A 144,179-nucleotide genomic window follows, 5' to 3' on the forward strand; every position below is an offset into this window, starting at 1 on the left:
TCTGGTGTGGCACCTGCAGGGTAAACGTTTCTGGGGCTCTGATGAGACGCAATCAGCTCTTCCCTTCCCCGAAGAAGACAATGGTAGCTGCTAAGCTGGGCAGAATCCCCCTTCTCTGGAATCGGCTTCCGAACAGACAGCCAAGGTCAGCCGGAGGCTTGGGGGGTGGCGACGGCATTGCCACTCTGGGCTGGGCGGTGGGCAGCGGAGACCACCTCAGCTCAGAGATCTGGGTCCCTCCAAAAGAAGCAGGTGTGACTCCATGACAGCTGATCAGCTACCATGACATTTGCCACTAATTCCATGAATAAGGAGGAGGTCAAGTACTAAGAGACAGGAGAGGGACAGAGACGGACATTTTCTTCCTTATTTTAGAATTACTGGTGTTTTGTAACTGACATCAGCAAAGACTGAAAAAGAATGCATTCCAGGGTGGAAGGAGGCAGTCCTAAATTTTTATCCTTTCCCACTCATGCTGCATTTTCAAGAAGAGGACCCTACGAACAGTGTGGCACTTTATATATCATCATATATATATCTCCCTGTGCAGTTCTCCACTGTGACAGAGTACCCTCATTACTGCTGTGCGGTGCTGAAAACCCCCATTCTCCTGGCTCTCTTCTGCCTCCATCCCAGAAGGGCAGGAGAGCGGTGTCTCGTTGCTGCAAGTGGGGCTGGACGGCAGGTTCCCCGCTAGGCCTTCTCGGACACCATCCTGGCAGCGGGGCGGGGTGCCGGTTTCAGCCCGGCAGGGGTGAAAGCTAGGCTCTCCACTCGGTCTTTACTGGTTGGGGGGCGGGGGGAGGATGGCGCTGCAGCCCTTCCCATGGCATTTGATTGGAACAGCGCAGTTACTGCCTGAAAGATTTGTCTTGCTAGCCTGCCCTTTTCACGGTTCTTGGGCTGGAGAGTAGGCTTTGCTCTTGTTTCGGTTTGTTGTTTTTTTCTTTTTTCTGTACCTGTTGGTGTTTCCTGGTTGCCAGCTTCTCTGGTATTACCTGGGATAGATGAGGCAAAAGGAAAACCCGAGGAACCCACCACCATGGAGTTCCTTGAGTCCTTAGGTCCCTAACCAACCTGCCTTCTCTCTGCCTTTGGGTCTTATGTTTGTTTTACATAGAATGTTCAGGATTTTTAGTTGTACTAGCAGCAAGAATATGGGAAGTCTGTCTAGTCCATCTTTCTGGAAGGACTCCAATTTTTCATTATATACTAAGTCAAAAAATTGAGAAAAAAGATCCACAATTTTACTAAAAATAAAATGTACTATTTGCATAGAAAAAGGACTAGAAATATATCGTATACCAAATTATAATGTAATATTCGGGTAGTAGACTTGTGGATAATATTTGTGTTTGTTTACTTCTATTTTCCATTTTTAAATAATAAATCGCTTTGGAAATTAAAAAAAAATTGTTTTCCTACAAGTTGATTTCAACTAGTGTCTTCCCTTCATGTGAAACCGCCAGGTTATGTTCACTTTTGCTATGTAAGCATGGGTTCCAAACACCTGAAAGCCAAATAGTATTTGGATCCTTACTTTAGTATGTTTTTTTTTTTTAAAGATTTTATTTATTTATTTGAGATAATGAGATAGAGAGAGCATGAGAGGGGGGAGGGTCAGAGGGAGAAGCAGACTCCCTGCTGAGCAGGAAGCCCGATGCGGGACTTGATCCCGGGACTCCAGGATCATGACCTGAGCCGAAGGCAGTTGCTTAACCAACCGAGCCACCCAGGCACCCTAGTATGCTTTTTTTAAACTCCCAAATAAGCTGATGCTTTGCAGAGCTGCATCCTGGTCCCTACTTTCCAGGAACGGGTCCTCTGGGTTTTCTGCCCAAGGGAATCAAGGAAGCCAGAGGGGAAAAAGGCTGGTATCTTGGGCAAAGGCCCTCTGTGATAGCCACCGCCAGCTTGTAAGCCACTGGCCAGCCCAGACAAACATGAGCAACCCCACCTCCCTGTATGAACACGATGGATACTCTTGAGAGTCAAAGTAGATACTTTGCCACCTTAAAGCAACACTGTGATCTGGAATCTAACAGCCTTTCTGGGAGATCCAGCTTATCTTCCAAACACTAGTTTTATTTAGATGGAGCTAGGGTACAAAGAATAATTTTTTTTTTAAAGACGAGCACTTTCAATCCATATACTGAACGTATCTATCACTGCCCCAAATTTCCCCAAGCCTTTGTATAACCCATTCCTCCCTCCCCACTTCACCCCCATTCCTCTGCAATCACCGATTTGCTGTTAGTTTTCATATTCTAGAATTTTATGTAAGTGGATTTATATGGCATGAACTTTTGTCTGGCTTCTTATACTCAGTAAAATTATTTTTGAGATTCATCTATAATGTTGTAGTAATAGTTTATTCTTTTGTACTGATGGAAAGCATTCTATTGTATGGATATACCACAATTTTTATATCCATTCACTTGTTAATGGACACACAGGTTGTTTCCAGTTTGGGACTCTCACAGATATGCTGCTATATACATTCAAGGCTTTACGTGGACCCAGACTTTCACTTCTTGTGATAAACAATTAGGAGGGAATGGCTGGCTGTATGGTAAGTGTATATCAAAGAAACAAACCATGAAAATGGCTTGAACATAAGGTCATAGGAAAATCCAGTCATTGCTCACTCTCTTGTTTTACATGTCATACGAGATTTTAATGCTACAGCCCAGAGTAGCCCACTAATCAACAAAGTGCTATCTGTTCATGTTTAATAACTTACAACAGGAAACCCTTCCTTCCTTCCTGACAATATAAACCCTGTTCCAATTCTTTACATCTTTTCTTCTTGGTTGTCTTTGGCAGAAAGCAGCCGTTTACCATTCTCGTCATCAGAATATTAGTAATTTTTCTCAGAGACTTAATATATTCAGCTCAGTTCATTTCCTATGGATATTAACTGACATTAGTACAAAATGATTTCACCGGTTAGAAAAATATTAAATATTTAAATATTACTATATTGCTGGGCCCCTGGCCATTTGAGAAATTTTCAAGAGACTATTACCACCTCTGATTGATGTTAGGCTGATTTTGGCTTTTCTTAGTTCTCAGAAATTCAAGTATCTGAGTCTCCCTGCTACCGAAACAAGAAATTTACTAATGAAGAAAGTTCTTCATGTACGCTATAAGCAAGGCATTCCCACGGGCTACCCATAGGGCCAGATCTGTAACCAGAGGTCCAGGATGCAGTCCTTGTGGATGTGCAGGACCTTGGTCTCTCCAATTCACAACTCATAAGAAAGTTTCTGACAGTTCCTTAAGAACTAGAACCAGCCCGGGGGAAAAAAAATGGCTTCAGAAGGTTTTTTTGAGGCAAAAGTGGAAGTCAAATCATTTTTTGAGCAGCTGGTTTCTTCTTTACCTTTGGTGTTGGGTGATGAAATAAATTTCCTGCATGAGTATGAGATCTGCTCACTTACTGGATGAAACAGTGTGAATATAACGCCATGATAAGACAGAAGGCAAATGTATGTGTATCAAGCAGGGCGAGAAGCCTCTCTGACATGCCGTCAAAGCAACGTCAGAGTGTTCTTTATATCCTGGACTCAGACACACAAGTAAAAAGGCAAACAACTGTCAAGTGAACAGCTATCAGCTACTCTGGAAATTCAGGTGGGGTGGGGGGAGCACTGCCCTGTAGACGAGGGTAGTCAGAAAAGGCGTCAGGCCATTGAGCTGGTCTTGCAGGAAGGAAGAAGTGAAATAATAACCAACAGTAAAAGTAGACACCACGAAGAGAGCGTCATGCCTTCTGTCTGAGAGAGTGAGTAGAGAGGTGTGGCTGGAGACGCGGGCTTGGGTTCAGGACGGCCAGAGACAAGGCTGGGAGGCGACAGGGGAGCTTAGACAGAAGTCCCTCTAGCCACACTGTTCACAGCGCAGCAACAGCACGGGCTGGGGTCCTGATCCACCAAGACACTTGCCTGGTTACCTGAGATAGGGCCTACCCCGTGGTTCATTTATCCCCGTACCAAGTGACAAAGTGTCTGACGTGTGTGAAGAAAATGCAAACTGCCATACTGGAAAGCATAGTATGTAAAAATTCTATCAGAGCACTTACATACACATCTGTAAGGGTACATGGTCCATCAGTCAAGCCTTCTTGGGTGTTAAGCAACAAAATTTGCCTCTAATATTAGAAGAAAGGAATTTACTAGAGGGATGTAGGTGATCTCACAGAATTGAAGGGAAGGCCTGGGCACAGGTCCAAAGGAGCAAGCAGCAAGATCCTATGGGCTTCACTGTGGGAAGTGAAGTGGCTCTAGAAGGGAAACAGTCTAAGCATTTATTCTATCCTTTGGTTGTTCTGATTAATCTACAGTGATCCAGGAGAGAGTCCAGGGTCCAGTTGGCCTGGCTCTGTTCATGCACCTAGTCCTTGGCTGGGGGAAAGGAGGACGCTTTATTTCACAGGTCCCCAAGGACTGTACCCAACAGGGGAGAGAGAACATCCCTCACCCCCACCAAAATACTGCTCCCAAAAGTAGGAGTTGTGCACTGGGCAGCTAGACAACCATAAACCTCCAGCACACTCACTGCACACATTAACTCTGGTGCCCTCTGGGGAGGAGGGACCTATACCACAATCCTCTGGGATGGTGGGCATTTTTAACACTGTATGATGATGTGGTGAGTTTGTGCCAAAAAACAAAACAAAACACCAAACAAACCTTTGTTCCAAATACACAGGAAAAATGGGCAAACTACAAAAAGAGAAAACAAATAAAAATAAACAAAATAGCAAAACCTCCTTGGACCAGAAATCAAAATGATGCTACCAGGTGACTCTGGGATGGGGTACAAATGTTCCCACTCCCCCTTGGTATTAATTACCAGGTGCGATCATATACCTGGATTTAGACTGAGATCCTGGAGCTCCTAAGGGAGGCAACCAGCAGATCACCAGAGAGGATGGAAGAGGGAAACAAACAAAGAAAAAAACCCCATGAACTTGCATACCAAAACTCCAAAACACACAAGGAAACTCAATGCTAAGAAAGATAGCCAACAAAATCAGAACAAGAATTCATTCCACAAAAGCCTGGAAAGTATAGGATAAAATGAAATAGCTTGAGAATGTTTAAAGAGATAAATGGACGTTATACTTCCATTAAAAAAAAAAAAGAACTACAAAGTATGTAATATTTAAAATTCAATAAAAAGAGTAAGCTAGATACAGTGAAAGTAAACAAGTGAATTGGAAGACAACACTGCGGAAATCAATCATGTCCTCTCCTCCCCGCTCACATACACGTCTGACAGGCATCTCAAGAGTTCTTAGCCGAGGAGCCCTACCTTCCAATCACATCTCAATTCGGAGAACCAAAACAGGTCAGAGCAGAGCCACTTTGGCTGAAGGGGAAGTGGGAGGACTTATCTGTCATTAAATGAGCTAATATCAGGTTAAAGTTTAGTGACTTTCCTTCTGTTGCTCTCTTACACAACCGCTATACAATCTTGCTTTTTTTTTTTTTTAAGATTTTACTTATTTATTTGACAGAGAGAGAAAGCACAAGCAGGGAGAGTGGCAGGCAGAGAGAGAGGCAGTCTCCCTGCTGAGCAAGGAACCCGATGTGGGGCTCGATCCCAGGACCCTGGGATCATGACCTGAGCTGAAGGCAGCCGCTTAACCGACTGAGCCACCCAGGCACCCCCAATCTTGCATTTTTAAAAACATATAAATACCTCAAACTAAATAAGCACGCTGAAGACAGAAGCTGCCTTTATTCTCCTAATCAAGCCTTTGACGAATATTTGATCATGGTTATGCCTTAATGAATTACAATATAAGGGAATTCACTTCAATCAGACTAGCTAAAAACTAAAATAAGGTTCATACTTTATATGGTGCATACTTCCATTATTATAGAAACAACAGCTCCTTATATAGACTTTTTTTCTTTTTTCAGAAAGTAAAGTTCTTGTTCCCTTCTAGTAAAACAGTATTTTTCCAAGGTCAACTCCATTCTGTTGTTATAGAACCAGAACTGTTTTTAGTATTGAAGTAGATTCAACTCAAGAAGAAAAGGTACAAAATAAATCCAAATTAGGTAGAATTTTACACACTAAATTTAAGAGCAGTAATTAATGAAATAGTAAAAACACTGCTCAATACTACTAAAGCCTAGGGCGCCTGGGTGGCTCAGTTGGTTAAGCGACTGCCTTCGGCTCAGGTCATGACCCTGGAGTCCCGGGATCGAGTCCCGCATCGGGCTCCCTGCTCGGCAGGGAGTCTGCTTCTCCCTCTGACCCTCCTCCCTCTCATGCTCTCTGTCTCTCATTCTCTCTCTCTCAAATAAATAAATAAAATCTTTAAAAAAAAAAAAAATACTACTAAAGCCTAGTTAAAAAAAAAAAAAAAGATAGACCTTTGGCAATCTAATCAAGGATAACTCTCTGCTTCATGCCAAAGAAAATATTAAGACGGAAAAGTGGTCACATCTCAGGAGATTTTACATATATATGATATCCAGTATTTAGTATTTGTGTATATATATTACATATTATATAACATATACACACACTAATACTAAATACAACACATAGCTGGACAGACAAGTAATTTTTTTTAAATCTAGGAAAACTGGCTGGTTTCCCCCCAAAATATAAATTTAATAAAAAAGTAGAGAACACAAACAGGCTATAACTAAAGAAGAAACTGTAAGGGCAGGAGAAAAAAAAAAACCCACTTGAAAATATGCACACAGTTTTATAAGAGTGCTTATCAAACCGTCAACAAACAGAGGATACTAACATTATAAACACTGTTCCACATGATAGAAAAACCTGAAAGGCTAACTCAACTGACTTTATAAGGCTATCCTAATGGTCTCTAAAACTAGACATAACTAAAGAAAACTAAGTCAATCTGATTCATGAATATACATAATAAATCTTAAATGAATCAGCCAATCACTATCAAAAGAACACTAATAGGTTTTATACCAATTATTGAAAGGTAATTCAACATTAGAAAATATATCAGCATCGTTCAGTCCATTAAAATTAACAGATAAGTGAAAAACTATGATTGTTTTCTAACTCCTCAAAAAGTCACTGAATAAATCCCACACCTATCCCTTGAGGCTGGAGTGGAGCTAGTTGGGGAAGAGATCTTTTAGCAAATCAAGAAGAAAAAGAAACTTCCTTAATTTGATAAGGGTCATCTACTGGAATCCCCAGCAGCCATCATACGATTTCCCATTACAGTCATAAAGAAACAAGGATGCCTACAATTGTTATTAGTTACTGAAATAAGACAAGATAAAGAAAAAGCTGTTATTAAAAATTAGAAAAATGCACTTGCAGATATGATCAACTAGAAAATCCCGAACACTTAAAATAACAAAATATTTTGACCAACTGAATTCAGCACAGTAGCTACAGATGAGATCAATAAACAAAAATTAACTGCTTATTACTGAAGAAGTTATGTAAGGAAAACAGGAATAATAAAAAAACCTCTTAAGTAGTTTTTTAAATGTAAGAATAAACCTTAAAAAATATACAGTATGTAAATGAAAAAACTCGTTTTACTGGAAGATGTAAAACTTCTGAAAAAATGGAGATACGCTCTGTATTCTGGATAGAAAGACTTCCTATTTTTAAAACATTAATCCTTCCCACACATTAATCTAGAAAAGCAATCCAACACTGTTCAAAATCCCAAGGGGACTTTTCTGGCACTTGGTAAGATGATTCTATGCTATTAACCAAAAGAATACGTGGAAGATTTTTTTTTAATTGAAAAGAAACAAACGGGCAACTGACCTATCACGTATCATAATATAAAGTTCCATGATTTCTCTCTTCCTGGTAACTTGTGATTAGTGTAATACTCCTGGGTGTCACTTACTGTGACATAGATCACTGGAGCAGGTGGGATAGGAACAATTTTACCAGAAGGAAAAAGAGTTTTTTGGAGGCACATTACATGTGAGGTGGCCATTACACCTCTAAGTGGAGGCGCGAACAGACAGCTGGATGTGCAAATCTGGGCTTACGGGAGAAATGTGGGCTGCAGAGAGACACACTTGAAACTGTGGGACGGACTTTTACTAAACTTTGTTTTCTTCCTGTGACATTACATAGTTTAGCTTTGCACATATGCAAGTAAGTTTCAGAAGCTCACTTATCCCATCTGCATTTTTGTTTTTGGTCTGAGCAGGTAAGATGTATGCTTGGACCAGTTTAGTGGAGGATTAGACAAATTAATTTCTGCACTTCTTTTATTATTCCTGTACTAATACTACTTTCCTCATTATTTTAAAATACATTTCTTTCATTTCCCTTTAAAATCTGTAAAAAAAATATCCTCTCCATTATCAGGATGGTTCCTTCATTCTCTCTGAACACACCACAAATACCACCCTACCCTGGCTTCTGATTTACGAAGGCTGTGCCCCACTGTGCCCCACTGTGGCTTCACGGCTACCCTGATCTCTATCTACCCCATTCTGCAAGGGCTCAAGCGCTTCAACCTATTATCTCTTCCTCTTATCTCCAACACACACTTGCATGGTCTTAATCATATGCTCTCTTGCATGTTAAACATTTCAAATCCATTTCTCAAACTATATAAACTAAGAGATTATATTTGAATAAATTTCTACTCAGGAACAACAAAATAATGCAATGTTCCTCATATGTACACTTTGCTTCCTACCCCCAAAATACACAACCCGAATTTAAAATGCAAAGGAGTCATATCCAAATCTGAATTAACAGGACTCCACTGCCAGCCTAGAGTACCAAACCAGTCAACATGGGAAACAGAATGAGGCCAGCTATGAAGAGAAAGAGCCCAGGCACAAAGGGCAGTGACGCTCCACCAGGGCTAGTGAGACAGTCTGCCCACGGGTCACCCGAGTCCTATCCAGGGCAGCACATCCCGCCCACCCAGACCAGCGGCTGCGGGATTTAGTGGTGTCAGTCCAGGAAGGGCCAGCCAGGCCTGGGGGAAACGCTGGACCTCGTCTTCCAATGAGTCCCATAATTGTCCTCATTCGGCACGGAGCAGAAACTCGGCTTACGGTAACCCGTCTGTGACCCCAAACCACGGGGGCAGAGCGAGAACCCCCCGAGTATACATGCAGACACACATGCACACGCATGCACACGAGCACACACACTCCAGACAACATAGCCAAGCAGGCCATACAGAACCGTATGTAGACTGTGAAACAATCTGATTAGGAAACTAGGATCGTTGCCACCGCCATTTATTTGTCTAGTTCGTAACTAAGGAGGGAACACTATAGCAGCGCTAGGAATGCGAAGAAGTCCCTGCCCTTAAGGGGCTTACAATCTTAGGGAAGTAGAACAGGCACATTAAAAAAAAAACGGTAAGAAAGCACATGCTAACAAATGCCACAAGAATTCGGAAGGCAGCGTAGATTAAGAACACAGAATTAGGAATCACAAAACCCAGTTTAGTCCCAACCTGGTAAGTCAGTTAACTTCTCTGGGTTTAGTAGCCCAGCTGCAAAATGAAGTAGTGAGATTTAGAGGCTGTAAGCATCTGTTTGCATCATGATTTCGATCAAAAGCTGAGCCAAGGTTTATGGAGGTGGCACCTGAGCTGGACACTGAAGGAAGACAGAGAAGGCATTTCAGACAAGGAAAGCGGTACTGAGGTAGGCGTAAGCGTGCGGTCTGGAGGGGAGAAGACACGAGCGACAACGGGAGTGAGGTAATGGGTGGCTGTGGCAGCCCTTCGGCACTACCAACACAGGAATGAACTGTATTCCCCACATTTACATCCAGTCAGTTACAGTACATAATTCCAGAGTAGAAAACACCAGAGAACAATGGCGGCATTTTATCAAACATTGCACTCAATTTCCAGAAAATATAAAATGATCTTAACATTATACCTCTACATTTAAAATTGGTATCAACAAACTGTTCCAACTGTCAAAATGTAAACCAAAGTTTACTTTCTTAGTAAACATAATTAAATCTCTTAATTCAAAAGGACATTTGATACAAATTATATTATCCCGACAATTCCAACATTTATTTTCTACCATGTTCCATGCACTGTGGAAATAAAAAGAGTACGACAAGTTCCCTGCCCTTGAAAGAGCCCGCAGCCTGGTAGGTGAGACAAACAACTATGCCTACCTAGAATGTACTAGGACGCATGGCATGACCAAGGTATGAACATACGGCTATGGAGTAAAAGATGGATTCACACCCTTCTGCAGAAGTTTCAGCAAGAACTCAGAGAGGTTGTTGGCTCAGGAGAAAGGAGTCTGGCAGGGAGAGAGTCTGTGGGGAGGAGAGGGCTTCCAGGCAGAGGGCACATGGCTACAGACAGGGAATCGTGCAGGAGCGTGGCGTGGCCAGGGCCTCCCACGGCTACAGTGTGGCCAGAGCAGAGCGTGCAGGGCAACAGCTAGTGATAGGGAAGCCTGGACTCAGTCCTATGGCAATGGGGAGCTACTGCTTGCTATGCCTTAACTGTCTGCTAACCCTGGTTTGCAAGGTCGGGAAGGGACAGGAAAGAAAGGGAGCAGTGAGGTTCTGTCTGGGGCATAAGCAGTCCTTGTGTAAGCTCTCTGCAGCAAATTACACTGTTTGGGAAACTCCCCCCCCTCCCCATCACCTCTCTTTTCCCTTAATGATCTGTGAGTCTCCAACATGGAGCTGCATTGCCACTGGACTGGAAAGGCATATGGGAGGAGAGCAAACGAACAAGACCGGAAACGCACACCTATGGCTAATCAACTTACCATAAGGTAACGGTCACTGTATTGTACCAAGGTCTGTAGACAAAGAAAATGAAATTCCTTTTTAGGAGTTTTCTAAAACTGCCTAAGTCACACCAAAGCGTTGGAAAATCTCATTCAATGTGGGAAAAGTATATAGAACCCTTGCAGAAGACTGCATTTCCTAAACTCTTTTCCATTAAATATCACTGTTATAGCACAACACCACGGGCGTTCAAAGCCTGCCTTCACACAATTGATATTAAATCTCATAATTCATTGATATTGAATCACACAATTGCATTGTTTGGCTTAAAAAAAAAAAAGATACAATGTGTAATTCCAAGTCTTAGGTTCTCAGCTAGTACTAAAACATCTCAATGCATGAATAAATTGCCTAGTGAAGAACATGCAGCAAAAGGCAGATGCAAATAAACTCATCACTTTAGGGTAGGATTCCAATTCCTAAATTCCAATTTCTCATAATAATATTATAGAATCAAGTCTATAAAAGTAATACCTTCTTGAAATTTTGTTTTATAAGGAAGAAAATAAATCTGTATATTTTATTTAACATTCGTTTTTAAGTTACAGTTATGCCAAAACAATCAGCATCTAATGAAAGAAACCTTAGTATAATCCTAAAAACACGCATATACATTTAGAAGGATCTTCTACATTTCTAAATAAATTACATGCCTGATACATATTAACCAATAAAGAATACCAATATGAGAATTCAGGACATTTATTTTTCTGCATGGAGATTTAACTACTGTACAACACACACACACACAAAACAAACCCACAAAGCAACGGTGTGTAATAGGTAGTGAGAGACACTTAAAATAAGCATATTGAAAACGCCTACAAACAGGCTTTTTTTTTTTTTTTTTTTTTAGGCAACAAAGTATTTTCAGTCCTTGACACCTTCTCACACTCACCTAGCACCACAGATGCAAGGACTTACAGTAAACGTGTACAATCTCATGCTTAAAACCTAAAGCATGCACTGAATAGAATTTATACATTATGATCTACTCTATTAAGTATGCAGTACATACTTCTAATATTTTATACATTAAATTACCCTGCAGCATTTTTGGAAACTTTAACATTTATGCAAAACAACTTCTGAAAGACCTATGAAACAAGCTCTCAAGGATCACCTGCAGGCTGTTCCCACAGGCACTGGTTTGGTTCAGTGGGAGAAGGCGGCAGCCTCAAGGTTCAGACTGGATGAAAATGGTGTCTGTGCATGTCAGTCCATGTAAAAAATACATATATACAGAGATGGCACAAAGATTTGTGCAGTTGGAATCACCAGTGCAAATGCATGCATTTGAGGTACTTATTTTTTCCATGGTCAGGTATAATTATGCATAGTCATGTTCCCCAAGTGCTAAATGTTTCAGACCTGATCAAATGAAAGCTGTAAGAACTATAAATATATTTATATAGTTAATTTCAAAGCACTATGCTTTTAATGAACATCTGTTTAACATTATATGTTTATATATTTAGTTTAATAGGTTTGTCAACCAACAAATTTTCTCATTGTAAAGAGACTGACTGGTAATTATACCTGGCCAAGTGATTTAAATAGCATACGTGAAATTCTAGCAAGAATTGTAGTGAAAGAGTAAAATACTTCATTATTGCTTCATTGGACTGAGAAACCTAGAAGGCATAGATAAACGATGCTCGATGATGAAAAGTCAATACCCAGAACAGCGGTGCATGCCCCAAAATGGCCTCTGCCCAATACAAACTAAGCGCTCTCCACGTTATCAATGCCGTTGGCATCCACATGGATACCAGGCTCCCCACACAAAGACGAGGGAACAAAGCGGCTAACAGTGGGACACAAACAGCTCTTAAGCTCTGGCAATTCTTGCTTCAGGCGTTCCAACTGCTCCACTTGGAATATATTTGGCTGTTCAGGCATCCAATCATATATCCTATGATGAAACAAACACAGAACACATAAAATAGTGTAATTTTATGGTTTACTTAAGACCTGTCTGACTTAACCTTTTCCGGGCAATCTGATTACAGAATGACTGGAACATCCATCGTACAACAGCCCCCTTCCCTTTTTAAAAGATCTAAGTATCAGTTCAATTTAAAAATACTTCTTCTCCATCTTTCCAACAACACAGAACAGCAGCATGTCCTTATGTGCCCATAATGAAAAAGAACGAATTACAAAGCAACTGAATCAGAAAACAAAATAAACCTGTAGTTTCCTAGGGATTGATTCTTCAGGTATCTTCTCTCCAAGCCAATCAACTGGCAATGCCGTATTTTACAGATGGGAAGCTACTAAGAGGCAGAGTTGGAATTCATACCCAGTTGTGACTTCAAAGCCCTGAAGATCTGCACTGTGAGAACTGTCCTAAAGTTGTGCAGCCTAGGCCAAGGTACCCATAGTTGAGAGGCCAGAAAAAGCCCCATGTGACAATGGCAGCACCACACTGCCCATCAGCAGAGACAGGATGGCCTTCCGGGCCTAAATGTGAGGGCCAGGCAACTCATGCGAGGTGCTACAACCGAGGTCGTTGTGACATCATAGTAGGAAAGAATTTCTAAGAGAATGAGAAGTGACCTCCGGGTCAAGATATCAGACCAAAAACAGAAGCAACTATACTTCCTTTGTACATCCCGTTAAAAAGAAAATAAAGGGATTAAAAAAGAATCCATGCGTATGGGGAAAAAAACAAAGAGACACAGCAACAAAATTTTGGAAGCTGGAAAACAGATGCATAAGTAATAACAAAGTGTTTCAGTTAGCAGAACGGAAAAGGCCAAATCACAAGCCAGTATAGTGGAAAACATGAAAAGGCTGAGTTAAAAGCAGCACCAGATTCCCCTAGAACTGGGGAAGGGGGGAGGGGGGGCAGCTAAAACAGGGAAGATGAGTGAAGGCTCTGAGCAGCAGTAAGCATCTCCCTTCCTTCTAACTTCCTGCCATGGAGGCTGCCCAGCATCCCACTCCCCCACTTAGGTTGATTTTGAGAACTTAACGGGAAAGCTCTTGGACTGGAGGACTAGAAGACCAGGTGAGGGTTTGGGCATTTTACAAAAGCCACCAGCACCAGGGGAATTAGAGACAGTCCATACATATAACACATGCAAAATTCAGAGACATGCCCTCCCTTCCCCAGCTCTCTTCCCTTACCTGAATCCCAAGAACCCTGGGAGCCAGATCTGGATCCTCTAGGTAGTTTATATAGATTCTTCTGTGAGGAATCTGGTCAGCCAAAAAGTAAAGTTCTAAATCTACTGACATCAGAAGTATGACCAAACAGGCCACCCAGATCACCCCACAGTGAAATCCAAGTTAACGAGCCCCATTCACACACTCAGAGCCTTCAACAAGCTTTTTAGATCCCAATTTCTTACCATGAGAAGCAGCCAAGGATTTCTAAATAACTGAGGAAAGCTTCTAACATGTAAGATAGTGAGTCAAAGAGAAGAAAATTCCAAAGACTAAAAAAAAAAAAAAAAAAAAAGCCCTGATGCCTTCACAGAAATAGTTCATTGATCTAAAACAGGATGTTATATATAGAAGAAAATAGAGCATTCAAAGAAAAAAGACAGTTCTTAAAATTAAAGACAGAAAATAGAACTCAATAGAACAGTGGATGATGAAGTTGGAGAAATCTTTCAAAGTAGAGCAAAAAGACAAAGATAGAAAATAGGAGAAAACATAAAAATTACAAGGCTGGTCCAAGACTGAATAGTATGTAAACTAAAGGATTTCTATGGGGGCGGGGGGGGGAGGGCAGAGAAACGGAAGAGACAAAAATCAAAGAATAATTCACAGAATCTCTGCATCTTCAAGGACATGTATCAACAGATTAAATGGGCTGCTGTGTGCCCAGCACAAGGGATGAAATCAGACCCACACCAAGATCCATTTCTATGAAATTTGACAACTCTGGTGACAAGAAGACTCTGCAAGCTTCCAGATAGGAAACAAAGAAATCACATGTGCGGGAACAAGAATCAACATGGCTTCACACTCCTCAGCAGTAACACTGAAACTGTGAATGTGACGGAGAAGTGTTTTTAAAATTCTAAAAGAAAATGATTTCCTAACACGAAATTTTATGCCCAGCCACAATACTTCCAGGCATGCAAGACCAAACATTTATTTTCCATGTCCTCCTTTCTCAAGAAGATGCTGAAGGATGTGTTCCATAAAAATGACAGGAAAGCAAAAAAGATCTGGACTACAGGAGATGGGAGCTCTGACACAGGGACGGTCAGGGAGCAATTTTCACTCAGGATGACAGCGGTGTCCAAAGAAGTCAGTGAGTCTACACTGGAGCAGTCTGAGTGAAAAGGAAGGTGTGTGAGGGACTCTCATCACTCCAAGAGGGCCACTGCCACTCGACCAGCATTGTACCCTAAGGACAGAGTGCCCTAGCAAGCCTGAATCAGAATCTTACTTACATGTGGCTTGTCTTAACCATGTGCTGCTGATGATAAACTGACAGTTATGCACTGGCCCACTCCTGAGAACTGGTAGCAGGCTACAATGGGTGCAGAACCAAGGAATACAGAACCACCCACTTCACAGGACCATATTCCTGATGTACTTCCAATACCTGACCCATAGACAGATGCCTTACAATGGGTTGCCAAACAAGTTTGGAAAGTTAAGACTAGCATTTAAAAAGGTGAAGGCCAGTGGCAAAATGGACTAGCATTTCAAAAGTACACATACAAATAGAAAATATCCAAGGGCCATTATTTTTAAAATTCTGTTTCAGGTACATACTTGTAGATATACATATCAATGTGTGTACTTGGTCACAATGTAGAATGCATTTCTAACTGGGTTGGGTCAAAATGGTTTGAAAGTCACTGCCCTAGAGAAACTTTACACATGTATTCTAGAAGGCCTGGTTCAACAATGTTTACAGCAAACACTGCAAAAGCAAAAACTTGGCAACTACCTAAATGTTCTCATATAAAATAAATTGTGATGGAGACATAGCCATGAAATTATATAGCCACAAAGATGAATAAATTATAGCTATATACAACAAATAGATTAATTTTAAGAACATTATAACAAATGGGAAAAAGGTACAAATAAAGTTTAAAGAATGGTAGATTATTTAGTGATAGAAATAAGAATTTAAAATTTTTACAAAGAGAATAATAATTTGATAAGCAGTTATATCTAAGGGAGGAGATAAGGGAATTGAATTAGGGAGAGGCATATGGGAGACTTCAAATCTAATGATAATGTTCTTTAAACATGGGTGTCTGTTACTGGATTTATTTTTTAATCATTTGAGCAGACACAGTAATTTTTTTTATAAAAAGAGGAAACACTGCCTAATTACTTTATGAGGCCAGTATTTTCCCCATACCAAAATGAGACAACAACCAGTTGAGAAAGGTAAATTAAAGGTCATCTTACTCATTATCACAAATGCAAAAATCCCAAATATCAGCAAATCAAACATAGCTCTTTATATGAGATAATGTACCACAAAACCATGATTAAATGTAAAATCTACAATGTGTTATTGCCTTTGTGAGAGAAAAGAAGAAATCAGTTTTGATCAACTAAAACACCCACTCTCATCAACAATTCTCCCCAACATAAAACAGATCAAAGGCTCCAAAATCACTAATCGTTCAAAACCTTCTCTATTATGTCTAGATTTGATAATAAAAAAAATAAGAGCATAAGCAAATTACATACCAGAAGAAACAGCTAAAGAAACTTTAGGGTGGGGCACCTGGGTGGCTCAATTGGTTAAGCGTGATTTTGGCTTAGGTCATGATCTCAGGGTCAAGAGACTGAGCCTGGAGTCAGGCTCCACACACTGGGAATGGAGCTTGCTTAAGATTCTCTCTCCCTCTGCCCCCCCTACCCGCTCGCTCTCTCTTAAAAAAATAAAAAACATTTGGCCACAGGAACTCAGCTAAAAACAATGAAAGGGATAGGCATAGGGAACTGCTGGTTTTTACTGTAAACCTTACACACACACTTCTTTGATTAAAACATTAAAAAACAAAACAAAAAAACCCAACAACTTTCAAGGGTAAACACAACTTTAACAGACCCTAGCAGGAGCCCCGTCCTGGGCTGTCTCCTCAATGTCTTCCACACCTTCAACACAGTCCTGCCCTGAGTCACGCTATTGCTTCTGCCTAAAACTCAAATCCTGTCAAAGCAAACTTAGCCACTCCCAAAAACCAACTCAATGCTTCCTCTTTAAAATTATTCTTATTGACCCTGGGCCAGGAAGATTACTCACTTTCTTCAGGGCCTTTTATATCACAAAGTATCTTCCTATCGTCCATTACATGTCACAATTTGGCTCCAACCAAGTAAGGCCCTTCAAAGGATCTGCCTAAAATCTGTACACCCTACAAAGTCATACAGAGTATGTCTCAGATTACATTTTCTTGCCTGAAAATATTTGCAATCATTCCTTCCTCCTCCTCAAAGAAATATTCTTCAAAAATTTTTGCTAAAGGGCGCCTGGGTGGCTCAGATGGTTAAGCGTCTGCCTTCGGCTCGGGTCATGATCTCAGGGTCCTGGGATTGAGTCCCGCATCGGGCTCCCTGCTCCTTGGGAGCCTGCTTCTCCCTCTGCCTCTCTCTGTCTCTAATGAATAAATAAATAAAATCTTAAAAAAAAAAAAAATTTTTGCTAAAGCCAGCACTTCTTTCAAATGGTTACTGTAAAAATTTTTATCTTCCTTTAATTAGTTGGAAGTGTATAAGTGATATTAACTATACAGGACAAACAGTAAAGTGAACTACATCCAAGGAAAGAATTTTTTTAAAGCAGGCCTTGTAAGAATTTCATCACTTACTCTTTATAGGATGTTGCTCAAGTATTAGCAAGCCTGCTAACCCCTCAGCAGACTAAATGACATCCCTTCTAATCCCAAATTTCTTTATATTAAGCAATCTTTTCGTCTCTCCGATTAGTGGCTCTCAAACATATCATAAACACACCTAGGGAGCTTATAAAAAAAAGGAAAAAACTTTTGTTCAACAAATATTTGAACCCCTACTGTGTGTCACACATTGTTCTAACTTTTGGAGACACAGGAGTGAACAAAAACAGGCAAAGAGCCTGTCCTCATGGAGCTTATGTTTGTGTGGGTGTGTTGGGGTGAGAGCTGGAGGAAGAAAGATGGGCATCAGCTCATGTGGGGCCTTGGAAGGATCTTGGATTTTACTCTAGATGACAAAGAGACCCATGGGAGAGTTTTAAGCAGTAACACGATCTGACTTCAGTTAGAACAGGCTCCCCTCTGGCTGCTGTGCTGAGAACAGATAGCAAGGAGGTGTAGCTAAAGGAGTGGACAGTAAGCAGATGGACTTCAATAAGCCACATGAGAAATGAGGCTGTCTTAGCAGAGAGTGACAATAGTAAATATGGTGAGTGGATACATTCAGGATATATTCTGAAGACAGAATCAACAAGATTCTGTTTGACTGGTTTTAGAGTATGAGTTTAAGAATAGAGCCACAAAAGACTCCAAGGATTTGGACTGAGAAACCAGAAAGACAGAGTTGCCATGTATATTGAAATCAGAAGTCTAGAGAAAGGATAGGTGTTGATAGCTGGATATAAAAATGTAAGTGGTCAGGGGAAAGAGACAAAGGTTGGAGATACAAAAATTGGAGAATAAAGGTATGAAAAACCACAGAACTGGATGAGATCCCCAAGGAAGTTGGTGCAGACAGAGAGGTCTGGGGGAGACAGCCCCCCAACCCCCAAGATGACAGCACATCTGGTGTAGAGCCCAGTCGTCCAAATGTTTAATAAGCTTCCCACATGGTTGTGCTATACTCCAGAGTTTGAAAAATTCCACTGACAAATGTTAAGATAAACCTCAGGCTGAACTACAGAATTTTAACTTAACTAAGTTTAATATTATTTTTAATTTTATAAAACAACTATTTTTTTTTCTAACAATCCATGAAAACTTTTCATGAAAAACAAATACCTATCATAAATTAGACCATTAACTCCAAGTTCCTTCAGTTTCTTTCTGTTTTCGGGATCGTTGGTATCATCGCCCCAGCAGAATATGACTAGTCCCTTAGCTTTTGCCTCCTGAATATAGGATGGGTTTCTGAGCAGGTCTTCAGTATGTGCATTTATCCCCTGAAAGAAGAAAAATAAGTTACGCATGAAAAAGTAACTTATTAACTGCAAATGCTAAATGATTACAATCTCCATCAGTGTTCCCCAAAGCAGACTGGGCAGAGAAAAAAATGTCAGAACTTTTTCTTCTAATTTATTTTATCAAACAAATTTACAGTCAAGCCATTTCAGATGATTCATAAAATCCACTCAGAAACTTACTTAACCTAGGCCCGCAAGAAAATATTTTGTCATTCATTTAACTGCTTTTCATTCTGAGATCTAATATCCTTATTTAAGTAGAACTATCAGCTTGTTATAAATGTGTCAAAACTAACCAATCAGAGGTGTAAAATAACATGAAAACTTATTTACTACTGCTCTAAGACATTTCTTAAAAAATTAAAATAGTAATAAAAAAAAAAATCAAGCATAACTTACCAGTAGGTTTTCAAACTGTGCAAAGCTCATTGCAATGGGGGTTGTCCGAGATCTGAGGTCCATGAGTTCAGGGTAAATATCAGATTTTCCTTGAGTCAAAAATAATATGGGGTACTTGTTCTGCTTCTGCCGAACCCTAAAAAAGACAATTTAAAAATACTTTTCATCAGGGAGATAATTCTAATATACTGTTTTAGAATTTTAGGAAACTCTAAAAATATAAAGAAACCACCTCCCCCCAAAGAGCATAATCACCATTAACATGTATTGCACCTTTCAATCAAAAAGAAAAATTTTAAATCATTCTATATAAGAGCTAAAATATTCTCAGAAACGGGCAACAAGAAAGCCCTTGAGGGCTTACAATTTGGTAAAGAGGAGGTTACAGGCCTATAAAACGAAACACAGGGTGTGAGGTACTAGGATCCAGTGGGTGTGGAGTTCACTGGAGGAGGTGGGAGGGCATCCTGCAGGTGGTCCTAAAGGGATGTGAAGATATATATAACCTGACTGAAAGGTCAAGTCAAGGGTGAAATCTGGGCAACCTCCCTACCTCCAACCACTATCTTTGTACCCTAAGTACCGGCTACTGTCGAAGAGTATAGGTGAAAAAAACTGAGTATTACTCACATTGTGCAAATATCTGCATCAAATGAAGAAAATACTATTCTCCTCTTCCCAGAATTTTCTAAGACAGTTTTTAAAATTATATCCAAAAACATATTCATGTCAAAATATGTTGATAAGTTACCATCCCACATTCCATCCTATGTGGAAGAAATAAACAGGAAAACAAAAGTCATTAGATACCCTAGAATCAGTGCCAGAAAAGAAATCTTGGGAACATCTAATCCAACTCTTATTTTACATTTGGAAAGCAAAAGCCTAAAAAGATTAACTTGCCCAAGACCACACAGCTACTTAGTGATAGTGCAGCTGTCAAAATTCAGGTAGAGACACTTAGACACAAAGCAGTTATACTATCAGTAAACTTTTCCTTTAATAAAGTTAACAACATAAAAAGCTAAAACTCTGGAAATCTGCACTCTACTGAAGTTAAAATATTTTTATATAGGGGCACCTGGGTGGCTCAGTCGATTAAACGCCTGACTTCGGCTCAGGTCATGATCTCAGGGTCCTGGGATCGAGCCCCGCATCAGGCTCCTCGCTCAGCGGGGAGTCTGCTTCTCCCTCTTCCTCTCCCCTCCCACGCTCATACTCTCTCTCAAATAAATAACATCTTTTAAAAAAATAAAATATTTCTATAATCTTCATGAACTGTAAGACAAAAGGACTTCATTTGCTAATTCATTACAAAAAACCCAGGTAATTTTTTTGTTTTTAAAGATTTTATTTATTTATTTGACAGAGAGAGAGAGAGACAGTGAGCGGGAACACAAACAGGGGATGTAGGAGAGGGAGAAGCAGGCTTCCTGCCGAGCAGGGAGCCCGATGTGGGGCTCGATCCCAGGACCCCGGGACCATGACCTGAGCCGAAGGCAGATGTTTAAAAACTGAGCCACCCAGGCGCCGCCCACCCCCCTTTTTTTAAAGTAGGCTCCATGCCCAATGTGGAGTCTAATGAGGGGCTTTAAGTAAGTAATGACCCGGAGATCAAGACCTGAGTTGAGACCAAGAGTTGGATGCTCAACCAACTGAGCCACCCAGGTATCCCCCCCACAACAAAAAAACCCAGGTAATTATTAATTACTAATTAAAAACCTCATTCTTTGACTCTTAAGACATATCAAGTACCCTCAAATAACATTCTCTAAATATAGCTAAGACACTAAGAGCCCTGTTGACATTCAAGTATTAGATGTTTTATATATTAGTCGTTAAATCCTAAAAGCTCAGAAAACTAAAAATCACTTATTAAGAAAAATCACTTACTATGTTAACTGGGACTAGCTTATCATAAACAGTACTTAGAAGGCAAGATTTGAGGGCAGTTATAGATTATTCTGATCAAAACAAATTCCAGGATATTGCTCTGATTGCCCAATCATACCTGAATTAGCCCCTTTCAGGGCCCAACAACCCTCTTACCATGCACCCCAACCATTTATACATATCCCCATCTGATATATTCAATAGTTAATTGTTTTCCTCAACTAGACTATAAGTTCCAAGAAGGCAATGTTTATTCTGTTTGTTCACTACTTGAACCCAGCACCCACAAAATGCCTCACCCACAGCAGCTTTTCAATATAAACTGTTGAACAAAAAAATGACTAAATCTGGGAATGATTTAAAACACACCTGCAGAAATTTCTTTTCTTGGTTAACTATTACTAGCTACTACTGCCACTTAACAGAAAACTGCTTAGGGAATTATTTAAAATACATGTTTAGATGGAGAATAAGAAAATAAAAACTAATCAGTTATAAAGTTAACTGTCCAGTTTTCACTGTTAATTTTATAAGTATATCCAGAAACCATCCATATTAATGTGCACGAGACACATGTAAATTGACATTTATACAATACATTCATCACTACTTTCAAGTACTCACATATAGTATAACGATAAAGTATGCTTTATTAAAAAGGTCCAATAATGTTGGAAGAAGCCACAGTAAGATTTCAGCTTCACTTTTCCATTAAAATAAGGAGATGGGAACAAACGCATTTAAAGAAATGAGGGGGAGAGAGAGGAAGAAGGTGTTCCGTCAAGGATTACTTACCCTCTGTTGGCAGATCCATTTTATTTCTATGTTAAACCCTACATCTTCTGGCAAAGACTCTAAAACCTAGAGTTTTGTTTGTTGGAGGTGTTTGTTTTGATTTTGGTGAGATGAATGGCAGAATAAGAGAAGAAAAAAAGAAGAGAATTATTACAAAAAGAAACCTATAGTAAAACATATCACTAAGTAAGAATAAAATGTTTTGTGCCTTCAGCACTATCTTTTCTCATACCCAAACTAACAACCTGGTTGATGATTAAGTTAAATAAGGAAGTCAAAAGAAATTAAACAGCAAAAGCAGTAGTCTTAGGCAACATCTGTGATGGCAGAACTACCACAAAGATGCATCTTTAACCTCAAATCCTTTCACCATCATAGGTCTTGGGTCTACACTAACCAGCTGCATGGAAAGTACAGTACCTAAAACTGTGTACTCAATTTCATGTGGGGCTTTTTGACTTTCTTCTCTGATACTTTTAGGCTTATTTTATTTAGTGTATTAGTGTACCTATCATGTTTTTACCAGACTAATACAAAATTAGAAAAATAAGGACAATAGTGTATATTAGTATTGAGACTGCTAAACATCATATTTACGAAGAGTCTCCTTTACATTGAGATTTTAGGGGCACCTGGGTGGCTCAGTCTGTTAAGCATCCCACTCTTGATTTCAGCTCAGGTCAAGATCTCAGTGTCACGAAATTGAGCCCGGCGTAGGGCTCTGCACTGAGCCTGAGCCTGCTTAAGACTCTCTCTCCCCCTCTCCCTTTGCCCCTCCCCCCCCCAGCACCTCCACGTGAGCTCTCTCTTTCCCTTTCTTAAAAATAAACAGATTTTAGGGGGAGAAGAACCATGAGAGACAATGGACTCTGAAAAACAAACTGAGGGTTCTAGAGGGGAGGGGGTTGGGAGGATGGGTTAGCCTGGTGATGGGTATTGAGGAGGGCACGTTCTGCATGGAGCACTGGGTGTTATGCACAAACAATGAATCATGGAACACTATATCTAAAACTAATGATGTAATGTATGGGGATTAACATAACAATAATAAAAAAAAAAACCAAAAATCACAAAAAAAATAAAATAAAATAAACAGATTTTATTTGGCCTTTTTGGTTTTAAAATTTCTGTGATTAAATTACAGTGACAGTGGCAAAGTACGCGAATAAAAGTGTGTTTAACTTATTTGGCTAAGTAAATGTTAAACCATTAATACACAATTTTTTTAAAAGTTGTTTTTAATCACAAGTCTAGGAATGAGATTTCTCAGAACCAAACGATTTCAGATTTTTGAACCAGAAGGAATGACGTTACTTGGCTGGGCTTCACAAATATCTGGAAAATTATTCCAATCATGTTTTAGGAGCTCTCTTGTAGGTTCTTTTCTGTTGTGTGAATAATCATGATAAACTGTTGCCTAAGACATCTACTGTACCTGACATCAGAAAAAGACAATGGAGAAGAACAGAAGTTAGGAAATGGAGCCAGTAGGGAAAAAAAGCAGACCCAGCATGAGCGAGGAGTGCCCGGCATCCACAGGGGCTTGCCTGGTATGGTAAAGAGATTCCTGTATGAATTGTGTCTAGTTTTAAAATCTTCATGCTAGTATTTGTTATACTTTTTCAAGTGAATTCTTGAAATTTGTGTCTCATTTTGAGTAATGAGGGTACTTATTTTCTTTGGTTGGAGAATCTCATTTCTCTCTAAAAGCTAAGGAATAGTTTTTTTTTTTCAGGTTTTTATTTACGTTATCTCTACACCCAAATGGGGCTAGAACTCACGACCCCAAGATCAAGAGTCGCATGCTCTTCTGACTGAGCCAGCCAGGCGCCCCGGAACAGTTTTAAATATTGTAAAAACGCTCTTCCACCATCACATGTCCCTCCCGCCCCTTTTTCTGTGCCCTCTATTTCTTGTTTATATACAGAAATATGTGAATTTCCTGTTCTTACCAAATTAACCCATTGAGGTGGGGATTTTTATTCATTTGAGCAGATAGGTTACTCTTAAAAAGTAGCATAGGTACACCATACAAAAATATATCTTCTCTAAAAAGAATCAATGACAAGTTTATATAAATGCTGTCTTTGACACAGCCTTTTTAGTGCCCATCTAAGAGACCAAAATAACTTATTTAGTTATAACAGAATTAATGAGATAGCCTTGTCCTAGTTTCCCTAAGGAACTTACCATCTTAAGAGAAGGAAACGGCTGATTTTCAGAAAAAGAATTTTCTTCCTCAACCACAGATTCTGAAAATTTAAATTACAAAAACTCAGTAGATAAAATACCATTTTATCACTAAGATCTTACCCTAAACTCTTAAGACAAAAAAAAAAAAAAGACGCAGATAGAGGTAATTATGAGATCCTTTCATATGCAGTATTTTTGAAGGTTCTTATGTTATGTTTAACCATTAAGACCTCCTTTTTGAATTAATACTTAACATAGTTTTCATATTTTGAAATATGAAAACTAGTTTGCAACATTTCACAGAAACACCAAGTTTGAGGCACCAACAGTGAGTATTTTCTTATAAACACTATAATACTACTTTTTACAAAGTAGTCACCAGCAGTGATTTGTTATTTCTCAATGGAATTAAGAGCTGTGTCCTCTTGCTAAGGCTTCTATTTGAAATATCAAAATCAGCTCTGAAGTTAGAAGTTAAGAGAATTTAAAGAGAAATTAAAATTGTGGTTTTGTTACCACTACCATTCAATTTAAAATAGATTATATCTCAAGACACATAGAATTTTTTTCCAAGAGGGAAAAAAATTTGGTATCAAACTAAATATCAAACTTTCCTTTTTTTTTTATTAAAGATTTTATTTATTTATTTGACAGAGCAATAGAGAGCACAAGTAGGCAGAGGGAGAGGGAGAAGCAGACTCTCCACCGAGCAGGGAGCCGGACGTGGGGCATCGATCCCAGGACCCCAGGATCATGACCTGAGCCGAAGGCAGCCGCTTAACCAACTGAGCCACCCAGGCACACCAAACTTTTCTTAAAAAAACAAACAAACCCTGTTGGGTGCCTGGGTGGCTCAGTCGGTTAAGCGACTGCCTTCGGCTCAGGTCATGATCCTGGAGTCCCAGGATCGAGTCCCGCATCGGGCTCCCTGCTCAGCAGGGCGTCTGCTTCTCCCTCTGACCCTCCCCCCTCTCATGCTCCCTCTCTCATTCTCTCTCAAATAAATAAAATCTTAAAAAAAAAGATTTAAACAAACAAAAAACCCTGTGTACTACGAAGACTAAAGTCATATAAAGTCATATAAAAATTTCCGGCTAAATAAATAATAATAAAAATAATAAATAAATAAAATTCATTTTATTATTAACAGTCATGAAATAGCTATAAAGCCTACAAAGTCATATCAATGCTCTGGGGATAATCTTTGGAATCTTTAACACTTTACAATATCTTCGTAAAGTCATTCCAACCATCCTGTTATCAAAACTGCAGATAAATATCTAATGAGCACCTACTACATACAGAGCATTGTAAGTGTCTTGGGGAATACAAAAACATGTTTTCCACCCTAGAGAGATTTACATTCTAGTTGAAGAGATAGAACATCTACAGAATAAAGGGTTAAAAAAAGGAGCCATTAAACCTCAAATGAATGGCACAAACTACGAAGTTCTATGAGAGTGCCAAGTACAATTACAAAGGGATTTTGTAGGCAGGACAAGTTTTAGGGAAACTGAGGGACAAAGTGGTTAAAGTAAAGTAACCCGCCCAAGGTCACAGCTGGTGAATGTTAGAGTTGTATTCAAACTCCTGGCTCTAGAGCCAGCTTTCATACTTGATATATCCTCCACTTTCTTCTTTGGTTAAGAATGTTTGGAAAAAATACAGGTACAAAGTTACAAAAAACTTTGATCACCAAGCTAAGAAAACTCATAAAAGTAAAAACTCATAATTACTATACACATGACATAAATGTATTTGAAAATTAATAAATGTAAAGACTTCATGTCTATAAAATTATTTAGATAGCCCAATATTATATTCATTAAAATGACCAAGGGTATGTTAAAAAAAAAAAAAAGGGAAATGAAAATAGTGCTTCCATATTGGTACATACCTTTCAGATCTTTAGATTTTAGAGCAGTCACATGAGCGAGCTAGAAAACACACACACACACACACACAAAATGCAATCAGAAAAAAAGCCTTAATTTATGAAGATATCGTTAACAGAACTGTAACTTGAAAATCTAGCAAGTTAAAGAAAACCATAAAATGTAGAATTATCAGTTTAGTAAGAATAATCACTAACCGCTATATATATTTTATATGTGCATACATACACATAAGATCATGATCAAATACCCAAGTAGGGAAGAAGAATATAAAAATTCTTAAGAAACTGTTTATACTCAATCAACCATTTATATAGGTATCTAGTGAGAACAGGAAGAGTGATCATGTAAAATTACATGGTATAAAAAATATACAAAGATCTTAGTGACAGAAGTATAAAAACCAAGGGCAGCATAAAAGGCCAACTGTAAAATAGTTATATAAAGAAGGGCTAATGCAGACCAAAGGCATCCTAAGACTATGAATGAGAAGGGTCAGCCCCTATGGTCCACTAACACACTTATAACCTAGCCCCTTCACATATGCAAAAACAGTAGGGTCCATGGAAACTGTTAGAGAAGACAGATGGATTAGCGCAAAGCCATTCTTCCTAATAGTACAGAGAACCAAAGCATACACTCTCCTCATGCTAAATATATAGTCATCTCCATGCACACAGAAAACATAAACAAAGTATAAATCATTCTAAAACTAAAAGATCATTTACATTTTATGTTATCATTACTACCTTTAACAACTGGAGTTGGTCAAATGTTAATTCCTTTACTGGAATTTCAAATAATTCAACTGGATCAGCATCAAATTTCTAAAAAGAAAATGAAGAGAAAAATGGGCCTCAAATTATTACTGAATGTTTAACCCTAGACAGGCCTAACATCCCAACTTGGTGAATGATAACAACTGTTCAGAGCCCGCAGCAAGCCCATGCAGGGGAGCCCCTCTTTTTTAAACACCACCTTCCAGATCTTAAATTCTGGTTTTCGTTTTTGATGTAGGTGGGAGTGCCTGGAAGAAAAAAACAGCTGGGAGGAGGATGGGGCCCTGAAGACATACTGAGAGGAAAGCCAGAAATCAGTCATTTTCCCTACTTCCTGTCATGCTGTTGACATTTTATTTGACATATATATATCCATGCTACATGACTAGGCAATCAACATGTACAAGGACTATACAAGGATTAATTTCTGTCAATAAGTTTCTAAGCCTTTTAAACTTAAGTTTGGTTAAAAATAGCCATAGAAATCAATGGTCACGGGAAAAAAATGTCTGATTAGTTTTAAGCAGTAATATTTAACAGGAACTCTAATCTTAACAGGAACTCTAATCTATTACAAATGTTTTCCCCATGAACAAATCTGTTTTATTAGATTTTACTACCATATCAAACGTCACACTATTTAGGCACCCCATCTTAAGGAAATGAATTAATGGACCACCAATAAATCATCAATCAACAAATATGCTAAAATCCATTATATTCATTCACATACATATGGTGTAAACCTGTGCATAAGGCTCTTCTAGAGGACACACAAGAAACTGTTAAGAGTAAGGAAGTGTGACCAAGGAGAAAGGGGAAAGGAAGATTTCTTTTTCACGTCATAATCTTCTGCAGTTTTACAATGAACATGAATTGATTTTGTTAAGGAAAATACCAGCTTAAAAATTAAAACTAAAAATACATACAATTTGTTACTTTCATTCTCTAACTCATCCAGGTTCAACTTAAGAGCAAGACAAAGTCTGGTGAAAACCGGATCAGTGATACTTTTCAATTAACTCATAGATTTTTTGAAATTACAGCTTGATTGACCTCAATCTTGGTTACGAAGATCTTTACTGCTCCATTTCTTCCTGTTCCACTTTTGCATTGATTTTTTTCCCCAGAGCAAAACAATCTGCTGCTTTTCTACTAAGTTATTTTAATACCTCTATTATCTAAGTAGGTGCATCTCCTTCCCTCTCTCTCCTAAGACTATGGACGAGAACAGTCAGCCCCTATGGTCTACCAACAAAGACTTACAGCCTAGCCCCTTCACATATGCAAAAACAGTGGGGTCCACTTCTAGAAGTGGAAGCGTGCTTTTCCATACATCATAGTAATCCAAACCCCCATGACGGATTCAAATCCACGAGCAGGCAGAGCCAGGCACCTTGCCATATATACTACAACAACTGTGTCTGGTAGAGTGTCCTATATGTTAGCACACTAGCCTTAACTTTAAATCACCTCAGTGGAAAATGATACCCAATAGTTTTATAGCAAATGCCAAATGAACCCTCCTAATTTAAGTTTTTTTTTTTTTTTAAGAGTTGTATATTTGCCAGATTCTTTTTTTTTTTTTTGGAAGATTTTATTTATTTATTTGACAGAGAGAGAGGGAACCCAAGCAGGGGGAGTGGGAGAGGGAGAGGGAGAAGCAGGCTTCCCGCCTGGCAGGGAGCCCGATGCGGGGCTCGATCCCAGGATCCTGGGATCATGACCTGAGCCGAAGGCAGACGCTTAACGACTGAGCCACCCAGGCGCCCCCTCCTAGTTTAAGTTAAGAAATCACTTGGTTAATTTGTACACTAAAGTTTAAGCACTATGCAATTATCACAATTATGTTCACACAACGATTACAATTTTTAAGAAACAATATATATTTTCAAATCTCCTTCTGGACTTTCTCCTCCATTGTGCCATTCTCCATTCTATCTCCACACTGGTCCAGGCTTACTGTATCTTTGGCCACATTACCACTCCCCCTGTCTCTAGTCTCTGTCCTCTTAAATTCCCCTTACATCAGGTACTTACATCTAGAGGTTTAGTTCTGAACATTTCCCTTCTTGACTCAAAAGTCTGTCACATCTTCCTAGCTCCTAAATCTACACCCCCTTCCTGAGGCCCTCCACTATCTGGCTCCAAAGTGCTTTTCCACTGTGGCTCTTCTCTTTTTGGCCAAATCATACTAACCTATTAATCTGAGGAAAAGCTTGAAGCAGAAATAGAAGGGAGCCTAGAAAACAGACACTCTGACAGCTTCCTCTCTTGCTTCAATACAGAACAGTGGCAGACTAATACAGAAGCCACTGGGAAGGTCCCTTTGTTAGATAGTAGAAGAAAGCAAATCAGCAATACAGAGATCCCACTCTAGGCAATTATTATTCCCATCTCCTTACTCTCTCGATGTTGTGGGAGCTTGACAGAGGAAAGAATTGGTAGTAATTGACCAAAAAAATGAATTGATCAACCCTAATAAATAACTCTACACATATATGTAAAACAAACTTCCTAGCGTTTAAACCTATCTAACTGTAAGAGTTTAAAATGAAGGAATTTTGGGGCACTAGGGTGGCTAAGTCCGTTAAGTGACCAACTCTTGATTTCGGCTCAGGTCATGATCTCAGGGTTGTGAGATGGAGCCCCGTGTCAGGCTCTGCGTTGGGCACGGAGTCTGCTTAAGATTCTCTCTCCCCTCCCCCCCCTTAAAAAATAAATAAAATAAAATGGAAGGAATTTCAACATACCTTTTTCATTGTCAAACAACAGGTAAGATCATGATACACCACAGGCACAAAATCTTTTGAAAGATGTACATCAAATTCTACAAAGGCTGCACCCTAACAGAAATAAAGGAAACAGGTACTTGAAAAACATTATCTGGCCCACAATACATCGAAAACTACAAGGATATAAGAAATTCACTGTTCACTATAAACTCATAGACCTGTACACAAAACAAAAAAACTTCCTCATGAATTAATGTTATGCTTCAAGCTTTCGCTAAAAAGTAATTTCTTCTCTTACAATTTTTTTATTGTTCTTCGTTATGACAGCACAAGCAATTTTTTCCCGGCAAAAACATGGGCACACTGATCCACCTGAACACACCCCAGGGCCGCTCTGTGGCAGTGGCCAGCCTGTCACCTCTGCTGCTGCCCTTAGCAGAAATGGAGCCTGCCAGAAACCGGCAGCGGGACCAGCTTGTGCCATACTGCCCCGAAGTTCCGTGGCCAGACAGCTGACCCTCAAAGCTGAGGAGGGAAAGGAAAAAGCTGCAATGTCTCCGCTCTGCACCCTGGTGCACTTGAGCGGCACACCTTCCAGCCTTTCCTGGAAAAACCCCAAAAGCAGAGTTAAGAGGAAATAACAGGTGCTGCTGAAAAGACAGAAAGCTGCAAGGGGGTCAAGAACGGCCCTGCACAAGCCCAATCTCCTGACAGAGCCTCAAAAAGAGGGAGGATGACGAGGATGAGTTAAGGCTGCATTTTTCCAAGTCGGACCCATTCTGACATAGGAATTAATCCAAATAAAGCTGAGAACATAAACTGACCCACAAAGGTGTGCATTCACTGAAAGAGAACTGGCTGGGATCAAAGGAAACAAGGTGTGAGCATTCTATGTTCCTGCAGCCCAGAGAAGTGCTTGTGTAAGGACAGATGACATGCTTCCACCCCTCCCCAAGCTTTAGGTCACAGAGGGGTGTCCAACTTGTGAGCACATGTGAATCACAGACTAGAATCGAAGCCTATTTCCTTGATGACTTCTGAAACAGGAAATAAGTTTAGCTCCTTCTAGTGCTATAAAACAAGACAATAACAAAAAAAGCGTTTCTACCGAAGAGAACAAACCCTAGCATCCTTAAATAGTTATATTGATTAAACAAATTATAGCTCTATAGTTTAAATGTTTAACTTTACAGGATCACCACCCTTTGGAAGATAATTTTACTGCAAGAGAAGACCTGATCCCAAAATCCATGTGTGAGCTTTAAGAAATAAGCCAATAACATATCAGAACCCCTTCAAGGATATGTTTTTAACATTAAAATAAACAAGTCATTAATAACTAGCATATGGCATTCTAAAATGTGATCCTTATGACTTACAAAGGATCTCAACAGAACATGGAAGAAAAAAAGCTTAATGAAATTTTCTCTCAAAAGGCACGGAGGGATGCCTGGGTGGCTCAGTCAGTTAAGTAACTGACTCTTGATTTTGGCTCGGGTCATGATCTCAGGGTTGTGAGATCGAGCCCTGTGTCGGACTCTGTGCTAGCCGCTTAAGATTCTCTCCTCCCTCTACCGCTGCCTCTTCCCACCTCCCTCTCTTTAAAAAAAAAAAAAAAAAAAGGACATGTAGACACTAAAGTTCCTTAACAGGATCTTCATGTGTTTACAGCTAATAAACCAATGTTTAGACTAGTTAGCTACAATGAACTGAAACTGGTTCCAAATAATGAACTAGAGCCCCCAACACTCATAGATTTAATATCATCCTTTCAACAAAAGACAGAAGAATCCACTATTAATATTTTTAAACACTAAAATAAAATGTCATGAATTATAATATGCTTCATATACCACTAAAAGGGGAAAAAATGCTGCCCATGACACCAGGATGCAAGGCTAAGAAAGTTGTAAAACCCTAACCAATTGTAGAGATGCTCAAATATGAAAAAAGCATGTCTTAGAATAGATGTTTGCTCATATAAGTAATAAAATTAAACATCACACTAATCAAGTTTACTTGCTGAACTATTTAAAAAGGCAAAGTGTAAGGCACGCGGAGAACACTCTGGAGAAAATGAAAATAAAAGAATGAGCTGTTCTCCTCCCTTTCCCCCCTAGTTTAACTTTAGAGCATGAGGTTTTTCAGTCAAGTACAAGGCAGCAGGGGGAGACAGGGGAATCTCAGGTTCTTGATTAAAAATGTCAAGTTGTAGTTGCTGAAAAAAATTGAAAGCTAAAAAATGGACTCTAACCTTTTATAAATGGATAAAAGGAATTAAGAAATTTAACATAATCAAGTTGGTATGCAGGACATAAATTGACAGACTTAAGCGTTACCTAAAACCACCATCAAATCCTTCTGTAAGCATTATTTTCAAAGTATCTGAGTGAGCACAATACTCAGTTAATGAAAACCAGTGCTTAATGGGGATTGTTTTTCTTGTTCCAATCACTCAAAACTTGTAATCTCAGGGGCTCCTGGGTGGCTCTGTCAGTTGAACATCTGCCTTTGCCTGAGGTCATGATCCCAGGGTCCTGGGATTGAGCCCCACGTTGGGCTCCCTGCTAAGTGGGGAGTCTGCTTCTCCCGGAGTCTCCCTCTGCCCCTCCCCCTGCTTATGCTCTCTGGCTCTTTTAAAACAAACAAACAAAAAAACCTGTAATCTCAAACATGCTAATGATTCTATAGTTTTCATCACAATCTTCACCAAGAATCTAAAAACAAATGCTCAGAGATACTTTATCTTCGCTTAGAATCATATTCAGAAGAAGCGTGCATTTTTAACCTACTTAACCTTTTTAAGCTATTAATGGAAGAGATTCCCCAAGCCCACATTTCTCTACTTTGCTATCTTTGGACCAACGGTCCCAAGTTGTTCAAAAAAAGAGAAGGTCACTTACATGACTAGCAGCATTTCTTAAAGAAGCAATAGTATTTTCTTGAACTTTAGCAAGCCTGAAAGAGAAGAAATATATAGAAATACAGTTATCATCCACTATAGACAGGATAAAGAAAACAAGTGTAATAAAGAAGCCAACTGGGGTGCCTGGATGGCTCAGTCGTTAAGCATCTGACTTAGGTTCAGGTCAGGATCTCAGGGTCCTGGGATGGAGCCCTGCTGACATCAGGCTCTGTGCATGGGGGGAGTCTGCTTGTCCCTCTCCCTCTCAAATAAATAAATAAAATCTTAAAAAAAAAAAAAAAAAGCCAACTATATCTTTAACAATGGAAACAGTTCAATATTCTCTATGCTGAAGCTCCTTCTGCCATCCCCAAATTAAGACTGTGACCATCACTTGGTGGGTATATGCATTTATTCCATAAATGCAAGCTCTAATGACTGCAGGTACTTATAAGCTGAATATAAACTTATCCCACACCCACACATACCTCCCCAAGTGAGGTGACCACTCAAGGAAAACAATCTTTTGCAGTGGCATAAAGTAGAAGAGACACAGAGACTTGCCCCTTGCAATGGTGCCTCAGAGCACTTAATCCTGGCCGACCGGGGGAATGGGAAAAGGCTGACACCCAGCAGGTCGGCAGTATGGAAATGATACCAAGAACGGGTGAGGAAACTGAGACCCAGAGAGGGAAGCATGCCAAAGGTTGGGACCACAACACACACTGAGATTCAGGCTGCTCCCTGCATCAAGCTTTTCCTCGGCTTTCTCTTTTTAATGTCCCTCTTGGCATCAGAGTTCGGTAGATATTAGAGACACTGACCAGACAGAGTCTTATGAGTGAGTTAGTCTCTATCCCAGGTAATAAAGGGATCCTTTGACCTTTAGTGGGCCAAACCAATGGAACCTTATCATGCGCAAGCTACCAAATGCTAAATACCGCTCAAATATTCAACCTACTGAGCAGTTGTTGTAGAATTCCCTGCACCTCGATGTCCAACATCCAATGGTGTTCTTGGCTTCCAATACTTGGAAAACGAAGATTTCATGTCACAACTGTATCCTGGTAATGGCTTAATAATTATATAGTCAACTTCCATAGAAAAAAAGGGGGCAGAAATAAAGATAAAGCTGATTAAAGAGGCCACGATGAGCATTTAAATGGTATTTACGTTTAAATATCCCTCGAATCAACTTTATCAATCTCTATCAAATAGAAAACAAGTCAAAACTGATTCAGAGTAAAGCTTCCAGAAAATTTCACAGATGTCCCTTATTGCTATTGTAGTAGTTAATATTCCAAAAACAAATTATTAACTTAACGCCATTCTCAAAAACTCAATTTGAAGCTAACTAAAATTCGAACCTAAACTTTGCTTATTTATAAAGGGCCCCTCTGTTTCTCCCAGCTTACCTCTCACTTTGCCTATTGTTTTTCTGGAATTTCTGCTCATGATGGGAAGAGTAAGAATTCCAGCACTCTTCCCACTCTCGGCAATGGTGGATGATAAGAGGCACGCTGTCCCTACATGTCCAGGAAGGGCATCACCCTGAACTACATGTTCACTGAGATCTTCCTGAAATAAAAAAATGAGGTTTAAAATAATCCACATTCTTACACTTCAGTATTTCCCATTTAAAGATCAAAAAACTCCCTTAAAATTAATTCAGAATCTATTGAGGAAGATCAATAATAAATAGGAATCAAATTTATATTCAGGTAATTTAGATAAGATTCTTTGTAAAATAAATGATACATTTTCTTTTAGTATATAATATTTTAAGATTTTATATGGTACTTTATTAGTCATAATTCTGTTGATTGGCACTTCTGATCCTTTAACATGTATCAGATGAATTTAAAACACTGACAAAGTTTCTAAGTCTCTTCATATTCAAAGACTAAAATACACCTGTAGTGAGCTGTTAATGTGTATTATATTCTCTAAAAATGAATTACCACAGAGAACATAAAGGGATAATTAACTCTCTAGGAAACTGAATACTCATTTGGAGATTACATTGGATATTTTATCAGCCTAGTCTACGAATAAAACAGTATTTCCAAAACTGCTAAACAAATGAAAAGCAAGTTAGGACGTTTAAAGAGAGTATTAAAAGATGGGTCCTTAAGAAATAAGGAAACATTCAACCAAAACCTCACATTTTTACAATAAAGTCTCACAGATCTTATTACTTGGGTAAGATCGAATTACAGGTTTTTTAAAAATAAAATTCTTTATTATAGCTTTTTGAAAGGAAACACTTTAAATTTCATACAATGCAAAAAGCTTTTTCATACAAAAAGCCAGTTGCAAAGGCGATGCATAAAGGCATCATCAAATTAAATAATTCAAAGACTATAATGATTTTAACAAGTGTAACAAATGTTACTTGTGGGTTTAAATCCATCCTGTACTCTGCTATTTTCACAGAACTGTGGCTAGGTCTCTCGTCTAATGGAAATGGGAGTGGAAGTGCCAAAGAGCCAGAGCCTAAGGAAAGCAGTACACAGAACCACTACCTGGGCACAGTAAAGCGAGGACCTTAGCCAAGGACCCAGCCTGACTTATGAAGACGAGAACCCCTGAACGCCCCAAGCCAGAGGGCTCTCATGTTGAGTCGCGAGGAGCTCTGGAAAGCTGGTAGCAGATTCTGAACAACCTGGCACAATCTTCATAGCAACTCTTTTTGGCTACATATTTATACTATCATGCAAAGTTGTAAAAATGAGTCCGCTGTTCTGAATTCTTATTATAAAAATGCCTCAATAAACCACAGACTTCAGTCATGAGGAGGACTCAGTCATGTTAGTTACACTGGGCGGCCCATCAAGAGTCATACAGTCCACTCGTCCCTCTATTCTTGGAGGCTCCTTTGGATATTATTCATTTATATTTAGAATAGACACAGGGACACCTGGCTGGCTCAGTCGATCATGCAACTCTTGATCTCGAGGTTGTGAGTACAAGCCCCACGTTGGTTTTAAAAAAAAAAAAAAAAAAAAGAACAGGCACAGATATTAAGACATCTGGTCTTGATGTAAAACATCAATTCAGCTGAATTTTTTTTTATAGTACTTGAGTCTATCAACTCCAAGTTTTTTAAGCCTGCTAAAATGTATAGACAAACATCTGAAAGGATGTATGAATCATGGGTTTACACTCAGACTAAAATAAAAATCAAAACATATAAAAATAAACCCATGCCTGCACTCTTTCTCAACTCCCACTGTGAAATAATTACTCACCTCAAAAAAATCAAATATTAGTTCCAGGTTATCTGGTTCCATTGTCTGTATGCTGTATTCTGTCCAACGATCGGGCTGCAAGCCATACCCACACTCTGGCTGTGAATGCCTGCACTTGAACTCATTGTCGCTTATTAAGGATATCTCTAGGCTGTTGGACATTTTGTGAAGAACGGTGGGAGATACCCTATCATCATCATCTTCTTCCAAGCCCTCTAGTGTCAGCTTTACCCTACACAAATGGAAAAAATAATGAAATGCAAGAAAATGGAAAAGGAAAACTTATACAAGTGTTACCTAAACGCCAACTTTAAAAAGTGCTCCCTGAATATGCTAATCCTTCAAGTAACAAAAATACGGTATTATACAAGACTACACATACTACTGGTTAAGGCATTAGTGTGTTTTATAATATACTGATGTTTTTATCTACATATACTTCTGCAAAGAATTAAAACAAGATAAATGCTCATTATGCCTAAGGTTGTTTTCAGTAACTCTTTTTCTATAGAACCATTACTATTATCTCATTTGTAACTGGCTATCTCAACTTCTTTTGAAAAGTCTCACAAAAGAATATATGTATAAAACAAGCACCAAACTGAATCATATTCTGTTAGTGTACATAAAAAGACTATAGAGTTGGAGGCTGTAAATTAAAAATTTTCACCTTTCTTCTACCTTACCACAGTGAGTCCAGGTATTCTGTGAAAAGTACATTATTAAAAAAAGATATACTGCATTAAATGTTTATTTGTATGCACGCACACTTTTTACATGTGTGTGTGTATTTACATAGAAGTACTTTTTAAATGAAACAAACAGGGCGCCTGGGTGGCTTAGTCAGTTAAGCGTCTACCTTCAGTTCACGTCATGATGTCAGGGTCCTGGTTTCGAGCCCCACATGGGGCTCCCTGCCCCTCCACCCGGCTCGTGCTCTCTCTCTTTCTTGCTCTCTCTCTCAAAGAAATAAATAAAATCTTTAAAAAATAAAAGAAATTAAAAAAAAAAGAATAGTTCTGGATAACTGATTCTATTAGTGAATCTGAAGGAACATTCTCTACCAGGATATATGAAGAGAGATCACATTTGGACAGTAATAAATAAGCAAGAAAGGCACAAAGATAAAAATAACTATTCTGCTAACAGCAATGTGCATTTACCAAAAAAAAAAAAAAAAAATTCAAGTTTAAAGGGATTTATGAACAAATTTTAGTCATTTATGTTAAAGGTTTTCTTCAAATAGCTCTATAGTGGTTATAATCTGTCTTTCCACTTATTGATAGAGTCAACTGAAGGAGAAACTTGCTTAAAACTTGGTGATAATTAAAAAAAAACAACAAACTTGCTGGTTCTTTCTCATTAGAAAGAACAGCATGTTTAATATTTTATTTAAATGCATAAGCTGGGGCACCTGGGTGGCTCAGTTGTTAAGCATCTGCCTTCGGCTCAGGTCATGATCCCAGGGTCCTGGGATCGAGCCCTGCATCGGGCTCCCTGCTCAGCAGGAAGCCTGCTTCTCCCTCTCCCACTCCCCCTTGCTTATATTCCCTCTCTCGCTGTCTCTCTCTCTCTCTGCCAAAAAAATAAATAAAATCTTTAAAAAATAAATAAAATGCATAAGCTGTTGCTAAGTTTTTAAAGTCCTGATATTCTTGCAGATCAATTTATTTCCTACCCCATGGAGGTTTAGTTTATCACTAAATACGAATTTGGGGGGAAAAGGTGGTCAGAACACAAATTTCTAGTTATACACAATTTTTTAATAGTTTATATTACTATTATATTTTTTTTTTAGTAATCTCTACACCCAACATTGGGCTCAAATTCACGACCCTGAGATCAAGAGTCACATACTCTTCAGACTGAGCCAGCCAGGTACCCCATACACAATTATTTCAATAGCAATCAGTTAATTATTGTAGAGCCCACCAAAGTTTGGTTATACAAAAATATTCCAATTTAAGCCTGATTAACACAATAATATATACTAACACTCAAAATAACTTCCATATAAACAAGAATGGTATAGGACTCAGTATGCATTTGCAATCAGAAATTTGCAAGCAGAACCCAACCATTAATTATCTATTAATTTCTTAACTAAAGTCAAGAAAGAAAAAAATCCTCATAAGCCTAACCAACCATCTGGTTTATCTTTATCTTCTACAGCCATCCTTATTTCAAGGTCTTACTCTTTTTCTTTTTTTTTTTTTAAGATTTTATTTATTTGACAGAGAGAGAGCGCACAAGCAGGGGGATCAGCAGAGGGAGAGGGAGAAGCAGGCTCCCCGCTGAGCAGGGACCACAACCCAAGTGGAAGGCACACGCCCAACCATCTGAGCCACCCAGGCACCCCTCAAGTTCTTATTCTAAGACACTTTATAGCTGTAACACAATTTGTTTCTTTTCACATGTAAATAAGATTCAATTATGTTAAACACACTCCACCCCAAGCGCAGAGCCAAATCTCACCACCATGAGATCAATACATGAGCCAAACTCAAGAGGCTTAACTGACTGAGCCACCCAGTCTGCCCCTCCCCCGCCCCCCAGCTGGGGGGGGCGGGAGGGCTCATGTGGGTGCTCTCTCTCTCTCAAATAAATAAATAAATAAATAAACTTAAAGTTTAGAAGAAAAAAGGATTCAATTATGTATGAAAAAGGCCTAGATACGCTATGCACAAAGGTAAGGTACACCCAAAACCTTCCACTTCCTCTCAGAACCACCAATGCAAAGGACTGTGAAGTGTTACTCACCCTTTCCCTTTTTAATTTTATGACTGGGATAAGTACTACAGTATTTAAGCAATTATTACAAAACATGTATGGGTTATTACCTGTAGTATCTTGTAAGTTTTATTACAAAGACACTAAGTATTGTATTATTAATTACTTCAGTTTCTGAAAATGGCCCTTTCAACCCAGCCCTGACATTTTGTCAGAAAAGGATGCCTTACATACCAAGACTTACAACTCTCAGTCTGTAAGTTATAAAAACTCAAATGATAGGGCTGCCTGGGTCATTGAGAAGTCAGCTCACTTAAAGGTATGTATGATGACGTTACAGAAAAATAAAGTTACTCACTATGTAGCTATTTACACAAAGCTTGAAATCTATTCTTAATATAGGAGTAAGAAGAAACTAATCTGGAACTGCCATGATCACTGCTACCTTTCTTCATGAAATTTTCATTTTCAAGCCACAGGAACACTTTAGAACACCGAAGTATATTTCCAATAATCATTTTTCTCTGTTTATACCATTATCCCCTCATTTGGCACAAATTCATTTCTGTCATATCAATTTTAAAATGAACTATTGCTACACTAAGAAATTTTAAATGGGGGCACCTAGGTGGCTCAGCAGGTTAAGTGTCCAACTCTTGGTTTCGGCTAAGGTCATGATCTCAGGATCATGGGATCTCGGCACGGAATGTGCTTGTCCCTCTCCCTCTGCTCCTCCCCCAGCTCACATACATCCTTTCTTTCTCTCTCTCTCTCTCTCTCTCTCACTCGCTCTCTCTCAAATAAACACAAAATCCTAAAAAAAAAAAAAAAAGAAATTTTGAATGGTAGAAACCACAAAGATACATACACTTGGAAATCACTTATCTACATAGAAAGAAAATTTTCTGGTTTCAAATTTAGCAATTAATACTAAGAGAATTCCAGTTTAACTGGAACAATCTGAGTCAGGGAAGCAGTTCACTCTCACAAGACCCTTCAATAAGAAAATGTAACATCTATAAGTGTGTTATGTTCTTAGTTTATACACTTAAAGGCTAAAAACAAATGGGTGAGAAATCTACAGCATTAGTAAAAATAAGTAGCCTAAGTAACAAATACACATGGTCATACCTAAATCTAGATTTTTTTAATTTTTTCTTTGTTATTGAGACAGGAGGTTTTTCAGAATAATGCAAACGTAATCTTATTTCAGTCTGACATGTCAGCCATCCAGAATCCAGAGTTTCAACACCATCTGGCAGAGTAAATATGAAGAACAGTAATTATTACACATACTTTTTTGAAACAATCTAGTTCATGTTCACATTTTAATACACGCAGTTTATGTATCACTGGAACTTCTCTCCAAAGCAAACACACAGGTAGTCTTAAATTTATCACTCAAAAACTTTTATATGAAGTAGGGGGGAAAAAAGCAATGTTAACAAGCAGCCACATTTAACAACTTAAGGAAATTAAAATTTCATACTGAGTCCATTATCGAAGTAATAGCATCAATTTCTGAAAGAATACCACATTCCTCACTGGCTCTAACCTAGCGGTTGTTCCACGGAGGGCCACTGTCACACTTCCAAAGCGTCTTATGAGCTATTCAGCTGAAATTAGTTCTACCACTAAAGCTGGAGCTTGAGACATGAGAAGGTTAAGAACAAAACTGTGAGCCAATTTTTTATTCTCGCGTTTATAAGTTCTGACATAAATGGCAGGATTGTGATAACACTGTGTTAGCATTATTTAACTTGAAGTTTCCTGCTAACATATGTCATAAAATGTTCATAAATACCAGAAAGCTGTCAACTGTTTTGGACCTAACTTTTTTATCAACAGGACTTAAAAAAAAACAGAAGTTTTTCTCTTTAGGTATAACTTTAAAAGTTTCAATAATTATCAAATTTTAAAAATAAAGAGAAACCACCATCCTCTCTTAATTTTAAACTGTTCTCAGAAATGGACAAAGTTGGAGAGACGGTTTTCCATCCTGACAGCTAACTAAAGCTGAGTTTAAGAGAACTACAAAAGAGGAAAGAAATGCCTGCATTTATAACTGCATAGATATTAACATACAATAGAGGGATATGATGCCATGCCTTACAGTTAAGGACATGAGAAAGCTACTTCTCCATCCAACAAGCTCTCTAAAACACGTAGCATAAATACCATCTTTTGTAAATAAACAGAACAAGACTCTAAAGCACTAAAACTAAAGCTATGCAAGTATTTTAGACTACCTTATAATGTTATATAAATAATCCCAAATAAAATTAAGGAAAAAAAGTTTAATTCCTATCCAAATATTGCCAAAGCATGTACATTTCTCAGGTGCATAAACATAGGCACCTAGTATCAGCAATTTATCTCTGGTTCACAGTCAGGGCAAGCACACATTCTGCTCACCCCCTTTGTATCTTTGACTTCTATAGTATATGATCTAAAATAAAAATGCAGCTCTAGCATGATAACACTATTCTACTGTGAGAATTCCAGTCACCGAAGACAACGTGAATCCTCAGGATAAAGTATTTAGTGAAGCAGAAAAATAAATGAATGCATGACATTTTCAACATACTCAGAAGTAAAAGGATTGTCTATTCTACTCTAAATTAATTGTTAAAGTCTCAGGAGAATTACTGGAACATTTTGTTCAATCTGGATTTTACTGTAAATGCATATACACACAGAATGCACAAACCTAGCTTAAAAGAGTTTAGAATGTTTAGAAACATTAATACTAAACATAAGGGTTAAAAAGTGATGATATGTTAACAGTTAAGTATATTCTTAAATTAAGTATATTAATTCATACACCTGAAGTCACCAGTCAAAAACCAAAAGGATAAAATTTTTTAAAGCTTAAGGATTATACTGGAAACTATTATTTAACAGAATGTACTTGTTTCTTGGATCTAGTCTCTATTTTCAGTGTCATACAGTCATATTTCCCTGTGCTGTTTCTAATGAAATATAAGGGAACATCTCAATCATATCAGTAAAAATTGTCAAAACTAAGTCTCACTTACTGTGGATTCCAAATTGTCCATCGTCAATAATAATTTCACTTTCTAGAATTGAAGGAAAATAAAAAAACCAATTAAAATTCATGATGTATACAGAATGAACAACTGAGAAATTACCCACATTAAGGATTTTTAAAATATGAAATCTAAAGTTTAAAAGCAGCCCAAAGTGAATAAGCATATTTATTGTAGCCCTCAATCAAGAATTCCCTTTTAAGGAGGTAATCAAACAGTAAAAGTTCTTACAAACTTGGTGATGATTCGTGGTGTTACAAGGAAGGGAAAGAAGATTCCTCAGAGAGGTGCTCTAGAGGCCCTGGAACAAACCTCTACACCCACCAATTTATGAGACAGGCTGCTGGACAACAATATCTCCTGGTTGATTTTTTAAACCAAAGGTCTTGGCACAATTAAAATGCTTATTCTTATGTAGTGCATATTCTGAACTTATCTAAAACGTAATTCTCCTCGAATCCCAACTATTCTCTATAGCCAGCTACAAGCTTTAGAAACAGCACAAACTTACCTGCATATACAGAGCTGTGAAGAACTACAAAAAGAATAAGTGCTAGCACATTCCCTTCTAACAGAAATTTCAGCTAAATAAGAAAAGCTGGTAAGCCCCACCCTCTTCAGTAAAACACTAATGATCTTCCCTGCTACTTCCTTTCCCAGTTTAACTTTAAATATAAGTCTGAAATATTTGTCAAAATAGGTGTGATAGTTCCCAATAAAGATTCTTGGTAGATTTCACGCAGCTCTTAAGTTTAAAGGTTATGTTTCCCAAAAGCATAAAATTAATTTTTAAAAGACCAGAAACAAACATCCCACTTCTCACAATAAGAAAATATATTTAACTGCAAGATGCTTCCAAACGCAAATTATTTTTTAAATGTTTAATACCTAATAATTTCCAACCTCAGTATGGGACTATTGTAATTCTAAAGTACACTACTCATGAAAATTCTAAATATACTATCAAAAATGTATTAAAACATAAAAAGAAAATCCAATAAAGAGGATGGAATGAAATATCTGTTTAAACAAGACGTGTACTTGCCACAGGGTAAAGCAGGATCTCACACTACTTTCTAATCTAAGATAGCTACTAGCAAGCCATTTAATATCTTTAAATTCTAATTTTCTCTAGAAACTAAAAGATACAGTTCTCAGCACGAGTGAATTTACAGATGAGTCCAAGTGGGTAATTTATGTATATGAAATGAACTTCAAATTTTAATCTCCGTATGGAAAAGGACATTTAAAAATACTTGTATGAAGAGAAATGCCATTTTTTGGCACAAGAAAACTGAATGATGTTTTAGGGGAAAAAAAAAAACAAAAACAAGAACAAAATAAAACCAACTATCTGAGTATCAATTTTAACACAGCCAGCAGGTATTTAAGTAAATCAGGAAGAAAATATGTATGCTACAACCAAGAAATTTGAATGCATTCATACAAGTTTAATCAAGTATTTACTAGTTAAAAAAAAACCACACAGAATAAATAGGTTAACTTATTCTATTGCTCTTACTATTCAAAGTTAAAAATTTAAGAATCTTTGTTTTGGATTAATTTTTTCCTCAAATGTTCTCTAAGCTCTCTGAGCAAGTAATCAAATAAAGCTGTGGATGCTCAGTCAAGAATAATGTTATTTTACAAACTTTGTTAACTACTCCAAATGAAAATAAATATTCCACAATAAATTAATCTAATCCCCCCAAATAAAAATAACTTGGCAAGCATTTCTAACAAAGTTTATGAAGAAAGGCAATTAAGAACTGTTTAGTTTTAAAAGATCCATGATATGCTAAGTGAAATTTGCAGTACTGACAATGCATTGACCTTAAACTTTAGAATAAAAATTTATTAAATCCCACTAAGCCATTGTGCAGCATATTAGTAACTTTATGCATATGCCTCAAACAGATGCAGTTAATGCCCATACCTAAAGGGGTTATTGATCGTGGTTGTAGATGAGTCTCCCACTTGTGAACTATGACTTGGCATGGACCACCGATAGTCTGCAATTTAAAAGTTAAACGTCTGCAATAATTTCTTATATCTTATTTTCTACCCATGACTCCATTAGATGTTTGTGGCCTAAATCTTATACTAAATATGAAACCAAAAGATTCATCTTGTTATTTATCAATATTATATGTCAAAAATCAGGAATGTACCATCTCACAAAACATTATGAGTGCTGGAAGAAAAGGACAGTGAGGCAGTAAACAGAGAAAAAGGAGATGAAACTGGCACATAAAACCATCTTAAACCCTTTCTTAAATCTGCCTACAATACTCCAAATTGTTTTAAAGAAATTTTCATATTTAGCTGATGTTCTGTTCCCATAAATTAACACCAAATATACTTTATGCTTGGTTGTCAGCGGTCAATGAGGTATTATAACTGAATAAAGTCATCTCAAATAACTCTCCAAGTGTTTGGGAAAAGCCTATACTCTATGATAGTAGGAATAGTAGGTACAAGTACTTCAAGATCAATGATCACAAGGAACTAGAGGGCATAACAAAGTTCTTTATTATAGTAAGTAAATAACAGGAAGAACATCAGATTTCTTGTATCATAGTAACCAGTGTTTCTAAAAAGCACAGGAAAACCCTAAAAGAAAGTACATGTGCATGAGTAAATTTGAAGAATAAGTCTGACAAAAAGGGAACTACCATCTAGTCTTACAGTTCATAAACTCATACATACTTCTAATAGCCTTCTGTTATCAAGTTCTCTTACTAAAAGGGAAAATAAAGCTTTATGTGTTAACATACAGTTCATAAACTCATACAGTGTGAAAACTTCTAATATTGTCTTCTGTTATCAAGTTCTCTTACTAAAAGGGAAAATAAAGCTTTCTATGTTAACATCTACAGCAATTTAAAAACAAAAACAAACTATCAACTAAGATTCCCTATGTACACCTAAAGGACTAACTACTAACTAAATGCTTCCTAATTTTCTTTTAATTATTAAAAAAAAAAATTGACTAAACTTATGTGCCCAAACAAAACCGTTAAATAGACATTTTAGAAGCAAAATTTCAACGGTAACCTTACAAGGTATTTTACATTTCTCTTCACATCTTCAGAAGACATTTTAATAAAATACAAAAAAGCAAAAAGAAAACACAAAAATCATTCATTATCACACCACTTAGGGATAATCACTATTGATATTTTCATACATAATCTTCAAAAGCCCTTTTCTAGGCATATATTACATACTCTTAAAAAGCATAGAACATATAAGCTTCTCTCTATATATTGTGTACACCTTTAGATGGTATTAAATACTCTTCTGTATCATTTTACAGGTTTCAATATTGATTAATAATAAATGTGCCAAATGATAATAAACAAGTATGAGACAAATTAGGCACATTAAGTAATTAAATGCAAGAGATATTCCGCTACTTAAAAATAACCAGAGGTTGAAATCTTTTTTAAAACTTGCGAACTTTGAACTTTGAAAACTAAAATAGCATTAGATATTCATTCAAATCATATAGCAAATGGGATAAGATAGCAAATCCTCTTTTCTCTAGCTGAATACCTCCTTGTTTTAAGGGTTCAACTTATGAGTTGGCAGACTGGGCAGATGTTTTTAAAAAATTTTTTTTACTGTGAAACCGCTCATCTTAAATATAGTGAATTTCATTTCCTTTACACTAAAAAAAAGGGAGATACATTTAATCCTACATCTGCTAGATGTTTTTTACTATGACTTTCCCGTCACTTTTTTTTTAAATTTGTTTCTTAAACATCAAACTTTCTGATCCTCAAAAGATGCAAATAAATACATTAAGAAAGGAACAATGTTTCTTAGCAACAGAGTAGCCAGAAAGATCTAACCTATACCCTTCCCCCATTCCTCTCATGTCCCCTGCACACCCGCCTTCCCCAAAAAATTTCCTCTTTGCTACGAAGATGGTATACATCTACATTCTTATAGAAGTTACTAACCAAAGGTGACTTCAAAGGGTGCCAGGAACATACTATTAAATATCAGCAGGGATAAGAAGTGGATAGAAGAAAGGAGAGTTTGTTTCTGTTTTCGTATCAATTCAGTGTCAGGGGAACTTTACAAAGTGTTGACTACAATATCTACATCTAATCATGTCAGAATAGCCTTGTGGATAAAATATTTGGTAGAAAACATATTTTAATAATATTTTAATAACTCCACCCTCATCTGCTTTAGTAGCAAACCCACTACTCACAGCATAAAATAACCTAGGCTTGAACAGAATGGAGCGTTTGAGGAGCAATCCAAAGAGCTGATTCCAAGGGTGACTTCTAATTGGGTATACAAGCGTTCACACTACAAATCCATGTTTGTTGGTACAACAAAGAGTTATAATATAGAAAAAAAATCTACCAAGTTTTAAAATACAGCGAACTTTCAAAATTATACTACTTTATTAAACTTTAGAAGGTAATCTTCAATTTTAGCTTACTGAACATCTTAAATTTAAGCCCTGAGCACTAGGAAATTAAAAATCTCAGTAATGACTCCAAAACATGCAATCCTTTTTAATATGCTAAATGTAATAAACTCATTCATTCTTCAAGATCTTAGAAAAAAGAACAGTTCCATTCTATAAAAGGCTGCCATAATTTTAAGCACTCTGGAGTCAAGTGCAAGGTGGATCTTTGAAGAAAAAAGTAACATCATCAGTCCAAGACATTATTCCATTAATAGTATTGAGAGAGTTGTTTCACAATTTAACATATATTAAATCAGATGATTGTTGAAATGTTTCGAAACAAGCATATTAATAAAAATACAAAATAATCTATTTCTGCAAAGAAAGAAAAGCATAATGACTGCTTTCTTAAACAATGACCGACATTACTCAGCTACATCAAGCACTGAAACAATATGTAGACTGAGGTTTTTGGTCTGTTTTGTTTTGAACAAACAACGTAGCAAAATTATCAACTAGTCATGTAGTATCACTGCTTTCAAATATCATGAAAAATGTAATTTCTAAAATTTTACTGTTGTCTTTCCCCATTTTGGGGGAAAAAAAAAAGGTACATGTAACAGGGGCTCTGAGGAATTTTTATCTGTGATGGCAAGGCCAGACCAACAGTCATTTAAAAATCATGATTTTTAATAAGACTAATAAGAAAAATGGTCACTTATGAATAAGTATGAGGTGAAGAAAGCTAGGCAGACAGACATTTGTGAGATGGTTCAAGTTTGAGATTAACAGCTGAGGGTATTTAGCATCCAGAAGAATTTTATTAAGAAAACTGCTACACAAAGTAAGATACCTGGGCTATTCTGAAAATAAACAATGATGTGCGCCTATCACAGATGATTGATTCTTTTGTTAAAGGATTTAAAGCAAAAATCAAGGGAGATTAAGAACAAAGTAAGGGTTTATAACAAATCTAATTATGAGTGAATGTGAACACCTATAAAAATAAGAAACAGAGTAAGTTACCGGAAAATAAAAAGCTATTTCCATTGAAATGAAGGGGAAATCACAGACAACATTATTACAAATTGGCTAACATTTCAGTATCAGGTTACATCATCAATTCTGGCCACAAGTATAGAAGGATGGAAATGGATTAAAAAAAAGTTTTAATTGGGGGCGCCTGGGTGGCTCAGTCGTTAAGCGTCTGCCTTCTGCTCAGGTCATGAACCCAGGGTCCTGGGATCGAGCCCCGCATCAGGTTCCCTGCTCCGCTGGAAGCCTGCTTCTCCCTCTCCCACTCCCCCTGTTGTGTTCCCTCTCTCACTGTGTCTCTCTCTGTCAAATAAATAAATAAAATCTTTAAAAAAGAAGTTTTAATTGATGTTCACTGAAAAATTATTTCTGGTGAAGATGTGAAATTAAATGGACCATCTGCAGACTCCCACCTGTGTTTTCATTCCAAGAATACCTACAACCTTTGTTCGCTATGTTCAAGATAGTATTTTGATTTGTCACCTGTAAAATTATTTTAAAATTCAACATATTAACACCTCATTCTAATTCTACAAAGTAGAAGACAATAGGTAGCTATGAAAAGTTGAGAGAAAAGGGACTTCAAGACTCTTCTAAGCTAAAAAGAATATGCCAGAAAGAGCAAAAACGGAGGAGAAAATATGAATGGTAAAATTTTATTTATTTGCAATAAAATTTTAGCAATGGAAGGGACCTAAGAAATCTATGGTCCAAGCCCTTCATTTTATAGATAAGAAAACTGAAATATGAAGCTCAAGTGACAAGACCACAAGGATTTTTAGCTTAGGCTCTACAAATGCTTGGGTAGACTACCTCAGCAAAATTAATCTTATTACTCATTTCAGCTTTTCAGTGTTTCATAATTACTTTGCTTTCCCATCATTCTTTATATTCATAAAATATATATTCCAATAATTTACATTTTACAATTTAAGATTCTCTGCACATTAGTTTTATCATTTGACAATGCACAACTGAGACAAAGTTTCATAATTATTTCTATTTAAAATTATGTTTCATTTAAAGAGCGCCACCAACTTTTAAAAGAAAAGAAGTGTCACTTTAAGCTGGCATGTGGAAAAAAAAAAACCTCTAGCTATATGCATGGGATTTTATGTAGCTATTTACTCTAGTCCATGAAAAACATACTTACCATGGCAGCCCCTGCATCACACGGTACATGTGTACACGATACAGAGCACCTACTTAAAGAAACACACTCACCAACACATACTGTAAACTTTTGCAAGTATTACAAGGGGAAAAACTTGTTTTTTTACTGTAAGCAGACTTCTTGCCAATTTTTTCAGAAAGGCAGTTTGGACTGATTTGCTGCTTTTGGTTACATTTTCAATGAAGAGGGAAAATACTGTAGGTTGGCTTAATTTGATCTATGTTGACAATAGTCTTACTTTAGAAAACTATGCCCAAAGGACTCATTTTGATTTTTCTTGTCCAAATGCCCCTTTAAGTAAAATCTGTTGATTTCACATATTACAAATTTCACATACCAGGATCCTTCAAATAAACTTTCAATGTCGAGTGCTATGACCTACTTATCACTGCACAACTGTTCAATTTAAACTGAAAAACTCTGCCACAATGCATAACCCTTATGCCAAATAAATGATCTTAAGTCATTAAAATGAGACTATTGTCAAGATAAGCCAACACGACGATCAACCATAATGTAATTTTAATTACTGAGTATTTACAATATATTCTTGGAATAAGAAACGTAATAGGTGCAAAAGACAGCTGAAGTGGCTTTGTCAGTTTTTTCTTTTCTATAATGGTGGCTAAGAGAATGAGGTAACAGCGGCTGCTTGCATTTTTCACATGTAACAAGTATTCAATGATCCCAAAGGGAAATAAAATTTTAAAACGGTTTAATGCATGTTCTGCTTCCTAGACTCCTGCCTAAACCCCTGCTCACATGCAGCCTAAGTGTGCTCAAAGATAAAAATCTGAAGGAAAAGAATCCTTTCAGGAAATAAGCATCTTTAAAATAAGAGGGAAAGAATCAACTTTTTTTCTTTTCTAAATATGAAAACAATCCCAAAATAATAAATCATTGTGAGCAAGCAGATTAGATTTTACAGATACTCCAAAGGCTTTCAGAAAAGATCCTAATCTATCAACACCATGGTTGAAAAAAATCTAAGAGGAATGACTTTCAGTTTTGATAGGAGTTAAAACAAATGCAGCCACTAAGAGATGGCTGTTGTGAAATAATTTTTTAAAATAATTACTCAAAGCTGGCTATATACTCCTTCAAATGTATTTATACCACATAAGGATTAAAAAATGAAACAAAAAGAAAACCCTTTTAAAACTGGTTACTAACAGGTTTACAAAAGTTACAGAAAAAGTACAGCTACTGAGAACACTCATTTATCATTAAAACCAATTTCATAACAAGAATACTGCAGAGTATACTTACTATTAGTCTTTTAAAAATTCCACTGCAGACATCGTCTGCCTCTGAAGTGGCTACTTGCTTGCTTTTTAGCACTAAAATATTATTAATCTAGAGTTCTGTTTTCCTTATTTGATCAAAACAAACTCTTATTACTTTCAATGTTTCCAAACTGAAATTAGTTGCTTTTTAAAAGAAGTAAGTTTGTTAAAGAAACTGGAAACTAGATAAAAAAAACATACCTTTGGTTCTAAAAAGCACCCTTTGAAGTAGCGATACTGAACTGATACTCCTCTAGTGAGTACAATGGTTGCTTTCCATAACATGCTGTGAAGAAAAAGAGCAGAAGCATTAATATCAAATTAAAATGCATAAAGAATTCATAATTCATAAAACCCCTCCAGCTAGGTCTGTGACCAATACCACTTATTTATTCCTACACAAAATTATACTCCAGGCCTACCCTGCACCAGGCACTGGGAACACAGTGATGAATAAGGCAGAAAGAGCCCTATCTTTAAGCAGATTGCTTTCTTGTGAGGGTAGACAAACAAATCACCAAACATACATAGCAAGGGCTATGTATGTGACAGGAAGTTTTGGAGGAGAGGCCTCAATGAGGAAGAACAGTCTGTGAGTAGTCCTACACAATGAGAAGGAACCAGCCATATAAAGACAAGAAGTATTCCAAACAGAAAAAGTAGCACAAAGGTGGAAGCGACAGTCAGAATCTTCTCTGACTTCCCACTTAGAGATGTTATAGGGCTGCTAAGAGGCTTTGGGGCTGAGGCAGATGAGCTATACTCATGTTCCCAACTGTCCCTTATCCTGACTGTCCTGCCCAGCCTCTGGCTATTCCCCTCGCCAAGCAATTGGGATCTGTATCTTACTTGTTTCAACTCAGTGTCTTCCTCTGACCTATGCTATGCCAACACAGTCTACTACTACTCTAAGGCTTTGACTCAACAGTGAAAGCAGTCACTACAACTCATGATTATAAATGATTTTTATTACCTTCCAATCATAGACCAGTGCTATCCAAAGTGTGATCCAAGGACCATCAATATCACCCTGGAGTGTGTTAGAAATCCAAATTTTCAGGCCACACCTAGACCTCCTGAATTAGAAACTCTGGGGGGGAGAGTCCAGCAATCTGTAATTTAACAAGCCTCCAGGTGACTCTGATGATGAACACTTCAGTTTGAGAGGCACTGTCATAGACCATTACCCAAACATTAATTCAGCACGAATAGTTTAGTGAATAAACAGCAGCTCCAAATGTTCTTCCCCGATATCAGATGGCTAGCACTGCTTCGCACCTGGCTTTAGGGCATTATCCTCACTCGGACTCAGTCCTGGGTTCCTAACAAAATATCCACAACCACCTGTCACCCATGGTCAACAATCAGATTAATCTGGTAGTAATAAAATACATATGCCCTGGCTCCACCCTGAGAGACTCTGATTTCAGAGGTCTGGGTGGAGCCCGGTCATGTGGAGTTTGATAAAACTTCACAGGGTAGGTGAAGATAGAAGGCTAGTTGAGGGCCACTGCCATAAAACAAGAACGGCAAATGCTCGGCACATGCACCCGCACTACTTTTCCCTGATAAGCCTCAGAATCCTTTTCAACACAGCATTCCAGGCAGACGTATCTACCAACTCTGAGGTGCAATTATTTCCCATCTCTGCTACAAAAAAATGGCAAATTTCTAGCACTATTTCATTCATAAATCAATCAGTCAGAGTATGTGAAGCCAGCGCCAGACGTGTACAGTAGAATTAGCGGGAAGCTCTGAAAAACGTGCTGGGGCCCCTCTCTCATGCCTACTTCCTCATTCCCCAGGGGTAGGATCTAGACATGTGTATTTTTTAAAGCCCTCACAAGTGAGTCTAACGTGCGCCCCTGGTTAAGAACTGCTGAATGAAAAGCGATGGAGAGAGCAAAGCAATGAGTTTTTTTATTCCATTTCCCTAAGTAAATGTTGCAAAGTTAAAAATGAACTGGAACTGAGGTGCCTGGGTGGCTCAGTACGTTAAGCGGCTGTCTTCGGCTCAGGTCATGATCCCAAGGTCCTGGGATCGAGCCCCAGATCTGGCTCGCTGCTCAGCGGGAAGCCTGCTTCTCCCTCTCCCACTCCCCCTGCTTGTGTTCCCTCTCTCGCTGTCTCTCTGTGTCAAATAAATAAAATCTTTAAAAAAAAAAAAAATGAACCGGAACTGTTCAGTGACATAAAAAATGAACATAATCTGCTGAAATTCAAGAAGTCAGGAAAGAGGGGCAATGAGGCTCAGTGCACCTGCCTGATTCTGAATGACCTCATATCCTCCCCCCAAATACCATAAAATCTACAAGAGCAAATAAAACCACAAGTGACCCACATTTTCTGCATTATTAGGAAACAATACTATGACTTTCAAATTATCTGTAAGTTGAAAAAAAAAATCCTAACAGCGCTCTTGTCACTACAAGCCTATAGCTATGGAGAAGCTTGAGAGGCTCTGAAAAAGAGCTTTGTACAAATGGCTTAGATGCGCAACACTGAAATCCAAATAAACACAATTCTAAAACACAAGAATGGTGTTCAAGGCAAATGCTTTTTGTATCCTCTTGTATCATCTACTTCCTTTCTCCATGTGAAACACTGTTTATCTGCCATATATGAATCAATTACATTTCAATGTGCATCAGCAAGGTAAAGTGGCTGTTCCCTTCAAGTTACGTAGTTAAGTATTATCTCATCTGTTCACTTAACTTTGACCAGGTTGGCTGAAATGGACTTAAGACATGTGACAGGGCAGCTCAAGCGTTCAGGGCAAGGTGTGTTTTAGGAACAAGTTCAGAAAGATATACGGTTTTACTTCAGACTGATCTGAAAATGGAAGAAAAAATAGCCACTTGAAGGGAATAAACATTTCGTTCCTCTGTGCTTCCAATATTATTTACCAATAAAACTTTACTTATAAAAACAGCTGAGAATTGGCTGAGAAAAAGTGTCACACTAATGACAAATAGGAAAAGGGTGTTTTATAGATTTTTTTAAAGATTTTATTCATTTATATTGTCAGAGAAAGTGCGAGTGCACAAGCAGGGGGAGCGCAGGCAGAGGGAGAAACAGGCTCCCCGCTGAGCAAGGAGCCCCATGGGGGACTGGATCCCAGGACCCTGGGATCATGACCTGCACAAAAGACAGGCGCTTAACTGACTGAGCCACCCAGGCGCCCCTGTTTTTCTTTTCCTTAATTTGCATTATGGTACTGTATTGTTACTTTCTTTTGCTTTGCCATCAGTGCTCCTCAAACTATCTGTTGTGAAGGACCAGTTTTTGTTTGTCTGTCCTGTAACCAATAATTCTATGTATCCAGTGCAACAGAGATGAGTCCACAAGGACATGCATGAATGTCCCAGCAATGTCAAAGTGCTATAAACATTTCTAAATGATTGCTCTTAATTTCTATATTTCTCACATAATGCACTGATTATTAGAAAAACTAAAGTTTTTTTTTCTCTAGCACTGGCCCACAGGCCACATTTTCAGTAGCACTGCTCTACATGGAAAACAATTTGAGCTTAATAATCATGTAATCTGGTGTTTCTCCCTAGGGCCACTGCATGTGTTTGTATTCTGTTTAAGATCTCCACTCTCCTTACCTCCCACACATACATCTTTACAACCCATAACGCTTCCAAATATCCCCAAGTGAAGAAGTACCATCTTTGTCAATATTCACTGATTCTGTCCTAACCCTTTTACCATGCAGATGAGGTAACCCAGGCCTAGAAAAATTAGATCTGCCCAAGATTGCAGTTAACTGCAGAACTGAAACCAGCACCCAGGCCCTTCTTTCCCCACTGCAATGCACCAGTACACCCATGCTAACTTTAGTGCTGTATTTAATGTCGGCTGCAAACTCATTTCAGTACATTAACTAAAATACCTGTTCCACTTCTCTGCTACAGAAAATTATTTTATAGGCCAAAGCAAAAATCAGATCTTTTATCAAGAATATGTACTGAGAGGGGTTCAGTTGATTAAGCATCTGCTTTCGGCTCAGGTCATGATCCTGGGGTCCTGAGATTGAGCCCCACATCGGGCTCCCTATTCAGCGGGGAGTCTGCTCCTCCTTCTCCCTTTGCCCCTCCCCCACCACCACCGGTGTGCTCTCTCTCTTGATCTCTCTCTCAAATAAATAAATAAAATCTTAAAAAAAAAAAGAATATAGGGGCACCTGGGTGGCTCAGTTGGTTAAGCGACTGCCTTCGGCTCAGGTCATGATCCCAGGGTCCTGGGACAGAGCCCCACATCAGGCTCCCTGCTCAGCAGGAAGCCTGCTTCTCCCTCTCCCTCTGCCTGCTGCTCTTCCTACTGTGCTCTCTCTCTGTGTCAAATAAATAAATAAAATCTTAAAAAAAAAAAAAAAAGAATATATACTGAGAGCCAAAACATAATACCTTAAAAAAGCTTAAAAAAATAAGAAATAGAGGGGCGCCTGGGTGGCTCAGTCCTTAAGCGTCTGCCTTCGGCTCAGGTCATGATCCCAGGGTCCTGCGATCAAGCCCCACATCAGGCTCCCTGCTCGGCAGGAAGCCTGCTTCTCCCTCTCCTGCTCCCCCTGCTTGTGTTCCCTCTCTAGCTCTCTCTCTGTCAAATAAATAAATAAAATCTTAAAAAAAAAAAAATAAGAAATAGCAATATAAGCCTGTTATTTAGAAATATGGTGGTAACTACCAAAAGAACCAGCCGAAAGTTGAAAATGGTTGAAGTGGGAAATTGAGAAACAGAAACTTTTTTTTTTACAACCAACCTTGTACAACTACTTCACTCTATGCACATGCAAGAACGGTCATAAAAATAAAAGAGGAAAACTATATGAAGGTATCTTAGAAACCCCCCAAGTTTCTAATCTGGATGTCACAATTATTCTGTAACCTGTTATTTCTCTTCTTACCTTTCACCACCTGTCTCATTTTCTGGAAGAAGAGCCACAGCATTCTGAGGACTCCAGTTTCCCAAAGCATCACAGCTTCCACATATGGCAAAAATTTCTCCTAAAGAAACAGAACAAGCAGTTATAGTGGGCTAAGCAAGAAAGTTTCAAATTTTAGTTCTAGGAAGCACGAAAAGAGCAGTCAGTTCCACTAGAACCTGGATGCAGAGTCACCTTTAGCAGAGATGGAGGAGCCTCCCTGGAGACATGCGTCAGACCCAGGCACTGCACTAACACCTGCATTCTTAACTTGACCTACCTCTACAGAACCAAAACCAAAGAAAAGGAGGGATGTATAGAGGTGAACTATTCTTCATTTGTTCAACCACTTAACTGAGCCAATAAACAAGCACCAAGAAGACAAAGTGCTCATGCCACAGTTCCTGCCTTCAAGGCAGCTTCCGATTTATTTATTTATTTTTTTTAATGTTTTTTTTAAAGACACAGTGAGAGAGGGAACACAAGCGGGGGGGTGGGAGAGAGAGAAGCAGGCCTCCCGCGGAGCAGGGAGCCCGATGTAGGGCTCGATCCCAGGACCCTGGGACCATGACACGAGCCGAAGGCAGACGCTTAACGACTGAGCCACCCAGGTGCCCCAAGGCAGCTTCCGATTTAAAAAGGCACACACTAAATGCACATAAGTATTCTAGAGAAACAGTAACCATTATTTTCTAGGAACTCAAACAGTGGCTATTAACAAGCTAAAGATTAAGAAAATTATCAATGGGGACAACAACAATAACAAAAAATCCTCAAAACAAAGACTTACATAGTGAAAAATCTAGTTTTCCTTACTAAAATAATGACTATTGTTTTACCTGAACACTTCTCATCAACAGACAAACCAAAATATAGCTGTCATCTATATTTGCTGAATTACATACATTCAGTAAAAGTCTACAACTTCAAGGTGCCTGGGTGGTTTAGTCAGTTGAGCGTCCGACTCTTGGTTTCAGCTTGGGTCATGATCTTGGGTCGTGGGATCAAGCCCTGTGTTGGGCTCCACACTGAGCGGGGAGTCTGCTTGAGATTCTCTCTCGCCCTCTCCCTCTGGCACCCCTGCCACTCCTGCTTGCACATGCTCTCTCTAAAATGAATAAATCTTTAAAAAAATTATTGGATATAAGTGGAGAAGACTTTGACTTACATAGCAATACATTCTGAATTACTATAATTAAAATCATAAAGAAAAAGATAATGAACTGAGGCCAAGAGAACAAAGTTCAAGACAAACTCCTCCACATTCTGAGTGGCTTTTAAGCACTACTCTAGTAAAGCCAGAACTGTAGTTGGCTTTAACCACCTGCGTGAGCATTCTATAAGCTTGGACTGTCTAAAACTTAACTAAAATTTCAAGTGCGATAATCACTCAGGAGTTTTTGGGGTTCTAAATACATTTTTGTCAAGCATAGAGTGGTTACATATAGAGATTTCATATCAAAATATTCACCAATTCTTTAGAGTAACCAGATTTTGTTTTGTAATTAACTTAGGTTATCACCACCTTCTCTGATTAAAAAGATAAACGCTGTTGCTAAATATAAATATTCATTCCCAAAGTCATACATGTTGCTGTGTACATGGTCCTCTCTTACATTCACATCCACCACTATCTTCCCTCTAGTCCTTGAGAATAAGACCCTCATCAAGCTCACCCTTCTAGGGACAATTCTGTGGTTGGTCCCTATGCCTGACATGGCCAGCTCCTTCTAACTTAAGTGCCTGTGTACAATTCTCTGAAAGGATATGATACCGCTCTGCAGTTTTCTCTCCACAGAGAAGGCTATACACTGGACTAAGGTGAGCTCTTGACCCAAGTGAGCCAACCTATCAGCTGCTGGCAATCTTCAATCTGCAGAATCCTGCCCAGAGATGGGAGCTCTCTACCAGATCATCTTGGCGAAGAATTTAACTTGGACAAACATACACTCTGTCAACTGCTCTTGATGTGGGAAACAAAGGCAGAAGAAAAATTATTAAATTTCCTACTACGTACAGCCCACTGACAAGTCCTTGAAAGAGGCAGAGTGACATTCCTCTAGGGACTCAACTGCCTCGATGTTAATACTTTGCTAAGGGCAAAAGACAATTCTAGTCTGACCACCCCCCCCATCCTGTAAGTCTACTTTAACATATAAAAATTCCTTTGGAAACTTCCTTTATCTCTAAACCCCCCCAAGATACGTGTTGGTAATCATCCCCCAAGCATATGGCACACCGATATACATCTGAAGGGTCTCATGACTAAAGTTTTATTAGGCAGTAATAAATTACCTTTTCCCAACAATAGCTAGCCCCCTCAAAGTCCTGGAAACCTTGCTTCCAAAATTCCTTAGAGACTTATGCTATCCCTAACCCCCTCCCAACTTGAAAGTATATAATGGGCCACTCCTCATGACCCCGATGCAGCTCTTTCTGCCGAAGGGTCCTGTCCCTGTGCTTTAATAAAACCACCTTTTTGCACTAAAGACGTCTCAAGAATTCCTTCTTGGCCATTGGCTTTGAACCCTAATGACGTCTTTCCTACATCACTCTGATGGCTGCTAGACCAAAGATGCTGAATATACAGAGTGAATCATTTATTCATATTTTGAACACATATTTACCCCTATTCTGAGCCAGGCACTGTGTTAGATGCATGCACTCAGCATGACAAGACGAAGTCACATTTTCACAGAGCTTACAATCTATCCATAAACAAAATTACTCAAATAATTCCATAAAATCTGTAAGGTACTACGAAAAGTCCTGGAACCCTGAATTTCACAGGGATCCTAACCTAGCTAAATGTGGGGTTGGCATTAAGGAGAGTTAAAGGGGAGAAGGGAGGCCACAGATCTAGACAGAGGAAACAATTTGAGAAAGGCCCAAAAGAGGGAAAGAATGTAACAGATTTGAGGAACTGGCCAGTATTATAGTGAGTATATTAAATAAGGAGATACATACCCCAGGCGTGATACTATTTTGATATGCTATTTACCCTAAAATTATTTCACACTGCTTTAGTAGACAGCAAAACATACAATAAGCCAAAAAATTTACAAATAGGGAACAAAGTTATCTTAACCAAATAGTTCACCAACTTCTTGCACTAGCAAAATTTCCCTCATTTTCATGGTTAGTCCAACTATCTTCATCCTATGCAAAATTAAATAAATTCACAGCTTTCTTGGAAAATATGAGACTAAGACATTTACTATTTGGGGAAGTATGGTTTTTTTTCTTTTCTTTTTTTTTTTTTTTTAAGATTTTATTTATTTGACAGAGAGAGAGAGACAGTGAGAGAGGGAACACAAGCAGGGGGGAGTGGGAGAGGGAGAAGCAGGCCTCCCACCAAGCAGGGAGCCCGATGAGGGGCTCGATCCCAGGACCCTGGGATCAGGGCCTGAGCCGAAGGCAGACGCTTAACGACTGAGCCACCCCCGCACCCCCTTAAGTATACTATACTCCAAGCACATTTCTGAAAAATAAGCTAAGTTCTAAAGATAGTTTCATCTAAAAATTAGTCCTATTGTAATAACAAACTGCATATTTAAGATAATCAAGATAAAAAAATACTCATGTAAAATTTTGTTTTAAAGTAAAATTTTACAATACCTGGTAAAAGAGTTCCTCTTATTTCAAAAGTAACCTGAGAAGGTGTCATTCTGATGGATTTATTTTACAATGTTGAGCTAGGGAGAAAAAGAGAAGATGTCATTTAAAATATATAAAAATCTTAGCTCTAAATAGCTACCACCAAGAAACAAATTAAAAAACAAAACAAAAACCAAAAATAAATAAATCAAAACTGTGAACAAAAGATTCCAGAAAACTTATATATAAAGGCTGAATGATTTAGGAAGTACCCAGCAATTTTTTAGGCATAATGTTAAAACCTATTCTGTGTGTAGGGACCAGAAAAATTGCAAAACAAGTGTCCAAACTTTTTTTTTTTTTAAGGATTCAAGATTCTGTTACAAACTTTCTCTTCTGATAAGCAGCTGTTCTGAACTCAATCTATCTTTCCCGACCAGGCTCATGTTATGATGGAGGAAAAAAAGCAAAACAAAAACAAAACACAACTACAGATAGAAAAAAACTTGGCTCAAGAGAGAATTTCTACTTCAATAAGGTTTCAACTTTAATAACAAGGAAACAACTGAAGAACTTAAGTACCATTCACTGAAACAAACTAGTTATGTTCTGCAACAAGATGCAGATTCTGCTTCTAAGTAATGTAACTAATAACTTAAAAAAAAAAACACAACCCTCCCCCATAAACCACTCTTTTCAGATTTTCTCTGGACTGTTATTACTCTAGTTCTGTAGACTCAAATTTAAAGTCTCAACTCTGTGATCTATTACCAAACCCTGTTGATTCTAATTGATCCTACATATATGCCTTTCTTTCTACGGTCTGAACTTCATTCAAAATCCTAAGCATTCTAACCTGGATTGGATTCTGCATTCTTGGATTCTGTCTCCCCAATAATACATTTTTTGGATTTGTCTTTGGATTCTGTCTTCCCAATAATACATTTTATGTCAGTTAAAATATTCTTCCTCATGTCCCTGACTAGGAATTACTTCGATTACTTACAGAAATCTAAACCCCTAATCCTTGATGTCCTATCCACATTTTCTCTCTAGCTGATTTTTCATTTCTTGGTTGTTTTTCCCAGCCAAACCAATCTGTTTACCACCCCCTAATTTAAGTACCTGAGGAAAGATAACAGATTTTTAAAAATATATACAGTATCAATTCTAAAGGAGGCTATATAACATATATAGAAAGAACACACACTCTACACAAGGGCAGATCATTCTACATAACTTCTCCAAACCCTCCCCAAAATTTTGTGCCCCAATTCACCAGTATTCCTAAAATAATTCCAATGTCTTTACTCTGCATCATTTCATTAGTTTACCAGCTTAAAGGTTATTTGTATTTATACATTATTTTAAAAATCATAAAGTAATTTTCATAGCTATTCATTCTTCTATTTCCCCTTTGCTCCTTTTCCCACCCCATGAACGTATACCCAACTCTGCAATGACCATTCAATGAACACTGCTGCTCAAGTAACTACACTTCCAAGCCAAGGCAGATCTATAGCAAGCAGTTCTCACTGGGGACAATTCTGCCCTCCAAGGGGTATTTGGCAATGTCAGGAGACATTTTTGGTTGTCGCAACTGGGAGTGATACTGCTGGCATCCAGTGGATAGAGGCCAAAGTGCTGTTAAACACCATGCAATGCACAGAATAGCTCTCCACAAATAACTGTCCACCTCCAAATAACAATAGGGCTGAGGCTGAGAAACCTGATCCACAGGGGGCTGCTATGAGGGTCAAAATTCCAGACTCACTGTTAGCTACAAACTATTTATCATCCCACTTACATCAATGATAAAATGTAAATACTGAATATTCGTATTAAGCAAGACCACCAGTCAATGTGGTTTCATATCACCTTCATACAGAATTCCCTATTTGATAACTCTACCATTTCAGTTAGAAAACCCAAGACCGTGCACTAGAGAAAATCCTGTCCTTGATCAAAATAATTTGTGTCTAAGAACAAACACAATCTATTTAAAGCATATACATTCAGTTCTAGCACTGCCAAAGAATGTTCTAAAACTAAAAATAGCTGTAGACTGTTAACCCCCTCATTAAACAATCATTATCCAAGTATCTTATTAGCTCTCCTTTAATATGACATCTGATAGGAATCGGAGTACTAACTCTAAGAATAGTTAATATCTCCTTTTCTAATAATTAAATAGTTCACTTAAACACCACACTCTTACCTTTAATTTATGTCATATAAAGAAACCTCAAGACTAGCAAAAGAGCTTGGCTTTTACGTAACTGAATTTTGAGACACAGCAAAAAGCCCCATCATCCAGCAAAACTGGTGCATAACCAACCTTAATCGCAACCTACAACTTCTACTTTCACCCAGTATTTACTGTCAGTTTTCAACAAAGGACTACATAATCTCATCTACATAATTACATAGTTGCTACTCAACTATTTTCTGATCAATTTTAAATATCTATTTTAGCCAATTTTAGGGAAATCAAATGTAATTATTCCCATGTATTAAAATCAACAACTGGCACAAAATTACCTCTAAATTTCTACTGCATTAAATGGGAAACTTACATAAATTCAATTGATTATTAAAATTGACTTTCATTCTTAAGGTTGCTTGTAAAAGTGCCTATAGTAACTTGGTAACAGCTATTGTAATAGCTGCAGTAAATGTACTGTACAAAACCACATACACAAGCACAAAAATACCCCCACCCCCAAAACCTCCCTGGATGTCAACAAAGCATCATTTTTCGTTTGGATTGCCAAAAGTCCTATAGTGTGGTTTAATTTCCTCTCTTCCCCCTCCACAATTTAATACCATACCAAATAAAAGCCTGGGGAGCTGCTCCTACATCAGTTTACTTGATTGTGGACAGAGGCCAAAATTCTGGTGCAGGATTGGCGTGCACAATTTTGGCACCCAGCTACCACCAAAACAGTAGTGACAAAGTAAAATACTGTACTGTTGCAGAATGCAAAATTTACACACCCACCAACACTTCCTCTTCCAAACAAGCAAAAAGAAAAAAAAAAAATCCCAACTTGGACAGGGGAGGTCTTCCAGACATACACAAAACAAGAGTAAGGTGAAAAAATCTAGTCATTTTCATGTACATGAGCTGACTGTAAATATAATTTAACCAACGCAATTTGTTTTATATAAAACTTCCATTTTGTGCTTTTTGAAGATAAATATCAAACAGTATTCTCATCTGAGATTTTGAGTAGCATCTAACAGTATTTTAACACTTTTTTAAAGACTTAAGCAATTAGTAAAGTATGACATTGTAATTTACATTCAAGAAATATTTCAGAGTTTACACTACCTGCCAAAATAAATTTTACTCTATTTTTTTGGTCAAAGAAACTATCCCAACACATGACCTTACTGGTCTACCAGCTTGGGGAACAAAAGGGGTATTTATTTATTTTTTTTTTCAAAGATTTTATTTATTTATTTATTTGAGAGAGAGAGAGAGAGAGAGAGAGAGAGAAAGAGAAACAGCATGAGAGGGGAGAGGGTCAGGGGGAGAAGCAGGCTCCCCGCTGAGCCAGGAGCCCGATGTGGGACTCGATCCCAGGATTCCGGGACCATGACCTGAGCTGAAGGCAGTCGCTTAACCAACTGAGCCACCCACGCACTCCAAAAGGGATATTTAAGCAAACCAAGGTACAGGAACATTTAGTTTACAGCTATATTGAGATCACAGATATTTTTAGTTAAAATGTGTTTTTCTGGCCGAAAAGAACATCTCTGTCTTCCTTCAAATTTTTTCAAAGAAAAAAGCCATTTCCAAGTCTTACTCTTTCCTAGACTCCAGCAGCTTTGGTCCTCATAACTGGCTATAAAGAATATATGAAATACCTATGTTTTCCTAAGTTAATTTCTGTTAATCCTTTTGGAGGATCATTATGACCCCACTATTCTGACCCCAGTATACTTGAGCCATGCAGACATGAATGGATTTTCATAAAGAAAGCATTTCTGGAGATTTCACTAAGCCAGGTTTATTCCTGGTTCAACTTTCTAAGCAACGCAGTAAAAGTTTTCCAAATGTTTTCCATTTCACTTTGTCTTGATATTATGTCATGTATAGTCCATATGCTTTCCCTGGTTAGATTACATACAAGGATTTGATTCATCAACCTACTTTTTGTAGGTATCAAATTTTACTCTGCCACTGTGAGATTTCTTTTGTGGTCATTATTTTTCCGAACAGAACTTTCCTAAGTCTTATTTTGTGTAGAATATTGGTTCTCCCTAGTTCTTAAGTCCAGAACAGATTAGGCCATGTGCAGTTTTACCTGTTTGCTTTATCCTGAATCATTTGTATCCAGACCATCAGGAGTTGAAAAAAGGACAGATAGCTTGTATTTACTTCTTAGCTAAGTCACAACTGTCAGAAATGTAGCAAGAGGGAGAAACATGAAGGGGTATAGAAGGGGGTAGTTACTAGGCGCGAACAGAGAGGGCCACAGAAGAGTATGAAGAAAACATCATCAGGTCTAAACATCCTGCTCGGTTCAATCTTTTTCTATGTCGGCACTGTATCGGACTCCACAGCTGCCTCAAAATAAAAGAATTCTCTGCAATTCATGACTGAATTCATGAACGATTTCCTTTATGATGGGGCAGTGGGGTGAGAGGGGGCTGATGAAGCCCCTAACTGATCGAGGAGTTCCCCCAGAGGGCATCAAGGCAATCTGAAGAGCTTTGGGCCAAGAGCAGTTTTGGAGAGAAGGTGCAGCTTTCCCAAAATTGCATGGAGAGCAAAGATGTCTATTCCTGGGACCTCTCCTTGGGGTAAGAAGGCACTTCGGTTTTTTGGAATAACTGGATTATACAAGCATGCCTTCGACTATGTGGTTAGGCAATTTCAGAAAATAAGCAGTTGCCAAAACACTAAGAATTACGCATAGACGGATCGAGTAGTGGTGAGCGAGGGCCATGCTGCGGGTTAGGGGTGCACAAACGGATTTCAGTGGCAATTTTTGTTTCTTCGTTCCTTAAGTTCGTATACTCGTGGTGGTCTTAGGCTCTATGAATTCTGGCAGGGAAAATACTGTACAAATTTTTCAGAGAGGAACTAAGCACCAGGCAGCCCAGCGGAATCGTGGCAGCAAACAATAAAAGTCGAAATAGACAGAGGGTGCCCACCGACGTACCGGCGCGAACGTCCAGGCCAGTGTTCCCCAGGGGACAGTGCCCGCAGGGCCGGGGCCGGGGCACCCTGCCCACCCCTCGCCCCGCCGCATCCCCAGCCGGTCCGCCCTGACAGCTCGGTTGCCACGTGAGCTGCCGCCGCGGCCTCCCCGCACCGAGCGCCGGGCCAGGCCTGGCGGCCCTTCTCACCTGCCTGCTCCGCGGGTCCGCGCCGTCACCGCCGTCGCCGCCGCTGCGCTCGAGAGCGAGGGCCGCGGGCCGAGAAGCCGGGCGCCCGCCGTCAGCGCCTCGCCAGCGCTCCCCCAGGCAGCCCGCGGCGGCGCCGAGCGGCAGGAAGCGGCTCCGCTCAAACCGGTTTCAGCTGCTCCAGACCAAACCGCCAGGCCACCCCGCGGGGCGGGGCCTGAGGGGCGATGGGGCGGGACTTGACGTCACGCCGGCGCCGTCCTGGCCAATCGGCGGCCGCGCGCGGGGGGCGAGCCCGCGCGTTCCTGGAAAGGGCTAGCGTCGGCGACCGGGGGCGTCGGGGCATCCCCGGGGTCCCCCTCTCCCGTGCGTGTTTTCCGCAGACTCGGAACCCAGCTAGGTGCAGCGCCGACGTCCGGACTGGGGTCTTAGACGCATTCCTTGCTCCCCAAAGCCGCCTTAGGACGACCAGTCGTGGAGGCCGGAGCTGCAGTTCTGAAATGCATTTTTTGCCATTCAAAAGTGAAGGAAATTAGCAGGCCTAGTGTTTTCTGGAAACTTTCTTTCGTTACAAAACAGCAAGCACATTTGGACCAAATCTTTAAAGTTGAAAACGAGAATTTAGTGACCTAAGATGTTTGAGCGTTTATACCTTTGCTACACAAAATCTTACAAGGCCAGCAGCATCACCTGGGAGCTGTCAAAATTGCACTCCCTGGACCTTTTCGGATCTGCCTAATCTAATTTGCATTTAACAAGATCCCCAGGTTATTTGTATGCAAATTAAAGTTTGAAGGAACTTTTCCCAAAGCAAGACAGACCCTCTCTGCAAATTTCTTATTTTGTGAAAAATCAGCCCTACCAAAAACAAAAAAAAGCAAAGTTTTCTCTCTTTTGAAGGTCACAGAAAAATTAATCAGCATTTGCTACTTACCTAACTTAAATTTTTACCTTCCCAGCGTCAAAGTTAACTTCTGGTTAACCTCTAATATAAAGTTACATTATCAGTATTTCATTTAAATCAAGTGAGATACTGAAAATTAAAGAACCACCTTTTTAGTGGGTGTTGAAGAACTCTTGCAGTAAGAGATAGCTCAGTGTTGCAAATTGGTTGGAATGGGCCTACTAAAAAAAGCATTTGTATTAGATAAACTCTAGCTTTAGAAAGAGTTTCTAGTTTTATAAATCAAAGTGCTCACAACCACACTTGATATTTCAGCTTGGATTTAACCCCAGGGCATTTCTGACAATGTCACCCATTCAGTTACCAAACAATTATTAAGTGCATGCTTTGTGTTAGGCACAGAATGCAATGGTTTTTTGATGGCACTTTTAATACCAAATTTCTTAAAGAATTAAAATTTCCTCCCAATTATGTACCATTATCTGCTCAAGTCTGCTCTTGTACATTTCCTAATAGCTTGGAGTTTCATTTCTCTGTTGTTAGTCATACTTGAGTGATGGATTTCTTCCCTTCGAGTTTGCTTCCTTTAAATATTTATAATAGATCTTTATTTTCCTGTGATCACCACTTAGTCAAGCTTTATTTGTCTGATGTTCATAGTTCGAGTTGATGGACCCAATCCATGTTCCTTCCCTAAGTCCTATTGAAATTATAGAAGAATTATACATATTTCAAAGATGCCATCAGTGGGCTGGAAGTTGAGGCACTTCTTCAAGATCTAAAACAAACCAGTAGCCTTAGATGATTGGAAGAATAATAAGAACAGAGAAACTTGGACCCACACAGGGAAAGAAGGTACTCCTAGAGATGCCATTTTACAAAACCTTGCTTAGAAATTCTTTAATAGTGCAATATATTTAAGATTACATCATATATTTCCCATTCTGATTGAGATATTGAAATAGAATATAGAGAACATATTCTTTCCTCCCGCCACTTCTGTGGAATGTTATAATTTTTCAAAAACATGGTTAATGAGGTTAATTTACTCATTTCCAGGACTCCATATGTATTGAATTTTACAAAAGATTAACATCTTATTTGATTACATAATGAAATATGTTATCTCATTTGTCTAAAATCAACACTGCATGATCTCACTTTATACCTTAATTTTTTTAAAGGTGGTAATATCACCAGCCAGGCTCCAAGATCTGACGTTTACTGCCTACCTGCTTGTACTCACTGAAGTTTCCTCTTAACTCAGGCAAATGAAACCTGAAACCACCCCTCAGGTGACAGCAACTGCCTTAACAAGACCTCCTGGCCCAGACTATCCAGACCCTTTGAGCTAAACCCCTGCTTTAGCTTGTGCAGAGGGGCCATGGAGTGACCTCTGGAATGACCTTCCATTACTTTTACCTCATTATAATACTAAAATCTCTGCCCAAGGAGGAGTCTCAGCCTCATTTACAGGACATACAATGTACGTATAGGCATGTTTCTTTAAAGCGCATTCGCTACCTTATGCCTGCCCCTATACACGCTGACAAGTCTTCCCTATCTAAATATTCATCCTAACCCTAAAAGTAAGGTACGTATTCACCCATCCTCGGGGAGTCATGACTTTGGAAGCTGTCCTGTATCATCTCCTTATTTGCTGCAAATAAAGTTTTTTTTCTTTGTGCAGCAACTCACCTGGTGTAATTTCTGTGACCCACCAAGGAACAAACCCTGGCTTGGTTACAGTAATGATATTGATGGAAAAGCTCTAGATTTAGGGGCCAGACCTAGACTTCAATCCCACCCTTCACCATCTCTGACATTTTGAGTATAAATAACCATTTTTTATAACTGGGGACATCTTCAATTTGATTTTGACTAAAGTAACTTTTCATCTATAAGTCATCTGTGGGCTCCATTGTGGGTCACTAGCCAGCCCCATATGGGTGTTAGCTCAAATTTTCATATTTAGGGTAGTAGGATACCATCTGTAAATGACCAATACATTGGTAAAACTGGATATCAGGAAACAGTCTCTAAAGAAAAATTACCATGTGTAACGTAAACATAATTACAACTCTGGAAGGCATCTGCCTTATGGACTCTAGGAATCAAGACGTTGTAAAATTAAGAAGTACAGGGCGCCTGGGTGGCTCAGTTGTTAAGCGTCTGCCTTCGGCTCAGGTCATGATCCCAGGGTCCTGGGATCGAGTCCCACATTGGGCTCCCTGCTCGGCGGGAAGCCTGCTTCTCCCTCTCCCACTCCCCCTGCTTGTGTTCCTGCTCTCGCTGTCTCTCTCTCTCTGTCAAATAAATAAATAAAATCTTTAAAAAAAATAAATAAATAAAAATAAAAATAAACTCAAAAAACATATAAAAAAAATAAAAAATAAATAAAATTAAGAAGTACAAGTTGTATCAGAAAATGCTGAGCTAAGCCATTTTGTTGTTAGCCTTTTCCACTTATTATTTTTTGTCTTTCCAAATGCCTCTCAGTCTCGTGCATTCTGCGTTAAAATGGATTCCCCAAGGGAATTCCCTTTACTGCTCAAATTGTTCAACAGTTGACTGGCTACCATTTTATCATTTTAGTGAAAATACTGATGACTGTCCACAGAAGGAGCTGTTGTTTTCTGGGCATATCCTTCCTCTGAACAAAAGGACTCTAACAGCTCCACTACCACACAGCAGCCTCAAAATCCCAGCTGCTCTCTCCTGGCTGGCAGCGCGCCAGAGAGCCCGGATTGAAGTCAGGAAGGCAGAGGTTCTTGGCAATAGTGGTACATTTATTATGTGAATGATTTAGATGGGGGAGATAGAGGCAATGATTCTGCTCTTTGTTGTACTCCCAACTTGTTGGCTTACACTATACCATTGTTATTTTTCCTATAAAACAAAAATGAGAGTGAGAACTAACACTTGATTGCTTTTATCTGTTAGATCTCTACTTTGCCCTCCTGTAATTGGGCTCTCAAGGGCAAGGACTACGTATTATTGATCTTCACATCCCAGCACAGTGCTTGGCACAGAGCGGATATAAACATGCTTATAGAAATCATTGAAAATTTCAGGAAAAAGTATTAAAGCAAGTTTGTCAATTCTAGATGTTAACATTAAATACTAAGCCATGTTGTGTCTACCCCCTGGAGAAGCAGGGATTCAGCTGCTATGGGCTCCATTGTATGGCCTCCCCTTGCACTCACATCACCTCATCTTACAAGAGTAGTGCTGTGGGTATCAACACTGACATTGAGTTAGATGACATTCTGACCCACAGCCATGGACATATGGCTCACGTAGTGGTGATGTTTTAAATTTAATTTTGAATACACACCCTAATCCAACAAAGACCCCACCACTCCCTGTTACTCATCCATTGTCCTAATCATACATTTCACAAGTCCTACCTGGCCCAGATAGGCCTCTGAGTTTGGATTCCAAGGCAACAGAACAAACTGATTATCCTAGTCCAGCCAGACTAAAGAGAACCTCGTCTTCCTTTCATGAAAATAAGTGTATGCTGTGGCTATGTTCCTTATTACATTTTCCTCCTAAAAAAGCAATTGTAAGTCCCAACCCAAAGAGTATGGAGAGAGGGTGAGTATCATCCAAACCGCTTGGGATTCATCCACCTTACCATGCAATCAATTACTGTGACTATACGTAAAAATGCTAAGCCATCAAAAATTAAAATAATCAAAATAGTTTCCTAAAGAAGAGGAAGAAAACACCAAGGACCTATGAAAAGTGATGGCAGTTAGAATTTTGGGGGCATCTTTTTTTCTGAAGATCTAACTAACTACTAGGCTGGGTTTTTAAAATCTGATTAAGTGGCCTTCCTTCATTTAATACAGACATTATATCTATGATTCATGATTAGAGGACTAAATTCTAGTGTGTGTAGTCAACCAAAGTCCATCAGAAATGGAAATTGTCTCCGGAATTATTTTCTTACCCAGCTAACAACAGAAATGAGCATTGATAAATTCAACTGTTTGGCTTTAGAAATGTTTATTTTACTGAGTCTGGGGAGAGAAGTTCCCAGTAGGGAGTTTATGACAGAAAAGTTCTGTAGGAAAATGGCCTCTGAGCCTGAGAAAAGTTGTCATTAAAATCAGTGGTTATTTCCTTAGGTATCAGATTGCAGTCCAGAGAAGCCCCTGCCAAACCACCCATTCACCATTCAAATCAGAGAATTATGGCCAAAGCAGGCACCCATTGTGTAAGGCAAATGACCCAAAATTGTTTTGTAGATAAAAACTCATCTCGGAAATATTAAGGAATTCAGAGACCTAAGAATCCTGTAATAGTCAAAAATCTCTTTTTGTCCTCAAAATAGTGCTAATTTCACTGTGTGCCAAACTCAGCCAAACCAAGATTTCCTCCAGGATATCTACTCACCTCTATTTAAATATTGTTGGCATATGTTATCTGTGTCCTATAGGCCAAGTTTGTGTCATAAACTTTATTATTATGAATCTATAGTTTTCGAAGTCTTCCCCTTTGGGGCGCCTGGGTGACTCAGTCGTTAAGCGTCTGCCTTCGGCTCAGGTCATGATCCCAGGGTCCTGGGATCAAGCCCCACATCGGGCTCCCTGCTCAGCGGGAAGCCTGCTTCTCCCTCTCCCACTCCCCCTGCTTGTGTTCCCTCTCTCCCTGTGTCTCTCTCTGTCAAATAAATAAATAAAATCTTAAAAAAAAAAAAAAAGAAGAAGTCTTCCCCTTTGCTTGCGTCAAGTAATTCTCTAGTTATATGGCCTAAATGTAAGATGATGATGATGATGATGATGATGGTAAGGAGGAGGAGGAGAAAGAGGACAAGGAGAGGAAGAAGAATTCTTAGAAGAAAATGACTAATAAAAAAAAAAAAGAAAAGAAAATGACTAAGAAGGAGAAAGGGAGGAGGTAGGAGATTTATTCTCCATAGTCTGCTTCTCTGAATTAGATTCCACCACCTCCCCCAATTTATCCCTCCTCTTTTTATTATCCCAATGGCTCTCCACCATTAGATAGTTATTCTTTAGCTAGCTCCCACCTACCTTTCAAGCTTTATTTCTGACCCAAGCCACTTCTTTCCTTCCCAGTCATTCTAAAGGATTCAGGGCCTCTTCAATCTAGAACTTTGGCATTCAAGGTTCAAGGTGTGGTTCTTGAGCCAGCAGCACTGACATTCCCTGGGAGCTTGTTAGAAATGCTGAATCTCGGGCCTTACCCCAGACCTGATGATTCAAAACCTGCATTTTAACAAGAACTCTGGGGATTCACATGAGCACAAAGTTTGAGAAGATCTCTTAGAAGACCCTTCTTCACTGGCCGTGCACCAACCCACTCACTTGAACCAATGTAAAATTAGCTCCAAGAAGCAATCAAGTGATCTGCCGCTCATCCAGGAAGCATTTCCTTGTAAACAACCTCCTCCCTTCTTCTTAGTTCTTCCTTCGTGGGTGTGACAAAACTTTCTGTGGGTAAATTTGTATAAGCAAATGTCCCTCACCCAGATTGAACTCTATGAAAGGTATTGGTTTCTGGTTTTCAATCTCCTCTGCCCTCCCCAACGAGACTGTAAACTCCTTGAAGTCATGAACCTTATCTTATTTCTATTTTGAAGTCCCAGTGCCAAGAACAATGCCTATTAAGATGGCCTTGTTGAATTCTGTTGCCTGAGGAAATAAAGGATTGACTTTTAAAGCCCACCATATCTTGTAATTAGACTCAGCCACTTAAAGGATCATCTAATCCTTAGTAGAGTTTAAAGGGATTTCAGAATCACAAATCTTGAATCTCACAGGACTACTTAAATTTGGCACAGGGTTGAGCACTAAACTATTCTCCATCCTGTTTCTGGTACAAATTAGCTCCCCATCCTGTTTCCCGTACAAGAGATGCCCTGAGCCAAAATGAAGGGATCTGTCATCTTACTATGCCACCCTATTGCCATCAGAGGCTTACACTGTGTGTGGTACTTTGGTCTTTGAGGCTTGAGGGCAAACACCACTCTCTTCCTCCCAGGCCCCAAGATAGTCCCCTTTGACTCTGGGTCCAAAAACTTCTCCTAGCAGCCCATGGAGCAATTACACCCCATCTCTAGTTCTGTGGTCTTCAACCACTTCAGTTTCCAAGAATCCTTGATAAGGAGGCAATCACGGAAACATAATCTGTTTCTGTGATAAGGGTTTTGTAGCACCCATTGTTGGAAGGATATGAGGAAATGAGTACTCTGGCATGTTAATCCTTATTGAATTCATTGATAACACTTTTTTGGAGAATATTTGAATCACAGCCATGAAAAATTTAAGTGTGCATAGCTTTCAACCCAGAAATTATACCTCTGGAAATGTATATTTACAGAAATACTAATACAGGCACATAAAGATATACCAAGAATATTCATGTAGCGTAGCTTGAAATTGCCTAAAACAATCCCCCCCAAAAAACAGAAACAAACAAACAAACAAAAACAGAAGTAAAAAGTAAAGCAAGGTAAACAGCCCACAATGGGAAGTGTGGCAACAGATACGTAAGTGATGCTCATTTATTTACATATGAAATACACAGCCACTGAAAATGTGAATACTCCTCATGTACCCACTTGGAAAGATGTTCACAGTCTATTTTTAAGTTAAAAAAAAAAAAGCAAATGGTAGAGTGCATAATATGATCCCACTTTTAAAAAAAGTACATGTAGGGACGCCTGGGTGGCTCAGTTGGTTAAGCGACTGCCTTCGGCTCAGGTCATGATCCTGGAGTCCCGGGATCGAGTCCCGCATCAGGCTCCCTGCTCGGCAGGGAGTCTGCTTCTCCCTCTGACCCTCCTCCCTCTCATGCTCTCTGTCTCTCATTCTCTCTCTCTCAAATAAATAAATAAAATCTTAAAAAAAAAAAAAAAAAGTACATGTTGATCTATGTATATATTTATAGCGATGGATGTTTTTATAATACTTTTTAAAAGGTGAAGAAATACACAAAAAGGTAGTGGGGCTATGTGATATTGTGGCTTTTTTGCATTTTTCTCAGTTTTTTAAAGATTTGATGTGAATAACTATTAATTTTTTTATTGTGCCTGAGAATGATAGCAAAGATTTTTCATATACAAGCGCTCTAAACTACAAGCGCATCTTCTCCATACTGAATTATGGTAACAAAGGAAACAAAAATAAAACAAGAGAATGTAAAACTTGGGGAACAAAAGAAAAGTATCACTTCTTGTTTCCACTGAAAATCCTCAGTCAAATCAGGTAGAGAAATGCCATCTACAGAAAATAGCATATACTTGGCATGCCAACAGCAGCTCCCCCTCCTCGTCCACCGTAGTAAGCCCGATGCACACATAGCCCTGCTGTCCCCCTCAGAGGAGAGGCACTGCTGTCCTTTGCAACACAGCATACAGCGTAGGGAACACTTACCAATGATGGGCCTTGGAAGAAACACATTAGCTTTCCCTAACTATGAATTTGTCTGACTCCTTTCTCTCCCCATCTCTCTTGCAGCATTCATGGGGGGTATAATTTACAGCCACCATGTGTCCCCATGGGCGTCCCGACCCTGGGCCTTGGCTACATCTCCTTTCTTAAGACTCCCACTCCAGAGAGAACATCATAGCCCCATCGAGTGACAATGACATTATTATTCCTGCTCTAATTTTTTTTAAAAAGTCATTTGCATACATCGGTATGCAACCTAAGCTCCCATCATGATCCAAACAGAATTGAACTCAACAATTGTTCAAATGCTTCATCACTGAAAAAGTTTTTCATATGCTCAGCCTGCCCTTACTAAGTCATACTAAGCCAGAACCAGAATTTTGCACCAACATTGTTAGCAGTTAATATTTTAAGTTTTCTTCTTTCGGGGCGCCTGGGTGGCTCAGTCGTTAAGCATCTGCCTTCCCCTCAGGTCATGATCTCAGAGTCTTGGGATCGAGCCCCACACCAGGCTCCCTGCTCAGCGGGAAGCCTGCTCTCCTTCTCCCACTCCCCCCTGCTTGTGTTCCCTCTCTCGCTGTCTCTCTGTCAAATAAATAAATAAAAATCTTTATTAAAAAATAATAATACATTTTCTTCTTTTTTTGCCTTTTGGTACTTTCTAATGTTCTACAATGAGTATTTATTGCATTTGAAATAGGGAAGAACTGCATATCAGACAACGTGCTAAGAATTTTACATGCGCTATTTTATTAAACCCTCCCAACCATCTTAGGATACTTTTATTAACCCATTCTGCAGCAAAGGAAATGAAGTCCGTCGAGTTGAAATAACTTGCTGAGTTCAGCTCCGCTACCTGGCTTTACACAAACACCTCATCCTTTTAGGCCCTCAATTTTACAGCCTATAAACCTAAGATTGCTTCAACCTCATCAAGTGTAAAGATTAAAAAAGAACGTTGGCTGTGAAGGAATTCTTATGTGAAACAGTCTAAAGAAAACATCTTTTTAAAATTTCTCTACAGATGTCAAGTACAACCTATTAAAACAAACTCCCAAGCAATAGCAGGGAGGAGCTAGCTCGTGAATGGGTTGTGCACACCTCTTCCCAACCTCAAGTTCACTCTCTTTAGGTCGGTGACTTGAAATTAGCCAGGGTGGGAGTCAGAAACCAGAAAGCACTGCAAATCAGAGCCTTTCCCTCCGGAGAGCTGGTTGTTGGATATTTACCAGCACATCACAACTCCTAGATTGAAAGATAATGGATTTACTGGTTTGGCTCAAATTCAGGTTTTATTTCTTTATTTAGGGAGAATGATTCATCACTTGGCTCTGCATGTCGTGAGGTCTATTTTCCCAGTGCAATGTCGAAGGAATTTCAAGAATGGCAAAAAAGCCTCAGAAAAAGATTTTTCCCATTTCAGCTATTTCAATCTGATTAGAGAAACAATACACCACATACAGTATCTTTGGGTGCTGATGTGGGCTTTTTTTTTTTTTCTTTGGAATCTCTCTCCTGCTTGTTGCTCCCGTAAAGGGCCCAGATTAATATTTTTATGAATAGCCCATTTTGTTTGTCATACTTGTGCCTTGGAATAAGTAAGTTCATTAATCAGACCACGTTTCTTCTCCCATGGAACCATAGCTTGCAAGAATGCCTGGCATGGAGAAATTAAGATATTTTATCAAAATAAGGCAGTATTGGTCAACATTATTTTAGCAATTGGTATTCAAACCCTGGAAAGCTTCCGTTCCCTCCATGATAAAAGATGGAGAGTTTCTCAGTATGGCTGCAGACACGAGAAACTTTGGGGTTCATTTTCCCCTCCTGAAAGCCAAGTTACAAGCCAATGGGGACAGAGAGTAAGAGCCCTGCTTCGGGCGCCTGGGTGGCTCAGTTGGTTAAGCGACTGCCTTCGGCTCAGGTCATGATCCTGGAGTCCCTGGATCGAGTCCCGCATCGGGCTCCCTGCTCAGCGGGGAGCCTGCTTCTCCCTCTGACCCTCCCCCCTCTCATGTGCTCCCTCTCTCTCATTCTGTCTGTCTCAAATAAATAAATAAAATCTTAAAAAAAAAAAAAAAAAGAGTCCTGCTTCCCCGTCTGTGTCTTCAAGCCACTGGCCCCACTCAGCAGCCTTTCTCCAAGTGGGTCCTAGACTGCCAGCCTTCCTATATGAGACATGTAGGTCAAACTGCCCCACTCGTCGTTGCTCAGGCTGGGAAGCAAAGCTGGCCTCTGATTGGACCAGGGTTAGACACCCCGAGCAGCTTCTCTCAGCAACTTTAGCTGAGATACTGTGACAGTTTCCTAGGACTCCTGTAACAAAGTACCACAATGTCAGTGGCTAAAAGCATCAGAGACTTATTGTCACAGTTCTGAATGCCAGAAGAGCAAAATCAAGGTGCCAGCAGAAACCTGCTGTCTCTGAAGGCACTAGGAGAATCTGTTCCATGTTTTTCTCTTAGCTTCTGGTGTTGCCAGCAATCCTCAACATTCCTTGACTTGTAGATGGATCGCTCACTCCAGTCTCTGCCTCCATCCTCACACGGCATTCTCCTTGTGTGTCTGTCTTCATGTCATCTTTCCTCTGTGTGTCTGTCTCTGTGTTTCTTCTTCTCTTTTTCTAAGGACACCAGTCATATTGGATTCATGCCAACCTTAATGACCTCATCCTAACTTGATTATGTCTGCAAAGACCCTTATTTCCAAGTAAGGTCACATTCACAGAGATGGGGGTTGGACTTGAGCTTGTCTTTCTGTGGGTCACAGTTCATCCCATAACAGACACTGAGAAGGAAGTCCTCCGTAAGTGCCATGTATTTAGGCCAGGAGGTTGTAAATAATCAGGGCAAGTCCAAGATGAGTCAACAGGGGAAGGCAGTAGGAAGAGGAAGAGACAGGCAGAATAGATGTACAGAGGGAAGCAGAAAGAAGAGTCTCTGAAAGATGGATGGTGTGATTTCCACTGCATCCCTGCCATGAAAACACTCATTTCTTTCTTTATTTTTGTTCACTTCAGAGACTATCTCTTTGTATACTGTAAAACCATTAGAGCTCTGCCCAGAAGAGTGATTTCCCCAAAGTCAGTGTGGACGAGTAATGATTCCTTGGAGACACGTTCACCAGCCAGAAGAGAAATGAGATATACAAAGGAAATGTCATAAATTCTCCATGAGGCCAAATTTATCACACAAAAAGATATCCTGTAATAAATACTATTTATTCTACTTTTTAAAGGTTAAAAATAGCCATTAAAATTGAAATGACAGTTGCTTGTTTTGTTTTATAATAGTTTTCTTTTTCTTATACCACGGGTAGATTGTTACTACCATTTAGTACTGTGGAAACTGAGGCATAGCGAGGTCAAGTTCACACGGCTAGTAAATGGCAGATATTTTGTATGTTTTTATATATATTTTATATGTTTTGTATGTTCTATTTGTCAATACTAAAAGTTGGCAATCCTTTGTCTAGATCCAGAATTTTTAAAAAATTGACTTTGTTGGATTAAAATTTCTAAAGTCTGATAACCACTGACCTATGCTGAAACCCAGGAATTTCACACACCTAACGCCCACCAGCTCCTCTAAGTAGGAGATTCAATTCCTTTCTCTAATGAATTCCACACCAGCTTCTTTTCCCCCTAATGTCTCCTTAGAAATAAATTTTCACCATGCTGAGAGTTCTGTCAGGCCTCCCTTCAGCGCCTACAGGGCTCACAGCAATTCCTCATTGCTTGGAAACTGCACTCTCGAAGGGTAGATACGTGGTGGTAGCTTTGTGCTAAGAGGTCCAACCTCCCTGGCTGTCGCTAATTGATCCAGAAGTGAGCAGCAGTATCTGCTTGGAAAAATCAGATTTTTCTCTCCTGTCGTTTTAGTATGCATTTCTCCAAAAGCAAACTCGAAGACAAAGATATGTATGCAAGTAACTTATTTGCATGGTGATCTCAGAAAGTATTATGAGGTGAAGAAGGGGACAAGGAACAGAGAAGAGGCACTAAAGAATGTGTAAGTCCATGGTGTGATGGTAAATGTTTAATAATTCACTCTCCAGGAAAAAAAAAATTGCATTTGCCAATTTCCATGGTTAATACTCCCACCATGGCCATGCTTCAGCTACCAACATAACATCACTAAATGCTGAGCCATGATGAAATGCACAATTGTACCTCACTATACAACATTTCCACCATGCAAATATAATAGGTGTAAATAGCCTTAAGAGCAATTAGGAAGCAAGTTTGAGTATGTATTATCTTTGTTTTTGTTTTTTTTTTAATGTTTTAAATAATTTTTATTTTTAAGATTTTATTTATTCACTTGAGAGAGACAGAGAGCATGAGTGAGGGAAGGGGCAGAGGGAGAGGGAGAAGCAGACTCCCCGCTGAGCGGGGAGCCAAGGCAGAGCTCGATCCCAGGACCCTGAGATCATGACCTGAGCCGAAGGCAGACTCTTAACCGACTGAGCCATGCAGGTGCCACTTACCTTTGTTTTTAATATAATTTATTTTAATAATGGCTCTGAGCTTGCACAGGTTCTGAAAATTTAACAAATGGCTCTTGGCCAGTACAACAGGACTCCAGCATGCTGCACAAGAAGGAGTGACCGCTGTGGGCAACCGGGTCTCAGTCCTCCTGGGACGCTTGAGAGGCTGTGTAAACACCACGCTATCCTGCTGAGGGGTGAGGAGGCTGAGGCACGTTTCTGCCAAGTCCATCTCTTATTCTACGAGGGCTACTTCTGGGGGCATGAACTTTGTATACCTGCTGGCTCGCCTCGCTTGAGACAGTGGCCAGAGAACAGCTCTGGACAAAGAGAAGGTGTGGGAAGCCATAAACACATAGGAGAATGGTGCACACGTGATCTTCGGGGCAGGCTGAGGGCCACGGTTAGGGCACCAACAGAAACTACTTCACCAGGAACTGGGAATTTTGAATTCGGAGACTAGAGGTGGGGAGCACTTGTACTGAATCTTCTTTCATTTTTTTTAATTAAAAAAAATTATTGGGGCACCTGGGTGGCTCAGTTGGTTAAGCGTCTGCTTCAGCTCAGGTCATGGTCCCAGGGTCCCGGGATCGAGTCCTGCATCAGGCTCCTTGCTTAGCGGGGAGTCTGCTCTTTCTCGCTCTCGTCCGGCCCTCCCCGCTGCTCGTGCACTTGCTCACTCTCTCTCTCTCTCTCAAATGAATAAAAAAAAATCTTAAAAAAATTATTATTGAAGTATAGTTGACCTAGAGTGTTATATTAGTTTCAGGTGTAAACATAATGATTTGACAGTTCTATATATTACTGCTCACCATAATAAGTGTAGTCCCCATCTGTCACCGTACAACACTATTACAGTGTTATTGACTATATTCCCTATGCTGTACTTTTCATCTCCATGACTTTGCGCTAAGTCTTCTTAGCAGAGGACTCTAACAGGAAGTGTCATGTGCTCCTACAGCTCCAGAGTTGCCCTGGTTCTTGCATCTTAAGGCTTGCTTTGCACCTATTGCCAGCATCTTGAGTTTCCTGCCCCACTCCACGTCAGTGCTTCTCACTTTAATACGTAGGTGAATCACCTGGATATCTTGTTAAACTGCAGACTGCCATTTAATAGTTCCAAGGTGGGGCTTGAGGTTCTGCACTTTTTATTATTATTATTTTTTTTTAAGTAGGCTCCACACTCAGTGTAGGGCTTGAACTCACAACCCTGAGATCAAGAGTCACGTGCCCTACTGACTGAGCCAGCCAGGTGCTCCGAGACTCCATAGTTCTGACAAGCTCCCGGGTGATGCTAATGCTATTGGTCCAGGGACCATACTTTTGAGTAGTGAGACTCTAGTATATTCCAACTAGTATATTCCAATATATTCGCTTTCTTACAACGTAAGGAGAATCAGTTTTTTGTTATTAGTAGCCCGAAGAATATTACCTAATACCGGGGCCTACGCTTTCTGATGAATTTTCATATTCCTTTCCCCAAGACACCACCTAAGAGGCCAGTGCCAAGCCATGACTCCTGCTGAGTCATGTCTGTTGAGAGCCTGGCCCCCCACGTTTCCCGCATTTCCCAAGTCCACGCCCTCACCTAAAAGGCAGACTATTTCCACTACCGCACAGAACTTTTTGGCTGTTCCAACCAGGGTATGGAAAACATTTTAGCCTACAGGGGAAGGAGTACTGGGATGGAGAATCTGAAATTTTTATACCGAGTCCTTGGTCTCAATCCTGTAAAAACATTTCTTGCGTGAGCTTGCTGAAACTCACCGATTGTAGTTTAGAAAAAAACCACAGGCAGAAGGGCATAATAGCCCGTGGTGTATTCAAGCCTAAAATGTATAATCTGAACCTAATAATGAAAAAGTCTCATGATTGGTCTCTACTGTTCCAGAATGTCACCTCATCTTTCTTTGTCTTTGGCAGACAAAAGCTGAGGAAATGTTCCAAATTAAAGGAAATTACAGAGATACGACCATCAAATATAACAAGTGCCTGGGCTGGATCCTGTTTCAGAAAAAAATTTCCTGTACAGGACATTTGGGGACAATTGATAAAACTGGAATATGGACTGTAGATTAGGTAATAGTATTCTATCAATGTTAAACTTCTGTGATTTCATAAGAGAATATTCTTGTTTTTAGGAAATATACACTAACGTATTAGGAGTAGAGAAACAGAATAGAGTGGTGGTTCCCAGGGGCTGGGGGATGTGGGAAATGGGGAGGTATTAGTCAAAGGGAGCAAACTTCCAGTTATAAGATCTAATGTACATGGGGACCTAATGTACAGCAGGGTGATTAAAGCGAACAATACTGTATTGTGTATTTGAAAGTGGCTAAGAGAGTAGATCTTACCACGGAAATGTTAATTATGTGATAGGATGGAGATGTGATCGCTAATGTTATGGCGACAATCATTTTTTAATATAGAAATATATCAAACCAACAAGTTGTACACCTTAAATGTACACAACGTTGTGTGTCAGTTATCTCAATAAAGCTCGAAAAAAAAAATCTCCACACATACTCAAACCCAAAAGGTGGTTAGCCCTTGTCAGTTCTCCCTATAGACATATCAAAAAAAAAAAAAAAAATTACATGATTTTGAATGATTGGAAAGATAGCTTAAATGTGCCTATTTGTTCTCAAGGATGATGGAGTATTTAAGCAGGCATAGAGGAAAAACTAAACAAAACCCTAATTAACTCTAAGAGTGGAATCCATGGACAAGGCAAGCTTTTTAATATTGTGAACTTCGAATTTCTTTTTTCTTGTTAAGCAATCAGTATAAATAATCTCCAAAATCATAATCAAATCACAAGTTTGAGAAAATATGGTATGATCCTTACCGACCCTACAAAAAAAGGGGGGGGAATGGGGGTAAGGGGCATAATAGATACAGCCTCCCGAAGTAATCCATGTGGGTGTGTGTGTGTGTGTACAAAGAGAAAGAGAGAGAGCTAGCAAATATTGTAAAATGTTAAAAATGGTGAATCTGGGGGTACCTGGCTGGCTCAGTCAGTAGAGCATGCGACTCTTAATCTTGGGGTTGTGAGTTCAAGCCCCATGTTGAGGAGAGGGGTAGCACTTAAAAAAAAAAAAAGGCGAATCTGGATAAAGGATATACAGAAGTCCGTGGCATTATTTTTGCAATCTTCTTTATGTTTGAAATTACTTCAAAATAAAATAGTAACAAAAGAAAGCAAGGGGCAGAGTCCTGATGCCCCTTGTTCAGTAACTTCAATAAGTGATGAGATTTCAGTGACTGACTTCAGGCTAACAGAGGAGGGAGGCAAAACTCACACCTTCCCATGTTCACCTGCATCTCTCCTCCTCACTCTGCTCCAACTTGGTGGAGAGAACGATAACCACCACCTTTCCATGCCCCCCTTTCAGCTCCTTTACAGATTTATGCTCCGTGTAGGCAGAGTTATTTGGCTTTGCAAATACGCATAAAAATTCGTGAGTTAAAGGTCTCTATTTTCCTAGCATATATTCTAGAGGGGGAGAGAGGAGAAAAAGGAGAGAGGGAGGCAGGGAGGAAGAGGGAGAGAGAGAGAAAGAGGCTAAGAAGGAGAAGGAGGAGGAAGAGAGAAAGGAACAGAAGAGAAATGGGTAGAAGGAAGAGGGAGAGAGGTGTCTTGGGTCTTTTGGATAATTCATGGGACTCAAATACAATAATGGGATGCCCTAGAATCTAGGACCTAGATCAGTGCCTCTCAAACTCTAACTTACCCTTGAATCACCAAGGATCTTGTTAAAGTGCAGATTCTGATTCAGCGGTCTGGGGCCTGTCTGAATTTCTAACAAACTGGGAGGGTAGGATGGGGGTGGCTGATGCTATCAATCTCTTTGAGTAAGCAAGTACTCTGAGGTGCAAGGCTTTGAGTAGTGAGGCTCACTGCAGTCTAGCCACAGTGGAATAATACTCCAGGAATATGTCATTTCGTAGGCCTTTCGTGTCTGTGATTCATCTCTCACCTGATGTTCTTGGGTTACATCATGTATTTTCAGGAGCTCCAGCTAGTGGGGCTTCAAGGTGATGCCAATATGAGTCATCAAAACATGACATGGACACCTAAAATCATAGGGTTGCCTCTTGAACAAAAGCACTCTTCACAACATATGACCTGGTGCTGCAATCCTGGGTTTAATTTGCTTCCCCTGTAGAGGCCACTTTTAGGCAACAAGCTTGAGCAATGGAGACCTGAGTGAGGTAGAAGGTTCCACAGTGGCCACCAGACAGAATACAACAGGCCCATTTAGGCGACCCACCTCAAAACACCCATACGCCCTAGCTGACCAATGGGCTACTTACAACTGGGCACAGGTACCAAAAAAGGAAACTTACATATGTTCCCATATCTCCTCACCTTACCCCTTAACTACAGCCCCCCACCCCCACCCCGCCTTCTGGGCTCTCCTTGGCTGTCCTGCCCCGCCCCCCCTTGCAGTGTATTCAATAAACTTCTATCTTTTCTCCTTTGTTCTGCTTTGGGTGAATTCTTTCACAGCTGTACCACTGGTCTCCCCCTCCCAATCTGGTCATCCCACAGCCCCCACCCACAAGAGACCAGCTGATAATCCATACCCGGCCCTTGTGTGGTTGCTTTTACATAATGACTCACGAAAGCAAACCACAAGTGGGGAAAATATTTACATAGAAGGTAAATAACGAACATCAAGACTATATCCATTATCTTTGGTTCCAATTTCATTTACCTTTTCCCACAACACATTTGCCAAGACCTTTGATAAATCCCTGAACTTCTTAGGCTATTTCCACAGCTAGTAAGCAGTGACAGTAATATTTACAACGCACCAGGGATGTTGTGAAAACGTGGGTTTGGTGATCTTTCTAAAAAAAAAAAAAAATTTTTTTTTCTGTAAAAGCTGGATGCAGAAATCACAAATACAGAGATAAACTCTATAAATTTCCCAAGTCAAGTAGAAGTTATGCTGAACTAAATGATACCATGCCCTTTTCACCTACAGAAATCTTTCTTTTGGGCTTAAAGATTCTATACGACTTGATTATTTGGGGAAAATGTCCTTCCATTTCCAGTCTCAGCTGCTTGAAGGAGAGCTATTTGTATTAAATGTGAATCATAGCTTAGAATTTAAACAATGGCAACATGATGTACTAAAAATGCTATTGAGGAACACCTGGGTGGCTCGGTCGGTTAAGTATCTGCCTTCCGCTCAGGTCATGATCCCGGGATCCTGGGGTTGAGTCCTGCATTGGGCTCCTTGCTCAGTGGGGAGCACGCTTCTCCCTCTGCCTGCCGCTACCCCTGCTTGTGCTCTCTCTCTCTCTCTCTATGACAAATAAATAAAATCTTTAAAAAAATGCTATCGATCAGATAAATGGAAAGATAATTAGGTAAAAGTTTATTTGAACACTTAGTCCATAACTTTTTTTTTTGAGTTGTCTCCATGCCCAGTGTGGAGCCCAATACAGGGCTTGAACTCATGACCCTGAGATCAAGACCTAAGCTGAAATCAAGAGTCGGATGCTCAACTGACTGAGACATGCAGGTGCCGCTACACTTAATTCATAACTTTTAAAATTCATTTAACTTAATAAAGATTTTTACCTTCCAAAGACATTTATCTGTATTGTGTTTATTGCTATAAAAACTACCCATTTTAATTTCACAATGCCACTTTTTTCCATAACAAAAGGATTAAAAGCTATTCACGAGATGCATATGGAAGAGATATATGGTCCCTCTTTAAGGTGTTCTTTCTTTCTTTCTTTCTTTCTTTCTTTCTTTCTTTTTTCTTTCTTTCTTTCTTAAGTAGGCTCCATGCCCAATGTGGGGCTTGAACTCACGACTTCATGATCAAGCGTTTCATGCTCTACCCACTGAGCCAACCAACCACCCCTAAAGTGTTCTTCATTTTTATTTTTATTTTTTTTATGATTAACAAATTTTATTTTATTTTATTTATTTTTTAAATTTTATTATGTTATGTTAGTCACCATACATTACATCATTAGTTTTTGATGTAGTGATCCACAATCCATTGTTTTCGTGTAACACCCAGTGCTTCATGCAGTACGTGCCCTCCTTAATACCCATCACCGGGCTAACCAATCCCCCCTCCCCCCTCCCCTCTAAAACCCTGTTTGTTTCTCAGGTCCATAGTCTCTCATGGTTCATCTCTCCCTCCAATTTCCCCTCCCCCATTTTTCCCTTCCTTCTCCTAATGTCCTCCATGCTATTCCTTATGTTCCACAAATAAGTGAAACCATATGATAATTGACTTTCTCTGCTTAACTTATTTCACTTAGTATAATCTCCTCCAGTCCCATCCATGTTGATGTAAAAGTTGGGTGTTCATCTTTTCTGATGGCTGAGTAATATTCCATTGTATATATGGACCACATCTTCTTTATCCATTCATCTGTTGAAGGGCATCTTGGCTCTTTCCACAGTTTGGCTATTGCGGACATTGCTGCTATGAACATTGGGGTGCATATGGCCCTTCTTTTCACTACATCTGTGTCTTTGGGGTAAATACCCAGTAGTGCAATTGCTGGGTCATAGGGTAGCTCTATTTTTAAATTTTTGAGGAACCTCCACACTGTTTTCCAAAGTGACTGTACCAACTTGCATTCCCACCAAGTGTAAGAGGGTTCCCCTTTCTCCACAACCTCTCCAACACTTGTTGTTTCTTTCCCTGTCCATTTTTGCCATTCTAACTGGTGTAAGGTGGTATCTCAGTGTGGTTTTGATTTGGATTTCCCTGATGGCTAATGATGATGAACATTTTTTCATGTGTCTGTTAGCCATTTGTATGTCTTCTTCAGAGAAGTGTCTTTTCATATCTTCTGCCCACTTTTTGACTTGATTATTTGTTTTTTGGGTGTTGAGTTTGAGAAGTTCTTTATAGATCTTGGATACCAGCCCTTTAGCTGTAGTGTCATTTGCAAATATCTTCTCCCATTCTGTGGATTGCCTCTTTGTTTTGTTGACTGTTTCCTTTGCTGTGCAGAAGCTTTTTATCTTGATGAAGTCCCAAAAGTTCATTTTTGCTTTTGTTTCGCTAGCTTTTGGAGATGTATCTTGAAAGAAGTTGCTGTGGGTGATGTCAAAGAGGTTACTGCCTATGTTCTCCTCTAGGATTTTGATGGATTCCTGTCTCACATTGAGGTCTTTCATCCACTTTGAGTTTATCTTTGTGAATGGTGTTAGAGAATGGTCGAGTTTCATTCTTCTGCATGTGGCTGTCCAATTTTCCCAGCACCATTTATTGAAGAGACTGTCTTTTTTCCATTGCATGTTTTTTCCTGCTTTGTCAAAGATTATTTGACCATAGAGTTGAGGGTCCATATCTGGGTTCTCTATTCTGTTCCATTGGTCTGTATGTCTGTTTTTGTGCCAGTACCATGCTGTCTTGGTGATCACTGCTTTGTAATATAGCTTGAAATCAGGCAATGTGATGTCCCCAGCTTTGTTTTTCTTTTTCAACATCTCCTTGGTGATTCGGGGTCTTTTCTGATTCCATACAAATTTTAGGATTGTTTGTTCCAGCACTTTGAAAAATGTCATTGGAATTTTGATCGGGATGGCATTGAAGGTATAGATTGCTCTGGGTAGCACAGACATTTTAACAATGTTTATTCTTCCGATCCATGAGCATGGAATATTTTTCCATCTTTTTGTGCCTTCTTCAATTTCTTTCATGAGTGTTTTGTAGTTCCTAGAGTATAGATCCTTTACCTCTTTGGTTAGGTTTATTCCGAGGTATCTTATGGTTTTTGGTGCTATTGTAAATGGAATCGTTTCTTTAATTTCTCTTTCTACAGTTGCGTTGTTAGTGTATAAGAAAGCAACTGATTTCTGTGCATTGATTTTGTATCCTGCCACATTACTGAATTGCTGGATGAGTTCGAGTAATTTGGGGGTGGAGTCTTTTGGGTTTTCCACATAAAGTATCATGTCGTCTGCAAAAAGAGAGAGTTTGACTTCTTCTTTGCCAATTTGAATACCTTTTATTTCTTTTTGTTGTCTGATTGCTGTTGCTAGGACTTCTAGTACTATGTTGAACAACAGTGGTGAGAGTGGGCACCCTTGACGTGTTCCTGATCTGAAGGGAAAGGCTCTCAGCTTTTCCCCATTGAGGGTGATATTCGCTGTGGGTTTTTCATAGATGCATTTTATGAGCTTGAGAAATGTTCCCTCTATCCCTATACTCTGGAGAGTTTTAATCAGGAAAGGATGTTGTATTTTGTCAAATGCTTTTTCTGCATCAATTGAGAGGACCATATGGTTCTTCTCCCTCCTCTTATTAATGTGTTCTATCACATTGATTGATTTGCGAATGTTGAACCACCCTTGCATCCCGGGGATAAATCCCACTTGGTCGTGGTGGATGATCCTTTTAATGTATTGTTGGATCCTATTAGCTAGGATTTTGTTGAGGATTTTGGAATCCATATTCATCAAGGATATCGGTCTGAAATTCTCCTTTTTGATGGGGTCTTTGCCTGGTTTGGGGATTAAGGTAATGCTGGCCTTATAGAATGAGTTTGGAAGTTTTCCTTCTGTTTCTATTTTTTGAAACAGCTTCAGTAGAATAGGTATTATTTCTTCTTTGAATGTTTGGTAGAATTCCCCAGGGAATCCATCAGGCCCTGGACTCTTGTTTTTTGGGAGGTTTTGGATCACTGCTTCAATCTCGTTACTGGTTATTGGCCTATTCAGGTTGTCAATTTCTTCCTGTTTCAGTCTTGGCAGCTTATAGGTTTCCAGGAAGGCCTCCATTTCATCCAGATTGCTCAGTTTATTGGCATATAGTTGTTGATAATAATTTCTAATAATTGTTTCTATTTCCTTGGTGTTAGTCGTGATCTCTCCCCTTTCATTCATAATTTTATTAATTTGGGTCCTTTCTCTCTTCTTTTGGATAAGTCTGGCCAGTGGTTATCAATCTTATTAATTCTTTCAAAGAACCAACTTCTAGTTTCATTGATCTGATCTACTGTGTTTCTGGTTTCTAATTCATTGATTTCTGCTCTAATTTTAATTATTTCTCTTCTAATGCGTGGCTTAGGCGTCGTTTGTTGCTTTTTCTCTAGTTCTTTACGGTGTAGAGTTAGTTGGTGAATTCGGGATTTTTCTATTTTTTTGAGTGAGGCTTGGATGGCTATGTATTTCCCCCTTAGGACCGCCTTTGCAGTATCCCATAGGTTTTGGACTGATGTGTTTTTGTTCTCATTGATTTCCATGAATTGTTTAAGTTCTTCTTTGATTTTTTGGTTGACCCAAACATTCTTGAGCAGAGTGGTCTTTAGCTTCCAAGTGTTTGAATTTCTGCCAAATTTTTTCTTGTGATTGAGTTCCAGTTTTAGAGCATTGTGGTCTGAGAATATGCAGGGAATAATCTCAATCTTTTGGTATCGGTTGAGACCTGATTTGTGACCCAGTATATGGTCTATTCTGGAGAAAGTTCCATGTGCGCTCGAGAAGAATGAGTATTCTGTTGTTTTAGGGTGGAATGTTCTGTATATATCTATGAGGTCCATCTGGTCCAATGTATCATTCAAAGCTCTTGTTTCCTTGTTGATTTTCTGCTTAGATGATCTGTCCATTGCTGAGAGTGGAGTATTGAGGTCTCCTACAATTAACGTATTGTTATCAATATGACTCTTTATTTTGGTTAACAGTTGGCTTATGTATATGGCTGCTCCCATGTTGGGGGCATAGATATTTACAATTGTTAGATCTTCTTGTTGGATAGACCCTTTAAGAATGATATAGTGTCCTTCTGTGTCTCTTATTACAGACTTTAGTTTAAAATCTAATTTGTCTGATATAAGAATTGCTACCCCAGCTTTCTTTTGAGGTCCGCTGGCATGGAAGATGGATCTTCATCCCTTCACTTTCAGTCTGGATGTATCTTTAGGTTCAAAATGAGTCTCTTGTAGACAGCATATGGATGGGTCCTGTCTTTTTATCCAATCTGCAACCCTGTGCCGTTTTACGGGAGCATTTAGGCCATTCACGTTGAGAGTGATTATTGAAAGATATGAATGAATTGTCATCATGTTGCCTGTGAAGACGTTGTTTTTATAGATTGTCCCTGTAAATTTCTGTTGCAGATCACTCTTGGGGTCTTTCTCCTTTTATAGAACCCCCCTTAATATTTCTTGCAGGGCCAGCTTAGTGGTCACATATTCTTTCAGCTTCTGCCGGTCGTGGAAGCTCTGCATTTCTCCATCCATTCTAAATGAAAGCCTTGCCAGATAAAGTATTCTTGGCTGCATGTTCTTCTCATTTAGTACCCTGAATATGTCTTGCCAGGCCTTTCTGGCTTGCCAGGTCTCTGTGGATAGGTCTGACGTTATTCTGATGTTCCTCCCTCTATATGTAAGGAATCTCTTCCCCCTAACTGCCCTTAAGATGGTTTCCTTGGTTCTAAGATTTGCAAGTTTTACTGTTACATGCCGGGGTTGTTGGCTTGTTTTCCTTGATCTTGGGAGGGGTCCTCTCTGCTTCTAGGACATGAATGTTTGTTTCATTCCCCAGATTAGGGAAGTTCTCAGCTACGATTTGCTCAAATACATCTTCTAGCCCTCTCTCTCTCTCCACTCCCTCCGGGATTCCAATTATTCTGACATTGGAATGCCTCATGGTGTCACTTATTTCTCTGATTCTGTTTTCATGGATTCTGAGTTGTTTTTCCCTGGCCTCCTCTTTTCCCTTTTTATCTATTATACTGTCTTCCAGATCGCTTATTCTCTCTTCTGTCTCAGTTACCCTAGCTGTTAGATTATCTAGATTGGATTAGATCTCATTGATAGCATTTTTAAGTTCTGCCAATTCACCTTTCATTTCTGCCCTTAGAGACTCTATGTTGCCATTAATTGATTTCTCCATTCTAGCCATTGTCTTCTCAATTGCTAGCCTGACTTCCATCTCCGACATCTTGGTTATATCTGCATCCATTTGTAAATCTGCAGCAGAAGTCATAATCTCTGAGTCTTTTCTGTTTTGGGGGCTCCTCCTCCTAGTCATTCTGTTGATGGGTGTTTGAGGGAATGTATAGAGTCCAAATTATTGACCAGAACCCAAGCAAGATGCACCTGTTTTCTTGGGACCTTAGGGTTGCTGGCCTCTTGTTTTCCCAGCCTGTCTTCTGGGGGAGGGGCCTGCCACGCTGTTACTCAGGCAACCCTGTTTGGGCGGAGTTGCCCTGCGCCCCTGTGGCGGGGGATGGGCTCAGCGGGAATCAGTCTTTGGGGCTTTTGTTCTCTGGCGCCTTTCCCTGGCGGCTTTCCGCACCTCTTCCGCGAGTCAGAGCAGAAGAGACCGTTTCCAACCCTCTGCCTCAGAGCAGAGAGACCTCAGTCTGTTCTTCAGTGAGCTCTCCAGGCCACACCGTCTCCGTTTCTGTCCGTGCTGCTATAAACTGCAGCGGCCTGGGTTGTGCACCCCTCTGCAGCGCTCCCAGTCCTGCCTCCAGGTCGGGGCGTGGCTCTGCCCTTTGTGCTTCTAAAACCGCCAGCCGCTCCCAGTTCGCGCGCGCGTGCGCGCGTGACTCTGCCGCTTGGGGTTCTGTCCCGGGGACTGCAGTTCGCGTGCACGCGACTCCGCCGCTTGGGGTTTCCACCCCGGGGGTTGCAGTTCACCAGCGCGACCCCAGCGCACCGGGTTTCCGTCTCGGAGGCTGCAGTTTGCGTGCGCGCGACCGTTGCTCCGGTTTCTGTCCCGGGGGGCTGCGGTTCGCGTGTACGCGACCCCGCCGGTCTGGTTTTCCACCCCGGGGGCTGCCCCAAAGTCCTTTCCCTACACTACCGGTCTGCGAGTCTGTGCCCCGTCCTCAGCGTGCGAGGCTGTCGCTCACCGGCGGTGTAGGATCCCCACGTCCAGGCACCCTCCCGCCTCCGTTTATCCTCCGATATCTGCCCGCAGGATCACGGCTCTCCACTTCGTACCTCAAAACCAACCGCCTGCGATATTCTGTTTGTAGAGATCCAGATCTTCTTACATCTCAAGCTGGTTTCGTGGGTGCTCAGAGTGGTCTGGTAGTTATCCAGCTCAATTCCGGGCACCAGTTGAAATAGGGTCCCCTACTCCTCCGCCATCTTTCCCCCCTCCTCCTCTTTTTTTTTAAAGATTTTTTATTTATTCATTTAAGAGAAAGAGAGAGCACAAGCAGGGCGAGAGGCAGAGGGAGAGGGAGAAGCAGACTCCTCGCTGAGCTGGGAGCCTGATGAGGGGCTCGATCCCAGGACCTGGAGATCATGACCTGAGCCGAAGGCAGACGCTTAACTACCTGAGCCACCCAGGCGCCCCCTAAAGTGTTCTTTAAATGCCAAAAAAAAAAAAAAGCCTTCTAAGTTAAATGATAAATTCATAAAATATCCTACATATTTATTTGATACAGTGAGATTATAGAATTATAGCTGCTTTGGTTGTCAAAATATTAAGTCATCTAAAAATTTTTTCAAGGTATATAGTAAATAACCTTTGTCTTTTACCTTTTTAGGGAAATGAAAGCCAGTGTTTTTTATCCCTGAATTCTTGGGCTTTGGTAGACAGAGTAGGGTGTATTCACATTTGATTTTCTCCACTCAAAAGATTTTGAGCGTTTCTGGATATTGAGATTAAAAACCCAACTCTGTAGACACCGGTGTATTTCCTGTTCTTTTTTTTTTAAGATTTTATTTATTTGAGATAGAGCGAGAGAGAGAGAGCACAAATAGGGGGAGAGGAGCCGAAGGAGAAGCAGACTCCCCGCTGAGCAGGGAACTTGATGCGGGCTTGATCCCAGGACCCTGGAATCATGACCTGAGCTGAAGGCAGACGCTTAACTGACTGAGCCACTCAGGTGCCCCTGTATTTCCTATTCTATGCCCAGTCAACACAGTCATGGGTTGAAATCTTGGGCTCCATTTGCATTTACTTTTCTCACTTTTGTTTTGTGAAATATCAGCTACTTACCAAACAGGATGGGTTCAGACCCGTTTTAATGGTTTGGGAGTGGTTGTTGTAACTTATCAGCAAACACTGAGACTGCTTCTATGGAAACTGCAGACAATGATTCTCACAATACGTTCTTCAAGTAGAATAGCCTCGGAATAGCAGGTGGTACAAGGCAAGAGAATAAACTTTTTTTCCATTAACTGTCTTAATAGCATGTACTTCCTTTCTGAAAATAAATCCTTCTTTCTTGACTGTCTACTACAAACCATCCACTTGATAAGCCTAGGAACACTCAGTTCCTAAGTCTTTTCTCTAATGTCTCAAATATGATTTTGTTGCCCTGCCAAAGGCTCATATTGGAAAGAAAAAAAAAAAAAAGAAAACAAAAACAAACATCTCTTATCCTACCTCCCTGAAGAATAAGCATTTTCATTATTAAATGGTCAGTACCTAATATCTGAGTCTGAAGTATTTTCTGTTGGAAGCCTCACCAAAGTCAAGAGCTACCCAAGAATGGGGAGGTTGACCTGACCAAGAGAAGTTATCAAAGTGACCAAAGACAGTGATAGGAAGTATATTTTCAGGGTTTTGTTTGTTTGTTTCTTTTAAGTAGACTCCACGCCCAACATGGGGTTCAAACTCACAACCCTGAGATCAAGAGTCACGGGCTCCACCGACTGAGCCACCCAGGCTCCCTTCTAGTGGGTTTTTTTTATTTTAAATTCAATTAGCCAGCATATAGTACATCATTAGTTTCAGATGTCAAGTTCAATAATTCATCAGTTGCATATAACACCCAGTCTTCATCACATCACGTGCCCTCCTTAATGCCCATCACCCAATTACCCCATCCCCCCCACCTCCCCTCCAGCAACCCTCAGTTTGTTTCCTATAGTTAAGAGTCTCTCATGGTTTGTCTCCCTCTCTGATTTCTTTCCGTTTCCCCCCCTTCCCCTATGATCCTCTGTGCCATTTCTTATATTCCACATATGAGTGAAACCATATGATAATTGTTTATCTGATTGATTTATTTAGCTAAGCATAATACCTTCCAGTTCCATCCATGTCTATGTAAATGGTAGGTATTCATCCTTTCTGATGGCTGCATAATATTCCATTGTGTATATATTTATCCATTTATCTGTCAATGGACATCTCTGCTCTTTCCATAGTTTGGCTATTGTGGACATCGCTGCTATAAACATTGGGGTGCTGGTGCCTCTTCGGATCATTACATTTATATCTTTGGGGGTAAATACCTAGTAGTGCAATTGCTGGGTTGTAGGGTAGCTCTATTTTTAACTTCTTCAGGAACCTCCATACTGTTTTCCAGAGTGGCTGTACCAGCTTGCATTCCCACCAACAGTGTAAGAGGGTTCCCCTTTCTCCGCATCCTTGCCAACATCTGTCATTTCCTGACTTGTTAATTGTAGCCATTCTGACTGGTATGAGGTGGTATCTCATTGTGGTTTTGATTTGTATTTCCCTGATGCCAAGCGATGTGGAGCATTTTTTCATGTGTGTTGGCTATTTGTACGTCTTCTTTGGAGAAATGTCTGTTCATATCTTCTGCCCATTCCTTGACTGGATTATTTGTTTTTTGGGTGTTGAGTTTGATAAGTTCTTTATAGATCTTGGATACTAGCCCTTTATCTGATATGTCATTTGCAAATATCTTCTCCCATTCTGTCAGTTGCCTTTTAGTTTTGTTGACTGTTTCCTTTACTGTGCAGAAGCTTTTTATCTTGATGAAGTCCAATTAGTTCCTTTTTGCCCTTGCTTCCCTTGCCTTTGGCGATGTTTCTAGGAAGAAGTTGCTGCGGCTGAGGTCGAAGAGGTTGCTGCCTGTGTTCTCCTTTAGGATTTTGATGGACTCCTGTCTCACATTCAGGTCTTTCGTCCATTTTGAGTTTATCTTTGTGTGTGGTGTAAGAAAATGGTCCAGTTTCATTCTTCTATATGTGGCTGTCCAATTTTTCCAGCACCAGTTGTTGAAGAGACTGTCCTTTTTCCATTGGATATTCTTTCCTGCTTTGTCGAAGATGAGTTGACCACAGAGTTGAGGATCCATTTCTGGGCTCTCTATTCTGTTCCATTGATCTATGTGTCTGTTTTGGTGCCAGTACCATAAGCTTCCAGCACTCTGCTTCATGATCAAGAAAAATGTTAACAATAAGAGGATGTTGATGTTTCTTCTTAAAAACTAAATAACTAGGGGCACTTGGGTGGCTCAGTCGTTAAGCGTCTGCCTTCGGCTCAGGTCATGGTCCCAGGGTCCTGGGGTCGAGCCCACATTGGGCTCCCTGCTCGGTGGGAAGCCTGCTTCTCCCTCTCCCACTCCCCCTGCTTGTGTTCCCTCTCTCACTGTGTCTCTCTCTGTCAAATAAATAAACAAAATCTTAAAAAACAAACAAACAAACAACTAACTAGCAGCACTGCAAACTTTCATTGAAGGCCTGTTTGAAGCATAAGGCAGGGGGCTACCAGGATGTTCAAAAGAACAAGATGGCCATTGCCCTATGAAATGTTACCATGTCATAGCTGGGAATAACTCAGTGCCTAAGTTATTGCAGTGGAAGACAGAAAAGTGTGGATGAAATGAGGTGGCCAAGAGTTCACAAGAGAAAATGCTAATGGTCAACCATTAGCTTTGGGGTTTTTTAACAGCTTAATTTTAGGGGCAACACTGGCCCTAGACAACAAAACTTTGGGAGCCATATCTCCATTTTCTGGATTCCTTTCCTCCTTTTTAAATCAAATTCAGTTTCATTACATGCCCATTTATCACCCCTTGGTTTGCTGTCTCTTCATGCCATGTGGCAAAATAATAATCTTTCCCAGCCCTACTATTTATTCCCCTCCTCCTGAACCTGAGAAGCTGAGCTGGAGAAAGTCACACCACCAGACAATGGTTCCATTGCAAACTAATGATCACCTGCATTAACACAACCTAGTGTTCTCTGATCAATTCCTTCTTTCATTGTTCCAATTATTTTGCTGCAGAACAAACCATTCCACGACTTAGTGGCTTAGAACAACCATTTTATTATCTTTCTTTGTTGTGTTGGCTGGCTGGGCTCAGCTGGGAGGATCTTGCTCAGGTTTCTTATATAGTTGCAGTGGGATGGCAGCTGGGGCTGGATTTGGCTGAAAGACTGACTGGACCAGATGTCCAAAATGGCTTCTCTACTTGCATGTCCAGCACTGCAGCTGGGATGGCTGGATCAGCTAGGGACTGGTCAGCCATCTCTCTCTTTTCCAGTACCTCTCCAGATGGCTAGCTTGGGCTTCCTCCCCGCCTTGTGGTCTATGGTCTAGCTGGGTCCCCCGAGAAATGGCTATTTTTAATCTAACATGATAGTCTGCTTCAGTGAATTTTTTTTTTTTTAATTTATTTATTTGAGAGAGAGAGAATGAGAGAGAGCAAGCACATGAGAGGGGGGAGGGTCAGAGGGAGAAGCAGACTCCCTGCCGAGCAGGGAGCCCGATGCGGGACTCGATCCAGGGACTCCAGGATCATGACCTGAGCCGAAGGCAGTCGCTTAACCAACTGAGCCACCCAGGCGCCCGAGTGAATATTTTTTTAAAGAAGCTCTGACACGAAGAGGTTTGATCTGAAGACGGGTTATGTAGGACCTACTTAACTGTATATTAGCATCTTCTGCCCTCCCCTACTTTCTAAAATACACATATGTACAGAAAAATGACCTCGTCTCCTTATCCCTGCCTTGAATCTTTCACTGCATTTTTTCTGTTTTCTGAAATTTATCAGTTCCAGATTTGAGTTTAAAACAATCTTCTTTAGAATAGGTAAACTCTTGTGGAAAGCCATAGAGCTGTTCCCAATATCAATCTCAGTGATGTACTGTTATCTATTGTTCTATAATGCCCAAATTTAGTGTTGTAAAACAATAAGCATTTTATATGATAGTTTCCATGGGTCAGGGATTCAGTAGCAGCTTAGCTGAGTGATTCTAGCTCTAGACTCTTACAGGAGCAAGGTGTTGGCTGGGGCTGTAGTCACCTGAAGGCTTGACTTGGGCTAGAAGATCCATTTCCAAGATGGCACACTTACATAGCCCTGGTTATAGACAGGAACCTTCAGAGCCTCTCCATGAGGACCTCTCAGTGAATTGCTTTACTGTTCTCATGACCCGGTGGCTGCCTTTTCCCAGGGTAAGCAGTCCAAGAGAGAGCAAGGTGGAGGCCATAATATTTTTTGTGACCTAGCCTCAGAAGTCGTCCTCTGTCATTTCTGTACTATCTTATTGGTCACAGACATTGATGAGGAAGCAGAAGGCAAGCTGCGGACAGCTTGTGCTGACACCCCACAACTCACCGACCCCTGGGTGGGCTGTGTGTGACATTCTTGCAGGAGACTTCTAACTATCTTAATATTAATGCTTTGCTAGAGGGAAAAACAAACATAGCTTGATAATAGCAGGGCTCCAGTATCCTGAGGGTCTTCTTTAGCAGATGAAAGTCCTTTTGGACACCTCCCTTTCTCCTTACCTCCCTGAAACCACGTAGTATATAATCAATTGCTCCTCACAACCCCACGTGCAGCTCTTTCTGCCCACGGGTCCTGTCTTTGTGCTTTAATAAAACCAAGTTTTTGCACCAAAGACGTCTCAAGAATTCTTTTTTGGCCATTGGCTTCGAATGCTAACGTCTTTTCCTACATCAGACACCAGCCCTTTTCAGTGAGAGAGGGGACTACATAAGGGCATGAATATTAGGAGGCAGCATCATTGGGAGCCATCTTAGAAACTGAGCTCAGTTAAACTAAGGAAAAGATAGTTGAGAGAAGAAAAGAAGACCAAAGGATGTATGTAATGTTGAAGCCAGGAGCATTTTAAGGAAAACGCAAGCAAAAATTTTTGTTCAGGAGCTGGGAAAGGGGTAGAGAGTCTTGAGGGCTGGTAGTCCCTGACACATCTTGCCAAAAAAAAGAGGTGAAATAGAAGTGAGCACGACAGACCAATTTCTCCTCTTCCAAAGTTATTATTGCACTAACAATAGGAGACAAGCTGTCCCTGCCCTTAAAGGTCATTTTCAATTTCTTGGCTAAACTATAAAGGGGATTATTTCTCCTGAATAATTATTTGGTTCTATGAAGATAAATATTTTCAGCTTCTAACAAGAAATCAGGGCTGCCTAAATGATATCTTTATTCGGCAAGGACACAGTCTTTCAGGAAGTTTACTTTTGCCAATGTAATTAGTAGTTACTTTACAGGACAATAATGTCCAGGTTTCGTGCTGGGATGAAAAGAGGTGATTTTCCAGTTAGTGCTAATTGAAAATTGAAGCAAAGAGGGCTTTGCAATCAAAACAGGAAGGGAAAACCAGACTAATATGAAAAGAATCTTAGAGCTTTGTTTTTGCACAACATGTATGGAAGCAAAGATCTTTTTAACTACTTTCATCAGAGCCAAATTTCTTGGAAGAATGCCCTCCACATGCTGTCTCAACCTCTTCCCCTCCCCTATTCCCTCTGGCCTGGCTTTTGCCCCCATCATTTCATTGAACCTGCTTTCATCATGGTTAACAACAACCTCCTTGTTGCCCAATCTGATGGACATTTTTCTGTTTTTGTATTCACCGATCTCTAAGCATCACTGACCCAGTTGACCACCCCACTGTTTCTGGAAGTACTCTCCTCCTGGTCCCTGGGAGATTGATTTCTCCTTGTTTGCCATCTATGCAAGTTCTTTTTCCACCACCCAACCTCTAAATGTGGTAATTTTCTCTCTTGTCTTTCCATATAACTATCCAATCCCATGGCTCTGATATGATGTGGATGCCAACAATGTCAATTTTAATACCTCCAGCCTTGATCTCTTCCTGGAACTCAAGACTCCTTTATCCAACTGCCTTCTTGATATACGCACTAGAGAATTTCACAGATATCACAATGTGTCTCCTGCAGCTCTTGGTTCCTCACCTCCCAAACCTGTTGCCCCACCAAGTCTTACCTGTTTTGTAAATGGTACCACCCTGCTTTAGTCTCCCCGGTGAGAAACTTCAATATATCTTGATTCATCCTTTCCCTCCCTCTCTGTATCCAATTCATCAGAAGGGCTGTTGATTTTATCTCCAAAGCCCATTTCAAACCTCTCCACCTCCCTTGCCACTCAAATCTCCTTGCCTTATCCAACCCATTCTCTACACAGAAAATAGGTTGATTTTACAAAGCAGATTATACCATGATCTATTTAACATCCTTCAATAGATTTCTACCACACTTAGTATTAAATATAAACTTGTTGGGCCCTCTAAGCTGCTATAGTACCTACCCACCTCCCCAAACTCATTTCATACCACTCTCCCTTGGGTTCATTACACTGGCCCTGTCCAGCCTCAGTGCCTTTGCACATGCTGTTCCTTCTTCAGCAAGCTCTTCCCATACGTTTCTTATGCTGGCTCTTTCTTTTCTTCCTTTGGATCTTAGCTTAATTATTGTCCACTCAGAGAAGCCTCCCCAACCATCCTAAATGAAATAAACCTCTTTGTTCCTCTTATTCTCCTTCTTAGCTCCGTCCCCCACACCCCCATCATCACAGTTATTCCCATGGTTATACTGTCAATTTTTCCACAAATGACAACATTGGGAAAACTTTTAAGGAAAACTGTTAGATTTTTTTTTTTAAAGATTTTATTTATTTATTTGAGAGAGAGAGAGCACAAGTGGGGGGAGGGACAGAGGGAGAAGCAGACTCCCCACTGGGTGGCGGGGGGCGGGGAAGGGCAGGAGGGGGCTTGATCTCAGGACCGGGGGATTATGACCTGAGCCACAGGCAGACTAAGCCACCCAGGCACCCCGGAGCCTTGTTAGATTTGAAACAAATCAAAAGCAACATAAACAATGAACTACTTCTGTCCTAACTGGGGATTCTGCTAGATGTGGCCAGTCACACCCAATAGAATCCATATCTAAAACTGATAACGTGAATCAATCTGAAACCAAAAATAAGGACATTCTTGAGACCACTTGAGTGGAAAGTGTTTAGCCAAGCAGTTCCTGTTTTGCTGTGGTCTTGGCCCTCTGACACAGCTGCATTCAGCTTAACATGCAGAGACTGGGAGAATTTTCTCACACATCTCATTTCCTGTGTTTCTTGTTGGAGTTTGCTGTTCTCTTTTCTCCTCCTCTGAGACCCAGGTTTTGTGAGATGGGGTACGAGAAGAAGGTTTCAGCCCAGCTTAAACTCTTCTGGATGAGAGCATGAGTGAAACTCCAGGTGAACTTCTGGTACTTAAACATTCTTACATTTGTAGAAAACACTGATGTTAAGGAAATAGACCCTTTCTAGAGCATAACGTCTCACTTTGATGTCTATGGGCAAAACTTTGTGTTACATGCACTGGGCTGACATCAGGTCTCCTAATAATTATGCAACTGGGAATTGTCATTCACTTGGCTACAACTGACTCAGGATTTGAATTCTGTTCTAATACTTTAAACAGCTCCTCGTCTGTTTTGTTAATAAATCACTAAATGTTGGCTACAAATCACCAGCAAGTTATCAGTGGAATTTAACCCACAGAAGCTCTTACTTTCCAGCATTCGTAAAAGCCATAAATCCCCTTTGTCAAGTTACAGATTTGGAAAATCTAGCCTATACTCTGTTAAGTGATTCAGATCATCTCCCCAAGGAACCAAAAAATGTTTCAAGTGCTTCAAAATAAATCATAGAAAAGTGAGTGGATGGATAGAATTCTCTGGGAAGAAATCTATTTTGCAGAGAATAGGGCTGTATTGTCTAATCTTCTGACAACTAAAAAGTTTTTTACATACAGAGAGTGAGTCACGAGACACACAAGGGTCAAAGGTCCCAGATCCATCTGTCCTTGAGGAAACCCTGAGGAGGAAATATGCCCAGTTCATATTTGTTTCTTTGAGGAAAAAAGCTTATTTCAGGACAAAAACGTCACTTTTGTATTTTCTCCTGCCACTTTATTATAGTCCCTATATTATTCAGGACCCAATTTTAAAAAAAGATTTTTTTTAAAGATTTATTTATTTATTTATTTGAGAGAGAGAGAGCACAAGCACGCAAGTGTGAGCACAGGGAGGGGGAGGGGCAGAGGGAGAGGGAGAGAGAGAATCTCAAGCAGACTCTGTGCTGAGCACGGAGCCCGATGGGGGGCTCGAGTCCACGATGCCGAGATCATGACCTGAGCTGAAATCAAAAGTCAGATGCTTAACTGACAGAGCCACCCAGGCACCCCAAGACCCAATTAGAAATATTCAGTGATATCAAAAGAAGCATTTTTGTTTTGTTGTGTGAACTGTAAGGATCAGACGATCGGATGAAGAGATTGTCCTAAACTATCCAAGCATGCTATATTTGTTAAGACCATTTTCTTGGCTGCTTCTAAAGGGAGCTGTTTATACTGAGCCCTGCACTGAGCTGACCAGCTGAACTTGTCTGTAGAAAATCACAGTTTCATCTCTACTTCACAGTGTCTGCTAAACTTCTTCTGGAAGAAATTATGAGAAGCCACAAGACACAGCTCTTTTTTAAATTTATTTTTATTTATGCATTTGTTTATTTATTTTACAGCTCTCCTTTTATTGCTCAACAAATACTGACAGAGTGCATTTTCTGCTCTCAATGAGTCAGCCAAATTGGTCAGCCCTGAGCACGGTGCATTCCTTCTCCTTTATTGGTTCCTGTGGGGATGGGTCTCTTTCAAATACCTCCACTTTCTGGATGCAAGGAAAGACACACAACCAAAATATTTCAGAGACGGCAGGAACCGAAGGGAAATTTACCTCCTCTGACGCCGCCTTTTTTTTTTTTTTAAATCATTGATTAATCTTTTATTTGGGAGTCGATAAAACAGAGAAGTTTCTTACACTCTCAATAAATGATTTCATTAGAAAATGATCACCAGACGTACATTTATAGGGGAAACTGAAAGAAAGGAATTCATTCTCTTACTCCGAAGGATAGCTACCTGGTAGTCATACCACAATCTCAGAAGAAACCCAAGGATGATGATTTGGCACTTAGGGGTTTTAACCAGCATAGCCAGAGCTGGTTAGCAGTGGAACAAATATTTCGTAAAACCCAACTCTTACTGTGGTGACATGTGTAGACAGTCTACCTCCCTCCCACTTTGACAAGGTGACACTATCCAAACTTCATTTTTCTTCTCTTAGCTCTCATCAAAACTGTCTGCTGGCCTCTCTGGCCTCCCCTTTTGGCTCTCTTTCTTCAACTCAGTGACCTCCTCCAATGCTCCCTTCTTGTCCGTCAAAGCCTGTTCTTGAATAAATCCACGTTAGCATAAATACCTGGTTATGGTTTCCCACAACACTCATAGGCGTATGTGTATTTTAGCAGGAGGAAACACTTGAGGTCAAAGGAATGAATCTCTAATTGTGGAATTTGCAAACTCTCATTTTAAGGAAGAGAAATCTGAGGCTCTAAGAGGCCAACGAGATGGGCCAGAGGTCACCTTGCTGGCTAGCGGCTAGCTGGAGATCTTGGCTTCCCAACCCATGCCACTCTCTTTTCTTGCTACCCAGATGTCCGGCCGTGCAGCACCATCTACCAGAAAACGTGCCTGTATTTCGTGGACCTGGGGCCCTCGCATAAGGAATCCTCCACAGAGAGTGATATGAGGTCCGCTGGTACTGAATTCCTCTCTTTAAGAAATGCACAGTCCCCACAACTTCTTTGATCAATCATTAACATGATCGCACATTTCCACCACAGGAAATATTGAACAAATATTTTCAATTCTTTAGAGAAATGTTTGGAATGGATTGTGATTACTCTCTGCTAAGGAAAAAAGCTTATTTGACCCCACTTGTAACTCAAGAGTCAGTTTTCTGGGCCCTTAAGAAACTGCACATTCTTGTAGGACACAAAAGGTTCCTGACATCCATCATGGACCCCACTCACCCCCCAGTCTTGAGGGGCCCTTCCCTCCTTTCTCTGCTTTGGATGGAGATGAACGCCTTTGTACAGGTCTCCCCGGGTCCCATGGCCCCTGATTGCCACGGCTCACAACGTATGAGGGGGTGTCAAATTTCACCATACTGTTGAGGAAAACTCAGATCACATATGATAGGAAAGATGTGGTTTCAGATGAGGCTTTGTAAGAATTTTCTTCTAGTTTAAGGGAAAACTTTCCCAACAGTTCAGTTGTTCACTGAGACTTCTTGTTGGCACACCACAGTTCTGAAATCTGCCCCCACCAACTTATCTTCCACTCTGTGAAAGGCTCTCTAGCTCTTCTGCTCATTCAAACCTGACTTAGTCTGTCCCCCTTGAGCAGTTCATGGCCCCGAGGCTGATTTTTTTTTATTATGTTATGTTAATCACCATACACCCCGAGGCTGATTTATTTGGTCTGGGTCAACACCTTGGGGGCATGGGTGTCAGGATAGTTCTTTTTTTAAAATGTTTTTATTGTTATGTTAATCACCATACATTACATCATTAGTTTTTGATGTAGTGTTCCATGATTCATTGTTTGCAGATAACACCCAGTGCTCGATGCAGAACGTGCCCTCTTTAATACCCATCACTTGGCTAGCCCATCCCCCCACCCCCTCCCCTCTAGAATCCTCAGTTTGTTTTTCAAAGTCCATTGTCTCTCATGGTTCGTCTCCCCCTCTGATTCCCCCCCTTCATTCTTTCCCTCCTGCTATCTTCTTTTTTTTTTTTTTCTTAACATATATTGCATTATTTGTTTCAGAGGTACAGGTCTGTGATTCAACAGTCTTGCACAATTCACAGCGCTCACCATAGCACATACCCTCCCCAATGTCCATCACCCAGCCACCCCATCCCTCCCACCCCACCCCCCACTCCAGCAACCCTCAGTTTGTTTCCTGAGATTAAGAATTCCTCATATCAGTGAGGTCACATGATACATGTCTTTCTCTGATTGACTTATTTCGCTCAGCATAACACCCTCCAGTTTGTCAGGATATTTCTTAAAGGTATTGGTATTCCAAGTCCCTTCCAAGGGTCCAGCAGGGACAGGGGTCCTTAAATCCTAACCCTGAACTCTAAATCTCCCTACCAGTGTAGTTGCAGATAAAACACTTTATTCCCTAATTGCCCAACAGGGAGCTGAAGGCTCATACACGCACCAACACACACAGTCTCCCAATGACAGACATAAATTCTTAGTCTAAACCCAAAAGGAGGAAATGAAGTATTTCCCACATACCCTATAACTGGCATATTTCCTCTCCCCAGTGAATATAAAATTTCACATTTCTGTATAAGGTTATATTCCTTCCTATCCTTAATCTGCCTTCCTTTCTCCTTCCCCCTTTCAGATTGTTTTCTCAGGCCTGTTTGGAATATGAAAGAGGTCCGTGACTGAGCTGCTACTTTTCTCAACAACTGCTCTCAGGCCCACAGAGACCCAGTTAAAGCTCTGAAATAAGTGTGTGTGTGTGTGTGTGTGTGTGTGTGTGTGTGTGTGCGCGCGCGCGGACATGTAGCTATTACTTTAGGCTATTTCTGCTACATATATTCTGTTTCCTGCTTTTAAAAAAAAAAGTCTTGTGACCCCAAAACTGCATTCACAGTGTCCATTATTCAGAGTAAATAGTAATACTCATCAAATTCCACCATTCTCTGTACTATTGTGAAGGCATTCAAGAAGTTTTCCAGGAAGTACAAGCAACAATAATAGGGTTGTTGGGAGGGGTCAGTGAATTCACACATAATACAAGTACACACATATGACCTAAAAGTAAGGTGCTGGGCATGGAACCTGGCACACAGCAAATGCCCTCACATTTTGGAGATTATCACATATATATGTATCTATGGTTTCCACATGAGATTTCAGTTTTTAAAAATGCCACTATGTAAAAATTGAAAATCTTAGCTCTGGATTAAGCTTTGAACTACAGGTTGAAGGGAAGCCCAGACATTGTTCAGTAAAGAGCAATTTTGTACCTTTGAGGAACCCATGCTTCCATCAGGCAGATCAGCTATGGGTTTTGAAATCCACAGGAATCACTAACACCCATGGGATACTTCCGATGTACTGGGTCCATTGATAATTTATTCTCCAAAACCTCCACATGAAGGAAGGTTCTAGAGTCATCAGTGCCATTTTACAGTTGGGGAAGTTGAAACTGACTTAGACAATAGAGTGAACTAATTGGTTCACAGGTTGAGAAATGCACAGGTAGGCTGACTTCAGATGTGACTGGTGGAGATATGGTTTGAGCCAGTGGTTTGAATCTTGTGATTAATTCTCACCTCCACTTTCCCGTGTTGGCTGTAATCTCAGCAAGGGTCCCTCATCATCTTTAGATGCCTGTCAGCAACTCCGAAGGCCACATGCTGCCTTGTTCACATCCAATGACAGAGAACATGTCCTCTGGTAGACCGGAAAATTAGGAAAGCTTTGTTTTCAGGAGTCCTCATCAGACTTCTTCTCATGGTTTCATTACCCTAATTCAGACATTGTTGTGGCCTTGGAATGGAGGAACAGATGGGCTTTTCCAAATGCCTTAAACCCAAAGCTGAGTATGGAGCAAATCACTCCAAACCTGCACTGCAAAAGTAAGAGAGGGAACTTCTCAAAGAAGTTTAGGTTTGTTGCAGATTTTTATCCCAGAAGCAGATTCTGAGATGGACATTCATGTACCCATTTATGAGGGTGTCTCCTTGTGAGCAGTACTCTTGGATGGGAAGGGAAAGAGGTAGGGTTGAGCAGAGGGAAAAGCTGGACTGCAAAGACATCCCAACAAGGACTTCAGCCAGCTCTGCAGGGGGCTCTGTTGCTGGGATGACCCTTCAGAGGGATCTTGAGTCGGAGTAAGGTGAGTGGCAATGAGGGGGCCGGGCCCTCATACCACCCCCACCTTCACCCCCTGTAAACCAGATATTTTTTGTGGGATGTCCAGGAAGGAAGCAGGGCCCTGTGGGAGCCGGCTCTTTTTAGGAGAAGGCAATTCCTGGAGAGAGATTCTGCTGTCAGCTGACAACACTTCCAGAAGCTGGGAGAATAAATCCTTCCGGCCCAAAAAGGAATCCGGGCAGTGCATTCCAGTAATCATGAAGCAGTTGTGGGAAAGGAAGCAAGTCACCCAACTTCTAGAAGCAAGGCCTAGATTTGCATGCAGGCCTTTGAGGTGGCCTTGCCCCAGCTCTCACCTTGTTGCTGACTGTCCGCTGTGTGCTGATTTCTACACACGGACCTGCTGCAGAGTGTTTCTGGAAAGAATCCCAGATACACAGTATCTAAGTGTCAGCTGCCTATCCACGTGTGTCATATGAGTAACTAAGAGGGCAGGATGTGAGGAGGAAACCAGGGTTGCTACACCTCATTGGGTGGTTAGGGAGACAAGATGTCTGGCCAGACTTGCACCAGAGAACTGTCCGGTTTGAACAAATGAGGAATGTGAAGCATTTGGAAAGGTTACAAAGAAGCCACTACAATAATGAATGTTTTTCTGAAGCAGCACAGTCAGGGAAGAGAAGGCCGCGAGTCAGGGAAGAGAAGACCGCGAGTCAGGGAAGAGAAGGCCGCGAGTCAGGGAAGAGAAGACTGCGAGTCAGGGATGGCTTTGGTGATCTCGCAGAGTTCTTTACATTGGGATGCAAAAATGCAGCGTGGACGCATCTAAAATTTTACGATGACAGCCGTCTCCTGGCAAATGTGCCAAGTCATGTCATTCCTGACAAGCTCATCAAAACGCTACAAATATTAGGTTCGTGCACTTGGCCATTTTATTTTATTTTTTTAAAGATTTTATCTATTTTTGACAGAGAGAGACACAGCGAGAGAGGGAACACAAGCAGAGGGAGTGGGAGAGGGAGAAGCAGGCTTCCCGCGGAGCAGGGAGCCCGATGTGGGGCTCGATCCCAGGACCCTGGGATCATGACCTGAGCCGAAGGCAGATGCTTAACGACTGAGCCACCCAGGCGCCCCTCGTGCTTGGCCATTTTATTTCAAATGTTTTGGGTGTTCGTGGGCAGTGAAATTAAAAACACATCAATCAGAAGAAAACAGGCTGGTAGCTTTACAACACCTGGCGTGAGGATGAAAACCTGACCCAGCTTTAGAATGTTGGTCCATGGAAACTGCATTCAATAAACTACTTAATCATGTCTCGTTCCCATGGCAACAGGCACTGAGGCAGCCTCGCTAAATAAGACTGAATGTGATCAACTGCCAACATGGAAATATAAATCCTCCCCTATTTCCTCTCTGTTTCCCAGCATTTCTCTCTGGGACACGTTCTGTGTTACAAAGAGCACTGGGAACACGGCCTCTATCTCTCTCCTCCCAACACGCACCAATTGGCAATGGTGAAAGCCCCCATGCTCTGTGTTTTCAGCACGGAACACAGAAGTGGGGGTAGCGGAGCATTACATGTATTCTAAAAGGCAAGGAAAGTAATTCTAGATAGTACATTACCCATCCATGTCCCTCACTAAGAGCCTGTTTGTGTGTGTGTGTGTGTTTTTTTCTCTCAGGCAGTAATGCCTTTTTCTGTTGGAATCAAATCAAAGCATATTTGTGCTCAGGAGCAAGACAGATTTCCTAAATAACAGAGAAGCTATTTTTAGAGGATCTTAGGAGGGGGAAGATCTTGGGATCCACCTAAACTTAGCTCCAGCCTATGGTACGGTATGTCTCACAGGGAGCACTTGTACATTTCATCCGGTTTATTATGAACTGCCTGACATGCCCTTGAAGGATGTGCCAGGTGAGCCTGGAGCTGCCCAATGCAGCATCACACAGTCTTTCCCTTCTTTTCCTTTAAAGCACGCTGTTGGGGCACCTGGGTGGCTCAGTTGGTTAAGCGTCTGCCTTCGGCTCAGGTCATGGTCCCAGGGTCCTGGGATCGAGCCCCGCATTGGGCTCCCTGCTCACCGGGGAGCCTGCTTTTCCCTCTCCCCCTGTCTGCTGCTCTGCCTACTTGTGTTCTCTCTCTATCTCTCTGTCAAATAAATAAATGAAATCTTTAAAAAAAAAAAAGCACATTGTTTTCTAACTCTTGAAGAGCCCTATGATGAGGCCAATTTGTGCTGACCGTGACCATATTGGTGGTACATCCGGGCTGTCTGTCAGTGCATTTGGGTGAGTTGTTTTGAGGGGACAAAGTCAGCAGTAGTTTGTGGTTGGGGTTAGCTCTGCAAATATGAATGTGAACCGTGAGTTTGCATCTCAGGTGTGTGGCCCAGGGTGTATGCAAGCACAGACAATACTGTGTGGTTCAACCAATGTCGTAAGGGATGAGCACTCAATGCATATATATTATAGATCTTAATTCAGTGAAAAAAATTGAGTATTATCTTGCAAAGTGTGAACTCAGGATCTTGATTCAAACAAACGATTTAAATTATTTATGAGGGAATTTGAACACTGAGGGAATATTTGATGATATTCCATCATCCAATGAGGTTGAGTGATGGCTGAGAGGGAGTTCATGGTATTGTTCTCTCTACCATGGTGTACAGTAAACATGAAAACCACATAACCAGCCCAGGGGAGGGTAATCTGAGGTTTTCTGGAGGAAGTGTCTTCTAAACTGAGATCTCAAGGAAGGGAGGAGCTAGCAGGCAGAAACTGAAGGTAAGGGGATGAGAATGAGGTATTAGATCGGTAAATCTTTCAGGTAGAGGGAACTGCATGGGCACAGCCTTGAAGGTGAAGGAGAAATCTCCTGAAAAGGAGTTCAAGAGGACTGCATCACAGTGTGGCAAGAGAAGAGGCTTGGAAGTGCAATGAGGGGTCTGCTTTCTGGACATTTTCTTCAGAGCAGTTGGAAGCCATTGACTAAGGAAGTGCCAGATTGGATTCGGGGGTTTAGGAAATCTGCTGTTAGTTAGGCTTGATGGTCCCAAGAGAGTCCCAGCTTTAGAAAGTCTATTTGGAGTACTCTAGCCCTCCTCTTTCTGAGCTGTAGAGCCCACCCTCCTTACCAGTTACCACTGCTTCACGCATTACAGGTTCTATGGTGGTTAAGTTGAAAATCCAAGCTGAGGGGAGGGATAGACTGTGTATTCTTTGCTATGAGTGAATTGTGTCTCCCACAAATGCAGAAGTTGAAGTCCTAACTCCTAATATGACTGTATTTAGAGATGGGGTGTTAGGAGGTAATTAAATTTAAATGAGGTCATAAGGGGGGGGGTTTCTGAGCTCATAGAATTTGTCCTGATGTGATAGAATTATAAGAAGAGGAAGAAAGAGAGGGATGACTCTCTGTCCACATGCAAGGAAAGGCACTGGCAGGACCCAGCGAGAAGGCGGCCATCTGCAAGACAGGAGGAGACCTCTCACCAGAACCTGACCATGTTGGTGTCCTGATCTCAGACTTCCAGACTCAAGAACTGTGAGAAAACATACTTCTGTTGTGGAAGCCACCCAGTCTATGGTCTTTTGTTATGGCAGCCCAAGCGGACTAAGATGTTCTTCCAAGTCCCCCTCCATCCACATAGATTGTCCTGGGCTGAGACAAACCTTAGACATTTCAAAAACTCTTAATCCACTATCTTAATCAATCATTAAAGATCCTCAACGTTATACTCTCATTATACTCACAGTTCCATATTTATCTATGCAAGTGCCTTTCTCGACTGTCATGAAGCCAAGCTATTATGTAAGGAGATGGTTCTCCTGAAGTCATAAATATGTACAATAAGCTGATGTTAACATAACCATCTATCTCTCTGGTTTACCTTGAAAAGACACCTTTGGTTGGTAGGGTTCTTTCCTAATTGAAAACTCTTGATCATCCCGTTAGCATGCAATTGCTAACTCCCAAGGTTGAGCGAGCTGCCCCTAGTATTTGGGGCATGTATTTATAAGAGGAGAGCCTTTATTTATATTGATGTAATACAGTGTTAACTTCTGCTGGCTGCCTTTCATAGACAAGGCAACTCTTCCAAACAAATTGTCTGGCAAATGATGGTCTTTGCAAGTTTAGACATGATGCTCAAGCTGACTTTCCATTTCCTTACATGGCAGACCACCCAAGTATGCTTCCCTGAAAAGTCTCTAAGCCCAAGTAAACGAGTCTTTTTAAGAAAGCAGGGTGAGAAGCACCAGCCTCTAGTAAGATCCCAGGGGAGCTAGGAGCACTGTTGCTGCCAAGCGTTTTCCTACCACCTCTCTCAGTGCCAAAAACACCTTTAGTTGTCCTTTTCTTTGGATATTCCATTTTCCCTAATAGCCCTCTATTAATATGATTTTATGGTCATATGTATGAATCTGTATGAATTTGTTCCATGAGAATCAAACTCATGAACTGTCACCTTCCTTTACACTCCTAAATGAAACTAAATCGGACTCAACCTTTATTGGCTTTAGCAGTGGAGAAACCCAACCCCAGACTTTTGGTGAACAGTTCCCTCCCCACTCCCTTAGGATTGTAACAACACCCAGGGTTTACTCAGAACAGATATCTTGCCATCTGATGTGTTGGAAGAAATGGAGTTCCACTTAATCCCTCTATTGTCCCCTCTCTTCATTTGGGTGGGGGCTCTTTGCCAAGGTCCCTGAGTAGCACCTAGGATCCCAAACCCTTTGTATACTTGTAGCCATCCTACATAAAGGCCCTATCTCTGCAGATCTTCCTTATCAGTTTTCAGAATCAAGAAACTTGTTTTCTTAGTATTTTGATTTCTCTCTTCCACTATAAAAGAGTTACTTTGTAAATGTGTGCTTTTCATTTTATGCTTTATAAAAATGCTATTCTGAGAAGGAGTCCATATGTTTCCCCTAATGCGAAAAGGTCCATGGCATATAAAAAATTCTAGTGTGTGGGCCAATTTAGTTGATCTCGGGTGATACCAGTGTCTGTCTATTTTTACAAAGCTACTCTCATGCCAGGGTGGGATCCTGCAGGGTTGACATCTGTCATACAAGGGTAGGAACCAATTCTACAATGTCATACAGAATGGGTTAAGGAATCTGCCTTATTAGGGAAAGGAAAAACTAGCAAACAAAAAGGCAGGCAGTCCTACCTCCTTTCATGTCTCAAGGAAGGAATGCCAGGTCCAGGGCATTTGTGGACATGCCATAGTTTCTATTCAAGTGAAGAAACTCGCCTCCCTCCTATGGCATAGATTGGTGCCAAGTGGTCTGGATGTGGGATGTCAGCTGTTGAGTGAAATTGTCTGGGGATGCCAAGTGCTTTGCATCTGGGACATTTGGGGGCCTTGCAGTCCAAGAGCTGTTGCATTTGCCCTGCTAGCCAAATAGCCAAACATCCCAGTCCAACAGGTCACAAGTTTGGGTACTGTCCCTTCACTGAAATGAACCAAAGTTGGATCCAGTAGCAATCTGACTCTGGCAGATCACTCTTTGATTTAATGTGAAATTGAAGACTATGTGTGAGTCTGTCTTGCTCACCCTGGACTTGTGGATTTTTGCCTTTGCACAGTAAAGCCTTCTCTTCAACTGATGCTGTACAAAGTAGTGAAATGTGCCCAACTCTTTGCAGGACAAGTGGCGGCCCTGAAGGGACCCATCTGGCACCACAGCTGATTTTCAGCATGCAGCCGGAAGTGACTTAACCAGAAGAGCATGGAGCATGGGTAGATATTTCATGATCACTTGGGGTCCAACTTCTACATTTTACTGATAGCATACTTCAAGAATCCATTGGGTTCTCAAGATTTATCACCCATTTCCCATTTTCAAGGAGGGTTTAGCAGCAATAAGATTGGGTTAGGACTCTGAGCCTGAAGAACTTTGAGGGTTTTCAAGGCTTGAGGGACCCCTTTGGAATCCAAGAGCACAAGAATTTTGGGTGTCTATTCCAAAGGCACTTTTTTTTTTTTTTTTTTTGCTTTTAGTGATCGGATGTTATTGTATGTAGGATGTATCAGTTCATTATTGCTGCATAAACAAACTACCCATTTTATTTGCTGATAATTCTGTAGGTCAGCTTTTGAATTTGGCTCAGCTGGGTGGTTCTTCTGATGCTCTCATCTGGGGTCACTATGGCAAATAAAATAACGTCCTCCTCCAAAGATGTCTATGCCCTAATCCCTGGCATTAGGGCTGTGTATGTTACATTATACAGTAAAAGGGGCATTGTAGATGGGATTAAATTTATGGACCTTTGGATAAGGTCTTTCTGGATAAGGATAGTATCCTGGATTGTCTGAGGAGTCACATGGGCCCTTAAAAGTGGAAAAGGAAGGCAGAAGAGTAGGGCAAAGAGATGCTATGGAAGAGAGACATGAGAAATTTGAATATGAAAGAAACTTGGCTCATCACTGCTGGCTTTGAATCTAGAGGAAAGGGGCCATGAGTCTGAGAATGCAGGAGATCTCCAGAAGCAGGGAACAGCCCTCACTAACAGCCAACACGGGGATAGGACTTTCATCCCTACAACCGCAAGGGACTGAACACCACCTGCCATCTGAATGAGCAAAGAAACAGATTTTCTCCGAGAGCCTCCAGAAAGGAACACAGCCCTGCTGACAGCTTGATGTTAGCCTGGCGAACCCGTATTGGATACAGAGAACTGTGAGATGGTAAACCTGTGCTGTTTAAGCTGCTAAGATTGTGGTGATTTGTTATACAGCAATAGAAAGCCAATAGAGTCACCCATGTTGCTGCAATCAGGCATGACTGGGTCTGGGGGACCTGAAAGCCCCATCTGCCTGTCTGGTGGTTGGTGCCAGCTGTCCACTGAACCACTCTGTCCACATGATCTCTCACGCTCAAGGATGCGAGCCTGGGCTACTTTACCTGGCACCCTCAGGGCTCCAAGCAGCTGTGAACAGAGCTGCAAGGGTCCTTGAAATATTGCTCAGAACTCCCCCACGATGTCATTCCTGCAACTTAGAAGGTCTGTCCAAATTCAAAGGGGTAGAGAAATCGTTTCTACCCCTTGATGGGAAGAGATGAAAAGCCACACTGGGAAGGAGAAGGCAATGCATGGATTGGAGGAATTTGTGGCCATTTTTCACAACCTGCCATACGTGAAACTCTTGTGCAATGAGATATTAAGAGGGACTTTCCACGTTGCTTCCCTGGGAGCACTAGGTTGCACTGTTGACAACAACAAACACAAACACCTCACATTCTAAAGAGGTCTTCCAACCTGGGGGGCTGGATGCTTCCTTCTCAGGCTCCTGTCAGCCACACTCCTACCTCTTCACTTCTCCCCCACTTCTTGATCTACATGGGAGAATATTAGGGAGTGGTGTTGGAGGTAACTGGTTTAGTGAGGAGTGGAGTGAATTAAGGTTGCCTTTCATTTCTCCTTCAATCAAATAACTGGGGAGGCTCCAAGGTAATCAGTTAAAGAAAATGGTTGGGTTTGCAAGAAGGGGAGACCAACATCTTGATCCTGGCTGCCCAAATTAGGAATCTGCAGAAGAACCTGAAGATGGGAGTTTATCCATTTAATAAGCAAATATTTCTTGGGCACTGTAATGGTTAGTTTTATGTCAACTTGACTGAGTCACAGGATGCCCCCATATTTAGTTAAACATTATTCTGAGTGTGTCTGTGAGGATGCTTAGGATGGGATTAATATTTGTGTTGGGGGACTGAGGAAAGTCTTCATGAGGGTGGGCCTCATGCAGTCTTTGGAAGACCTGAATAGAACAAAAAGGCGAGTAAGGAGAATTTGTCCTATCTGCCTAATTGTATTTGAGCAGGGACATTTGTCTTCTGCTTTTGGACTCCTACTTGGACTGGAACTTATACGATTGGATCTCCTGGTGTTCAGGCCTTTGGTTTCAGACCGGAACTATACCATTAGCTCTCTTGTCTCTGGTTTGCCAACTGCAGATCTTAGGATGTCTCAGCCTCCATAATCACATGAGCCAATTTCTTATGATAAATCTCTTTATGGACTGAATCTTTGCATCCCCCTAAAAGTCATATGCTGAAATCCTAACCCTCAAAATGATGGTTTTAGGAGATAAGGAGTTGAGTAGGTCATGAGGGTAGAAGCTTTGCAAATAGGATTAGTGTATTCTTTTTAATAAATTTTTTATTTTATTTTATTTTATTTTATTTTATTTTATTTTATTTTATTTATTTATTTGTCAGAGAGAGAGCACACAAGCAGGGGAAGAAGCAGGCAGAGGGAGAAGCAGCAGACTCCCTGCTGAGCAGGGAGCCCAATGCGGGGCTCGATCTCAGGACCCTGGGATCATGACCTGAGCTGAAGGCAGACGCCTAGCTGACTGAGCCACCCAGGTTCCCCAAGATTAGTGTCCTTATAAAAGAGAGCCCTAGGAAGCTCTCTTGCCCCTTGTGCCATATTGGGACACAGTAAGAAGACAGCTGCCTATGAACCAGGAAGGGGGCTCTCACCAGACACCGAATCTGCCAGCACGTTGATCTTGGACTTCTCAGCCTCTAGAACTGTGAGAAATGAATTTCTGTTGTTTATAAGACACACAGTCTAAGTAGTTTGTTTTAGCAGCAGCCTCAATGGACTAAGATACAGATACAGATACAGATAAAGGTATAGGTTTGGATATGGATATAGGTGCAAATATATAGATTCTTTTTTTAAAGTATTTTTGTTTATTTTTGCGAGAGAGAGAGAGAGAGAGAAAGAGAGCGAGCATGAGCAGGGGAGAGCAGCAGAGGGAGAGGGAGAAGCAGGCTCCCCACTGAGCAGGGAGCCCGATGCGGGGCTTGATCCCAGGACCCTGAGATCATGACCTGAGCCGAAGGCAGACGCCTAACTGACTGAGCCACCCAGGTACCCCATAAATATGTAGATTCTATATATTCAATTTCTCTGGAGAACCTTGACGAATACAGGTTCCTACTGGTGCATGATACAATGTTTTAAACTCTGGGAATTCAACAGTAAAAAACAAAAACAAAAACAAAAAACCCAAACAGACAATAATCCCTGCCCTCGGGGAATTCCTGCCTGACTGGACGTCCACTGGGGAAAATAGAAAATAAGATAAGACAGTAAGTAAAATGTATGGAATGTTAGATGGAGATAAAAGCTGGTGGGGAAGGCAGGGGCTGACATCTTAGATAAAGAGTTCCAAAAAAAAAAAAAAAAAAAAGAAAGGAAGAAAAGGAAAGAGTTCCAGGTAAGACTCACCAAGAAGGTGATATTTGAGAAGACCCAAAGTAGGTGAAGGAGTGAACCATGCAGTTATCTAGAGCAAGAGCATTCCAGGCACGTGTCTGCCTCTGGATTGCCCGGCCCAGCCCGGGAACCATGAGGAAATGTGGGAGAGAAGAGTTTGGGAAGGAGGAGACGGTGCATGTGGTATAGGGAGGCTAAGGAAAGGGTTCCGGGTGTCACAGGAGGGTCTATTTTTCATTATGGTAGAATATACATAACATACCATTTACTTGTAACCATTTTCAAATGTACAGTTCAGTAGGTTAAGCACGTTTACATTGTTGAGTAACCAACCTCCAGAACTCTTTCATCTTACAAAACAAACTCTATACTCCCCCGGCGCCTCTCCTCCAGCCTCTGGCAACCACTCTTCTACTTTCTGTATCTATAATTTTGACTACTCTACGTACCTTATATAATTGGAATCATACAGTATTTCTTTTTTTGTGTCTGGCTGATTTCACTGAGCATAATATCCTCAAGTTTTAACTTTATACATGGTAGCATGTATCTGAATTTCCTTCCTTTTTAAGGCAGAATATCATTCCATTGTATGGCTAGAGCACATTACACTCATCTCTTCATCCATTGATGGACATTTAGGTTGCTTCCATCTTTTGCCTTTTGTGAATAATGCTGCTATGAACATGGATGTACAGATCTCTTTTCAAGACCCCACTTTCAATTCTTTTGGCTATATACCCAGAAGTGGAATTGCTAGATTATATGGTAATTTTGTTTCGTTTTTTTTTTTTTTTAAGAAATCATCATACTGTTTTCCATAGTGACTGCATTATTTTACATTCCCACTAACAATGTGTAAATGTTCCAATTTTTCTACGTTCTTGCCAACACTTGCTATTTTCTGGGGTTTTGTTTTGTTTTGTTTTGCTTTGATAGCCATCCTAATGGGTGTAAGGTGGTATCTCATTTTTTTGATGATTTTCTGTGTCAACCCTTTGTTTGGTAGTTTGTAACAGGTTATTTAAGCTATTTTGAGAGAAGAGGGAGAATTTCTTATATCTACGTAGACATAATTCACAGATCAGGATGTAGGAGAGCTAAAGGAAGGGAAGGAGCCTGGAATAGGAAGCCATCTCTCATCTCTGATTCTCTTGCCCGTCCTCTTCTCTTTCTCTCTCTCTCACCCCCTCACTCCCACTCCACAGACTGGCTTTCTTTGCTTCTACACTTGTGTTACACCATGACCCCACAAAGCTCCTGAGTTCATATGCTCCAGCCTCCTGCAGACACTAGACAATATTCTCTCTGTTCCAATATGAAAATCCTATAAAGAGAATCCCATTGGCACAGTCAGGTGCCCACCCAGCCAGCTACAGCTAGATGCTGAGAATGAATTGTATGAATATTGCTGTAGGCTTCCCCTAGAAGCAGACCAAAACACAAGGGTATGCACACAAGTAGTTTATTTGGGAAAGGATCCCAGGAAGCACCTGTAGGGGAGTAGGGAAGCAACATGGAGAAAGGAGGAAAGCCATGGATATGCTAGTAAAGAATGGGAAATTGGGGATGCCTGGGTGGCTCAGTCATTAAGCATCTGCCTTTGGCTCAGGTCATGATCCCAGGGTCCTGGGATCCAGTCCTGCATTGGGCTTCTTGCTCAGCGGGGAGTCTGCTTCTCCCTCTGCCTGCCACTCCCTCTGGTTGTGCGCACGTGCCTCTGTGTCTCTCTCTGACAAATAAATAAATAAAATCTTAAAAAAAAAAAAAAAGGGATGGGAAACTGGCCCTCACCCTCACAGGGACTTCTGGGAGAGCATGAAGAGCACACCTCAGAGTTGACCTACCTGCGGAGTAAGACCCCTGGAATATTCATCCACCAACTCCCATCTGTCACTGGTTGAGGGCTGCTTTCAGAGGTGTTAATTCCCTCCCCTCCTAGGAGATAGCTCAGGTCGAAATTCCGAGTGCTTGCATCAAAAAGCACTTGGTGTGAAAGGTGAGAGCCATATCCTCAAGGCACTGATCGCCTTCGCTGTAGATATCATTCAGGAATGGAGAAGGATACTCAGAAGAGCATGGTTGGTAATCTGATTGGAGAAAATAGAATTCTCTCTTTCTAAGATTTTTAAAATTTACTTGAGAGAGAGAGAGTGTGTGTGTGCATGAGTGGGGGGAGGGGCAGAGGGAGAGGAAGAGAGAAACCCAAGCAGGCTCTGCACTGAACACAGAGCCCAACGTGGGGCTCGATTCCAGGACCCTGAGATCATGACCTGAGCCAAAATCAAGAGTTGGCCGCTCAATGGACTGAGCCACCCAGGCGCCCTGAAAATAGAGTTTTCAGTACCCCTCTGCCTAGACTTCCCAGTGAATTGACAATATACATGAATTAAACCATGATGGCTTAATAGCCAGAGAGAGATCACATGCATAAATAGAAGTGAAGACACATATATTATAAATAAAAGTGCTTAACACACACCAATGAAATTCACCAGCAGAAAATTTGTCCTGTACTACGAGTGATTTTAGGTGAGAAGAAGGAAATTAAATTGTTCTTTTAAACATGCTGCTTTTGCTGGAAGGCATCAAAAATGTGAAAACAGGTGGTAATGGAGCAATGAATGTTTTTTTTTTTTCCTTTATCTTGTTATAATGATGTTTGTGCACTGATAGGACTTGAGAGAGAAATGATACTTCTAAAATACATTTTCCCCCTAAAAAATGTCCCCCATCTCTCAGTGTTACAAAGTCATATATTTTTCTAACAGCCTCAGGAACTCAGTTAGTGCAAGTCCCCTTTGAAAAAATGGAAACTGTGCTCAGCCTCTTTAGTGCTTGGACCAAGACAGCAAACGAGACTCATGAGAGTTTGGGGCTCAGACAATTTCAGATGACATATAGGGCTTAAGTGCTCAGATGGGGCCTGTGATGGAAGGAGGGAGGGTTGGAGTCTAGGGGCCTGGGTTGCCCACTTAGAATGCAAGGGGTGACCAGAGATGTCCGGGGGGAGAGGGTCCTAAGGGAGGCAGAGGCATGTTTCCGACAAACGGGGCTGCCTGTGTTCCTCCAGGTATCATCCCCTTACCTTGAAATAAAAGAGGTAAATACCCCACTACTGGGGTATTTACACAAAGAACACAAAAACATTAATTTGAAAGGATACATGCACCCTTATGTTTATTGCAGCATTATCTACAATAGCCAAATTATGGAAGCAGCCCAAGTGTCCATCAATAGATGAATGCATAAAGAAGATGTGGTATGTGTATACAATGGAATATTATCCAGCTATAAAAAACAATAAAGTCTTGCCATTTGCAACAACATGGATGAAACTAGAGAGTATAATGCTAAGCAAAATAAGTCAGTCAGAGAAAGACAAATACCATATGACTTCATTCATACGTGGAATTTAAGAAACAAAACAAAAGGAAAAAAGAAAGAGAGAGAGAGAGAGAGAAACCAAGAAATAGATTCTTAACTATAGAAAATAAACTGATGTTTACCACAGGGGAAGTGGGTTGAGGGATGTCTGAAATAGGTGATGGGGATTAAAGAGTACACTTATCGTGATAAAAACAAACAAACAAACAAATAAAATTGGTAGAACACTTTCTGAAGAGAATTTGGTAGTATATGTCAAAACATTAAGTGTACATACCCTGCATTCCAATTTTAGTCCAAAGAAATATTAACCCATGTACAGACAAGAAGAGACAAGAGTCACAAAACACTGGAAACAGCACAAGTGTTCAGCATCAGAGAATGGTTACATAACTGTGGTTAATCCATTCTATTGGAAACCATGCCACACCTAAAAAGACTTAAGAAGACCTACATGGAATGACATGACAAGATCTTATAAAGATGAAGGCAGGGGCGCCTGGGTGGCTCAGTCGGTTAAGCATCTGCATTTGGCTCAGAGCATGATCCCAGGGTCCGGGCCCCCGACTCAGGGGAATCTGATTCTCCCTCTCCCTCTGCTGCTCACCCTGCTTGTGCTCGATCTCTCTCTCTCTCTCGATCTCTGTCAAAAGAATAAATAAAATCTTAAAAAAAAAAAAAAAGATGAAGGAAGTATTGCACAGAGGTACCCAATGAGGGCTTTAACACCACCCGCCTGGACTCAAATCCTGGTGCTCGCATTTCCTGGCTGTCAGAGCTCAGGTGAGCTTTCTATGCTTCCACTCCCCCTTTTGTAAAATGGGAAAAATGATGGTATATGCCTCTTTTTTTAATGAGTTTTTTTTAATGAGAATTAAAGAAAGCATTTGAATTACACCTGTCTTCATGTATCAAGTGCTACCAACTCTTATCTATTAGATGAGAAAATCAAGTTGTAAAACACCAAGAACGGTATCAAAGCTCTAATATTGGAGATTATATCTCCATATGCGCATGCCTATAGGCCCATGGAAACTGGCCCATGAGAAAACACAGCACATTAATAGCAGTGTTCGTTCTGAGGAGGGGAGAGGCTTGGGTGGGGCTGGCACAGCCCAGGGGACTTGTCCTGTCAACTCAACACTTCGTGTTTACTTCTTCAGAGCAATAAATGTAACTTGTGTAAATATCATAGACAGCAATACAAATATTTTTTTAAAAAAATCTTAAAACTATAAACAGCTGTACCTAAAGGCAAAGTAACACAGGTTTCCACTCTAAGCTCTAAATTTTAGAGAGTTACAAATGTGTTACTCAGGGAAGTTGAACAATTGTGCAACTTTTCGATACTGTCTTGTGTCTATTTTGGCTACACAAGCAACTTCCTTAGCAACATGGGTTCAGGCGGTGGTTAACAATACTTTGTAGAAATAGAAAGATACAAATGATCTGTCTTTTTTTTTTTTTAAGATTTTATTTTATTTTTAGTATTTTTAAGATTTTGTTTATTTTTAGAGAGAGAGGGAGAGAGAGAGAGAGAGCATGTATGGGGGGGAAGGGAAGGGTAGAGGGAGAGGAAGAGGGAGAAGCAAACTCCTAGCTGAGCAGGGAGCTGGACTTGGGGCTCCATCTCACAACCCTGAGACCGTGACCTGAGCTGAAATTAAGAGTCAGATGCTCAACCAACTGAGCCACCCAGGCACCCCCTAAGATTTGTATTTTATTTTATTTTTTAAAATCTTTATTTATTTATTTATTTATTTGACAGAGAGAAAGAGTGGGAGAGAGCACAAACAGGGAGGAGGATCAGAGGGAGAGAGAGAAGCAGACTCCCCGCTGAGCAGGGAGCCTGATGAGGGGCTTGATCTCAGGACCCTGGGACCACAACCCGAGCTGAAGGCAGATGCTTAACCGACTGAGCCACAAGGCGCCCCAAGATTTTATTTTTAAGCAATCTCTGCAGCCAACCTGGGGCTGGAACTCACAACCCTGAGATCAAGACTTACATGCTCTACCCACTGAGCCAGCCAGGCGCCCCCCAAATGATCTGTCATGTTAACACGGTGGCTGTTACCCACCATGATGTCTTCCAGGGTTGAATAGGGGCCAATTTTATTTTGTTTTCATCATGTGTGTTAGTTTTAATTGCACTTCTGCACTGTCTCATAACCTCTAAGCAAAGAGGATGGAATGTCCTCATCCAATTGCGCAGAATTTATCTTGTCTTTGGAAGAAATGCTGGTGAAGAGAGATTCCTGGGTGAGGTTGAAGAACTTTCCATCAGGTGCAAATGTGCCTTGTGTCAATCTGGATGAAGAAGCATTTCACTTTCTTAAAGCTTGTTATTAAAAGAAAATACTTTTAGAAATACTTAAATCAAAACATCATACAACACCCATGTATTAATACAACCATGTATTAATCACCCATATTTAACTGGTTTAAAAGTACTTTTACAAGGATGCCTGGATGGCTCAGTCATTAAGCATCTGCTTCGGCTCAGGTCATGATCCCAGGGTCCTGGGGTCGAGCCCCACATCCGGCTCCTTGCTCAGTGAGGAGCTTGCTTCTCCCTCTCTCTCTGCTGCTCCCCCTGCTTGTGCTCTTTCTCTCTCTCTCTGACAAATAAATAAATAAAAATCTTAAAAAATAAATAAATAAAAGTACTTTTACATAATAGCCTCTGATGTGATTTTTTAAATTTTATTTAAGGGCGCCTGGGTGGCTCAGTCGGTTAAGCGTCTGCCTTTGGCTCAGGTCATGGTCCCAGGGTCCTGGGATTGAGTCCTACATCAGGCTCCCTGCTCTGCGGGAAGCCTGCTTCTCCCTCTTCCACTCCCCCTGCTTGTGTTCCTTCTCTCGCTGTGTGTCTCTCTGTCAGATAAATAAATCTTAAAAAAAATTGTTTTTATTAAAAAAAAAAACTTTGTAAATACAGCACAGCTAAAGTTCTCCCCTCCGCTCCCCCATCCTTAATTTTATTCTCTTTCAGGGCACCTGGGTGGCTCAGTCATTAAGCGTCTGCCTTCAGCTCGGGTCATGATCCCAGGGTCCTGGGATCGAACCCCTGCATCGGGCTCTCTGCTTAGCGGGGAGCCTGCTTCTCCCTCTCCCACTCCCCCTGCTTGTGTTCCATCTCTCGCTCTGCTGTCTGTCTTTCAAATAAATAAATAAAATATTTTAAAAAAAATTTACTCTCCTTTGCAGAGGTGACCAGTCTCCCGAACTGAGTGTATAACATTAGCAGACAGAGTTTTAAATCTTCCCACACCAATATGTGCATCATTCAGGACCGTGGCAGACACATGCAAATGAGCTAACTGAGGTAGTCTAATAAAGGTTCTATTTGCAAATGTATAGACTGTGATGAGGAAACTCACAAGGGATGGTGAAGCACCTTGGGGGTAGCAACTGCAGGAAGTCATCATCATGTCGAGGCTTGGAGGGGCTTATTGGAACTACCTGCTATTATAGACCCAGACAGACCTGCCTCCCTAGGAGCCGGCTACCTGACAGCAGCTTTGGTGCTCAGTGAACAAATGCAGCCTGGTAAGGAGGCAGTGGGCAGGTAGGGGGACAGAGTTAATCCCCAGCCTCCCTCTCCTCCTCCCCTCGGACTCCTACTGGTGCCTCCAATTGGATGAACCCAACTACAGCCACAGGAAGAGAACTCCCTAATGAAATTCTTTTTTTTTTTTTTTTAAGATTTTATTTATTTATTTGAGAGAGATCAAGAGGGAGAACCAACAGGGGGAGGGGCAGAGGGAGATGGAGAAGCAGACTCCCCGCTGAGCAGGGAGCCAGACGCAGGGCTCAATCCCAGGACCCTGGGATCCTGACCTGAGCCAAAGGCAGACGCTTAACTGAGCCACCCTGGCACCCCCTCTAATGAAGTTCTTAAAGCCTCCCAGGGCCAGAGCATGGTGGAGAAGGCTGGAAGGTGGATCTGAGAGTGGAGAATACGTATCCAAAACAAAACAAAGGGTTGGTTGTGTGTCTCACAAATGTACTTAAATGGTGTCAGATTGTTACATGTGCTTTTGCAGCTTGATTTTTTTCATTCAGCATTATATTTTTGATATTTTATCCATGCTGAAGAAACGTAGCTCTAATTCATACATTCATTTGAACTGTTCTGTAGTATCCCATCATTTTACTATCACAAGCAATGCTGCAATGAACAGGCTTACTTACAGAGGGCCGACCCACATATGCGAAAACCCTGCTTGGGGATATACATAAAAGTGTGAGTGTTGAGTTGAGATGATGTACACATTAACATTACTAAGTATTGCAAAACTGCCCCCTATTGTAATGACTCAAATTTTCACTCCCACAGGCCAAGGATGAAAGCCCCCATTTCTGATTCTCTACTCCTACCACAGTGGATCAGACTTGAAAAGTTTGCCAACCTAATGGCTCTGAAATCATAGCTCCTTGTTATTTTAATCTGCATTTCCCTGTTAAAGAGCACTGTTTACTTAGTTAAGCCTCATAATCCCCAACAGGGACATTGAAGGCAGGACAGAATGGTATTACCAGGAAGCACCTGTTAATGCTACTAATGTTCACAGTCGATGGTCATTACAAAATATGCCTTCAGTTGATTCCTCACGTCTTCTGTTCCTTGAGTTTTCTACACATACAGCTCATCAACGCCAGAGTACATGTGGATGCTTTCATGAATGAACACTTGCTAACCTATTTATTCGTAAGAAATCATCTCAAAACAGTCTTGGTTTCCCATGTTTTCTTGACACTTTCAAGAGATTGTGTTGAAGTGCAAGTCACTTAGAAAATGAGCTCCAAGATTTTTTTTTTTCTACATGAGAAAGAATGGCTATTTTTATTTTTTTATTTTTTAAAGATTTTTTATTTATTTGACAGAGAGAGACACAGCGAGAGAGGGAACACAAGCAGGGGGAGTGGAAGAGGGGGAAGCAGGCTTCCCGCAGAGCAGGGAGCCCTATGTGGGGCTCGATCCCAGGACCCCGGGATCATGACCTGAGCCGAAGGCAGATGCTCAACAACTGAGTCACCCAGGCGCCCCAAGAATGGCTATTTTTAAAAAGAAAGAAGAAAGAGAATATTTGGAAAAAAGATGCTATGAAACAACAAGTGTTAGAAAGTTTGTGTTTGTTTAAAATTTTTAAAGTTGTAACATGCTTATATGTGCATGGGATATTTTAGGGACCATATTCTAGAAACAAGAGATGGTTACCTCTTGGGGAGGAGACTGAGAATTTCAGGCTTAGGGTGAGAAATAGATTCAGTTTCCATTGTAGAACTCTTGGCATTCTTGGGGCACCTGGAAGAGCATGCGACTTTTGATCTCAGGGTTGTGAGTTTGAGCCCCATGTTAGATGTAGAGATAACTTAAAAAAAATAAAATCTTTAAAAAAAATTGTATAACTCTTGACATTCTTGGCTTTTATTTTACCACCTCAAACATTTCAGAGAATATGAACTGATTAAAATAGAAATTTGTGACTTTTACATCCCAAATAATTTTGTTTTAACTTGCCATTAAATTGATTATGAAATACAGAGCTATATGAAAGGGAAATTAACACCCTAAAATTGCAAAACAGAAATGTCAACACTTTGACCTTATATTTTCACCATGATAGATTTCCCTCCAACAAACAATCCACATTATGCTTTCAGTTTAACATCCTGGAAAAGAAGGGCAAACGGCAGTCAAAGTATTGCAAAACTACTTAGAAAACTTTAGGCCAGTTTCATGTTTTTACCTCAGGAAAGTGTGAACATTTACTGTTCCATCTATAAAACATAATAATATGACCGTGCTATGTTGGAATTTACTTATTTTTTTCTTTGAGAAAAGATTCCACAGTACATTCCTCCCCTATCTCCGACACATTTGCCTGGGTAGATAGCAAGTCGTTTTGTCATCCTGGGTAGCCTCACATGTGGCTACTTTAGCCTCTGCTGCTGCCTCAAGGGACTAAACTCCTCCGCCCTCGTGGAACTCTGGTCCCCAGAGAAGGGACACACACTTTCTGGATGAGTGATAACATTTTCCTCAGAGCAAAGCAACTATCCAGATCAATCAAATCCCTTTTCCCATAGGCTCAAATAAAGAATTCCTACCTACTGAATATTAAAAAAAACAAAACAAAACAAAACAAAACACCTTCTTTTTTTTTTTTTTTGATCAATCAATACCTGAAAAAGTTGTTTTGATCTGGGGGTAAGCTGTGTGTTGGCTGACTGGTTTTCTGGGAAATGATGTAAAAAGTGTTCTTATAATAGTAGATATACTAGTTATGATTATTATTTTATACACTATTTCAGTATACTTATAATTACATAATAAGTTGTAGAGTGGTTAAAATTTGAAAGAAGTTTCATAAACTTTCTTCCCTTCTCCCTGTATCACAAGTTCTTTTGGACCTTTAAGGGCAATTTTAAAATCAAAGTCCATGCAGAAAAAAAATCCATCCAGGGCTGCCTGGCTGGCTCAGTCAGTAGAGCATGTGACTCTTGATCTCAGTGTTGTAAGTTCGAGCCCCATGTTGTGTGTAGAGATTACTTAAAAATGAAATCTTAAAAAAAAAAAAAGTCCATCCATTCACTCATTCTTTCAACTATTCATTTATTCAGTAAGTAAGTACACATTGAGTGTACACTGTGTCCAGGTATAGGCTAGGTGCTGCGAAAAAAAAATGAAAAAAGAAAGCCGGCGGGGGTGGGGGGGAAGAAAACCCCTACCTGCCCAATGGGATAGAAGAGATATGACATACGGATAACTAAGTGCAATGAAGAACTGTGAGAGTCAGCTTATCCAACATAATGTGTCAGTTAGCTGTTGTTCTGTAACAAACAGCCCCCACATCTTTATGTCATACAGCACTGATTATTTACTTGCTCATGAGTCTGAGACTCATCTGGCTCAGCCTGGGTGACTTGACTCAGCTCCATGTAGTTCTCATCTTTCTCCTAGAACCCATGGGCTAGCTTGCACATGGTCTTTTCATTCTGATGGTAGAGGGGCAAGCAGAAACACACGTGGCTTAAGGCCTAGACAGAATGGGCACACTGTCACTCCTTTCCATATACCATTATCCAAAGTAAGTCATAGGGCTAAACCCAAAGTCAAAGAGTTGGGAAATGGTATATCATTCCTTTCGGTAATGTCTGTTGCCATTTGTAATCACAGTAGTCAAAACCACTGTCCCTAACAGATAGGTGATGAATTTGGGGCCCTGTGACCATCAGTGAAGGCTTATGGTTTTGGTAGTTAGGGATCTAGGTGACCCTCTTCACAACTTTATCTCCTCCCTTTTAACACCTGTAGCAGATGCTGTTGTTGCCCACCCACGCTCCCTCACATTGACTCCTTCAGTGAGCAGGCCCCGCTTCTAGCTGCCAGGGCTTCCTCATGCTGCCCGAGCCTACTTTGCCCACCCACAAGACTGGCCAGAGTGCCCAGGAATTGTCACTACCCCTCAGTGGCCCTTGATACCTGACTGATGGGAAGTGGCAGTGGGACACTCTTAGGTGTGTTCTGCTCTGGCTCCAGAGATCCCCTGCAGACACAGCTCTGGCTCTCTGAGTGGTAGCTCCCTTGGTAATTCACCTTGATTGGCTGCTGGCCCATATCCTCCTACCCGTCCTCCCTCTGGGCTTTCTTCAGTTATCTCTCACATAGACTACTACTGCGAGTCTTTGTCAGAGTCAGCTTCTAAGGTTTCCAAGTTAAGGATGACCAATGCATTGGATCATCCCAGGAATTAGAGGCCCTTGGCAGCCGCTAAATGACCAGATGGCCTCAGCTTAACCACTTTGGAAAGGGAAGTGGCTGGTCAGTCTAAGATAGGATTTTTTTTTTTTTTCAGATAAGGTATTAAGCAGGCTGATTGGATAATTAATTTTTTTAAGAAATCCCCTTATTTTTCCTCTGACTAAAGGTAAAATATGAACATTGTAAAATTTCAAGAAATACAGAAAAGTAAAATGAAAAAAAATGTAATCAACCATAATGTTCCACTCAGTGATTTATTATTATTATTTTTAAGGAATTTATTTATTTATTTATTTATTTATTTATTTATTTATTTATTTATAAAAAAGGGTTATTTATTTTGGGAGGGAGAGACAGAGAGACAGAGCCTCAAGCAGACTCCCCACTGAGTGTGGAGCCAGACTCAGGGCTTGAACTCACGACCCTGAGATCATGACCTGAGCCGAAATCCAGAGTTGGTAACTCAACCGACGGAGCCACCCAGGCACCCCTATTTATTTATTTTTAAATTTTAATTCCAGTATAGTTGACATACAGTGTTATATTAGTTTCAGGTGTACAATATAGCGATTCAGCACTTCCATACAACACCCAGTGCTCATCAGGGTAAGTGCACTTGCTACTTAATCCCCATCACTTATTTCACCCATCCCCCCCTTAAGGATTCGAATCATGGTTCCTTAAATCCTAACATTTTGTGTTTGTTTATCTTCTCCTGGTTTTATTGAGATACAATTGAGACAATACTGAGATATAATAATAGCATACGACACTGTATAAGTTTAAGGTGTACAACATCATAATTTGACTTACATATATTGTGAAATAATTACCGAAAAAGTTTAGCTAACATTCATCACTTCATATAGATGCAAAAAAATTGTTTTTTTGCTCTTGGTGAGAATTCTTAGGATTTAGTCTCTTACCAACTTTCCTGTGCATCATAGCCGTGTTAACTACAGTGATCATGTTGCACATTATATCCCCAGTACTTCCTTATCTTATAACTGGAAATTTGTACCTTTTGGCCACCTTCTTCCAATTCCCCACCCCCCAGCCCCACCTCTAGGGACCACAAATCTGATCTCTTTTTCTGTAAGTTTAGGTTTTGTTTTGTTTTGCTTTTTGGATTCCACGCATAAGCGACAACATTCTGGGCTTAGATTCTGGCTGTGCCCAGGGACTCTGATCCTAAGTTGCTGTATGTAGACACAGCTTGATGTAAACTGCTTGTACAGCATGAGGAAGAAGTGGATGCCAGGCCCTTATTTAACAGAAAAGGAAACTGGCTTTGTAAACAAGGCTTTCTTCATCAAGAAACACAAATTACCAACCAGTCCTTTCAGGCTCAGACCAGGAGTTTGGGGGGGTGGGGGGAGGAAGTTACAGAATATAGTAGAGAAAAGTAGGAAATGAAAGTCTATAGCCTCAGCATGAAGTTTATTTAGGTGATTGGGCTATTTTTCTCAAACGGTGAGGAAACAGATGGCTGAAGCAGGACAGACGGAGTTAGAAAGACTGACTTCTGATCATAAGAAGGCCTGGGGTCTGGGCCATCAAGCAGAGCAGGAATGGGGTCTGGTTATTGTTTTTTTTTTTTTTTAAGATTTTATTTATTTATTAGAGAGAGAGTGTGCACAAGCGGGGGGAGGGGCAGGCAGAGGGAGAAGCAAGCTCGCTGGCGAGCAGGGAGCCCTATATGGGGCTCGATCCCAGGACCACCTGAGCCGAAGGCAGACACCAAACTGACTGAGCCACCCAGGCGCCCCTGGTTATGTTTTTAATAAGAACAGAAAACATTTTGCAAAGATGACATACTTAGATAAATGGAGACCAGGGAGAAACAGGGTGAGAAGACCACACCAGGAAGTAACAGGAATAATAAGGAAAGCATTAAGTCTGTGATGGTAACAGCCTTAAGATAAGGACCTAAATTCAAGCCCTTTCTTTAGGAGGGGAATCACAGAAAGCCCAAGGGAGGAAGTGGGGAAGGTGAGGCAGGGAGGGAGGAGAGGAAGACTTTTCAGCAGGGCTTCCTGTTGTGGGAAACTGAGGCTTAGTCTCCCTGGTACTGCAGCAGAAGAAATGCCGAGCCCAGCCCAGCCCCAGCTACGGAATCATGAGGACACAAAATGGTGGTTGGTTGAAGCCACTGAATTTTCTTTGAGAAGAAATAGGTAACTGATGGAGTGGGGGAAGAAGATGTGGTAAGAAGAATGGCCCCCAAAGATGTCCACTTCCCAATCCCTAGAACCTATAAATGATGTTACGTTACATGACAAAAGGGACTTTGCTGATGGGATTGAGATGAAGGATCTTAAAACGGGATTATCTTGGATCATCTGGGCCTAACCTAATCACGTAAAGCCTTATAAGCAGAGAACTTTCTCCAGCTGGAATCAGAGAGACACGGCAGAAGGAAAAGTAGGAGAGGTTGAAGCTATAAGGAAGATCCAACCTACTTTGCTGGGGTGGGGGGAACGTGGAAACCATAAGTACCCCAGGAAGTCTCTCAAAGGAGCAAAGACTGGCTCTCGGCTGACAACCCGAAAGGAAAGTGGGACCCCTGTCCTACAACCATGAGAAACTGAACTTGGCCAACAGCCTGAATGGGCTTGGGAGCCGACCCATCCCCAGGCTCTCCAGAAGGGAATGAAGCCCTGTGAGACGTCAAGCAGGGGACCCAGCTGAGCCATGCTATGCCTGGACTTCTGACCTACAAAACTGTGAGATAAGAGATGGGTGTTGTTTTAAGCCTCTGTGTGGTAATTCATTACAGCGCAAAAGAAAACCTATACCCGATGTGGAAACTGACCACTGGCAGGCAATGTGAGCCCCATGATCTTCAAGGAGTGTGCCCCAGGCCATGGGCAGAGGCGGGAAACAGCCAGCCAAGGAGGAGAGTGGAGAAGGCTCCCTGGAGAAGGGGTTTGAGCAAAGCTCTGAAGGAGCAGTGTCTTCCCCAGAAGCTTGCCCCGAAACAAAGATTTGAGGGCAAGTAGTTGTTTTAGGTGATAATCGCAGGAAACACCAGCAGAGGAATGAGGCAGTGAGGCAGGGAAAGGAAAGAAGACAATAAAAATGAATCATTGAGCAAGTGAACAGTTGTAGACAAATAGCGCTCAATCCTTCGGGGGAAGGGGGTACAGGGAAACAGTGTAAACGATGCCTCAGCACGGCCATATTGGAGGGACAATAGGATGACCAACTCCTCTCATCATTGGCTGAGGGATTTTTCTGGGGGCATTCATTTCCTGGCACTTCTGGTCTGCCATGTGTGTATGCAGAACAGCCACCAGCAACGTCAAAAAGCTCCCAGGCAGAAAGTTGCAGGTGCTGGCCGTTGGAAGTCTGGGTGGCATGAACTGAACCGGTGAGGGTCCAGAGGTAAGGGTGGGACACCTACAACATCTGCTGCAAGGGGGGAGGGTCTGCCAGGCACCGACCAGAGAGGGTGCTCCCGGCGGAGGGAAATGGGTATGCACACAGAGGTATGATAAACACACAAAAGAGCTAGTGGAGTTGGGTCTGGAGTCAGACAAGCAGGGTTGAATTCTGATTCCATCTCCTCACTAGCTGTGCCTCCTTGGGCAAGTGACTTCACTGCCCTTTGTGTTATCTATACCATGGCTCACCGGGTTGTCACAAGGATCAAATTAGATAATGTTTTAAAAGGGTATGGTAGATCCTTACCTAACACCAGAGACAAAAACTAACTCCAAATGGATCAAAGATCTAAATGTAAGAGCATTCAAAGAAACCCTTCAAAGAAAACAGGACAAAATCTTCATGACATTGGATTTGGCAATGATTTCTTGGATATGACACCAAAGACGTAGATAGCAAAACCAAAAATAGACAAATTGGACTCCATAAAAATTAAAAGGTTTTGTGCATCAAAGAACATATTAACAGAGTGAAAAGACAACCTACACAAAGGGAGAAAATATTTGCAAATCACCTATCTGATAGGGGTTAAAATCCAGAATATAAAAAGAGCTCCTATAACTCAGTAACAAAAAACCCAAGCAATTTAATTAAAAATGAACAAAGGACTTGAGTAGACATTTCTCAAAGAAATATGAATGGCCAATAAGCACATAAAAAGATGCTCAATATCACTAATCATTAATGAAATGTGTATCAAAACCACAATGAGATACCATCTCATACTCATTTAGGACGGGTACTATTAAAAACAAACTAACAAACAAACAAACAAAAAACCCACCACCACCACCAAGAGCAACAAAAACCCAGAAAATAGCAAGGTGTGGAGAGGATGTTGAGGGAATTGGAATCCTTATGCACTGCTGATGGGAATGTAAAATGGCACAGCTGCTGTGGAAAATAGAATGGAGACTCCTCAAAAAATGAGATAGAACTACCATATAATCCAGCAATTCCACTTTTGGGTATTTACCCCCAAAGAGTTGAGAACAGGATCTGAAAGAGATATTTGTACACCTATAGTCATAGCAGTATTATTCACAATAGCCAAAAAGTGGAAGCAACCCAAATGTCCATCGACAGGTGAATGGATAAGTAAATTGTGATATATACATACAATGGAATATTATTCAGCCTTACAAAGGAAGGAAATTCTGACACCTGCTACAATATGAATGAATCTTGAGGGCATTACGCTAAATGAAATAAGCTAGTCAAAAAAAGACCAATACTAAAAAAAAAAAGACCAATACTGTATGATCCACTTATATGAAGTACCTAGAGTAGACAAAATCATAGAGAAGGAAAGTAAAATGGTGGTTACCAGGAGATGAGGGGAGGGGGTAGAGGGGAGCTATTGTATAATAGGTGCAGTTTCCATTTTGCAAGATGACAAGCGCTGTGGAGATTTATGGTGGTGATGCTTGCACAATGATATGCATATACTTAATACCACGGAACTGTACATTTACAAATGGTTAAGATGGTACATTTTATGTTACATATTTTACTGCAATAAAAAAAAATTGAACGAAAAAAATAACTTAAAAGAGGGTTGGTGCCTGGTCAGCCCCCAGTAATGATAAAAGCTAGCGCGGGTGAATGTTGATTAGCTGACTGTGCCCAAGAATAGAATGCCTCGGGAACAGGTGTCCAGTGTGGCCATCAGGCCAGAAAGGTGGGTAGCAGGTATGAGTTACCTCTGTAGTCTGTGTTTAGAAATGTGGGCTTACTTTTGGGGACTATGGAACCATCATCCAGGACTTCTGAATCTAGGAGTCCATGGTCCCTAAGGAGTCTATGGATAAAATTCAGGAGGTCCATAAACTTGGATAGGAAAAGGATTATCTTTAATTTCATGAACTTCTAACTGAAACTGACCCTTTCTTTCGATGGTGAATGTGAGAAACAAATCGTGGTGCTATTGGCAGGAATTATGACTTTGTCACTAGTAAAATACACAGATATTTCCAGATTGCAAACTCATCACTACTCCAAAATCTTTGTTTTTAGATCTGCAGTTAGATTTTGATATTTCATGCATTGACAAAGAAGCATATGGGGCGCCTCAGTGGCGCAGTCAGTTAAGCGTCTGACTCTTGGTTTCAGCTCAGCTTGTGGTCTCAGGGTCGTGGGATTGAGCCCTGGATTGGGCTCTGCTCAGCCGGAGTCCGCTTGGGACTCTCTCTCCCTCTCCCTCTGCCGCCCCCCTCCAAGTAATAAATAAATCTTTTTAAAAAAGAAGCATATATAACAAACATTTGTTTATTTTTAAATATTTGGGTAAGTGCAGTTCAATATAATTGGTTTCCTTTGTATCCTTATGTATTTTGTTTTATGAATTTGGAAACATTCTAAGAAGGAGGTCCACGCACTTCACCAGGCCTGCAATAAGTCCATGCAAAAATAAAAAAAAGTAGGGGCGCCTGGGCAGCTCAGTCAGTTAAGCATCTGACTCTTGGTTTTAGCTCAGGTCACGATCTCTGGGTCAGCATCTGCACTCAGTACAGAGTCTGCTTTCCCTCTCCCTCCCCCTCTACTCCTCCTCCCTGCTCCTTCGAGCTGTGCAAGTGGGCTGTCTCTCTCTCTCAAATAAATAAAATGTTTTAAAAATAAATACATACATACATCCATAAAGGGTAACGAGTATAATCTGACACATAGTTGCAGTTGCAGCTGGCTTTATTGAATGTGGCTGTATTCTAGGGTTCATGATCTGACTTGTGGCATTATACACAATTGTCTGATAATAAATTCGTACAAGTAAAAGTTCTGACCAGATTGGCAGGCCTGGGTGATAAAGGTACATCTGTGGTCCTCAGTCCCTCTTCCACCCCACACATTGCTGTCAGCAGCTGTGGCTCGCCCTGGCACTGAGCCTCAGTGAGCCAGTGCCAGGTTTCCTTGGGGACAGATATGCTATCTGTGGGGGAATGCAAGTGTGGGTGGGAAAAATCCCTCAGGTTTTCTGATAGCACTCTCTTACCCTCAGCAGCTGCCCTTTCTCTCCTCCTTGATAAACTCTGTGAAAACAAAAATACTGATACCCTGTACTCTAGGTCTAAGAGCTGAAGGGAAGGTGGTCACCGTGGGCTCTTTCTGGAAAAGTAGAATTTGAACAGACATATCCAAATAAGTGATTATGTTCATGGTGAATCTCTGGGGATGAATATAAATTCCAGTTAGATTAGAAAGGGAAGGATTTCAGAGGCAAGCTTATGAGGCAGAAATGCCTAGCTGTTCTTGAAATTCTTTTCTTCTTCCTCCTGGGGCCTCCAGACCACATTTCCCAGCCTCCCTTGCCATGGGGCATAGCCATGGGAATGGAAGGTTAGCAGATATGAAATGCATCGCTTCTACGCTAGGCTCTTGAAAACTTCCCACGAGCAGACATCCCCCATGCTCTCACTCCTTTTGCTGCAATAATCACAAGGGTCATTATGAGTGGAAGGACAATGGAGGCCACAGCATATCCCAGTTAAGGAGGTATCTTTCCCATTAGCACTGGGAGAGGCCTGGTCCTGCCTAGATCATGTGCTTGTTCCTGCATGAATCACTGTAGCCTGAGAGATGGATGACTAGGTCATGATCCCACCCTTGGGGTAACAAATCGGCCCAGTCAGCCTCATCAAAGCAGAAGGCGTGTATTCGTTTCTCATCGATGCTGTAATAATTTACCGCAAAACTTAAAGGCTTGAAATAACACAAATTTATTATCTTACAGTTCTGGAGGTCAGAAGTCTACAGTGGGAAACCCTGGGCTAAAACCAGGGTATTGGCCAGACTGCCTTCCTTTTGGAGGCTCTAGAGGAGAATCCATTTCCTTGTTTTCTCCATCTTATAGAGATCTTGCATGTCATGGCTTATGCCCAATTTCTCCAGTTTTGAAGCCAGTAACATCCATGTCATGCTGTCATCTTTCTGTTCATCTTTCTGTTCATCTTCTGTTCAAGTTCTGTCTCCCTCTCCCACTTATAAGGACCCTGGTGAATATATTGGACCCACTGGATAATCCAGGGGATAATAATCCCACTGGATAATCTTCCACATTAAAGTCAGCTGACCAGTGATCTTCATTCCTTCTACAACTTTAACCCCCCTTTGCCACATAATCTAACATATTTACGGGTCCCAGGGATTGTGACACGGATATCTTTGGGGGACTATTATTCTGCATACCACATAGAACAAACACAATTACAATGAAATGAAGAGAAAGGTGATTCCCCAAAGGAAGGAATGCTGGGCAGACAAGAAGCATATGTCCTCTCCCATACTTTCAGATTTAAAGGGGTGTGGGCACGCATCTTGGTGTACTTCATCTGTGCCTTTAATAGGCATTTGTAGCAGATGTTTATGATGTCCTATGTCACACCTTCTCAATTCACCTGATTTTAACGCACCTTTGACAGTTTGCATGCTTTGCTTTATAAAGCTTCCATGGAAACCACTCTCTGCTTTCTCTAAGACAGTGGAAGTTCCCTTAGGCAAATTCAGGTAACTGGAAAGTGCAAGGGCGTTAACACCCCGGGAGGGAGGGATGTTCATCTAATGGGGGATGGAATCAACAGTTAAATGCCACAGCCTCCATCCTCTGGTGGAACACTTCTGATGTGCTTTGTCCATGGTTCTTCAGGAGGTCCCAGTGGGATTGAGCCTCAGTTGCCCACAGTGGTAACCAGCTCATTAACACACTGTGTTGGCTTTTTTCCCTTCCCTGTCTCATTCTCCTCACCCCTCCCTCCTGCTTCCTGGGATCATCTCCTAAGCAGACTACCTCCACCCACGTCCTTCTCTCAGATTGTGCTTTTTGGAGGAACCCAACTAAGACAGCACTTATCCCTCACGTTTTATGGTGAGCCAGTGACGCAGGGCTCCGCAGGGTAGATCCCTGCCAGTACAATCCAGCACAGCTTGCTTACGGGCATCTGTTCTGACTGGCTGGCATCCAGTCTGTTGGTCGGTGCCCATGTCATACAGGTCATTTTCCATTTACGAGATCCGTCAGCACCATAACATAAATCACCGTCTCTGATGTGTCCTTCTTGGCTGGTTATGAGGTTCTCATTCAAGACGTGTGGGAAGTGAATATAAATATCTTAAGACACAGTCCTATTGGGCCATGTGCTAAAAAGAGTCTGTGTTCCATAAATGGAGAGAAAAGGTTATCCGAGGTTACATTTTTTTCCCCTTCAGGTCAGACTGAGGTCAGTGTTGTTTATTTGGATTCTGGCAATAACCCTGGGAATTTATTTAGGTGCCAAGGGAAACCTGAGGACAGTGGACTCCAGTAAGATTGTGCTCCAAGGCACCTAAGATAAAAGTCATGAACCCAGGGGAAGACACCAGGGCCTTGCCCTAGACACGACAGATGCCTGCTGACTTTTGAGGGGGTCACACATTCTGGGTCGGCTCATGCAGACATCATTTAAACTATGTGCCAGAGGGAGACGAGGCAGAAGGTGGAGACACAGACTTCAAGAAGACTTTTATCATCTCCCCCTTTGCCCCGAGATGCAGCATCTCTTATGAAAGCTTATCCCTCCTGCAGGTGCTGGTAGAGCTGAGAACGGGGTCCTAGCGCACTTAGCATGCCTGGCAGCCCCCTTCCCAGTGTCCGGGAAGCTGAGTCTGAGATGAAGAGCTGCATGTAGGAAGTTTAGTGGGGAGTGCTTTTGGGGACACGATACTTTTGAGGGAGTGAGTGAGGGGGGTTGGGGCAGATTGGGAAGCTGGGCTGTGATGCTGTTACTATACTATACAGGTCTCAACCTTAACCCACCCAGAGCTCTGGAGTTGGGTGGCCCTTCAGAGCTGTCTTGACTTGAGGCAACCAGTCTTTGGACTCAGGCTACCCCCAGGAAGGACACAGAGCCTTGGTCAAGGTAGCCACCAGGGGCCAACCCTCCTGGCAAAGGAGGGGTGAGTATCTTGGTCCTGAAGTGGGGATCTTGACACGACACCAGAGCATCCATTACACTTACCATGTGCTACTGCCCCCTGGTCTCACAAAGGCCCTCACACCCCACCCCGGTCTTCAGGGACCTTCCTGAAGGTCCCTGGAAACAGGAAGAACTGCTTTTACCTTGCAGAGGCTAGGGGCTGGCTACACACAAAAAATAAAAAAGATTTGCATTTCAGTAAATTATCCTGGCCTTCGAGTGGAGTGTTTTAGAGTTCTCAAAGCACTTTCAGATTTGGTCTTATTTGAGGCTCCCATTGATGTTAACATTAACGATTAACATTAACTAGGGTGGGATAGTTCCCATCTGACAGAGGAAAAAGCCAAGGTTTGGAGAAGGTAAATGACTAAATGGCTAGGAGAGGAGCCAACTTAGAGCCCAAGCCTTCTTCTGACTTACTGTTTCCATCCTGCTTGAGAATAAAATACCTTGAGCTGCCCCATATACACTTGTCAGAGAGGACACTCTCCCCCTCCCCCGACTCCCCCGCCAAGGTCCTGGCCTCACTTCAGGGCTACTAGAAAGAATGGCAATCTAGAAAGCAGCTTCTTTATAGAGGAGAAGTTTCTAAAGGCCCTGTTTAAATTCAAATGCCCTAGGAAGGAAGAAAGATGCCAGTTGTACCTGTGGTAACTTGTGGTACAAGATCCCTTCCGCCTGGGACAGCAGGGAGGTCTGTGGAGGGAGGACACCAGGGAAGGTCAGGGCGTGAAGGTCAAGAAAAAAGGCTGGGCAGGAACAGCCCTTGCTTCACCTTGCTCTCTAATGAAGCAGAGCCACTAGCCGCTGGGCGGTGTCCACCTTGGGCATGCTGTCCACACCCTGAGTCCGTAGGGCATAGCCATCAGGGAGGCTGCCCTGGCTCAGTGACTGTGGAGGGAGGGGCTTCCATTTCCGGGCAGGAACCCTGGTGGGGACTTGTGTGCGGGACTTGTGTCTCAAGACACCCTGCTTCAGGGCACCTGGGTGGCTCAGATGGTTAAGCGTCTGCCTTCGGCTCAGGTCATGATCCCAGGGTCCTGGGATCGAGTCCCACATCAGGCTCCCTGCTCAGCAGGAAGCCTGCTTCTCCCTCTGCCTCTGCCTCTCTCTCTCTCTTTCTCATGAATAAATAAATAAAATCTTAAAAAAAAAAAAAGACACCCTGCCTCTCTGGACTTCCCCTTCCTCACCTGAGAGGCAGATGGTGCTGGAAGAACGGGTGTTGAGAGGATGGGTGAGTGGAGAGTTCTCTGAAGAGGTTAAAGGGGCAGAAGGGGGAGTCACAAGACGCACTTTCCTGGGTGTTGTCAGCTGGATCCTTTAAGGCAAAACCACTGACCTAAAAACCCTAAGTAAGAAGTTCATGTATGGATATTCCCAATGATTCTGGTATGAGGTCTGGGGATTATGTCAGCTCATGTGTCATGAAAAAATACTTGTCTTAGACTGGTTGCTTTTTGCAACCACCTCTGTGCGCCTCATCTGCCACAGCGGACTCCACAGCTTTGTCGCCAGAGTCCTCAACCTGGCGCTTTCTACTCGGCGGCGGGCTAGCAGGCCTTCGGGGACTAGAAGAAGGACAGAAGGACACCGTGAGGAGGCAGCGCATGGGAGAGGCCCCCCTGCTAATGGGAACGCTAACGGAGAAACCAGCAGCAGGAGGCTGACCAGGGCGGAGGAAGAAGACTCTGGGTGAGGAGGAGGATGGGGAGGAAGGTGAGGGGGAGGATGGAGATGAAGGTCAGGGGATTAGGGCAACTGCAGACAAAGGGGATGACGACCACGTTGACACCGACCAGCATGATCAGACAACACAAAAGGAGAAGTTAAAGGAGACAGACAGACAGACAGAGACAGAGAGATAGGGCTACTGTGTCCTGTTCACTTATATTCACCTTCCACTTCCCGACTCAGAATCTCAATGTGGTCACCTTGGGGTAGGGTCCACACCCCCTGGGCAGCGCCACCGCCAATGACCCTCACCGCCCGCCACCCAAGCAAAGCCATCACGTGAATGTGGGACAGGGCAGGAAAAGAGGACCAAAAGTTCCAAGGACCTGCTTTTTTCCTTAAAAGTACTCTGAAAAGGAATTCTTTTGAGTATTTTTAATTTACACTTTATACTGTTTAACATTAAAAAACCATATGTTAACACTTTATACTTACTAACATTTTTTGACATATATATATTTAACATCATGTTAGGGGTCAGCCACGCTTAACCATCTCCAGTGACCAAACAAGTCTTCAGAGCATCCTCTGTCCTACCTCTGACTTTACTTGTGGTGTGATCATGTTTATTATAATCTCAAAGGAGGAAAAAAACCAAAACACCTTGTAAAAAGAAAAGCAAAAACAACAACAGAAAGTCTTATTCCAAGCATTCCATTAACATTTTTGTGTGTTTGTTTTGGAGACCCATTTGAACCCCAGAATTAGCTTAAAGATTATTTTAAGCTGAAGACATTTGAGATTCAACAGATGCAGAAAAAAGCCTCCTCAAGCTTCCCTTATCCGACTAAAAGCTGCAACTTCTGTAAATCCCCTAGGAGGGAGGAGTTTTATGAAGATGAAAATACCATTCACACCTGTACAGACATATGTTATCACAAACTTGTTTATCTTCCATCTGTTCTAAAAACTCATTCCTCTTGGGGCGCCTGGTGGCTCAGCCGTTAAGCGTCTGCCTTTGGCTCGGGTCATGATCCCGGGGTCCTGGGATCCAGCCCCGCATCGGGCTCCCTGCTCGGCGGGAAGCCTGCTTCTCCCTCTCCCACTCCCCCTGCTTGTGTTCCCTCTCTCGCTGTGTCTCTCTCTGTCAAATAAATAAATAAAATCTTTAAAAAAAATAAAAAATAAAAAAACTCATTCCTCTTTCCTAAAGAAACTTCTTAGCTCTTCCCAGAGAAGCTTTTCTCCTTCCTCTGTTTTCCCTACTAAGTTAGGTGCACAGGGCTTGAACTTTAACCATTTGGTAAGTCAGCTACTTCCTCTGTTGGTTCTTATATGCGTAGGAGATAAACCTTTTTCTCCTTTGTCAGTTTAGTTCACAGGCCTCAGGTACTGAACATAAGAGGGTGGAAGAGAAGTTTTTCCTCCCCTACAATGTACTTAGCTGTCCTATAACTAGTTGGTTTTTACAAGGTGGTTTAAAAAGCCAAAGATAAGGTCCACCTCCTCCTTTTTTTTGCCACTGAAGTTGCTATTTATTTGTTTGGCCTGTTTGATGTATGTGTGAAACAATGTCCAAAAATTAGCTGGAATCTTATTTTGCTGAATTGTTCTAACAACAGCAGCAGCAACAATAAAAAGTAATAATAATGGATAATAATGATAGTATACTCACTATGTGCGAGGCATCATTCTAGGCCTATGATTCATTTATCCTTACAACTCTATGAGGCATATAGTTCCAAAAAGAGGCACAGAGAGGTCAAGTAAATCACCCAAGTTCACGGAGCCAGGTGGCATCTCTAAGGCCAGTTGAGAAATCCTGACCCTATCTAGAAGCATCTCAGAACTAGCCCCAAGGATATCAGATTCTAAAACCTCAGAGGTCTCCTCTTTTCCTTATGACCTTCCCAAATCACAGATGTAGAATCCTTGTTTTTGAAAACATTTTCTTATTCTGGGTTTAAGGAGAAAGTGTTTTCTCTTCCGCTTTGAATTCCAGGTTAATCCCTTGTACTGTAGGATTTCCTGTCTCACTGGTGGTACTCATTCCTTTGTTTTGCTCTCCTCATCTTAACAGGGCCCGTCTTTGTTTCTTTGTTCTGCTCGTATCTCCTTAACTGTGGTGGGAGTGGTTCACCTGAGAAGGCAGGAATGCCATGGGATGGGCCAGTATACAACTGGATGTCATTTGGTTGTTGGAGTTGAACAATTTCCCGCAGGTTGTGAGCTGCATAACGGTGTGGGGATCACTACAGTTTTTCTCCACCAGAGCACAAAAAAAATACTTACTGAATTGCCCTGCAATGACTAAGCGTGTGGGGGAATAAAGTCACCACAGTAGGGCTGGCTGTTGGAGAGTCCTGGAGAAGGGGATGGGTAAAGCTCAGGTGGGGGAAGGCCCAGGTACCACAAGTGGTCACTGAGCTCACTCAGACTCTGTGCTGGGCATTCAGCTACACCCTGGCATAATTCAACAATGATAAAGTGTGAACTTTATTTACTCATGTACGAATGTATACAGTCAGTCAACTTGTCGTTCCATTCAATAAGCAGCAAGTGCCTTCTCTGTGTTTGGAATCCCCTGGGATTTGGAGAATCAAAGATAAATAAGACCGGGGGCTTACCTTGAGGAATTTACAGCTGAAAAAGGAAGATTGATAGATAAAGTAACAGGTAGGAAACTCATGTAATAATCCAGGTGAAAATTCAAGAGTCTGAATCCTCCCTAGGAAACCCAAGGAAGATTCATAGTCAAACAAACCTTTGTTTCTCTCTTTACAGTTTCATTATCTGTGCCTAAAAACCTTGGTGAAATGACTTTGCTGTTTATAAGTCATCATTCTTTTTTTTTTTTTTAAGATTTTATTTATTTGTCAGAGAGAGAGAGCACAAGCAGGGGAGCGGCAGGCAGAGGGAAAAGCAGGCTTCCCACCGAGCAGGGAGTCCGATGCGGGGCTCGATCCCAGGACCCTGGGATCATGACCTGAGCCAAACGCAGACATCTAACAGACTGAGCCACCCAGGCGCCCCTCATTCTTTCTTTCTTAATGAAGTGGTAGCCCAGTTGCCTTTCCCCCTTTATATGTAGCACTATTTAGAAATAAATGGGAAACAAAGGGAGAGGGAGAGACAGAGACAGAGACAGAGACAGAGACAGAGAGAAGTTCTCATATAATAGCATACTGACCTGCAAGGTAACAGAGGTTCTTTCTCCAAGCTCCAGGACCTTTCCCATAATACAAAACCTTTCATTGTTATATTCAGGGTGATTTTATATTCACAGCAATACCATTGCTGGCCCGAGTCCCTGGTGGATTTTCCAGCTGAGTAAGGAAATTCATGTTACAACAACCAGAAGCCAAGTCTAGCTTTCCCTGGGGAGCGAAGAGAATGAACTCCAGGAACGCCACACCGCTGATGTTAACATTGCTTCAGCTGGAAACTTCATTACTGGAGATGATCGAAGGAAGATTCTAGCCCAAGCTGCACTTTCTACCAAGAAAGTAGCATCGAACCTTCCTTTAATGATTAAATGACTGTACTAAGCCAGAGCAAACTGCAAAGGATAAAAAGCATCTGTTTGTCATCAGGGGGACTTGAAGGAGCCGAGGCCAATTTTTATTCAACCTGCTTTGAGTGGAGCTGTGTCGGCCTCCACCCTCTGGTTGTCAGGAAGAGGAGGCTTTTTTTTTTTTTAAGATTTTATTTATTTATTTGACAGAGAGAGACACAGCGAGAGAGGGAACATAAGCAGGGGGAGTGGGAGAGGGAGAAGCAGGCTTCCCACCGAGTAGGGAGCCCGATGCGGGGCTCGATCCCAGGACCCTGGGACCATGACCTGAGCCGAAGGAAGACGCTTAACGACTGAGCCACCCAGGCGCCCCAGGAAGAGGAGGCTTTTGCCATCAGACATTTTCACAGAAGAGAACTGGTTGAACGCATAAGGAAACCATAATGATAAAATTAATGTAAAGCTTTTTATCATTAAGCTATAGAAAAGAAGAGGCATAAAAGGACACTCAATATGGCAAGATGAGTTACCGTCCGGGTAGCAAATATATTACGGTTGGTTTCCGGATTAAAGGAGTCAAGCTACTTAAAGCACTTAGTGCCGGCTCATAGGAAATATTATTACGTGGTAACTATTCTTATCCCTGGTGTCCCCTTCTGTATTAGTTTCCTACGGCCGCTGTGACAAATTACCACAAGCTTAGTGACTAAAACCAACACAGATTTGTCATCTTATAGTTCTGCAGGCCAGAAAAGATAACTTGAGGCATAATAAAAATTTTAAAAGTGGGAGCAAAAACGGGTTCAAATTGAGCAGTGCCAAACCAGAAGTGGGTAGAAGCGCTCTATGGACAGGAGCTAGGAGAAAGTCTTTTAGAGAGAAAAGGTGGAAACAGAGCAAGAACATTATTTGATTGGCTGTGGCTTAAGCACCTGCCTTATTCAGGAGAGCCTAGTCGACTGTAATTGGTTTCAATTTCTTAGCTTTGAGGCATGACCGGGTTTAGGGTTTGGCTTGTTTACGTAGGCTGCTAAGGTATTAGAACCACCTCAGTCGAATGGCCTCCTGGTTTAATTAATTTAAAAGAAGTTGACCACAGCAGGGCTGCATTCCTTCCGCAGGCTCTAGGGGAGATTCTGTTTACTTGCCTTTTCCAGATCCTGGAGCCATCTGCATAATCTTTGGCTCCTGACCCCACTGCTTCCAAAATCACATTTCCTGTTTTGATTCTGACCCTCCTGCCTTCCTCTTATAAGGACCGTCTTGATGACATTGGAACCAACTGGACAATCCAGGATCATCTTTCCATTTCAAGATCCTTCATTTAATCATATCTGCAAAGTCCTTTTTTTTTCCACGTGAGGTAATATATTGACAGGTTCTGAGGAGTAGGATGTGGCCATCTTTGGAGAGATGATGGTTCTGTTCACCACATTTCTCTCAACTTCCCCTGCCTGGCCGTAATGATAGTAGCTTATATGTGCAGGCCGGGTGAGGTGGGTTTTAGAGACAGCAGAAATGCAGCTGGGTACACCACATACTGTCTGGACTCTGACTATGTCCTCTCACATTTTACCATTTCTGGTCCCAGGGGTAGATATTCAGCTGCCCACCCCTGCAATTATTTGCATGTGGGTTTTCTCTGGCTGCCAGGATCTGTCCTGCTCTCATGGGGGGTAGGGGGTGGGGGAGGGGGACGGCCAAAAAGGCCAAGGAATTAATGCTCCCCCAAACAGCCCTTAATCAATAGCTGATAAAGAACCAACTCCCTTGCCCTGTGGTTGGGAAAATTCTTAGGTGCCTCAAGGTCTGTTTCCAGGGAATCCAAACCAGGACACTGGAGCAATTTAAGTAACTTGCCCAATGTGTCATGGCTAGTAAGTGACAGGGGTTGGATTTGAACCCAGATCTGACTGCAAAATTCATACTTCCAGTTATTTCTTTTTGCTGGCTTCTTGCTCATTGTACCTGAGGAAGATGACTGACTCGGGATGTCATCAAGCTAGAAGGTATCCCCTTTCAGTTTCCTGATTTGGAAGAAGAGAGGATTCCCAGGGGGTGGGTAGAGGTGGCAATTCAGCCATCTGAGACCCAGAAGGATTGGGGGTTGTGAATCTCAGGCTGCAGCAACCTACTGAGCCCTGAGCACACTTGGGTGCCACACACAGATATATGGGCCAAGTGGGAGTCATTATTTTATTATTATATCCTTATTTTATTGTCATTATTTTATTGATTTCAAGTTCAACCGCAGGACATAGTGACAAGGAACTGGTTTACAGAAATATGTACGCACATGTAGTTTATCAGTACTCACATGTGTGTGGGATAGTACACGTCAGATCATGGACCATGACCCTAGCTGGAAGAGGCAACTTTCTTAAATGTGGCTCTACCAAAATGTAGCTTTCCTAGAATTTGGGTTTCAGGCTATAAGCTGTCTGCCCTATTGAAGAACAAAATGAAATAGGTAGGATGTCCCTCTCTCTTTTTTTTTTAACCTTTAGGTCTGATTCTGACATAATTTTAAATCTGATTTCACAAGGACAAACACTCATATAGGAGGCCAAGACTGATTTTGCCGAAATCTTTCTACTCCCAAGAGATGTGCCTTCTGAGAAAGCCCTTGCCTGTGGGGCTTATCTGTTTTTTCTGTATTCAAACCCTATAGTCTCTGGAGAAGAACCATCTGGAACACAAAGGGTTACATTAACATTCAGAATATGTGAAAAAGAAGGGTTATATTCAAGATGAGATCTTGCCATTTGGGACAACATGGATGGACATAAAGGGTATTATGCAAAGTGAAATAAGTCAGACAAAGACAAATACTCTATGATTTCACTTATATGTGGAATCTAAAAAACAAAATAAATGAATAAACAAACAAAAAGCAGAAACAGACCCATTAATACAGAGAACAAACTGGTGGTTGTCAGAAGGGAGGGGGGTGGGGACATGGGCAAAATGGGTAAAGAGGTGGGAATTATCATCTTCCAGTTATGGAATGAATATATCACAAGGATGAAAGGTACAGCGTGGGGAATACAGTCATCGGTATTAAAATAGCATTGTATGGTGACAGATGGTTAAAAAAAAAGGTCATATTCAGAATATTGCAAGGCTGCCAATTCACAGATGTACTTGGCACATCCTGCTCAGTGTTAGATGCCACTTGGTTCTAATCCTGGTTTTGTTACCAGCTTATGGTGTAAAACCTTAGGGGATCTACTTAACCTCTCTATCAGTTACCTGATCAGCGAAACAAAGATGATATTACAGTTGTTGGCTGCATCCTTGATGGAAAGCCTGCAGAATGGTTCATGCTGGTATATTCTTGGTGGGTTAATCTACCTCTACAGCTGAACGGTCTCAGGAAGCCTAAAAAATATGAGGGTTTAAGAAATTGGCACATTACTAACTTTTTCTGTCCTTGGCATTCTGGTTTTCTCTTCTATTATTGGTTTATAACCCATGGGCTCTTGAATCTGCCATAACAACTTTATATTACATATCATATGTTGTAGTATACATAATAATAAATATTATATTATATACCATGTGTGGATGCACAGCATTTATTACAAAATTGTAATAGAGATTTTATTCAGAGTATGGTTGAATCAATTTATTGTTAACAATTTGGCAATACCAGTACTATTTGGTGAAAAGAAACATAAAGTCAATGCCACATTACCCAACCAAACTCTTCTTGACTTTTTTTTTTTTTAAGATTTTATTTTTAAGTAATCTCTACATCCCATGTGGGGCTCGAACTCACGACCCCGAGGTCAAGAGTCACATGCTCCACCGAAGGAGCCAGCCAGGTGCCCCGACTTCTTTTAATCCTAAAGTGATTTGTATAGTGTAACTAGTTCAATGAATTACTCTCAGGAAAGATGAACCATTCTAATTTTATCCTGAATTCAGTAAAAAAAATCTTAAACTATCGTCCTAAAAATTTTGACTTCATCTTGACCAAAGAGTTTGGGACCAAATGTTTTCCCCACCAGAAAGATTTCAAAGGATTTATGTGGGGAAAGAGAACCACGTGGGAAATGTTACTGAATAAATCACCTTCCCACCTGCTCTCAGGCTGCAGTTTCCCAGAGATCCCTAAACCTGACTGAGTGTTAGAACTTGACCTAGGGAAACAGGGGCGGCAGGGGATGTTGGAAGACGGCATCATGTACATGGTGCTTAGAGCACAGTGGTGAAAGGCAAAGGGCGGGAAAGACTGTGAGGCTAACTGCCCTATAGCTGTCAAGGGAAGCTCCAGAAAACTTGGGAATTAGAGAATTCCACTCCCTTACGTGGTAGAAGCTGCAAGAGTGGTTGAAACCTTCCTACTGTTATGACCCCCAGTCAGATGATATTTGCCTGGAACCAACTCAATACATTAGCACAGGAAATGTGCACACCAATACAGCACATGCAAATTTGGGGGGTGCAGGCAGCTGTTGTACACAGGCTGGGATGTAGCTGTCTTTCGTGAAAACGGAGGGGTCTTTTTGGCTTTGCCCACCATATGTGGTAGGTGTCCTTTTGATGATCCACCCCACTGATGGGAGCAGATAAATCAGAATGTAAGTGTTCACTAAAGAACCCAAGTCATTCAAGGTTAGCCTAAAACAGCACACCCCTGTAATGTGATCAGCATGGAAAAAAGCATGCATCAGCGGAGGAGGACAGAATGAATAAGATACCCCTGGCTGGCAACCCCGCACAGACTTCCAGGAATAAGCAGGCAGCAGGCTCAGAGATGCCCCCCGATATCTGGCAATCCAGCTCTCCCCCCATAGCCCCAGAGATTCTGTGCTTCTCTTCGGCTTTTTCTGTCACTAAAAACCCACTCTTACAATAACACAAGTTTCTGAAGAGGAAATGAAGATAATCCCTTTCATTAATACGGGGACATGAATCTACAGAATATGAACTCAGCGAAGGATTGGCAACAAGGGGAAAGAATAGGGTGTAAGGCCAGCCTGAGCACCCACAGTGGCTTGTCTGTTAGGCTGCTTACCTGGTATTTTTTTTTTTTAATTTAATTTTATTATCTTATGTTAGTCACCATACATTACATCATTAGTTTTTGATGTAGTGTTCCATGATTCATTGTTTGCATGTAACAGCCAGTGCTCCATTCAATACGTGCCCTCTTTAATACCCATCACCGGGCTCACCCATCCCCCCAACCCCCTCCCTTCTAGAACCCTCAGTTTGTTTTTCAGAGTCCCATCGTCTCTCATGGTTCATCTCCCCCTCCGATTTCCCCCCCTTCATTCTTCCCCTCCTGCTATCTTTTTCTTCTTCTTCTTTTTTTTAAACATATAATGTATTATTTGTTTCAGAGGTACAGGTCTGTGATTCAACAGTCTTGCACAATTCACAGCACTCACCATAGCACATACCCTCCCCAGTGTCTATCACTCAGCCACCCCATCCCTCCCACCCCCCACCACTCCAGCAACCCTCAGTTTGTTTCCTGAGATTAAGAATTCCTCATATCAGTGAGATCATATGATACTTGTCTTTCTCTGACTTATTTCGCCTCTAGTTCCATCCACATCATTGCAAATGGCAAGATTTCACGTTTTTTGATGGATGCATAATATTCCATATATATATATATATACACCACATCTTCTTTATCCATTCATCTGTTGTTGGACATCTTGGCTCTTTCCATAGTTTGGCTATTGTGGACATTGTTGCTATAAACATTGGGGTACACATACCCCTTCGGATCACTACATTTGTATCTTTGTGCTTACATGGTATTTTATCCTTTTATTTATCATTGGTGATTGTGAATGGGTCTATCATTTATTCTGATCTCCTGTTTCATTTTTTTAAAACCTCTTATGTGTCTTTTGTCCCCTATATTCCTAATAATGGATGTTAAAGTTGACAAGAGTATATATAACAAGTCTGTGTCAACGACAGGGCCCTCACTTTTGGAAGAATGTTTAATCAAAGCAAACTGGATTTGCCCACTAAATTTTAGGTATTACACCCTTACAGCTATAAAAACACTTTTACTTAAAAAAAAAAAAGAACTTGGGGTGCCTGGCTGGTTCGATCAGTAATGAACACAACTCTTGATCTTGGGGTCATGAGTTTGAGTTCCACACTGGGAATAGAGATTATTTATTTATTTATTTATTTATTTATTTATTTATTTATAAAAACACTTCTTAAGAGTGTTTCTTTTCTTTTTTTCTTAAAGATTTTATTTATTTATTTGACAGAGAGAGAATTTGTGCGCACAAGTAGGGGAGAGGGGCAGAGGGAGAGGGAGAAGCAGGCTCCCTGCAGAGCAGGGAGTTTGATGGGAGACTTGAACCCAGGACCCTGGGATCATGACCTGAGCTGAAGGCAGACACTTAACCAACTGAGCCACCCAGGCGCCCCGGGAATAGAGATTACTTTAAAAAAAATAAGAAGGGGTTCAGTCGTTAAGCGTCTGCCTTCGGCTCAGGTCATAATCCCAGGGTCCTGGGATCGAGCCCCGCATCGGGCTCCCGCTACCCCTGCTTGTGTTCTCTCTCTCGCTGTGCCTCTCTCTGTCAAATAAATAAATAAAATCTTTAAGAAAAAAAAAAGATCTTTAAAAAAAATAGAAAATAAATAAAACCAAACTTGAATTTATTTTTTAAAAGATTTTATTTATTTATTTGAGAGAGAGAGCACGAGCAGAGAGGAGAGTCAGAGGGAGAGGGAGAAGCAGGTTCCCAGCTGAGCAGGGAGCCTGACGCGATGCGGGGCTCTATCCCAGGACCTTGAGATCATGACCTGAGCTGAAGGTAGGTGCTTAACTGACTAAGCCACCTAGGCACCCCCAAACTTGGATTTAAAATAACTTTGTTATTGCAAACCTGAAATCCTTGAACATCGAATCCCCATCATCCCACTGAAGCTCTTGTTTCTCTTTATATTTTAATTCTCTCTCTATATTTTTAAAGATTCTATTTATTTACTTGTCAGAGAGAGCACAAGCAGGGGGAGTGCCAGGTAGAGGGAGAACCACTGAGCAGGGAGCCCAATGTGGGACTCAATCCCAGGACCCTGGGATCGTGACCTGAGCCGAAGGCAGATGCCTAACCGAGTGACCCACCCAGGCGCCCCTAATTCTATATTTTTAAGACCTTCCGTGACATTATTATTTTTGTTCTGCATGTTGAAAGTTTATTTAGACTTACATCGCTCTTCTTTCCTTAGGCAGCCTCCGAGCTTTGACATTTGTTCTCACCCTTTGGCACCGTCAAAATCACAGCTCAGTCCTATAGCTGTTACTTTTATTTAT

The 144,179-nt window shown here is 41.0% G+C and overlaps 1 protein-coding gene across 5 annotated transcripts; it reads right to left on the reverse strand.

The window, feature by feature from the left end:
* Window positions 1-6,560: 6,560 nt before the first annotated feature.
* GPCPD1 (glycerophosphocholine phosphodiesterase 1) lies at window positions 6,561-63,514 on the reverse strand. Of its 5 annotated transcripts, none has more exons than XM_032419171.1 (20): window positions 63,354-63,514; window positions 58,014-58,090; window positions 54,378-54,477; window positions 49,670-49,754; window positions 43,478-43,553; window positions 41,530-41,571; window positions 39,623-39,746; window positions 35,762-35,993; window positions 33,926-34,088; window positions 33,472-33,604; window positions 32,509-32,563; window positions 29,624-29,716; window positions 26,841-26,918; window positions 26,094-26,133; window positions 24,194-24,255; window positions 22,004-22,069; window positions 19,946-20,082; window positions 19,316-19,451; window positions 18,735-18,895; window positions 6,561-12,697 (listed from the first exon to the last, which is right to left on the reverse strand). In XM_032419171.1, the coding sequence occupies exons 2-20, from the start codon at window positions 58,060-58,062 to the stop codon at window positions 12,508-12,510; spliced, it is 2,022 nt and encodes a 673-aa protein (XP_032275062.1). In that variant the 5' UTR covers window positions 58,063-58,090; window positions 63,354-63,514; the 3' UTR covers window positions 6,561-12,507. The 5 variants fall into 5 exon arrangements, with proteins under 5 accessions (XP_032275062.1, XP_032275065.1, XP_032275063.1 ...); XM_032419174.1 differs by lacking the exon at window positions 63,354-63,514 and adding an exon at window positions 60,824-61,425; XM_032419175.1 differs by lacking the exons at window positions 58,014-58,090; window positions 63,354-63,514 and adding exons at window positions 13,918-13,989; window positions 54,676-54,843 and having other exon boundaries at window positions 12,617-12,697.
* Between the last annotated feature and the right edge of the window lie 80,665 nt (window positions 63,515-144,179).

The sequence above is a fragment of the Phoca vitulina genome, unplaced genomic scaffold (assembly GCF_004348235.1).
Source record: "Phoca vitulina isolate PV1807 unplaced genomic scaffold, GSC_HSeal_1.0 scaffold22, whole genome shotgun sequence".
Taxonomy (NCBI): Eukaryota; Metazoa; Chordata; class Mammalia; order Carnivora; family Phocidae; genus Phoca; species Phoca vitulina.

Coding starts and splice junctions, on each gene's coding strand:
- GPCPD1 (XM_032419170.1), bottom strand. CDS start 54,733: ATGAAGAATAGTTCACCTCTATACATCCCTCCTTTTCTTTGGTTTTGG. Junction 33,605..33,925: donor AACAATAGGCAAAGTGAGAG/GTAAGCTGGGAG, acceptor TTTCTATGGAAG/TTGACTATATAATTATTAAG. Junction 20,083..22,003: donor AATGGATCTGCCAACAGAGG/GTAAGTAATCCT, acceptor TCTTCCACATAG/GATGGAATGTGGGATGGTAA.